Source organism: Periplaneta americana, chromosome 7 (genome assembly GCF_040183065.1).
Source record: "Periplaneta americana isolate PAMFEO1 chromosome 7, P.americana_PAMFEO1_priV1, whole genome shotgun sequence".
NCBI lineage: Eukaryota > Metazoa > Arthropoda > Insecta > Blattodea > Blattidae > Periplaneta > Periplaneta americana.
The window spans coordinates 86,495,530-86,637,016 of NC_091123.1; the positions used below are offsets into that span (position 1 = coordinate 86,495,530).

The window sequence follows — 141,487 nt, forward strand, 5'->3', positions numbered from 1 at the left end:
ATACAATTATACGAAAATAACGTTTGACTTGGATAACAGGAGCTGGAGTAATAATTGTGAAATCTAGCAATGCACTATTATTATAATTACGTAACTTGTATCACCGAAATGTAAATTAATATATGATCGTAACGAAGGTGAATCTAGAATGCGGTGAATAAAACAATTTTTATGCTTACAACGAGGCCCAGCATCACACCGGAAGCGGAAATACTACACCGATGGCGCATGCGCAAAAAGAGAGCCGAGGGTGACTTTTATCGTCTCGTCAATGTCCCAGAACAGTCTAGATAACACTCATGATAAATAAGAAACTAACCATAAGTGGAAAACAACTAAAATTCTACATTAACAATAGTAAATGTTGCAACAAAGCAATTAAACAAGAAGATTAAAACAACTAAAGTTCTATATTTGATTATTCTATCCTTAGAAACTAAGAAATACATAAAAAAAATAAAGATTTAGTTGGAGAACAACTATTTTGGTAACACTGAACCAGCACAGAAGCACGCAGGAAAAATAGCAAGGAACCTACCCTCGAAATCCAGCAAGCTAGCCATCCACGGAGCCACCAGAGCGCATTGTTAACGGTGAGTGACCACGCAGGCGACCCATCCGCGTAGCCACCTTGGAATCCATCACAGAAATACGCACCGTCTGAACCGGGCTTAAAATTATGTAAACTGTTGAGACATATAGATACATTATTTCAAATGTTTAATTAATACTATTAAATCCCATGAAAATAAAATATAGCCCTATTTATTTTCAGATAATCTGATATTTGTCTCCAGATTTCTTCTTTAAGTTTCGTGTTTTTATAGTTTTCATCCCGTGTCTTTTCGTGTTGCCTAACCTGTGAGAGTGCTGGCTGCATGGATTATAGAGCAGAAGGCTATTTCCTTTACAGTTTTGCGCCGCGGCAAAATTTGTCTGAATAACTTGTAAACAGTTTGTTGTGAATTTGCAGTGTGAATTTTGAGTTATTTTTCAGAGTTTATTTTTTTTGCATTGAGCATGGGTATGTCTTCCAGATTCGGTGTAGGTGGTCGTAAATTCAATGGAAACCGGTTTACAAAGAAAATGAAAGGTAGTGAGCCTGCAACTTGAAATAATTCAACTAAAAATGTGCTTATGGCGATTCGACCATGTGCATCCAAGAAGAAACTGAAATATTTAGATGATAAACCCTTAGATTATCTGAATGACAGTGTAAATAATGGTAGTGATAGTGTTTATGTAAGTGGTTGTGTAGTGTTTGAGTTGCCAGCTTTGACTAAACTTATAAACAAAAGTGCAAAGTGCAAGGAGTGCGGAGAAAATGGAAAGTCTTGAGTTGGTTGAGGTCACAAATGGAAGGAAGGGAATTGCATCAAAATTAATCGTCAAATGCAATTCCTGTAGGATGAATGAATCAGGTTATTCATCAGGGCTAACCAGGAAGAGAATCTACAACACAAATGTGAGATTAGCTTATGCTATGAGATGCATCGGAAAGGGTCACAAAGCTGCACAAACCTTCTGTGCTGTCATGGACTTCCCACCACTCCCACGGTTTGACAGGTACAATAAAACCTTGAAAGCTTGTTAGAAGTTGGTAATGAGAGCATGGAAAGCGCTGTTCAAGAATCTGTGGAAATCAATGATGGTGACTGTAATAATATAGGCCTAAATGTTTCATTGGATGCTTCTTGACAAAAAGAGGACACACCTCACTCAGTGGTGTGGTCACCGCCACATCTGTAAACACTGGCAAGGTAATTGACTTGGAGTGTCTATCAAAATACTGTCCTGGTTGTAACTTGGGGGTTAAACGAGCGTTGAGCGACTTCCGCCGATTTTGGAATAGACACCGACGCACTTAGATTAGGTTAGTTTAGGCTTTTATTATCCCGTCAAGATGAAGGTGAAAGCGATTGAGTGCGATTTTTTGTTTTCTGTGTTGGCAGTTAAAGTGCGTCGGTGTCTATCCCATTTGCATGGAAGAACACAAAACTGTAATGAAAGTTTCAATCATTGTATCTGGGAGAGAATACTAAAAACTGTTTTAGTAGGTCTACTTACACTTAAAATAGGGGTTCTGGATGCTGTCGTATGCCTTAATGAAGGAGTTGTGTTCAGATGCAAAGTTCTAGAACTGTTAGGTGTGTCTTGTGGTGTGAACATGGAAAGGGGACTAGTCACTATTGATCGAAGAAGGGTCAGCGATGGCGAAAAAGCAGTGATGGGCTCCACCAAGGAAGGGCCCAAAAAAGGAGGGATGATCAGGAATTGGAAACACAAGATGAATATGGGCCAGGAATGCATTAAGTGTAGCTCAGGTCAGAAAAATCGAGATTCATCTTTACTTTGAATTTTCCGTAAACTAATTTTTTCCCTAGAAAGGTGCATGTATCTCAAAAACTATTTGAGCTAGAGAACTCAAATTTTCAACACTGGTTTATATGTTTGTTTTGATCAAAGTAGACTATTATTATGGTCCAGTTCTCAAAATTTCATTTTTTTTTATTGTAAACTTTATATAAATAAATGACAATTTTAAGTTCCCACAAAATAAGTTTATAATTCACAGATATTTGCAAAATGAAAGGCTGAACGCATGGTTGTCTAGAGCATGCAGTAAAAAGGACAAGCTTCTAAATTTTATAAATTTTGTGTTCTAGGCACCAAAATCTTTAATAATCCATGGCGCTACAGCCCATGAAGGGCCTAGACCGACCAGCCGGCTGCTGTCCTCACACCCACATGCTGAAGCAGAGGTGGACGATCATCCAACCAGAATGGAGGTATCGTGTGGTTAGCACGATGATCCCCCCCAGCCATTATAGCTGGTATTCGCAACCAGATTTCGCTACCTAGTGTAGCTCCCCAAGTGCATCACGATGCTGGGTGGGTACCGGTCCCATACACTGGCCGAAATTTCGTGAGAAAATTTCTTCCCCCATGAGGACTCGAACCAGCGCGCATTCCGTAATGCGAGTCCTAGGCAAGATGCCTTAGACCGCGACGCCACGGCGCGGGACACCAAAACCTTTGCATGTAAAAAAAATAAATTTTCAGTGTACCTATATTTTTAAACAGCCCTAGAACAGACAGTATGATACATTAGTCGAATTTTTCTGAGCTCAAAATACGTCCATAGACATCCTCAAAATAGCGTGTAAATTTCATTTTGATTTAGCTAAAACTTTTGATGTGGGAGGAATGAGAACTTTGATAAATTTGCTGTATTACCTATGGCCACTCACGTACAAGTACCCTTAAGTCTAATAGTAAGACTCCCGTACACTATATTACAAGTAAACAGAAAAATGTATGAAAGTTCTAAATGGAAATAGTAACTGAAAAGGAATGTGAAAATTGTCATATTTTTTATTAGTTAATATTGATATCATTAAGGTATTCTAAATTGAAATAGTGGTTTTGTTTACCTTCTACCCTATTATAACAATTGATTTCCCCCTCCATTTTTTCGTACAACTTCGTTTACCAGTCATTCATCTTTATGGGCTTGTTTCCTATCTTTTTTAAGTCTGGTTTTCATATTGGACACTTTAAATTAAGTTAATTGTGCCATGTTTATTGGCACCCAAACTCTTTTTCATACTTCTCTCTAATATCTGCAAATGCGGCGGATTTCTTTTGCCATGATTCCGGTAACATTGACTTCTGAAATATAACTGAAAAATTCTTAATGATGTCCATGGACAAGTATTTCCCCTTTTCCTCAATATCTTCCTCTGTGTCACTCATAGCTCAATCACTAATTGTTTCGATCGAAATACACGTGGCAGTTCACTTGTTATGGCTAGACTGACCTCGACTGACGACTTTACTGTTATACTGTTACGAACTCCCACGTGAAATGAAGCAAACTGTGAGCAAGCTCTGGCACGTAAGAGCAAGCTCCGATAGTTTTTATTAATACGACATTTCAGAGCTTCCTCACAGAAAGAGCAAGCTCGTTTTGCTCATGAGGAAGATGAGCGAAGTAAGGTCTTCATTTTTATTAATACCAGTACCACCCAATATTCTTCTTAGATAATCATTCTGTATTATTTTCATAGCCTCACATAAGTGTTTTAACAATGTCTAAAGAGCCCATAATAACTGAAAAATTGTTTTGGATCACAATGGTCTTTTTATGAGTGCTATAAATATATTCGGTGTATTGCTTTTCATAGTACGAGGCATGTTCAAGGCAGATGATGTCACGAGCAGTGTGAAGGGGTCTGTTGACCACTGCCTTCCATTCTATTTTCCTTGGTTAAAAGTGTAGGCCTACATTTGTGACGACTTCTAATTACAGAAAAATGTCATAACAAAAAATAACACTAAGAACAGAGGGATATAATATATATAATCTGTACAATTAAAAAGGGCAATTTTTTTACTTATGACTATTAAGAACGCAAAAAGCTGCTCACCTCCACAGAAAAGAACGTCATAATTTAAAGTGTCATTATTCACCACAAGAATTACCATCACTCTCTAATAAACTTAGAAATGTCACTTTTCCATAGTTGCGGGGCACAAATCATGCCAAACAGAAAAGTGATACAATAATGTTCTTTATTGGTAAATATTGGAAGTAGAAATATGTCATTTTCTCCAGTTGTATGCCACAATCTTCTACATCTTTCTACAGCATTAACTCAAAATCGCTTTTTTTTTTTTTTTTCAGTTGTGTCACATTTCTTTGTCATGTGCTATAATTGTTGTATGGTTAAGATTTCATTTCTCATAGTGATCTGCCCATGGGCAGATTTTCACTGCAAACCCAGCATTCTCCAGTCGTTTCTATTTTTAGCCATTCTCTTAGTCTCCACATATGATCCAAGTATCTCAGTGTTGTCATATTCAAGATATAAATTGTAAATTCGTGAACTATGTCCACTTTTCCACCTCTAAAACAATCTCATCATTATCATCATCCATCATATTCATCATTGTCATCTACATCATCAACGTCATCATTGCCATTATAATCATCATCCACCATTCTGGAAAAAGTAGTGTGCATTATATGTTAAATATTTGTCCATTTTAATTTTCTTCGAAATTCCTTTTTGTTAGGAAAGACCTTTTGGATCACAATGTTTTCTCCTTTTCCGAGGTGGATGATCAGACATGTACGTGATTAATTTTTGTTGTTTCAAAAAAGATTTTTGCTCCTAAAACTCGCCCCACTCCCAGTCTTCCGAGTTTTTTTTTTTTTTTTTTTTTTTTTTTTTCAGTGACTTTTCATAATGCAGACATATTGTAACTCTGCCTACAAAGTTTGACAACTTGTGTATTGGTATATACCTTTTCATAAATTTTATAAATTGCAATGAAAAATCTGCACTACGATTTATATCGTTGGTGTTCGTACAAAATGTAGCCTAGTATGTTAAAATTGCCAAGTTTTCAGGAAAGGGAAAAAATGTAATATTTTTGTTGGTTTCAGCTCAACTTTGTAACTTAAAATATTATCATAAAAACACATCTTGTGATGTTTTGCAATTATATGTGAGCAGGAAAATAATGCATGTCCAGAAGGGAAAAAATACTTTGAATTTTTTAACATATGACATTTTACACGAATACCAACGATATGTAAGAATATATTTTAATGTATTTAAGAAACAGATATTCAATCAATTTTTACAAATATTTTACATATGGCTTTTAAGGAACCTGGAGGTTCACTGCCGCCCCTCACATAAGCCCGCCATCGGTCCCTATTCTGTGCAAGGTTAATCCAGTCTCTATCATCATATCCCACCTCCCTCAAATCCATTTTAATATTATCCTCCCATCTACATCGCAGCCTCCCCAAAGGTCTTTTTCCCTCCAGTCTCCCAACTAATACTCTACATGCATTCAATCAATTTATTAATGTAAATATGTTACATAGACAAATTATACCAAGCAACAAATTTTGGGTTGTATTGGTTGGAAGCAAGAATAATAGGTTTGCATAATTTATGTATATTGGAATGCTGAATTGGAAAATATAGATTAATGCTAGTAATTTTCTCCAATTAAAAAGTATCTTTTCCACATATTTATATAATTTCATATCAATAATGTATGATAACAATGATAAAGTAATCTGCTGGGAAGCAGCCTTCACTCCACCAGCGGACTGCTGGCTACCTGGATGAATGTAACTCCACTAGCAGCCGCGAGGGCATCATGGGTCCCAGTTTTTCCGCTCCCCTTCTGTCCCATATACTGTACATGTGTACAAACTAGTTATTATAATATCTAGATTGTCATTATCAGAATTTTTCTGTCTTGAAAATGTTGTAGATGTGAAATTATTAATATCTTTCCAGTCAGTTATTTACCAGAAGAAACCATTTCAGTGAGGAGCTCCCATTGTGAGCAGTAAAGTTGGACATAAGCCTATATTGATGTAATAGCACTCAGTTATACTAAATAGGCCACTACAGCTTAATAAAAGAAATGAAATGTGTAGTAGAGTTATATCTTTCAAGCGTAAACTATTACTATTTTTTTTTTTCTTTACATAGGAATCTGATGGCCCTACATACTTAGGAAGCACACTCGACCCAATATATGGAGAGGTGGAAGGGAGACCGAGAAGACGCCAAAAGATCCGTTGTGGTGGTGTAAGTAACTCTTCAATGTACATAGATAAGAGTGTATTTTACTTAGACGTAGAGAAGACCACTGGGAAGTCACTTGCGTCGTTTTTCCTCTAAGAGACTTTCACAGTTGATAAGGAATTGTATATTTGTTACAAGATTCTCTTGCTTAGTGCTGTTGTCGAGTATACTTAACCAAAGCGAACCCAACTTACTTCTTTATTAACATTTTACTAAAGATTTCAAGGGAGAAAATGTTATTTCTTAATCTCTTTGGAGATATATTTACTGTAGATAAGGCATAATCATAACAAGCGACACTGTCAATACGATGAACACATTTGCTGTATGAAAAGAACTGCATGAATATTTTCTGAGCTGTATATGGTTCTTTCCATCCATAAACTGTAATGAACTATTACTTCACATATTAAATCAAGAAAAAGATTATGGACTTGGGAATAGGCTACTTCAAAGGAAATAGTCCCGCCAAGGCCAAATGTAAACTTCTAATCACTTATAAGTGACCAGTGTAACTAATTTAAGATAGCATGCCCAAAATCCAGTTCAACAGTCTCCAGAGGACAATAACTTTTCATCACGAAATTGGGTTTATAATTTACTTGGAAGGCATGCAGTTGTTGTGCAGCTTGCATCTTCAATTGATTGTTTGGCATACTAGTAATCATCGATTAGAAATAGCAGTGATTGATAAAGTATGGAAAATGTCAACAATGTGCCACTGTTCCGTTACAGCGTGTCTCCAAAGAACAAAGCTGAATTAGTAACTGCACAACTAAGTATGAGATTAAATACCATAGGATGAGTGTTAATAACAACACATTATCGTCTAGTGCACAGTCTGTGAGAGCCTTATGGAATAATAAAATTACTCTGCTCTTTATAAGCATTTTCATAATGCATCTTATACCCTAATTGCACGGGAAGGGAGAAAGCTCAATATTCTGGAATGAAAACAAAACTAAGTGACATAAACTTTGTTTTGAACATAGAACTTCTACTCGATGCTGTAACAGAACTTGAACACTTGTCCTTAAAATTACAATAAAAGAAAGTCGTAGTGCCTGAAGCACATCTTTTAGCTGCTTCTCTTAAGTATAACATTTTTCAACCAATGGCAAATATCCAGATGAATATTATTCTGAAGTTCTAAAGCAATTGATAAATTGAATTTAAAGTGGTTAGCTCAGAACATGGAAAAGTGCAGAAGATTAGTGAACAACAATAATTCTTTCAGAAATTAAGTGAGAATATTAAAACTCGAATGTTCAGCACTACAGTTTCCACATGCTCAAATGGAAAAATAGTGAGTTACTGGAAAACGTGAAAATAATGGTTAAGTCTAAGTGTGTAAAATGTCAAGATCCATGTGCGTAAAATGTCAAGATCCATGTTTTGCTGATAAAGAAATACGGGAACTCTCCGAATCATTTATTGTAGCTGTAAGAAAACTTCAGTTCATGAATATAATGAATGATGATGACAGCTATCCCGATGAACTGAAGCCATTGGTCACAGCTACACATACTATTATTTCAACTGCAGAATGTGAGCGTGCATTCAGTAACATGAATAGGGAGCGGATTCCTATGTAATTAAATATTCTTTTTGCGTGTGATAAAACACAATTAACAAAGTTAAAAATTCCAAATATGAAGTTTCAAGTTGAAAACCCGAATTTTATTTCACATAAAAACACATATTTCCCCAAAAAATTTATGTAAATACATATTTTCAGGAAATCTATTATAAACACATAAATCTTGGAGTTTTTTACTTAAATAATTTTTTTTTACAAGAACTTTTAAATATTTAAAAAATAAGTCAATTATATCACTCATAAGTATGTTATCTTTTTAAGAATTCTTGGTTCTTTTTAAGAATTCTTGGTTGCTTCGTGTTTCTAAGTGCTGTGCGGTGTATCAGTGACCCATTTTTTTTATCGCCTCAAGTTCTGAGAACTGCTAGGCAGCATATCAGTGTTATTATTAGAGAATAAATTAACATGGACAAAGAGGAGAGATCTTGCAAGACATAATTAGGAATGTTTATTGTGCTGAAGATGATTTCATTCCACGCTTTGTTTGTGAAACACAAAAGATAAGAGCTCGGGTATAAACATTATTTAATTTAAACAAATCTCTCGCCTCTCGCTCATGCCTATCAAGTAAGGCAATACATCAAGTTGTGATTCCCTGTTATTGGGCCATAAGCATAAGCTGTGTAGTGTAGATGTATTGGCATCACTACAGGAAGCTTTTCTCCGACATTGTCAGTCAGTAGCTAGAAACATTTATGTTAAGATGTGTGTCTGTTAGCCCCTTAAGATGCCTAAAATTAAATCAAGTTCAAAATCGCGTCTTCAGCAATATGTAGATGAATTTAAAAACATTTTTACTACCGATGGAAAAGTGTTATTTTTCCAGCCGTGTGGTAAATCATTAGTGCAGATCAGTGCTGTCATGTAACCCAACATTTGTCTGAAAACAAGCGCATTGCTGCTGCTTCATGTGTGCATTCACGGCAAGTGCTAATAGGTGGACCAGCTTCTTCCAACGTAGGACTGTCAAAGTGTTTCCAATCTTACTTAGATTTATGCAGAGCATTTGTTGCAGCCGGTATTCCACTCCATAAATTAAATAATGTGGAACTTAAAAATTTCCTGACTAATTGCATCAACATCGAACCTTCTGAGGAATCGACATTAAGGAAACATTACCTCTCAAAATGTTACGAGTAAACTTTACAGAAAATTCGGTCAATGTGTGAAAGTGAAAAACTGTGGGTGAGCATTGACGAAACAACTGATTCAAGAGGTAGAAAAGTAGGAAACATTGTTGTTGTTGTGTTAAAGAATGACAAAACTGCTTGTGAACATTCGTTTTTGCTAGCGTGTAAAGAAATGACTGCAGCAAACCATGTCACAGTAGCTAGATTATTTAATGAAGCTATGCATTTACTATGGCCGAAGGGGGTGAAATATGACAATGTGTTACTTCTACTTACAGATGGTGCAGCATATATGAAAATAGCAGCTGAAGGCCTTTAGTGAACATTCCAAAAATGATACCTGTAATGTGTGTGGTCCATGCTCTACACAGGCATCGCCGGCTGCTATATACTCCGCCCTCCCAATTGAAGGAAATATGCGAACTGCTGGTAGTACTCACCTTCTCCATGGAGGCGCTGACAGAGTGATACACTGTTGCCACGGGAATACAAATCTGCCATCAAATACACAAGATTTTCCTACTTGTTGGTTTTGAATTAAGGTATTTCACCCTCTCAAAACGTTCCGTTTTTTCATTACCAATGTTCTTCAGGAATATTGGAATTGCAGTTTTCAAGATAATGTGTCCCAAATTTTCAATATGAATTGAATCATTAGATTGGTTGCATTTTAGTACAACTGATTCCTTCATAACAGGAAGTATTGTCTGTGTTAATGTTTCACACACTCTGTTGTTTACAAATCTTACGGCTTCGCAAACAAACTCCTCAGTAATATTAATCAGCCATACTAACAACTCAGAAGGATAATATAATGTGTCACAATCACCTTGCTTGAAAATTATGTCCAGCAGCGGAGAACTGAATTTAGTCTGTTGGATCAGATCACAACAAGATTCACATACTACTTCCTTCACAACACGTTTCACTATGAATCCACCAATATAAGCCAATGAAGCAAGTTTTATTGATGTTAACCCAAGAGCTGAAAACGAACAAAGCAAATAATGCAGACTAAAATTTAATGATCTACGATCATGGTAGGTAATAACAATAAAAATTTTTATAAATATCAATAAAGTAATAATAGCTGTGTTAAAAAATTTAATCCGTAGCCGTGTCCTCTGGATTAGCTCTCGCACAAGCTAATCACTACAAATAATAATAATAATAATAATAATAATAATAATAATAATAATAATATAGGTAACTAATAATTTAAAGAAGAAATTGAAACATGCATATATAATAGTATGGCATTAAATTTTTACAAAAAAAAAAAAAAAAACATAGATATTGTGACTTAAATTAATTTCATAATATTCGTAGGCCTATTCACATGGCACATTGTTGAATTTTTCCAGTATATTTCTTACAGCGTCTGGAAAATTTACAAGAGGTTGAGTTGAGGCTGTTATAACCAGACATCGGATTCTAGGGCAAATGCCTATTTTGTTTCTTTAGGAGAAAAGTAAAAATAATTATTAATATTTGTGTTTCATGGAAATTGAAAGGTATTCAAAGAGTTTTATAGTGCCCTAAAATGCCCTAAAACGGTTATTAGAGCCTAATTTGTTAATATTCGCCTAAAAATGCCTAACTCACTGTAAAGTTTTGCATTTTACTCTTACTTTTTATAATTTATACATGCATTCACTGCGAAATTTAAGGCATTCAAAAAGTGGAAAGTTTGCTTCACACCGGCCATGAAACCACTGATAAAGGAAACAAAATGTTTTGAATCTCACGACACTCGCAATAGATTTCACCGAATTTAACATGTTTGGAGGCATAAATGCCGACAAAGAACCAACCTTAGTTTTGAAGCAGGCAACAATCACAACATGTGCTGCTACCGATTCAGAGATATACTATACTATAAAAATGACTGTTTTCGGTCTGAAACCGATTAGCTGTACTGCCCTTCAGAGTGTCATAAAATCACAATTTTTGGAGAAAGAGTGTTTTTGAAATATTTATGAAAAGTCGTAAAACTGCGAATTAGTAGGGTAAACCGTTACAAAATATTTAAAAGAATGGCCCTCCTAGTGTTAACACTACCAGGAAATGCAACAATAAGTGGAACTTTGTATTTTTGTCCAATTGAATCTCAATAACAACGGTTCATTTGAATGCTCGTTAACAGTTGCTCTTTCCCTCACCTTATTTGTGTTGAGAAGTTTTGAGCGGTAGGACATTTTCCTGTGAAGTTTAACGCGATAATGCCGAAAAATATAAGTGCAAAATCTACATTGATCCGGCAATGGCTAACAGAATATTCAGAATTCACTTATGATGGAAAAATAATATTCTGCAAGATTTGTAGCAAACAGGTATGTAACAATAGTTGAAATATATAAATTCTATTAATTTTAATGAGTAGGCCTATAATATTTATACATTGACTGAGCTATCCTGAGGTATAATTCTTTTTAAGACCACTACACTTTAACCTTTTAAATTCCGATAGTTAAAGTATTTGCAGGTCATTAAAATTTTGATTGTTCGAACCCACTAACTTTGTGATAGAAATACGGCAATACAACAATTAGGATTTTATTTTAATTCAGTTTACTTTACATTTTTAGATTTCGCAAGAAAAGAAGTGCCACCTAAAGCAGCATGTGCAAGGAGAGGCTCATAAGGCTAAAGCTCAGCAGAAAAATCAACTGCAACAAACTTTACTGACACAGCCTACTTCATCCAATCTCAGCAGCAATTTCTATGCTGATTTAACCAGAGCGTTTGTTGCTGCTAACATTCCCTGGAATGCAATTGAAAATCCGGTTTTAAGACAGTTTTTACAAAAATACTGCAAACAAAATTTCCCATCTGAGTCGACCCTAAGAAAAAATTACTTAGACAGAATATACAATGAAACTTTAGCTTCCATTCGGGAGAATATAGGTGATTCTTACATATGGGTCTCTGTGGATGAAACCTCAGATCCTATGAATAGGTATATAGCAAATATGGTAGTAAGAAAACTTAGTCCTGATGGACCTTCGATTCCACACCTCGTATGTGTTAAGGAACTTTCGAAAGTGAATAGCCAAGCCATTGCTTATTTTGTAAATAAAGGCCTACAGTCTTTATACTCAGGTAATATAGACGATTCTAAAGTTCTGTTGTTTTGTACTGATGCTGCCTCATACATGGTTGCTGCAGCTCCACTTCTTAAAACATTTTATCCCAACCTCACGCATGTAACCTGTCTAGCACATGGCCTTCACAGGGTTTCTGAAACAATCCGGAATGAATTTCCTCTTGTCAATTCGTTTATTTCTAATACAAAAAAATGTTTTTGTAAAGCCCCATCCAGGATTTCAATATTCAGAGAGAACTTTCCAGATATCCCACTCCCACCTCAGCCGGTTGTTACACGATGGGGAACCTGGATTCAGTCAGTGGTGTATTATTCTAAGTATTTTAATGAAGTGGTCACAGTTATTGATAAATTACCTGAAACTGATAGTGCAGCGTGTGTGAAAGCAGTGAAAGATTGTCTGAATGACTCACGAGTGAAAAACGATATTGCCTACATAACATCAAACTTTTCTTTCATACCTGCAAGCATTGAACAATTAGAACGTGAAAAACAATCTCTTTGTAGCCAAATAGCAATAGTAAAGGAAGCTCAAGTGAACATACATTCTGGGAAAAAAGTTAAAAATAAGTGGGACAACGTATTAAATAAGAATGTAGGATTTTCATTGTTGGAAAAAGTTTCAAGAGTGATATCGGGGGAAAGTGTAAATGTTCCAGTAAGTATTGATGTTTCTGTTGTACCTAATTTAAAATTTGCGCCTCTCACATCAGTTTCGGTTGAAAGAAGTTTTCCTGCTTTGAAAATGATTCTCAGTGACAAAAGGCAAAGGTTAACTGTGGAGAATTTAGAAAAAATTCTGGTGGTGTACTGTGCAGATAATTATAATAAAGTCTGAGCATGGAACTGAATTTCAATAACTTAAAATGAGTAATCTTGATATCAATAATCATTATTTCATTAGTTTCAATATATTAAATTTGTGCAGCTCTGTTTATAAATATAATATAGTATTCTTTTTTAATGTTTAAACATACTTTTTTGTGCGTATTTTAGTGTATAACTAAAAATTTCAGTGAAAGAAATAAGTATGATACCTTGATGTGCCTAAAATGCCTATTTTCATTAAAATAGAGCCTAATTTTACAAATTTTGAGCTTATTTTAGGCGCCTAAAACTGCAATTTTTAGTGCCTAAAAATCCGATGTCTATATAACGCTATGTTGAGCTCCAATTCTTTTGCAAGAGAGGGATGTAATCTTGAGTATCCTATTCAAGGCGAATATTACAGTCCTTGAATCCAACATATCATTATTACCTGAAGTTCTTCTTAGCTTACTGAAAAACATTTCAATTGAATCACTGTTGAAGCACCTTGTTAAAACAAAGTGAAACCCTGCTGACAACAGATATTTGATGCATTTCGCAGTTGATACCGAAGTTAATAGAATTGCTTCGTATGTCTCATTGCTTAAAAAGCCTGAGCCGTGTTCTTCACTTTCTTTCTTTATTTTCCTAAGATATGCTGGAAAATCATTTTCTAGCCAGATTAATCTTTCATCAGTGACACAAAAAAAATGAACTTTGTCCTTATCGAGCTGACTGTTAAAGCTACATATGTCATGGATATTAAACCACTTCTGAATGGTTTTCATGAACTGAATTGTTCCTCCGCAATCTTTGAAAGTGTATGCCTTTTCTTGCCCGCAGTTTTCTTTAAGATATTCAAGGGCTGTAATTACAGATGAAGAAAATATATCTTTTGCACGTTTCACATTCATTTTCTCTAGATTGTTAGGACATACATGCTTACGAGTGAGGAATGGAACAGGTTTAACTACGTGGGTTGGCTGCAACTCATACAGATCTTTCACATGCTGTCCACTTATTTCTTCATCACCATCATGCATTGTTTTTTCTAGGAAGGCATTCCTCACATTTTTCAAAATGTGGCATTGGTCAAAAGCAATAAACAAGGGTCTGTTTTGATCGTTAGGATGAACGACTTCTGATATTACAGACTTGCCATTACAAAGTCGTTTCATCATATTTACATTGGTTTTGTGATTGTCAGAAACCAAACGTAATATGACGAATCCGCAGTCTTCCACCTCCTTTATAACAGAAAGAGTAAGTTTATGCAGCTCTTTACCGGAAATCCTCTTTGTAAAAAAGTAGGCAGCTGGTATTTTGAATTTTGAAGAAATGCCACAAATCAAAAAACAAAGTAAATTATTAGCTAAAATGTCATAATTTACTTTTTCTTCCATGAGTATACTTGTACAACTTTCTACATTGCTTGATTCTGGAGGAAAACTGTTCTTTTGCCCGAAAAATGTGTCCATTTTTTTGTCATACTGTAGTTGTTGTTTTATTGCCATTTCGTCGACTATTAATGAACAAAGTCTCTCAGCTTGATTCAGTTGTTGACATTCAGTGATCAACCTTTCTTTCACGAGATCTGTAACTCCAGTTTCACAACATGTGTTGCCTAAATATCGGGATAGAGTGCTTTTCGACGGCAGTTTCAAAATACTGTCCCTAACATGTCGATATCCTTTGGGAGATATAAATTCCCACATTATGCATTGTTTGATGGTGGATTCTGTCCATCTGGGTGACTTTTTTTCAAATTCAAGTACTTATTCCAAATGGAAACTAGATCTCACATCGGAAGGATTATTTTCAATAGTTGTAATTATTCGTGAAAGCAAATGGTAGTAACAGTTATCGAAATTTTTCAATTTGTCTTGTGTTTGTTGCAATTGTCTTTCTAACTGACGAATCTTATTATTCTCGCGCCACAATTTGAGTTTTAATTTATTTTTCTCTTTCTGTGCTTGGAGGAATTTGTCATCCATACGATCTTCCATCTGAATACCGATACAACAAAGATCTTTGTGAGAACCGGTGTCTGCATTATTTGCACAAATTTCAGGGTCATCCGAAGTGCTTGAATTACGTTTCCTTTTATTGTTAGGGGGCAAGATGGGGTGTTTTGTTATCTGCCTTCTTTCTTGTTTGTTTTCGAAATTTTGTAAGAAGGATAAGATGCAAAAACTGAAGGAATCACGTTCTTTAGCAACTGTTTCGTTTTTAATCCAGGGCGATAATCTGTCTCACGGAAATGAAGGCCACATACTACTGATGAACGTGAATTAAAATTGGGAGTAAAATCTGCTCTTGATGCTGCTTTAAGCCATTTTTTTTTAAGTTCATGTTCGCTAGGGAACTCGTGGAATGATACCTCTTTAACTTTTCTACTGTCACTTTTACAGAATGGGACGCAACAATAAACCATTGTAGGATCTTCATAAATTCTATAAATAATGAGAAGGAAATATTTCAGTTAATTTTATAATAAAATAACCTGTGTGCAACTCTCTTAAAATATACTGATGTTATGAGATACGTTCAATTCGAAAGTACATTTTGTTTATATGTTAGGAGAATATAAGCGCGGGAAAAGAACAGTTAACTTACGGCATGCGGCATCGCCGGCTGCTACATTCACTGATAAATAATGTTATTATAGGATGTAACTTACCTTCTGTTCAGAGTTTAACAATGTGTTACATTCACGCTCTCAATAACTTGCACATTTCAATAAAAACAATACTATTAACACAAACACAGCCGATGATAAGCACACAAATTCCACAGCCAGCGCTATAGCACACTGAAATTCCTTAACTTTACACCCTGACCTAAAGTAGCACTCTCTCAGCGCTATAGTGGCAAAATCATGAACTACGCTAGGTTCGTTATTTAACACAGGCTGCTCGCTAAATGGGAAAGCGGAGTATATAGCAGCCGGCGATGACAGGTTATGTGAAACTATGCGAGCTCTCTACCCCAAAGTGGATAAGTTGGTGTCAAATGGAAAAAAAGGTATTCGTTAAATCACCCTCAAGAATTGTTGTGTTCAAACAGAAATATCCAGAACTTCCACTTCCTCCTTTGCCCGTAGTCACACACTGGGGTAAGTGTCGTTGTATATTATGCAAACAATGTTGAAAGTTTTGCATCTGTTGTGAATGAGCTGTACAAAAATTACGTTTTGTCAATCGATATCCTTCAAGATATACTGAAAGATGGTTGTTTAAAAAACGTTTTGTCTTTCCTATCAGCAAATCTAAGCTTTTTGTGTGACACCATAAAAGAACTCGAAACATCTACAAACCTGTTGTCTGAAACAGTTAGGGAGGTGCGTGCCGTGGAAATTAAACTAGACTCGCTACCAGTTCAGAAGTACAAGTACTAATGGACATATTCCAGAATGTGTTTGGGAAAAGCCGTGGATATAAAAAAATGTGTGAAGTTACTCAAGAATTGGAGGGTGTGCCTGTAGGTGAAATTGAAGGTGTATGTGTTTGTAACATTCCTCTCTTTAAATATGCACTTCTGACGTCCTGTGATGTGAAAAGATAATTTTCACAGTATAAGTCATTGTTCAGAGATAAACGGCATGCATTTGTGATAGGGAATTTGGAGATGACCTTTGTTGTTCACTGCAATTCTCAGCCAACTACTAGCAACTGATACTGAAGTGTGGTTGGTGAGTTAACATTTTTTTTTCAAGCTAAGTAAGGTATTTTTGTCATATTAAAAAAAAAAAAAATATTTTTTTTATTTTTAGCAAATATTTTCGTACTTTTTAGTACATAAAAAAAATTAATATTGTGACAGCCGGGATACGATCTCGCAACCGGCAGAAGGAGGGCAAGGTCGGCGGTGGCTCGGCGCAGCAAATGAAGTTGTGCGTGCATCTGCTTCCTGGGGCATGTGCTGTGACAAAGGGAGAGGGGAGAAATCCAGGGAAGTCTAGATAGGCGCCATCTTCTGGGCATCTGTAGAAATTTCCAGCATCGTACTTTTCCGAAACTATGGTTAAGTTATAAATTGGAGACACAAGGGAGCTGAGCAGTTAGTTAGTTAGTTAGTTGCAGTCGTTGCTAGTTTTTGGACAGTAACCCAGCCAGTCTTGTGTAGCAGTGAAGCCAGCTTCGAGACCGGAGTTCGACTTGAGTGTGTCCGCAGCTGTGTGAGTGTCCAGTGGACTGTCACCGGAAGCCCTGAGTTCGAGTGCAGTGGACCGCAGTTGGGGGACCTGAGTTCGAAGTTCACTGGGCTGTCTCTGAAGGTCTTGGGTTCGAGATACTGTGAACTCGAGTGACTGAGCTAGAAGAACTAGCCAAGGCAAACGAACTGAGAACTGACAGTTCTGTGTTGTAAATAGTGCTTTGTGAACATTAGTTAAGATTAGCAGTACACTGTTGTTCTCAATAATCCAAGTAAATTGTCATTGTCGTCTGTGGAGTGCAATAACGAATACTGTGTTGCTGTGGATTGAAATCCCATTGTTGACGCGAGTGTTTACATTCAATTATAGAAAGTGATTATTGTTGTTTTGAATAAAAGTTACATTCTTGTTTTGAATTTAAAGTTACAATATATTTAAATTTTTTAGCACATAAAAATCCGCTCCCTAAACATGAACAATATTATTATTTCATCATTTGAAGCTCGTTGCTTTTAAAACAGCATGTAGCATTATATATTTCATCAGTGGGACTCCCTCTTAGTGTTTTTGATGCAGAATATTATGTAAAAGAATGGTTATCAGAATTGTGTAGCCCCTGCAGATAGAACATTAGTATAGAATATTCGGACCCTAAATTGCAGTACAGCACTTATGGAGTGCGTTGTTGCGACGTAAACTGCAGAAGAGTGCGCGCAAGAATGGCTTAAGCGGAATGTCACAACTACACATTGAATATCTAAAAAATTAAAGTTAAATCCAGACTGACATTTACCCAAGATTCATCTGTGTAAATTATAAGTTTATTTTAAACGTTTTATGTCCCGTATGTATCTGTGCCTCCAAGTAATAATTTCATTGGTTTCGATGAAAGTAGCTTTATTACCTTTTCTTAGGTACTGGAAGCCTACGTCATGCAAGAAATGATACAAAGTAGTTCTGGAAAATTGTGACAAAGAATCGTCTTCACTTACCCTTGTCAGAATTACGTTCAGTGTTGGGGGTATGTTTGCAGATAAAAGAGAATGAACCACTCGACGTACTCCAATCTGGACAATAGCATCATATTTAATTATTCGTCTCATGATTTTCTTCTGTCATTCCTTTTTTTGTTTTTCCTTGGAGAGAGTTCGCAAAGGACCCTGTTTTAGTCCCTTCCTTAGGCCTATAGTATATATTGTTCACTCAGAATAACCTGTCGCTGTAGCAGTTTCTCTAACTGAGTTACTCACATTCATTGTCTTTAAAAAAAAATTAGTCCAGGATGTTCATAACATGCTGCGTTTCTTCCCCCTAAGCTTACATATGGAACATTTCTTTTTTCTTTTCTTTTTCATGGTGGAGGTTCTGACGAAAGAGGGCTGTGGATTGTTTTCTTGATTGGTTCTTATTAGCATTAGTGCTACATCACTAAGTATTGCTGGCAATTACTGATGCTGTGCTATGCTTTCAATATGTATGTATGTATGTAACCAATGCCTACCCACTTCACTTTATGTGATTTGGGTTCCGTGAATATAATTTTTAATGATTTCTTTTCCTTTTCTAGCTTGTGCGACGAAAGAACATCTCAATTGTGGACATCTTCCAATTGGTAAGTAACTAAACAATGTACATAGGTAATAGTATATTATGTTCCTTAGATTGCTCTTTCTTAATTGTAGTATCAATGGGTCTCATATGAAAAATATTTATTGAAAAAAGAATAAGTGTTTCTGCAAAAATAGATTTAAATTTAGAACAGAGATGTTGATAGCGGTTTCAGACTGTAAGAACTCCATTTTGTTCCATCTTCACAGTGCATATTATGAGTTAGTAAACTCCTTTTTATCCACCTTCCTTAATTCATAATCGTTCATAGGCACACATATTCCCTTCAGTTACAATTTGTTATTGGAGTATGAATTGCCAGTAATTGAATTTTGTTTGATGGAAAGGCATGTGACAGCAGTACTGATAAAAATTCTCTAAGGCCTATAGTGTTTAATTTAAAAATAAACCCTAAGTTACAAGAAAGACTATTTTTCTTATGCCCAGTATTGCAAGCATACAATGCAGTTCCAGTAAATCATATTAAATGTAGTCAGATAATTTAGATCTTGTTTTGTAATATATTCCAAATTCAATTCTTTAATTATGTCAGTTTTCCAACATTATAAGTTACCTCATTGGTCAGTAATACAGTAATTGTTATTTTGATTGTCGCCATCATCATAATTATCAATATAACCAAAAATATTACGGTTTCTAGACAAACTTAATTTCCTGTTTTTCTTTTCTGCTATGAGGATAAGTACAGGGAGACTTCAGAGGATGGTTTACTTAGTGACATCATCATAATCATCCATTCCTTTCCAATCGAAACCGATTAAACATTCACCTTTCCATTCCTCCACTGAACACAAAATCACTCTCTTTCAGGGGAGTGCTAGAATTTTGTATAGTTACAGTTTCTGTGTATATTTTTCTAGTAATAAACATTATTATATTATATGAGGTATTTAGAAACAGAATGTACCAAATGCAATTTTTTACAATTTGAATTTATTTATTATGTTCTGTTTATTGATGCTCGCAACTGCGTCACGGGTGCCGGAACTTTGTCCCGCAGGAGTTTTTTTTACATGCCAGTAAATCTACTGACATGAGTCTGTCGCATTTATGCACACTTAAATGCCATCGGCCTGGGCTGGGATTGAACCCACAAACTCGGACACAGAAGGCCAGCACTCTACCAACTGCATCATCCAGGCCGACTTCACATTTTGAATTAAAAGTAAAAATGAAAACAAACACCACAAAATGTTGTAGCTATGATTTTCTATCTTAACCATTTGCATGCAGTATTGATGGTGGCAAAGTGACCTGGTTACGAAATGAACCATATGCACTGAAAATTTCTCCTAAACAAAACATACCATTTGCATTTGCAGTTGTATTTATTGTGTCAATCTTTTGTTCAGTAGTTATGTGAGCTAGCAAGTGATTACGTCGATCCTTCAAAATGTGAAATGAATGCTGTTGTGGCAGAGGACTAGGCATTCCAGACCATGACAAGAGTCAGATGTAATTTTTTCTCAGTTCAAGCAAAATTCCAAGTTATTTTGAACACTTGTCCTATTTAATCTGTTAGAGAGATAAATTATTCAGAATTTTTGTTCTTTATGCAATGTTTTAAACATTAAAATCGATAAATTTGAGTTCCAAAGTATGTAATCTCAATGTTTTGGCATCAAAACATACGAAGTGCAAATGTAAATTAAAAGTTTGAGTATTTCTGTACACAAATTATATCCAGAAGCAACGATATTTCATTTGTATCACTGAAATCTATCAACATGGAGAAAAAGCAAATTGAAAATATTTAAACACAAAGTCGTAGAACGTTTTTGTATTTTTCCAACAAAAAAAAAAAAAAAAAAAAAAAAAAAAAAAAAAAAAAGCTATTTTGTATGTGGTACGGTCTGTTCCTAAACACCTCATATACCTTTCCCACCAAAACCTGTCTCCATTCATAGACTCTTATAATAAAAAATAATGATTCATATAAAATTAACACATTCCTTTATTTATTTGAACAAAAATGATGCTAACCACAGTTTGTTGGAAGATTACTAACCTGTATAGAAAATGCTGACAATGACCTCCTTTCTGTTCAAGGCAAAACTGAACATGTGTAAAGTATCTAAAATCCTTCACAAAACAGAAAGACAACACAATAATCAGAATGCTTAAAAGAACTAAAAAGCGTTGTCACGGTTGAAACGTGGTATGAATATGTCGATTTGAAATTATCAATATCCTTCCAGTCAGGTATATACGAGAAGGCACCACTTCAGTGAAGGGCTGCCACTTTGGCCATTGGAATTGGACAGATATCGAATGTATTAGCACTCAATAATTAGTAAATAGCATTCAGATATAATAAGCAGGGCACTAAAGTTTAATATATACTATAAAGATTAATAAAAGCAGTGAAGTATTACATTTAGTCCAGTGATATGAGGGGGGACCCAAAAATAACCGGAATTTTTTTTTTTTTTTTTTTACATTTTTATTGAACTCTACAGTACTTTAGTCCCTTTCAAAGTATTGTCCATGTGCATTAATGCACTTGTCCCAACGCTTTTGCCACTGCTGAAAACAGTGCTGGAACTCTTGAGGCAGGAAACTGTTCAAAGCCGTTAGCGTGTTTTCTTTGACGTCATCCACATCACTGAATCGCTTTCCTTTCAGACATTTCTTCATCCGTGGAAACAAAAAAAAGTCCGACGGAGCCAGATCGAGTGAGTAGGGTGGATGAGGCACAAGCACCATGTTGTTGTTTGTCAAAAACTGTCGGACCATCAGAGCTATGTGGGCTGGAGCATTGTCGTGGTGAAGCAACCAGTTCCCATTTCTCCACATTTCCGGCCGTTTTCGTAGTACTCTCTCTTGTAATCTTCGTAACACATCCAAATAGAAATGTTGGTTCACTGTTTGTCCTGGCGGAACGAACTCTTTGTGGACAATGCTATTCACATAAAAAAAAAAACAAATCAACATTCTTTTCACATTGGATCGTACTTGACGTGCTTTCTTGGGTCATTGTGAATTTGGAGTTTTCCACTGGCTCGATGCTTGCTTTGATTCTGGATCATACTCATACACCAAGTCCACACCTGTGGAGTAACGGTTAGCATGTCTGGCCGCGAAACCAGGTGGCCCGGGTTCATTCCCGGTCGGGGCAAGTTACCTGGTTGAGGCTTTTTCCAGGGTTTTCCCTCAACCCATTACAAGCAAATGCTGGGTAACTATCGGTGCTGGACCCCGGACTCATTTCACCGGTATTATCACCTTCATCTCATCCAGACACTAAATAACCTAAGCTGTTGATAAAGCGTCGTAAAATAACCTACTAAAATAAAAAATAGTACCAAGACTTATCCCCAGTCTCAATTCTTTTAAGAAAATTTGCACTTCACTCTCCAAGTCGCGGCAAACTCTCATGCGGTTTTCTCTTTGGTCTTCTGTGAGCAAGCGAGGAACAAATTTTGCAGACACCCGTCTCATGTGCAAATCTTCGGTTAAAATTCGCTGGACCGTGCTCCATGACAGGTTCGTTTGCTCAGACACTTCGTCAATGGTCTTTCGACGATCTTCATCAATTGCACGTTTAATTTTGGCAATGTTTTCGTCATTTCTTCCTGCCGAAGGACGCCTGGGGTGTGACATGTCTTCAGTTGACATGTTGCCAGATTTGAAACGGGAAAACCACTTGTAGTCCTGTGATTTCCCCAAAGCATCATCATTAAGATTGCCAAAGCATCCCAATGGTCTCGGCTGCAATTTTCCCTAACAGAAAAAATTTCACACACACTCTTTGTTCCTTGTGATCGGTCATCTCACTCATCGTCAAACAGTTGAAACAGGATTGCAAACAACACAGCAACACAAACAAACCACTTAACTCAGACACACCAGATCACTAACGGTCGCGGGAGACCCCAAACTAACACCACCTAACAGCACAACTCGTAACTACAAAGCATGGGCGCACAACAGTTCAGTTCCGGTTACTTTTGGGTCCACCCTCGGATATCACATTGTGGAGATGGTATCATGGTGAGTGTTCAGATGAAAGATAGCTGTAGATTTTTTTCTTTGTTGTTATTAGGATTGGTGTTAAATCAGTAACTACTCAGTTAAGGCAGTAACTTTATGAACTTCGTAACTGAGAAAAACGCGTTCAAAGTTAAATATACTTCCCATAGCTTTCTCATTTCTGGATGGAGTTCAGATTAAAAGTGTAGTTGTAAAATAAGCAGGAAAATTTATTTATGGTATCAGAAATTTAAATTTTCCGCAAACTGATTACAGCAGATACTACCTTTTACAGAGCATAAAGGAACTTTGATTGTTGAAGCAGTAAGTGGAAGTAACTGCCTTTTTTGTTGTATGACGTATTTCTTACTTTGATTGTACAGTACTAGAAATAAATACACTTAGAAGGATGGTTTTGGATTTCAATTTTATTATAGTAGAATTAAATTACAGAATTTACAGGTAAAAATACAATCAATTTTTCGCGAAATGATTGCCAGCCGGAAATATACTAGAAATAAAGATTATTCATTTCTGCTTTATTGAATAGAAAATTTAAGAACAATTCAACTCGCGGCCAAAACATAACGTATTGGTTATTCACATTCAGAAATGTTTTACCAGAATGACGTTGTATTTTCAGACATTAGCAAAGTCAGTTTTTTTTTATTGTTATACCTTCATTTTTTGTTTGGAGATTTTCTCAAAACTTTGGAAGGTGGACAGGTTGCACATCATGTTTAAAAAAATGAAGTTCAAAGTGTTCACTTTATTCATATATTGTTTTGTATCCAAGATTATAATTTGTCTCATTGCACTGGAAGCCCTAATCATTGCAAGTTTTACATTCAGAGTGCCAGGAGTATAGAGAATGATACTGATTTTTATAGTGTAGCCTATACTTACTGCTTCCTGTCATTACTGAGGTTGAAGGTTGGGATTCTAATACAGTTTAAGAAGGTTGTATAGGTACCGACACTGCTCTCTTAGAGTGTAGTCAGTAGGCTACATACTGCTTTCTGTCATTACTGAGGTTGAAGGTCGGGATTGTAATACAGTTTAAGAAAGTTGTGTAGTCTGTAGGCTACATACTGCTTTCTGTCACTGTTGAGGTTGAAAAAACAGCAAAGCAATAAGTGATTTTTCGTTTAATTTGAACAAAAATAAATTTGTATTGCAAAATATCGAGACGAATCTAATGATACCAAACACAGCAAATTTATATTTTTTGTAGTTATTGCCGTCTTCCTTAGCATGGCGGCACTGGCAATTACTGACCCATAGATATATTTTCTACATAATTATTACTAAATTTCATTTTCTTTTTATAGGAGTTGGTACAACTAGAACTAATTCCAATGATCTTCTCCAACTTTGTAAGTAACTCCACAATTTACCAATTTACAGTACAGTATAATTTATAGTAACTACATAGATCTTTAAAAGCTGTATCATTGGATCACTATATGAAAAGTTGTTGTTGTTGTTGTTGTTGTTGTTTTCTAATGCCAGGCGTTTGACAATAAAGTCATTTGACCTCTTGCACTCCAATATTTTTTAAAGATATTATCATGGCCAGCCACTGAAGCACAGATTTTGAGGTGTTCCGAATCCATTTCTTGGTTTGAGTTGCACAATGGGCAATTAGGGGACTGATATATTCCAATTCTATGCAGGTGTTTGGCCAAACAATCATGGCCAGTTGCCAATCTAAATGCAGCTACAGACGATTTTCATGGTAAATCGGGAATTAACTGTGGACTTTGATGCAGAGAGTTCCATTTTTTTCCTTGGGATTGTGTTATCAAATTTTGTTTGGTGAAGTCTAAATATGTGGATTTAATAAATCTTTTCACAGAATAATACGTAGATTTAGTAAGGTCTGTAAGTAGCAGTGCTGCCCTTCTTTGCTAAAGCATCCGCATTCTCGTTTCGCAGGATTCCACAATGGGATGGTATCCATTGGAATACAATTCTTTTATTGAGTGATATTAATTGAGAGAGCATTTTAGTTATTTCTGCTGTTTGAGATGAAGGTGTGTGTTTAGAGACTATTGATAGAATAGCTGCTTTGGAGTCTGACAATATAACTGCATTTTTAAATTTATTGATGTGGCATAGAAGATTCCTGAGACTTTCACTTATTGCAATGATTTCTCCATCAAAACTTGTTGTTCCATACCCAAGAGATCTATAAAACTATATGAAAAGTATTCAGTGATAAAAATCATAAATTAGATTTAGTTTTAGAACAGATGCTGATAACAGTTTTGGTTTATACCAGGTGTCTCAAAAGACTGCTGTCATAGGGCAAATCGGAAGTCTTGATGTAATGAATGTTGTATAGACCTATTTATAATATTGATATCTCAGTCTTTGAGATAGAAAAAGCATTTCTGTAAAAGATGTTCAAATTGGTTTCTCTCATTAGCCTTGCAGATTGGGATACGAGCATGGAAAGATCTTTGTACATTGTAAAACATTGTTGGTGTGACGTGCAGCACTAATATTTTCTTTGAGATTTTCAGTTGAATGTGGACAGATTTAAGGTGTTGCCACAGGAAAAAGTCAAGGTTTGTGAGGTCTGGAGAGTCTTTCTATAGGTCCAACTGAACCATAGTCCAGGCGTTCTTGTACACGTACACCAAAATGCAGGGGAGCTCCGTCTTGTTGGAATTAGACTCTCCTACTTCCTGATACTACCATATCGCCAACGTACTGTTCCAACACATCTTTTACAAGCTGCAGACATCGTTCAGCGTTGACGCATCCTGCAAGGAAAATTCGTCCCATTATTTGTTGTCCATGTATCACACACCACACTGTTATTCTGGGTATCAATATATTGTGCTATGTGGGGATTCTCTTGCTCATTACACCATGTTGTGTCAGTTGACATGACCATGATACTCACACTGTTTATTTCATTATTAGTATTTTTATTAGGTTATTTTATGACGCTTTATTAACATCTTAGGTTATTTAGCATCTGAATGAAATGAAGGTGATAATGCCAGTGAAATGAGTCCAGGGTCCAGCACCGATAGTTACCCAGCATTTGATCATATTGGGTTGAGGGAAATCTCGGAAAAAAGCTCAGCCAGGTAAATTGTTCCAACTGGGAATTGAACCCGGACCACCTAGTATTGCAGCCAGGCGCACTAACCATTACTCCTCAGGTTTGGACTCATTGTTAGTAAAGCAATTACAAATTCTTCCCAATATCACCATGCAGTACCTGCGAAAGTTTGTTTTATAAGAGTGAAATTTATGATATTGCAGAATACTTTGCATAGAGGTTTTAGGAATTCCAAGTTCCTGTTCAATCTTTCGCAATAATCGGATGGGACTTCCTGTTACATTGATCAAGTACTGCAACAGAACTGTTATTACCATGGGACACCCTATATGTGGTCTCTCTCCTACAGAACAAGTCTCGTGAAGGAGTTTGAAGTTTCGACCGACAGTTAATTTTCCAGGTCTCTTTGATTGGATGGCAACAGTAAAATTCATCCCATGTTTGTCATTGACAGAGAAAGACCCGAGACATGCAGAATTTTGGCTTTATCTTGCATAGTGTATGTTCCATCTCTGGCATCCATTTAATCTACATTTGCTTAACTGTAACAAATTATTGTCATTACATCAGTTACTTCCTATTTTTCCCATGACACCAACCTTTGGGACACTTTGTATACTTTACTTTAAGAACTTGATTTTGCTTCACCTACACGAAACTTACTATGAGTTATTTTCTTCTTTTTATTCACCTTCCTTAGTTCATAATCATTCATTGGCACATTCTCTTCAACAGTTTGTTATTTGACCACGAATTATTTGACTTTTTTGAAGGCCCATGTGATAGGAGTATTCATAGAATATCTCCATTTTCTTCAAACATGAAAATAAAGTCTAGATGAAAGACAGAATTCATCTTATGCCTAATCAAATGCACTATACATAGTACAGTACCTTCAGTAAGCCTATGCAGTTTCAAATGTGCTGTCATAATTAGAATATGTTTGAAGAATACATTGAAAATCCTTTATAAAATATCTCAACGATAATCTTCATTGTTATCTTCGTTATCGTCGTCATCATCATCATCATTCTCAATTATATTGGAAGTGACTCATTTGTCTTTTAAATATTTTCCATTTTTAATATTCTTCCAAATCCTCTTTTGTTAGGAAACACATTTTTCACCATGATGCTTTCTCCCTTTACATCAGCCCTTTTGCAAGGTGAATATTAACACAGATTATCGATTTGAGTCAGTTTCTCCCAAAGTTCCTATTGTTGCTGTACCTTATCCAAATCAAATTAGTCAAGATATGTCAAAGGTAGTTCATGATACAAAAGGATTGTAATTCAGTGTACAATATTTTACAACTTGTGGTCATATCTATGGGTAAATTATAGAGCAGTGAGTTGCTATATATTGTGTACGTGAATGTCAACAGAGTACCACTTGCTATGACTTTACAAAATTATTATGTAATAAGTATTTAAATATAATTATGTTATGTAAAAAAATTCTATTGTGCAACGAATTTTGGAATGTATTCTGTAATGCAGCGATGACAAAGAAATATTGGATAAACGAATTTTAATTCCTTGATGGGCTATCCAGTGCTTAAAGTGGGCCGTTAAGAGCAGGGTATGCATTCGAAATATATGAAACAAGCTGGTATGATATTAATAAGACTGATAAATATGAATTTAGAAATTTGTATACAGGGTGTTAAAAAGAAGGTCTAATGTTTTGAGCGGTGATAGTACACATCACAGCATTTATCGTTATCCCATACTGCTCACAGCTGTCATGTAGCTCCAGTAGCATATTCTTTAGTATTGTCTCCTCTTCTGTTAACAACGGCATACATACATACATACATACATAAGTGTTCTGCCCATGGGCAGATCTTTCACTACAAACCCAGCATTCTCCAATCTTTCCTATTTTCTGTCTTCCTCTTAGTCTCCGCATATGATCCACATATCTTAATGTCGTCTATCATCTGATCTCTTCTTCTGCCCTGAACTCTTCTCCTGTTCACCATTCTTCCAGTGCATCCTTCAGTAGGCAATTTCTTCTCAATGACCCAACCAATTTCTTTTTCTCTTTCTGATCAGTTTCAGCATCATTCTTTCTTCACCCACTCTTCCAACACAACTTCATTTCTGATTCTGTCTGTCTACTTCACGTGTTCCATTTCAAATGCTCCTAGTTGTTTCTCTTCATTTCGTCGTAATGTCCATGTTTCTCTCCCATACAAAGTCACACTCCACACAAAGCATTTCACTGGTGTCTTCCTTAGTTCTTTTTCCAGAGGTCTGACGCCATTATACACTTTATTATTCCTCCTCCTAATCATCCCTCCAATGTTCTGAAAACAGTTCTTCACTAAATCCTCCAAGTAAATGTTCAACAGTGTAGATGATAAAGGGCATCCTTCTGGTACTCCTCTCTCTATTTCACTTCCTTCTGACATTTCTTCTCCTATTGTTTGGAAAAATGAGATAAAAATAATTTTCATAATTTTGCTTTAAGCGCGAAAATTCTGTATCAGGAAAAGCACATTTTTATTGAGAGAAGTGTTGAGAGTCAAGAAGATTAAGAAAGAAAAGCTGTGAACTATTACTGAATTTCTTGGTAATGCAAGGTTCATCCGGCAAGTAAGTTCCAATGGCCAATAAAGAAAACAAAAACATCAATAAGGAGGGAATATTTATTTACAGAGATTCACTGGCTACTTCTCATCACTGTTATTGAGGCACTTATCATACCAGTACACCAATGTTTGTATGCCCTTGTCATAGGAATTTGATGCCAACATCTGGAACCATGAAGTCACTCCCAGCATCGTTGTGGAAATTTTTCCTGCCAGAAAGTGTAGGGGGGATGGTCAAAGATCTCCCATCTAAACCGAAGCAACAGATTTCATGTGGTGTTGCCTGTATGGGGTCGTGCATTGTCGTGCAAAAGCGTAATGCCTCTTGTCAGCATTCCATGTCTCGCCCTTCCCAGATTCCACAATGTCTGACAATACCACTCAGCATTAACGGTCTCCCCTCACAGTAAAAACTCGCACATGAGGACACTATGTCGATCCCAGAAGACAGTGCACATGATTTTTTTGACAGAGATTGTCTGCTTGAATTTGGTCCTCACAGGTGAACCACTATGTCGCCAATGAATGGATTGTTGTTTTGTTTCTGATGTGGCATGCGAGACCCATGTTGCGTCCCCAGTGACAACATTCTCGAGAAACTCGTCACTTTCTCTGCATACCGCTTGAGGAATGTCAATGCTGCGGCCAGACATTTTGTTTTGTGTTCATCTGTCAGTTGCTTTGGCACCCATCTTGCACACACTTTTCGAAAACCAAGCCACTGGGAGATGATTTCGTGCAGCAGTGAGCGAGATATCTGGGGGAATTGACCAGGAGTTCCGAAATTGTGAAGCGCCGGTTCTGAAAAACTGCTTGTGGCACACTTTCCATCAGATCTGGCGTCACCAGTGATGGTCGGCCATTACTGTCTTCATTGTGCACATTGGTTCAATCTTCATTGAATTGCCTGCACCATTGTCTAACCATACTGTCGCTCATAATGTCGGATCCATACATGTTGCACAATTGGCAGTGGATTTCTGCTGAAGATTGCTTCTGATCATGCAGAAATTGGATAACTCCACAAATGTCACAGTTGGCAGGAAATAGTATCAGTGCAGTCATTTTCTCCTAGTGCTGTGCAATAACTATTGCCGTCACAAGACTGAAACTGCACTGCATTATTCCCACATACCCCTCTCTCTGCTGCTATACATGCACATTCCCATCCAACTAGTCATGCCATCTCTGGACGCGATTGGAAGTTACTTCCTGGATGAACCTCTTATTAGAGAGTTTTCGCAACTTCTTGGTCCACTAAAGAGTTTAATGCTACTTCATTTTTCTATACAGGGTGATTCATTATTACCTGTAAATACTTTATGTGTGTAATGTAGAGGTGAAACTAAGACTAAAACATTCTATACAACTTTTTCTCAGAATCTTTAATTCCAGAGTTAACGCCATTTTTCGTGGAACTTGCGCTTCCAAACAAAGAAAGGATAACATACCAAATGTAAACTAATTATTACTTTCGTACAGTGCATTTGGACTTCAATACAAAAATAACCAAAGTCACTAAACCCGTATCCTCAGCAGTCCACTTATGCACGTTTTGTGAACTAAAACCAAACACAGTAAAGAATGTAAAGCAATTTCTTCTAGACTTTACACATTTGCACAATTCTTAGTGTAATGCTGTCCCTCAACTTGAAGACATACCTGTGCTGCCGCCTTAGTGATCTCTGAACGTTACACAGCCTGTTCAACTCATTATGAACAATTCCACACGCATGTTCAATGTTGTAGTACTTCTACGTTAGGTAGAGCAGAGGCATACACTAACAACTTCAGGCGGCCTCAAAGATAGAAGTCCAGAGGGTTCATGTCCGGTGATCTGGCTGGCCAAGGAGTTGGCCCTGCGCGGCCTATCCATTGATCTGGATACACAGCATTAAGATACGCCCTTACATTGTGGCAGTAATGCGCAGGAGCACCATTGTGCATAAACCATAAGTTCACTCGCGTTGCAAGAGGGATATCATGTAGCAGACCATGCAATTCGGGTTCCAAGAATACGCAGTAGATTTCCCCATTCAACCGCGGAGGTAGAACTCGAGGTCCGAGTAACTGATTTCCCACAATATCACACCAAATGTGTGGGAGAACAGTAATGCCTATGCAGTTACTACGACGTAGGTGCCATCTCCTGGAACTCTGGCATTAAAGGTTTTGAGAAAAAGTTGTATAGAACGTTTTAGTCTTGGTTTCACCTCTACAATACATACACAAAGTATTTACACGTAATAATGAATCACCCTGTATAGACTTTTAACACATATATCACTGATTACATTTCCAACTTCTTTATTGTGTTAATATTTATAATTTACCTTGCTTGACTAGTTTGACAAAGCTTTGGACAATGAAGCACAAGACTTCGAAACTAGTCAAGCAAGGTAAATCCTAAATATTAACACAGTAAAGAAATTGGAAATTTAATCAGTTAATGCTATGTTGATATCAGCAGTGACATATGTTCACGTTTGTAAAAGTTCGCAAAGAATCATAAGAGATCAGTGCACATATTCCTTTAACATAAGGCTCTATTATATGATTTCCTGCTTCATTAAAGATCCATCATGTCATAGCTTCCATGATAGTCAATCAATCGCTTTGTAATTTCTTTAATTGATAGCTCTCAAAGTCTAAGGAAAACATACAAACAAATTCGAAATGAAAATCTTTTTTGAAAAGTGAGAAAAAATACTAACTTCGATGTGATCTGTTCAGAATAGACATTTAACACCTTCAAAAATTGGTAAGCGCAAACTTTTTTATTTTTTACGTTAGATGGGTGTCAAAGCAAAAGAAATGCTGAGGAAGAATGGAAATTACTTTTAAAAGTGGTCGCTACTGAAAATCTTTACCGGTTTCCGAGTTATGGCGAGTTAAACAAAGGAGTGTTTTCATTTGGCAGAATACTCATGACTCCAGCTTCTGTCTATTGGAATCTCAACGAAAAATTCTTTCTTGAGCCATCTTATACTTTGACCTAAATAATTTTGTCCGTCTGGAGCTGTTCTAAATAGATTAATATCATCCACAGTGGTAAATCTCAAATGAGATGTCATGTTTTAATATCGAAGTAAGCCTACAGTAAACTTTATTCATGTCATGTTATCTGTCTGGAGATGGTGAATCTGCTATTGAAGTAACATATGGTGAATGGCTCTAATTGGTTCTTTCATCAGTGACGTCAACATAGTGTTAACTGTTTCTAGGACCTGGAGGGTTCGAAGTCTCTCTAATAAAGCAAATCACATCAGTTATTTAGCAATAGAGGTGACTGTAACATTGTTTTCTATCTTCGCCATTCCTGCTGTCAAGACTCATTCTTTTTGATTGAGAACAACATTCTATGTCGAGAATATTTCCCGTTTTATTTCACAGTTTGTAAAATTCTCCCTCAAATATTGTAATGACATTAGAAATCGGCAAGTTTTTAATTGTAGAAACTAATATCGACCTGTTTAGTTTGAAGAATACTGAAGCGTATTGCTAAGTGCGGAAATATCAAGAAAAAGGTTTCCAACAGTAAATTGAAGTTGGAATCATTTTGAAGACTAAGGCCGGGTGCACACAGAATCAGACGCGACACGGCGCGGCGCGACACTACGTTTTGCTTTACAACACCTCGCGACAGCTTAAAACTGTCTGCTCGCGACAACTGATTTGCTGGCTGTGGGATTGGGAAACGGGCCTAGGCTAGAAAATGGCGTCAATAAAAGAGGACTGTCTATATGAAAAATTCTATTGTATTTGCTTATTATTTCCTAAGGACACAAGCTCCTAAAAATCTATACGATTGAAAGAGTCTTAAAATTAAAATGTACTGCACAAACTCATTTTTTATGTTTATGACTACTTCACGACTCACGATGAAGAAAAATAATATATTAAATCAATAATGATGATAGTATAGAGCAGAGAATTAGACTTACTACAAATTACACTGGTCAACAGTCATTTTGCACCAGACATAAAACTAACAAATTCTTACTAATTTCGACCTCCTGAATTAATAAATAACAAGCAAAATGTTCCATCACTTCGGGTTTTCGAGATGCACAATATAATTAATTTTCTATGCATTTTATTTAAAAAATCACCGTATTTCGTGCGTAACTATTTTGTTTTACAAATGTGAAGACCCATTATGTGAAAACAATATTAGTATAAGTAGGGCACCATGTTAGAAGCACTTGTAGAAAGGGAAATTATTTTATTGTCCTTCTACGAGTCTATTTCGAGGGAGTGAAACAGGTTCGCGGTATAAATTCACTTGAGTTTACCTGATTTTACTTGAGATGTGCATTTCTTTCACGGTGAGCTTTAATTACATTACTGTAGTTTATATTTTGCAATATATCACCATGTCAAAACCACCGAACAACAAGTTACGAAGCGCCATAACAAGGCTAGCAGTTCACCACAAACTGTGCAGAAGATCAGAGTACCACGAACCTTCCCCCGAATGCGTGTGCAAACTGTGCTACGAAGTGTGTCCAAAATATCATTTTAGTAAATGTGTGAATAGAACGAAGTCACTAATGGAATATAGTAAAGAAAAGTAACTCATACCAAACTAAATTGCACGTTTGTGCGCACTTCTTTCTTATTAAAACCACTTCTAGAAGCGGAAATTGTTTTATTGCCCTTTTCGGTTCCATTTGGAGGGGAAGAAACAGGTTCGCCATATGAAAACGTTTCAGTTTACCAGGATATTTTTGTGGTGTTACTATTCTGTGTAAGACGTGTATTTCTTTAAAGTGTGCTTTAATGATAATATTCAAAGTACGAATGGTTTATATGTGCGAATTTGAAGGTTGTAGCATTGCTTTTTGGAATGCAATTAGGCTACACAAAATTTTGCTGCTTTCTGTACGAATTGGACAGTCGCGCTCGAGATATTTTATTTTTATTTTATTGGGTTATTTTACGACGCTTTTTCAACATCTGGGTTATTTAGCGTCTGAATGAAATGAAGGCGATAATGCCGATGAAATGAGTCCGGGGTCCAGCACCGAAAGTTACTCAGCATTTGCTCGTATTGAGTTGAGGGAAACCCCCGGAAAAAGCCTCAACCAGGTAACTTGCCCCGACCGGGATTCGAACCCGGGCCACCTGGTTTCGCTGCCAGACGCGCTGACCGTTACTCCACAGGTGTGGACTCGCGCTCGAGATAAGCATTATAAAACAAAACGACAATCACTAGAGCCAAGGAAGAAAAATATTATACATCAACCCCTTATACCTCAAAGCGAAGTAATTTTACCCCTTTTGCACAATAAGTTAGAGTTAATGAAGAATTTTGTTAAAGGGATAAATTATAAAACTGAAACATTTAAAAATATCCAGGAAAAATTTCCTGCTAATAATAATCCGTGGCGCTACACCCCGTGAAGAGCCCAGACCGACCAGCCGGCTGCTGGCCTCACGTCCACATGCCAAAACAGAGGTGGACGATCATCCAACTAGAATGGAGGTATCGTGTGGTTAGCACGATGAACCCCCCAGTCGTTATATCTGGCTTTCGCAACCGATTTTCGCTACCTATCGTAGCTTCCCAAGTGCATCACGATGCTAGGTGGGCACCGGTCCCATGCACTGGCCGAAATTTCATGAGAAAATTTCTTCCCCCATGAGGACTCGGACCAGCGCGCATTCCTTAACATTTCCTGCTATTAGTGATTCAAAAATAAAGGAGGGAGTTCTCAATGGACCACAAATTAGAGAAATAATGAAGGACAATCACTTCGAATCTTTGCAGGAAGGAAAAGAGACAGCCGTCTGGATAGCATTCAAGGAGGTTGAATTAATTTTCTGGATAACTGTAGAAGTGAGAACTATGAAGAACTAGTGAAAAATTTACTGTTGGCGTATTAAACTAGGGGTTGTAAAATTTCCCTGAAAATTCACTTCCTTCACTCACATCTTGACTTTTTTTTTCCCCCGAGAATTGTGCGATTTCAGTGATGAGCATGGTGAGCGCTTCCATCAAGAAATTTCAACTATGGAAAAAAGATACCAAGGACAATGGAGTACCAATATGCTAGCAGACTATTGTTGGACTTTAGCTCGTGATGTACCTGATGCCCAGTGTAAAAGAAAATGCAGAAAAAGAAAGCTGTAATCTTCTGAACAGTGAATATTTAGCCTTATTGTCATTATATAAAACAATATTTTGAATAAATATAAATTCCAACATTTCTCAAAAACCGTAACCAACAACTGTTTTTATTGTCTTATTCGTATTCAGGAGGCTCAAATTATATAGAAAACATATATCACATGCCTAGCGCAAAAAAAAAATGTTAACATTTGTTACGCAGTGTTATTATTATAAATTATTATTCACCTGGTGCTTTCATCTCATTTGCAATGTTTCACATATTTTTAGAAACCACATTATTGTCGTGATATTGTTTCAAAAATTGTACAGAACGTATCTTTCCTGTACTGAATCAACTAATTTATCCGCATCGAGCTCCATCATGAATAATGTGCACTACACAACAATAGTATTTTTTATAGATAAGGAAAGCGTGCAATCATAGCCACTACTAAGCATGCGCAGCACACTGCAGCTATCAGACTGTCTCCTCGCGACGAACTTCTAGCAGTCATTCGAAGTTGTCTCTTCGTGTCTCCTTGTGTCTCCTCGTGACTGTCGCGCCGCGTCTGATTCTGTGTGCATCGCATCATAAGAAATCAATGGGAGACAAGTACCACGAGACAAAATGTCGCGTCGCGCCACGCCGCGTCTGATTCTGTGTGCACCCGGCCTAAGACTACCATGAGCTGAAGAAATAGTATCTTGATTCCATTTCTGTCAGTTTTCAACAATAGAATTAACAAGATATTTAATTCCATCATTTTCATAAATGAACAGTTTCTACAGGACAACTTTGATATTGTCATCTAGTTGCTGGAACAAATGGAATTTTCTTCTTTATCTCAATTGTAAAGCTTTTGGTGTTGATTTTGAAAAAGAAAAGTTCCAAAACATGGCAAGATAGAAAAAATAACTTTACTTTCTGAATAAAAGATGCAGACTGGTAGAGAAAGATATTAAATTTGTGTGCTTAACCAGTTGCCTACCCAGGATTTGGTTTTGTGGAGGGCTTCAGATAATATAGGTACTGTACTTGTAATGTTAGTTACCTTCAGAGCACATAAGCTAAATTTAGTTTAAATGTTAATTTCATTTGTTACAAATATTTTCAATCTGCAAACACAAATATATGCTATGGAATAATATGAGCCTATTGAAAATGTTTACAGTAGCGTGCAAATTAATCCGAACAACGTAATTACTTATCCAAAAACACTCAAACGGGATAAAAAAGGATCTAAGACATACCTCGGTAATCTATGTGGCCTCCCTTGTTCCTAATAACAGCTCTGAGACGATTTGGCATGGATTCCACTAATTTCCCACAAATATTCTTCATTTCTTCATCGCGAAACCATACACCAATGAGGGCAGAAATCATCTTCTCCTTTGTAGAACAATCCATTTTTTGCATTCTTCTTTTGCAAATTGACCACAAGTTCTCAATGGGGTTGATGTCGGGTGAGTTGCCTGGCCAGGGGAGTACCTGAATTTTTTCTTCTTGTTGAAGAATTCTGTAGTTTTTCGAAACGTATGGCATGGTGCCAGGTCTTGTTGGAACACACCTCTGCCATCCGGAAATGATTTTTGCAGCTGGGGTACGATTCTGGTTTCCAATAAGTGAATATATTTGTCAGAATTCATCGTTCCCTTGATAGGTATTAATGCTCTAGGCCCTTCATGTGTAAAACAACCCCAAAACATTACTTTAGGGGGGTATTTGGGTGCTTGTTGGAGATGAGCTGCTGTTACTTTTTCGGATCCTTTCCGTACGTATGAAACACGGTGGCCGTGGACCTCGAAATGAGACTCATCGGAAAAAAGTACATTCTTCCAGTCATTCACTGTCCAGTGTTGATGTAATTTTGCCCACATTAAGCATTTTTTGCACATAACAGGGGTTAGCAGTTGCATCTTAATAGGCTTACGAGCCCTTCGTCCAGCTTCCAAAAGCCTATGCCACACTGTTGTGACGTGAATATTCGCCCCAGTGGTAGCCATTAACTCGCGGGTTAAGTCGACAGCAGTTAGTCTAGGATTTAATTTACTTTTCCTGACAATTAAACGATCATCTGCAGGTGAAGTCTTCCTTTTCCGGCCACAGTTTCCTTTTTTCTGGGGTGTGATGGATCCAGTCTCCCTGTATCGTTTTATGATCGAATTAATAGTAGCCTAATCCGATGTGACATTCTGCAGCAATTTGCCTCTGTGTCATAGAAGAATGCTCTGCTAATGTTATAATTTTAGACTGTTTTCGTGGAGTTGTATCCATTTGTGAAGACGACAGAATGTACATAGGATTGCAGTATTAAGTCTTCAACACAACTGAAATGCTTGTAAGTACAAAACGACAGGCAAAATGTCACATATTATAAAAAAAATAATAACGACAGACCTTCAACAATGGAATTACATGTACTACAGATGTCAATTAAAACGGTATGAGCAACTGTGAGGCCAACAATGACAGAAAATGTAAAAATATGTCGTGTTCAGATTAATTTGCACGCTACTGTAGATCTGCTCGTCTGCTAGTTGTTCTAAAGTCCATAAATTTCTTTTTAGAGTATATCAAACTTTAAACAATTGGGTCATGCAGAAAATCACATATATTTGAAGTACAAAATCAAAATGTTCTTGCACCCTCATAGCCACAGTATAATATCACTGCCATATTGAAAGCAGGTAACTTTATAGATATAATGTCTGGAAAGAAAAGTATCTATTGATTTAAGTATTGCTGATGGAAAGAGAACTGAGGTTTTAGAAAATAGGAAAAAACCTCAAGCCAATGATCGAAACATTCATACTATGTGGACGACTGTTACATGGTCATAGGGACTGTGGTGAGTTTGATATAACTAAACCCCAGCAGAGAATGAAGGAAATGTTATAGTTATTCTAAGAGCTCGAATAAATGCAGGAGACAGTGAGTTAAACTATTTTTCGAGGTGTAGTACAAATGCTACTGATGTAAGTTGGAATATTCAAAACCAAATCATAGAATCTATTGGCTACTAAACATAGTCCTTTGCATGAAATTATCGTACATTTGGCGCATGAGACACCCTGTTTTCGCATACAAACTATCGAAATTCATGTAATTCAGCAATTGAAAGAAAAATAGTTAGAGATGTGAACAGTGCAAGATGTTTCTCACAAGGGACACCTTTGACCTCGAATGATCTGAACCGCACGAAAACATATTTAGAATAACAATTGATCATAAACAAAAAAGTGGTGTGTGTCATTTCCATGCAAAACTCCGCACTTGTCTGCTAGCGCCATTAGACGGTGGCATATTGTAGCTGCACTAACCAGTGCTAATGGTATTGCTGCAGTACATATTTGTCCCTTGGAGTGTTCGCAAGCGGGTTACTGTGTATACTGTGTGCAGTGCAGTGATATCATGAAGAGAATTAATCCTACGAATGTGGTCCAAATATTAGGGGCAAAGGTGTGACGTGCTGAATATGGAAATGACATCGGGGCTGAGGATATGGAGTTCGCGGATATATTATATAACATAATAATTCAGAAATATAATGGGGATGACACGGAAATACGTGACATTATGCTGGATAGATATATTAATTTTGAAGGAGAGGAGGAACCTGAACCTGAAGGTGGCTGTTCAAGCAGTACACGACGTTCATCTCCAGAGCAACAGGAACAGTCAAGTCAAAGTGAGTACGAACTCTCTCCACCCAAAACGTCGAGGTCCAGTGTATTAGAAGATATTAATGACAGCGTACTAGAGAACATTTATGAAGACTATTACAATCGTGGCTTTAAATTCCTGTAGCAAACTAATGAAGCGCTATAAGTGCATTAAAAGTAAATCAAATTGCTCATTAATTCTAAATTTTATGTCTAACAAACGGCGAGCAGGAGCTCGTTTCAAAGGAAACAGACTGTCGCAATTACAAACTATAAGAGAGCATGTAATATCGCAATTTGATAGTGCAAGGAGGTATGGATCTACAGTTCATTATTGGCATCTGCAGATGTGGGCACTGGAAGCGGCTAAAATGGTTGGTTTGGACAATTTCAAAGCTTCCATTTCCTTTATCGGCCATCTCAAGCGTGAATATGGCATTCCATCCAGGCATATTACTACATTTGTCACACGTAAGGACATAGAAGACGATAATAGTATACGTCAGAAGGTACAACAGTTTGTGGAGGAAGTGAACATGTTTATAAGAGAGGAGGGTGTGGAGAAAGGTAATGTTTGGAACAGTGATCAGAGTCAATTCCAGTATGAAATGTCTTCAGCATCAACACTGTCCCACAGAGGAGAGACAACTGCAGCCAGTGTGTTGCAGTCTGCACATAGCTCTACCCACAGCTACACAATTGATGTGGCTTTAACAATGACAGGCAGACTAGCAAACAAGTTGTACATCTGTTTTCAAGAGACGCAAGGCACTTTCGGCCCAAATATTTCAAAGAAACTAGAAACAACCTGTCCACGAAACATTCATGTGGAGGAAAGCAAAAGTGGAAAAATGACTAAAAAACACATGAAACGTTTTCTAACTTCAGTCCTTGGCGAACATGTAACAAGTGAAAAGAGCCTATTGTTGTGTGATTCCTGGTCAGGTCATACAGATCGTACCTTTCTAGATGCAAGTTTTCCAAACAAAGATGTTATGCTGAAGATATTGCCACCGAAAACAACAAAATATTGCCAACCCCTTGATGTTTACTTCTTTCGATAATATAAGCTCTATATCAAAAGGATTACTGATTTTGTAAGACTACAATGTGTCAAACCACAAGTGAAGATACATGATCGTTATTTCATCATGAAACTTCACTCTGTGATTTACAATCAGTTTGCTTCACCTACATATAAGCCTATGTTGCAATATGCTTGACGAAAGCCAGGTTATGACATTGACATACCAACATCATCATTTGAAAATGTAATTAGTGTGGCTTTTGATATTGGTCTGCGAAAGTGATTTGGATGTGATAACGTGGCCTTTGTGAGGTGTGCACATTGTTCTCTTCCACTTTGTTTTAACCACTTCATCAAAATCCCGCATCTACACTTTGAGGACTAATATAAGCACTATCAAATGTGTGGTACTGCTGTATATGTGTGTTTTGCGCTATTATAAGTACTTTAAGCAGAGAGTTTTTGGTATTGTTGATTGAAAATACACTGACGTCATTGAATTACGTATAATTTCCCTCCTGTGGTATTGATATCTTGTTACTTGGTTTCTCTCTATTAAAATGTCACTTGAGGTAGAATGCAACGTTTTGCATGGAAATCACACACACCACTGTTTTGTTTATTGTTATTCTAAGCATGTTTTTGTGTGGTTTCGATCGTTCGAGGTGAAAGGTGTGCCTTGTCAGTTATTTCAGATGAGACTAGTGATGTGTCTTCTGTCGAACAATTTTCTCTTTCTGTATGCTATATAAGATATGATGGCTTGAGAGGGTACATTATATATATGAGACATTTTACAATTTATGCCTCTGGAGAATGTAAAAGGTGAAAGTTTAGCACAAACAATTGAATGTGCGAAAAGAGTGTAATATCAACACAGAATATGTAAGAGGTCAAGGGTACAACGAGGCTGCTGCCAGGTTCTCGTGCTAGTGACAGGAGCAGCGTTGCAAGTACTTTCAGTCAGAATATATAGCGCGCAGCAGTAAAAAAAATGCTAAATTATAAATATCACTAAGATATCACTTAAATCACGTGCAAAAATGAAAGCATGGGAACTTTGTTTGAGAATGAAAAATTCTTTCCATTTTACTGGAAATATACAATAAAAATCTGATTCTTGGAGGGCTTGGGCCAAGGTGACCAGACTTCCCGATTTGGCTGGGACAGTTTCGGTTTTCAGAGCCATGTCCCTTTGTCCCTGCCAGGTTCGGCCAGGGTGCTTGTATGTTCCGGTTTTCCCAAGTAAAATGAAATGAGCAGTGAGTTGAGGTTGTAAATGTAATTGCTTACCTTTCAACACTAGTGAATAGTTATGATTGTAGGCAGAGTTAGCATTAGGTTAAGCAATGGGTAACAAAACTCTGTCATGACTTAACAATGTATTCAATTACAAAAGTGAGTCAATAGTAAAATTCCTAGTATGTTAGATATACCAAATTATAAATATCATCCTGCATTTAATAATTTAATATGACATTATTGAATCAGCTTTACAAGTCATAAGATCATTCGCGTTTTCATGGCTCATAAGTTGATGCCCTTGTAACTGAAGAAGCACAGAGGAAGCAGGAAGCTGTTATGACCACATGTCTATTATTTTTTTTTTTGTATCTGATTGGCAGAATTATCTAGGGAGAGGGGAATTGCGGTACTTACGTATTTGGTCCCAGCTTCAACTCTGAGGAATATGGTTACTTTAATTGAGACTCCTTACCCTCCCCCCTCGTGGGTGTGCCACTGTGCTTAACAGTGCATAAATGTGGCAGCATCACATTGGTCACGAATCTGTGGTTGGAAACTCCTATGTTGCCCTGCCATGACTAAGGCACCATCGTAAGTTTGGGCAATTAAATTTCACTCGCAGCCAAAATTGTGTATTACCTCAATAGGATGGTAAAAGAAACAATTGGCAGATCGATCGGAACTCATGTCCGAAAATTGCAAGAAACCTTTCCTTAGTTTTACATTTCCATCTTTAGACAATGACGAAATATTGATGGCATTTCATATTATTTCATTGTAATATCAGAAGTTTCGTCAAGAATCAATACAAAAAAAAGTGAAATTAAGAGAAACTTATGTGCAACCTTTTATATGAGGCACTCTGTACAGCAGAGATCGGCAAAATATAATCGTGATTGCTAGCAAGAGTGATGTCGCAGGAGCAGCGCAGTAAACTGTCTTTGCTCCATTCCCTCCCTTCCATTCAACTCCCCTCCAACTCCAGTACATAGTCATCTATCAGTGGCGGGTTACCTGCTTAGATTTTAGGTTGCTTCTTTCTCAAAACTTTCAACATCTGTTCGGAAATGTGTGTTTAAGGAAGAATGGGAGGAACAGTATTTGTTGTGCACATTGTGACAATGTAGATGCCTCTTGTGTTCTAAAATTATAATAGGCACTTATAAATCAAACATCAAGCGACATTATGACATGTCAAAATGATTATCACGAGATTGTAGGTAAGAGTGAACATTTCTAATATAATTTTAAATGGAAATGTGCACGGTAGAAAATAAGCATAAAGGTAATTTCCTTTTCATAGGCTGACAGAGCGAAGCAATTAAAAATAAAAGTTAAATTCAAATAACAGTTCCGGTACTAGAATATGGTGAAACAAGATATGAGTCAAAGGGAACTCCATGCAAGTTATGTAATTGCTTTGGAAATAGCAAAATCATTAAAGTGCTATAAACATGCCTGCATAAGGTTGCTAACATAATTTGTCCTGAATAATCTGATGTTTTTAACATCCACACAGACAATACAGAGGAGGATAAGGGATATTGAAATACTAGCTGAACGAGAAATAATTCAAAGGTACATCAATCTGTGGTCTATTCTCTCGCTTCAGGTGGAAACACAGATAAGATTGATACAGTAGAACTGGTAATGTTCACCTGCGGAGTTACGAATGATCTCTCTGTATAAGAATATTTGTTCAATGTCATTGCACTTAAAGGAAATACATAAGGAAAAAGTTATTCCAAGTATAAAGAAAATATATAGAACAAATTAATCAGAACATAAAGCAACTTGTATCTCTAGTAACACATGGGACTCGAAATACGATTTTAAAAAAAGTCTACTAGGTGTACTAACGTGTTATTTAAGAGAGCTGGAAATAAGTGAGAACATGAAATGTTGCCATTGTATAACACACCAGACTAGCTTCGATTTATTTAAAATGCTCTAGAAAAATATCTATAGTTCTATCTTAAGGTACGGTCACACGTCGCTACTTTTGCAGCGATGCAGTACAAAAAACTGCGCAACTCTTGTACTGCGACGTGTGAACAACAGTGCAACCCGAAAAGTAGCGGCTGCCAAACCTGCTGCCCACTACTTTTCCATGCTGCGTGCAGCTTAAAAGTAGCGATGTGTGAACAGGGTTCTCAGGGTTGCAGCCGCAGCATTTTTTTTATCAGTTTTTTTTTTAACTTTTGCTGCGGTTGCAACCAGTGTTACCACCCAAATGTGCCAATGATACTTTTATTGTTTGGATATATTTTAATGTTAAATGTGATGAAAATAAATTATTTCTAACAGTTATTAAATACACAACACAGTCTGAGCATAATTGCTGGCGATATAATTCAGTTTTTAAATTTTCCGTAGTATAGTTCCAAACAGGAAGGTTGCCAACATTGATTACGTGAATATACTGTTGGTTATCATTTAAGTATATAGGCGTTTTTAAAAGCTTTATAGTAAAAATAATGTCAATTTCTGAATACTAGATACGACAGAAAAGCAAATAATAGATAAGGAAGCTTTCGCATGAGTTTCTTAATAATGCGAACATAACCACAAAATGTATATTGAGAAGTCAACACGGAGATGGAAACCTGCAGCATGACTGCGGGTGCAAAAGTAGCGCCTTGTGTGTGAACAGACTCGCAACCTCCAGTTACAACTTTTGCAGCACTCGGGTTGCGCAGCACGAAAAGTAGCGTGCAGCGTGCTACTTTTGGCTTATGTGTGAACACGACACGCAACTTTTGCAGCTGCAGTACAAAAGTTGCGCTGCAAAAGTAGCCATGTGTGACCGTACCTTTAGGTCGCCTGTCACTATCGTACATAGCTACGTTTGGCTGTACATTCTGTATATTTCCGAACAATTGTTTTCTGAATGATAAGTTGCAAAATCTAAACAAAGATTGTGACTAACAGACGAAACTTTTCAAGTTGTATTAAGAGTGGCAAATTCTGATGTATTTTCCTAGATTGTTGTGGCACAGTAAAAATTAAGATGAGATAAAATATAATTTGTCCAGCTATAAATCATTATTGTGTAGTCAGTCATATTGATATTACATTATATGTGTTGCGGCTTGCGTCCAGTGGTGTCATCACGAGTACCAATGACTGCTGTACAGCATCAGTTTGAATATTGAACAGTGTTGCATGTTACATTACAAAATCAAAAACGTAATAATCCCGTACACCTACAGAACTTCCAAAAATGCACCATTGTAATTGTAACAGCAATATTGCTACCCAAAATAGACCATTTAAGATAAAGTTTCACCAGAATCTATTCTTTGATTTCTGCCTCGCACCATTCTGGTAAAATGTTATTTGATGAAACGAGTCTAAGCATAGCACACATGTTATCATCGGACAAATTGACCATTAATCTCGGCTTAGTTAGTTTCTTCAATAAAAAAAAAAAATATATTTCATGTATGTATGTGCTACTGAAAATCAATAATTGCACAACAAATTTGCGAATATTCGGTTTCTGTTCAGGGTTTAAAGAACTGTTAAAGCTACGGAACTACTAGTGATTTTACTTGTTTTTGAATAGTGTAGTATGTGAAAAGTCAATTATTTCCATCTGCAACTATAGTGGCAAATTTTCTGGATTTACAGGCTGAGGGAACAGAAGGGCTGTAATTTGAATTGGATCCTTTCCACTTAATGTCTCTGATTACTGTTTTTCTTAATACTCATACAGTCTTCACATATTAACCGCATTAAATCTCCTTTTTTTTTACTGAATGCAGACTTTATCTCCATGGTGAATGCTAAATGTACACTCCTTCCTCATACTAACCAGGCTACTGAAGCTTAATATACTCCTATTATAAGAAGATTAAGAAGAATATGAGATATTTAGTCCAGTGATATCTTTTCTCTATAATTATTACTGTTTTTTTTATAGGACAATGGCAACGACATCTGCTACCAGGTTCAGCAGTGGACTTCTGTAAGTAATTATTCAGTATTCATAGATCATAGTGTATATTGCTTACATACTGTCCATAATAGTTATATGACTGACTTTTCATATGAAAAGCAATCATTGAAAAATATTTTTGAAAATAGATTTACTTTTTTATAACAGAGGTGTTTATATCAGTTTCGGATTATATACCTTACTTTAAGAACTCTTATTTTGCTCTATCCATACAAAAGTTTCTATGAGTTTTTGTCTCCTTTTATACACCTTCCTTAGTTCATAATCATTCATTGGCAAATTCTCTTTAAAAATTTGTTGTTTGAGCATGAGTTATTTGATTTTTTTTAATGAAAAGCCATGTCCCAGGAGAACTCATAAAATATCTCCATTGTTCTCAAATATAAAAATAAAGATTAGAAGAAAGAATTTTTCTTATGCCTAATATTCAAACGCACCATACATAGTACATCCAGTAAAAAATTTTAAATGTGCTGCCACAATCAAGATATGTTTCAAGACTACATTGGAAATTCCATCTTAATAGGATATCTCACCGATAATCACCATTGTCATCATGGTCATCATCATCGTTCACAATAATTTTAGTGGCTGTGACCCGTTGTCTGTTAAATGTTTGTCTATTATTAAAATTCCTTGAAATGCCATTTTGTTAGGATAGACATTTTCTATTGTGATACTTTGTCTCCCTGCACTAATCCTTTCCCACTGTGAATACTAAGAAAAGTTTGGCAGACTTCCATGCCAGTCTGGAGGCGTGACCCATTTGTCTGTTTTTAAAATTCCTTCAAATGCCATTTTGTTCATCATCATCATCATCTGTGGTCATACAGCCCTTTTAGTTTAGCCTTGACCTCCTTAAGAATTGCCGCCCAATCTTCCCTCTCTAGGGCTCTCCATCTCCATCTCTTAATTCCTGCTTTAACTAGATCATCCTGAACATCATCCAACCATCGTAGTTTAGGTCTTCCTGCTCTTCTTTTACCACTTAGTGTGGCATCTAGTAATCTTTTAGGAATATTATTATTGTCCATTCTGATAATGTGGCCCAGCCACTCCAGCCGTCTAATTTTTATATCAGTGACAATACTTGGATCTTTATATAGTTTTTGTAGTTCAGAATTGGTCCTAATTCTCCACTCTCCCTTATCATAAATAGGGCCATAAATTTTTCTTAAAATTTTTCTTTCCCACGTATTTAAGATGGTTATTGCTCGTTCAGGTAGAGTCCAGGTTTCGCTTCCAAAAGTCACCGTAGGTTTAATAATTGTTTTATAAATCCTCACCTTCATTTTTTTTTTTTTTAGATATATCTGGTTCTTATAATTTTATCTACTGCTCTGAGGCATCGATTGCCAATGGCTATTTTATCCTTAATCTCAGTTAATATGTTGTTATCCTCGGTGACTATCGAGCCGAGATATCGGAACCTTGACACTTTCTCAAAAGTAACCTCATTTAAGACAACAGTTTTTACAGTATTGTCTCTCGTGGTTATGTTATTCATATACTTTGTCTTTGTTCTGTTAATATTTAAGTTTGAAGCATTTGTCTCATTATGTATCTGTTTGAGGACATCATCTAAGGATGACACATTCCGTGCAAATACAGCTACATCATCAGCAAAAGCAAAGTATTGAAACATTCTATTAAATATGGTTCCCCTTGGATTAATGGCAATCTTTCTAATAACTCGCTCTAGACCAATATTAAATAAGAGTGTTGATAAGGAGTCACCCTGTCTAATTCCATTATGAGTTATGAACTTTTCTGATAATTTATTCTGTATTTTAACTTTATTTTGTGTATTCATTAAGGTCATCTTAGTTAAGGCAATTAACTTTCTAGGGATTCCAAATTCTGCCATTGCATCAAATATATAATTCCTATTTATTGTATCAAATGCTTGTTTAAAATCAATATACAACTGGTGTAACAGTAAGTTAAATTCATAAAATTTCTCTAAAATCATATGTAAGGAAAAAACCTGATCAGTCGTGGATCTTCCTTTACGAAAGCCACATTGGTAATCGCCAAGAGCTGATTCACTGTATGGTTCAATATATTTAGATAAAATATTGGTAAAAATTTTATAGGTGACATTTAAAAGTGAGATTCCTCTATAGTTATTACATTCCAATTTACTGCCTTTTTTTGTGTATAGAACATATAATGGCTACATTCCGATCATTAGGCATTTGTTCAAGCTGCCAAATATCAAGAATCAAATTATAGATATGTTTCCATAAAGCTCTGCCACCATGTTTTATTAATTCCATGTTAATAGAATCTTCTCCTGGGGCTCGGTTATTCTTCATCCTTCTAATTACATCATTTACCATGAAGATAGTTGGAGGGGGAACAAGAGGATCAGGTCCAAAATAGATCAAATTTGATGTGGGTTTATCTTCCCTGGCCTCGTTTAACAAATCATTAAAATGTTCTACCCATAATTTTAGTATTTCTTGTTCTCCAGCAACAAGGGTTCCTTCTTTATTTTTACATATAGTAGTTCTTGGTTGGAAACCTGTTTTAATGTTTCGAACACTTTCAAAAAATTTTCTACTCTCGTTCCTCCCAAAGTTTTCATCTAATTCATGAAGTGTACTTTCCTCTAGCTCTTTCTTTTTCTTTTTACATATATTCTTTGTGACTCTCCGTGCAGTTTTATATTCTTCTTCTGCTGCTCTAGTTCGCTTTTGCATCATTTTAAGTCTATAAGCATTTCTTGACTTAATTGCTTCTTGGCATTCCTTGTCAAACCATTGGTTTCTATTTTGTTTTTGAACTGTTGAAAGTACTTCGGTTGCTGTATTACATATCGTTTGCTTGATAAAAACCCATTTCTGTTCTATGTCCATGTCTTCCATTGTTTGTTCGCCCATTTTATTTTCAATGGATCTTCGATAATCATCTGCTATTACTTTGTCCTTCAGTCGTCCAATGTCAAATTTAATGCATCTCTTATTAGGGCGCGAGGTTAATAGACACATTCTCTGTCTATACTTGACTCTTATCAAAAAGTGATCAGAATCACAGTCTGCTCCTCTTAATGATCGAACATCCAATATATCTGATGCATGTCTTTAACTGACCAACACATGGTCAATTTGATTAGTTGTATTACCATCAGGTGACGTCCATGTTTGCAGATGTATGTTCTTATGTGGAAACATGGTACTGGATACTACAAAGTCTCTAGTTATCGCAAAATCATATAATCTTTCACCATTATCATTTGTAATATCATGAAGGGTATGTTTACCAATGTTAGCAGCCTTATAATCTTTGCCAATTTTAGCATTTAAACCTCTCATGATAATAACAACGTCATATTTAGGGATTTGCTGACATACTCTATCTAGTTGGTCATAAAAATTATTCTTGCTTGTCTCATCCTTATCTTCGGTAGGTGCATGTACAGAAACTATTGTAGTATTGAAGAACCTTCCTTTCAATCTTATAGAGCACATCCGCTCATTGATAGGGTCGAAATTAAGTAAGTTACTTTTAAATTTCTTGTGGATCAAAAACCCTGTTCCAAAATTATTTCTATTTCTGCTACCACTATATAATACAGTATAATTTTCAGAATCGAAAATTTCAGAGCCCCGCCATCGTATCTCCTGAATAGCTGCTATTGATATATTATATTTATTTAGCTCTTGTATAAGGTTTCTTAATGCTCCAGTTCGGTATAAGCTTCTTACATTCCATGTAGCCAAATTCATGTCCATTTTACGTTTGCCAGGTCGTTTCCGTAAATCCATCCGGCTCCATTCTTTAGGTTTCTCAACGGTAAAATTTTTTTACAAAAGTGAGGTTGTCAGCCTCACGTTTCAACCCCCAACCTGGAGGACCAGGTCATTTGATTTTGGGGTTTCCGTCCCCTAGACTGGTTGCCTTCACTACGGCTATAGAGTCCAGTCTACCCCTGATTTGATTTTGGGGTATCCTCCCCTAGATGAACTGATTTCTCTACACCTTTGAGCCTCATCTGTCCATTCCCAAGTAGGTACCGCTCAATCTGAGAACAGACATACCATCTTGGATTGCCTCTTCCGCCAGGTCCGCTGTACTGATGATCTTCATCTCCACCTTCGCTGTCGTTGAGGTCTTCACCTTAACCCTGGCTAGGGCCCTCCATATTTATATCCCCTGGAGACAGGGTGGCCCAGATATACCCCCAGGCATTGGGTTGGCTGACTGCGGCCGTAACCGGGCGATGGGGTCGCCACATCCCTACGCCGGCCATTTTGTTAGGATAGACATTTTCCATCGTGATGCTTTGTCTCCCTGCACTAATCCTTTCCCAGTGTGAATACTAAGAAAAGTTTGGGAGACTTCCACGTCAGTCTGGAGGGAATCAGAAGGTTCTGGGGAGTCGCAGGTCGGAATATTGGAGGCAGGTTGTGAGGGGGCTCACAGGTAGGAGGTGGTGGGCTCCACTTGTTTGGTGCATACAAGCAACTGCAGCACGTGTCCAACTTAGTGGGTCTAATGACCCTCGGCCTTTGGAGGTCGATTCCTACTTGGAGGGGGGGTCCCTAAGCAGCACACTGTTCACGTGCACGTGCCTGCTAGGCCCCTCTCACACTAAGGGTGGAAGCCTAGCAGTTATATCCAACTAGTCACCAAAGACTAGCATGGTTAGCTACCATAGCAAGTGCTGTAGAGCCCGTTGGGTACTGCCAGTGTGTTCGCTTATTGGCTAGGTCCTGATAAGGGCTGGACGAAAAGTAAGCATAGCCCTAAGAAGGGCCAGGCAATAATAGGAGAAATGGGGAGGGTGGAAAGTAAATTAGCCCGAAGCCCCGCCTTTGGGCAGTTACTCTGTTGTCAGTGCCTAGTCATGCCAAAGGTATGAAGGCACCAGTGTTGTGCGGAGTCTCTCCCTAGCGGGAAGCCTGCCTAAGGGCCAAGGGTTGCCTCAAGAGGATCAATCCCTGACTGGAATCTGCCGGGCCTAGGGAAGATTGTGCACACAACCGTCCATGGCCGCTGCTGCACATTGACCAATAGGCCAAGTAACTATCACATAAATATCCCAGCGAACTCTCTGTCTTACACAGACAAGAAATGTGTTGTCAGCTGCTCGAGTTTTGCTTGGTTTCTGCATTCCCCGTGTTGTGTAGTTGTCAGTGCCATAGCTGACTACTACACCTGTTGAGGACGTACTGTGTAGATGCCACTCTGGCTGGTTGCATCCACTGTTACTGCTGGATATCTCCACATTGCTGGTTAACTGAAGATCTGTCTGCTAGTTCTCCTCTCTAACCATGTCTTAGCTTCGTCACGTGCTCATATGTAGACTCACAGTCTTACTAATAAAAGTTGCTTATTTATGTGTTAAACAATGATACAGTTGTACATAGAACAAGACTTGCATAAGGCACGCATACTTTTCTTACCAATAAACGCAGTATAACTGGGGTTTTACTATATCAGTGTTATGCAGTATACGTCATAATTTCGTCATCATTTTATTACGTTGTAGCTCTTTTTCGTTGCCTATCGACTAAATCTCGTTCCATTCCTGAAATGTGACAATCGATATTACATCAGTATTGACTATTTCCGCGGTAGATCGCTGTGGATTTAACCTCAAAACACATCAAAACAATGGAAAAAATTAAGAAAACAAGATCTCCAAATTGGATAAATATAGAAAAAGTAAGTATAGTTTAACATGTCATTGTGTATATTAATATTAAAATTAAAATCTGTTTAAATATAATAATATATTCATACATTTTCAGGCATTGCTAAAAGATTTAATTAAACAAGAAGTTGGAATATTGGAGTCTAAACAGACAGACACAAACACCAATAACCAAAAAAATAAAGCGTGGCAGAGAATACATAATAGGTAAGCATGAAATTAGTAAGCTATGGAAATACTGAGTTTATATTTTACAATGCCATGAATGCTTGGTTTGATTATAAATAGGAGTGCCCAACATAACCTCAAATCAGTTTTAATGTTACGTCGGAAAAAATTACGGAGGGAATGGCAAATACAGATTTTATTCTATTGCTTTTCATATTTTGTGAATTGAATGAGAGGGAGAGAAGTCTCCAGGAGGTGAAGCAGCAATGGCATTGTATGAAACTACATGCAAAGAAGTCATTATCTTTACATAGGCAAGCCATTTCCAGGACTGGTGGTGGACCCAAACTGCCGAGTCCATCAAAAGAAGTGGTGGAACTCGTTGAATTGATACCTTTTGAATTCCAGGAAGATTTCAACGAATATGACAGCAACGGACCACCCACAAACGTGAGTATAAGCTCATTTCATTAACTAAGTACAGGAACACCATATCATAACACTTTGTAAAATCACTTGGATAATGCAGAAAATGAAACTGAACAACGCCAGTGAGGTGCATGGTAAAATTCTAATTTTTATACCAATTGTTATTTAATTTTTTGGTCCATGGAGAATTCTCGTAAAAAGAAGAATGTTTTGTGAAAGACTAGTATTTTCCCTGGACCAAAATAGCAATATAAGTGGAATAAAATAATATTTTACATGGGTCATATTAAATTTGTGGTAAAATAGTTAAAGAACATATTACCGTTGCTCACCAGAACTGTTTCTTTCATATTCTACGTTATCAAAGTGATTTTGCAAAGTGCTATGACATGGCATTCTTGTGTTTATCATTTACTCCAACGAATGCTTACTGCAACAGTTCTTAAGTAGGCCTATATATTGTAGAATGTTGTTGTTCTTTTCTAATGCCAGGCATTTGACAATAAAGTCATTTGACCTCTTGCACTCCAATATTTTTCAAAGATATTATCATGACCAGCCAGTGAAGCACAGATTTTGAGGTGTTCCGAATCCATTTCTTGGTTTGAGTTGCACAATGGGCAGTTAGGGGACTGATATATTCCAATTCTATGCAGGTGTTTAGCCAAACAATCATGGCCTGTTGCTAATCTAAATGCAGCTACAGACGATTTTCGTGGTAAATCGGGAATTAACTGTGGATTTTGATGCAGAGAGTTCCATTTTTTCCCTTGGGATTGTGTTATCAAATTTTGTTTGTTGAAGTCTAAGTATGTAGATTTAATAAATCTCTTCACAGAGTAATACGTAGATTTAGCAACAGGTCTGAAAGTAGCAGTGCTGCCCTTCTTTTCTAAAGCATCCGCATTCTCGTTTCCCAGGATTCCACAATGGGATGGTATCCATTGGAATACAATTCTTTTATTGAGTGATATTAATTGAGAGAGCATTTTAGTTATTTCTGCTGTTTGAGATGAAGGTGTGTGTTTAGAGACGATTGATAGAATAGCTGCTTTGGAGTCTGACAATATAACTGCATTTTTTAATTTATTGATGTGGCATAGAAGATTCCTGAGACATTCACTTATTGCAATGATTTCACCGTCAAAACTTGTTGTTCCATATCCAAGTGATCTATAAAGTGAGAAGAAACAGCACGTAACACCTGCACCAGCACCTTGTTCTCTGGAGATCAAGGATCCGTCGGTGTATAAATGAAGCCAGTTTTGTGGAGGGTACCTAATATTAATTGTCTCTAAAGAGAATTGTTTCATTATTTCAGTGTTTACTTCTGATTTCAGTATTTCTTCTGTTAAATTTAGATTATATTCTATATTTAATAGAGTTAAAGGGTTTGGTTTAATTTGTAAGTTTTCTTTTAAATTCGGGATATTGATTTTCTGTTTTAATTCTTGAACAATGGATATGAAACTTTTTTGAGTTTTCAATCTACAGAGAGGTCTTTATGAATGCCAATTGTTTCCTGGTAATCTGATAAGTTTTTCATATTGAATCAGTGCGTTTTCTTCTATTGTCATTTTGATACTGTTAATATTAGTGAGGAACCTCATAGAATCTATTGGAGTTGTTTTGATTCCACCAGTAATGAGTCTGAGAGCTTGGTTTTGAACATATTCTATGTCGTTTATGAAAGGTGAAGTAATTAGAATTTCTCCACAGTATGTCAGACTGGCTGTATAAACATTTTGTATGTAGTGTTCAAAGTATTCCTAGAGCATCCCCATTTCTTTCCTGCTAGTCTTTTTAGAAGGGAGAATCTTTTACGAGCTTTTTCAGAAATGTATTTCAAATGGTTGCTCCATGTTAACTTACTATCGAAAATAACTCCAAGATATTTGGATTCATAAGTCCTAGGAAGGTGCTGGCCATTGTATTGGATATTGAATTCTCTTTCTTTTTTACCGAGTGAAAATATTTGGTAGTTACTTTTACTTAAATTGAGTGTCATCAAATTTGATGTATTCCATTCATGTAAGTGTTTTAGAGCTTTAAGAGCAGAATTTTGAATTTTGTCTCTATGTCTGTAAGATCCGGAAGTCCACAAAACTATATCATCTGCAAATAGTGCTGTTTTCATGTTTGATTCCTCTAATAGGGAGGGTAAGTCATTTATATAAATATTGAATAAAGTTGTGCTGAGGACAGCGCCCTGAGGTAGACCTCGATATGTTTGTCTGTAACTAGAAGGTGAATTATTGAATTTAGTGGCAATGAATCTTTGAGTAAGGAATTCTGATATCCATCTGAACATATTGCTAGAGATACCTAATTTCTGGAGTTTTAGTAATAATTTATTTCTCCAAACAGAGTCATATGCTAACTGAAAATCAATAAATATTGCCAAGGTATCTTCTTTCTTGTTAAAACTGTCTTTTATTTCTTGGCTGAGGCGTATGACTTGTTCATTGGTAGAGTGTAGTTGTCGAAAGCCGGCTTGTCTTGGTGATAAAAGATTTTGGGATTCTAAATACCAAGTTAATCTGTTGGAGATCATGGACTCCATGGTTTTTGCTATCATGCTTAATAGTGCTGTTGGTCGATAACTATTAACATCATGAGCAGGTTTCCCTTTTTTGTGAATTGGTACAATGATTGCTTTTTTCCAAGCTGCAGGAATTGAGGTGTTCCATGGTACATTGAAAATGGATAAAAGTACAGACTTGGCTTTTTCCCCCAGATGTTTCAAGAATTCGGAATGAATGTTGTCGGGGCCAGGAGATTTCTTGGTTTTTAAATTTTGTATAGCTAGAGTTAATTCTTTGGAAGTAAAATTTTGATGAAATATTTCAGGTTTTGTACTAGTAATATTGTTTTTATTATTTTTGTGTAATTCTCTTTTGATAAATTTGTCAGTTTTTTTGATATTGGGATGTAATCTGTGAGTGTTTGAGTAGTGTTTATTAAATGCGTTTGCTATATCTCTGCTATCTGTTAGTGTTTTGTTATTATGAATAATAGGTTGGCTAGTATTTTCCTGTGTATTGGAAATATTCTTCAGAAATTTATATGTTTTAGCGCTATCGGTTCTGTAATTAATATTTTCAATAAATTTATTGAAACTGATTGCTTTTTTAAGAATGGCAGTCTTCTTCCTCCAATCTTGAGTATCTTCTGGTGTTTTGCTATGTTCTGCTTTGGTTCTTGCTTTATCTCTATCTTGTTTCAATAAATTCAGGTTTTCTGTCCAGAATGGGGTGTATTTTTTTGGTTTGCCTCGTGGAATGTGTTTTTTTGCAATTTTAAGGAGAGATTCACAGAAATATTTGTTCAATCTATCTGAGTTTGTATTTTCCATTAGTGGTGTGTTGAGCTTGAGGTATTCATCGAGTTCTGTTGTAAATAGTTTCCAATTCGCTTTCTTAGTTCCATGTTGTTTTGTTATTGTAGGGTTCTTTTCTTCGGTTTTGGTGGAGATGGATAGAAGCAATGATGACTCTATGGCCAGATCCAGGGTCTTCAATTATTTTTTTCTTGGTTTCGTGATGGATATCTGATGTTACTAGTAATAAGTCTTGATTTGTACCAGAACCAGAATAATGAATGAAAGTAGGGGGATCTTCTTTTCTGTAGACAAGTTCTGCGGTTGTAGTATTTAGGAGGTCCATGATCATTTTTCCAGGTTGGTTTACAATATCGTAGCCCCAAAGTTGGGAGTGGGCGTTAAAGTCACCAGTTATGATAGTTTTAGGTTGTATATCAAACAAAGTTAGATCAAGGGGATTATTAGGTGGGTTATAGGCACTGTAGATTTTGAAATGTTGTTGATTTTTCCATACTTCAATTTTTATTAGTTCTAATTTGTCTTGATTATCCATTTCTTTTATGATTTGAAAATTTGTGATTAATTTCTTTGATGTACCTGCGAGAATTCCACTACCGATCTGTCTACCTTTGGGTAACAGTTTCATATTAAAACCTTTAGAATGTAGATCATCAGTTATTGACATTTTGGAATGACTCCAAAATAGTTTGCTATGATCTCTCTGCCAACTAGCACTTTCACATTGAGTGGAAAAAATCATGCTGTCCTGACCCGAATAAAGCCAACAATGATACATTCCAACAGATTCTTGGATATCGCCAGAGTAATGTCTTAGTGAATGTAATGCTAGCCAAAGCTGCATTTGTGATCATCTTTCGTTGTTTCATTAATTTAGTACAAGGGCATTTAATTATTTTTCATGTAATTACGAATATGTATCGAGTTACTGTCGTAACAGAATGGCACTAAAGGCAGCAATATTTTTTGTGACTGCCACATTGTTTATTGTTAATTATTTGTTGTCCCCGTGTTTTTTTCTCTGTGAAGCTCGTAACAGAATGGCTAATAATTGCTGGATAATCCTTAAGTTCAGTGGATTAGTGGATATTTCTTGAATTTCAAATACTTTCTTTCTGAACCAAAACTGACTAGCATTTTTGTGAAACAGGTCATGACTGAAGTTCCTGAAACTGAAGGAGAGCAGTCTTGTGAAGTTCCTTGCAGGCCTGAGTCTACTTTTGTTGTTTTAATCGAGGTATGTTATTTGCTACTGAAGTAATCATACATATACAAACTTAAGACTAGCTGATCCGTACGAATAATTTACTCCGGCATGGATGTTTTGGTTAGAATAAATTTGATTTCATATATATATATATATATATATTTTTTTTTTTTTAATTTCGGAAATAAATTAGGAAAACAGTATTTATATACACAAAATCTGGATCATAGGCTATATCACTTTATTAAACCCTAATCATAAATATATTTATGCACATGGACAAACATTATATCCAATAATTATTACAAGCAGTGGCGGCTCTAGAAGGGAGTAGCAAGTTAGCGCTACCCCCAGAAATTTTTATAAATAAATAATGTGTATAATAATCAGTGATGACTTACCAATATGCCTACATACTCTTTTAAACATAATAAGAAATACCCCTATTATCTATAGAGGACTTGTATGTACGTCTGCACTAGCCTTGTTAACTCTGTGTCTGCTAAGGGACTTTGGGTGCTACAGGGGCAGGTGCGGGGAGAGACTCTGGAGGCGTGGCTTTCACTAGCAGACAGATTATGACGTGTATACACAATCGCTTCGCGCCTTGAAATCACTGCCTCCTTGATTGTATTGCTATACAGTATGCTAATACAGTGTTTTATGCTTCGAGTGTTGTGTGAGTTCTCTTGTCTTGTTAAAAGTGTTAATTATAAGAGAGTAAGTAATTGCTAGTGTACAGAAATGAATTCCATTAGTAGTTTACACTCACAACCATTTTCATCTAGGTCATTAGAGGTGAAAATAGAAATAAAAAGACTTGGTAGACCAACACCTGCTATTAAGCTTTCGCAAACAATTTCTATGAAAGGTAGGACTTTCAACAGAATTTTTAATGCTAATATGTTCGAAAAACATGACTGGTTGTGCAGCTGTGATGTCAAGAATGCTCTATTTTGTTTTCTGTGTGTGTTATTTGGTGGCGAAGAAGTTTGGACTAAAACAGGAATGATTGATGTGCATCATTTAAATGAAAGGGTTAAGAAACATGAGTCATCGTCAACCCACTTAAAAAATGTCCTTGGTTTAGCCCTCATGGGAAATGTAAATATTGCTGCTCAGTTGGATGGTGCCTATAGAAGAAACATTGAACTTCACAACCAGAAAGTAGCCAATAACAGATACGTGCTAAACATCATCATCAATTGTATTAGATTTTGTGGCTCCTTTGAATTAGCACTGAGAGGTCACAATGAAATGGATTCGTCTTCTAATCCAGGCGTATTTCGTGGTCTCATAAATTTCAGTGCTGAGCTAGACAACTCTCTAAAGACCCACCTAGAAAATTCAACAATTTTCAAGGGGACGTCAAAAACCATTCAAAACGAGCTTTTGGCGGTTATGCTAGAAGTCTGTCACGAAGAGATTTCACGACTGATAAAAACTGCGGACTTTCTAGCTATTATTGCAGATGAAACAACAGATGTCTCCAACAAATTTCAGATGGCAGTTATTTACAGATATATCCACAACAACAAGCCTGTTGAGAGATTCAGGGATTTCATTGTTCCTACTGGTCATGATGCACCATCTTTGGCTAAAAGCATAACACACGAGCTTGATCATCATTTAGGAGCTTGTCCCAGGAAACTGATCGCTCAAACATATGATGGTGCTTCAGTCATGAGTGGCTCATTACGTGGTGTTCAAGCATTGGTCAAACAAACTTATCCAGATGCAGCTTATGTTCATTGCTATGCACATCAGCTTAATCTGATCATGCAAAATGCTGCATCAGCGAATCGCAATGTGAAAATATTTTTTGCTAACCTTCAGGGCCTCTGTACATTTTTCTCATCTTCTCCACAGCGCACAGCAGTTTTAGATGAAGTAGTGAAAAAACGACTACCAAGATCTGTTCCAACTAGATGGAACTTTCAATCAAGGAGTGTGAATACCGAGATGATCTTATTGACTGTATGAAGGCAATTCAGGATGAAAATACAATATCAAACCCTTCTACCATTTCACAATCCTGTGGTTTCCAAGAGATTCTCAGGAATGGAAATTTTGTATTCTGGCTGTCATTTTTCCATCGAATAATGCCTCATATTGATATTCTTTTCGATCAGGTTCAGAAGAGAATTTGCGAGCCATCATATCTCCATAAACAAATCCAAGCATTTGAGCATGTAGTTTCTAGCATCCGGGATAATGTGGAAGTTTCTTTTGTGCAGGAGAGTACAGTGAAAAAAAGGAGGATTGAAGATAACTCGAAAACAAAAAATCAGGAGGCCAAAGAAATCTGTGATATCATAGTACAACAAGCTAAAAGCCGTTTTGAATTCAAAGGTCATCTTTCAGCAGCTATGCTATTTCTACCTGATAGATTTTCAGAATATAGTACTGCTTTTCCTGAAAATCATCTACAAACAGCATACACTAATTATAACTTTTTGGATATGAAGAAACTCCGTACCGAATTGACTGCTATATACGAAAGAGAAGAATTTAGGAAAATTACAGGTGCATTGTCCATGTTTGACTTCATAAATGAGAATAACTTAAATGAAGCATTTAGTGAAAGTATAAAACTCCTGAAAGTACTACTCACCATTCCCATGACTACATCCGAGGCAGAACGGAGTTTCTCTACTCTGAAGAGAATAAAAACATTTCAGCGCAACACAATGACGCAGGAAAGACTTTTAGCTCTTGCCATGCTTTCTGTGGAACGAGACCTTATTATGCAAATACCTGATTTCAGTCGAAGAGTTATTGACAAATTTGCATCCAGGAAGGATAGGAGAATGGATTTTCTCTTCAAATTGGTGAGTCATATAGGCCTAAGTCTAATTTTGTTAAAGTGAAGTAATTAAGATATTTACTAATCAAACTGCATGGTGCTCGACAACCACTTAGCGTAGTTGTAGTGCTTGAGCAATTTTATGAAAGTTTACAGTATAAAAGTACTGTCACCGAAAATATGCTACCCCCTATATTTCAAGTCACCGACCGCCACTGATTACAAGTGTTTTCAAGCTGGTAAAATTGATACACATAAGCTACACAAACATTATTTGAGGAATGTTTAAAGTGCCAAACTGTTTTCGCACAAGGTTCCCAAAAATAGCTTTCCAAGTTACCACATTTACACATTTATAGAGATTGGTTTGTTTGTTTGCTTACATATAGAGAAAACCTGCCTCCAACCTTAAAAATAATTATATACGATTGGTAATAATGAATTCAAGATTATACAGGGGGTATTTTCCAAAAAGTGTCGAAAGTGTGAATTTAAAACATATAAATTAATGCATTAATTCCTCTGTTACAACTTTCTCCATGTAATTTTCGAAGACCTCACTTTTCATCATTACCGAGCTGTAAAGCATCTGACTGACAACATACAGAATAAGCTTATCACACTGAAAGTTGACCTGTGTCATATAACATTTGGCTGTCCCAAATATTTAAAGCTAGATTAACAGGTATTTTTTTTTTTTTTGGCATGGTGATTAATTTTAATGTGTAATTCGGGAAAACATTTTTAGCTGTTTGATGAGACATCAAAGTATACCTATTTTATTTTTGTCCAATATTTTATTATTCCCTAAATGGAATTTTCTGAACCTAATTGATGTTATTCCTTGGTGCCTAAAATAATAAATTAAGAGCATTCAGTTATCACTAAGTTCAAGGTGTACCAGTACCAAGTACCTATTGTACATTTTTAAATATAGTCCATAAAATTCACATATATATAAACGAATTTGACCAGAACCTATTAAGGTTAGTAACACTAAGTGATAAAAACATCTAAACAAAAGCAAAAATATAAAATCAGAGGATGTTGAAATTTATATATTCTTAAATTCTAAATTTGACACTTTTGTGAAATTCACCTACATATAAATACTGTATGTGAAGTTATTGAATACTGCTAAGCACTGTTTTCTATCAACAGGATGAAAATGTTGAAATCCTCCTGACATCAGCACCCGCAACCCCAAAAGTTGTGAATGACTAGAAATGCAGGAAGAGGAAGATATCGAAAGTGTGTTGTAAAATATGTATTTTTTGTTATTGCTTTATTTTACACGCTGTACCAATAGCTCAGATTATTTAGCATGAAACATTGTAAGATAAATGTGGGTATGTTACCAAGTAAAAATTCAATGTAGAATACTGTATTAATGTATGTATGTATGTATTTATTCACACTGCAATGGGTATATTACCCGGTGGCAGTGGTAACTAATTACACTCAATAATGGCGATAATAAACTAATATGTCATTTTGTTACACAGGATGAAGATGATGCCAGGAAAAGATTTGCAAAACTGGCTGGAGAAAGGTCGAAGGTCTTGCTAGAACAGCAAGAAGCAGAACACAAGAAGAAAATGGAGATTTTAGATGCAGAACTGAAAATGAAAATTGATGAACACAATGAAAGAATGAGAATTTTAAGACGAGACTGAAATTAATTCTATTAAACACGAAATTTTAAATATTAAAAAACAATGTTTACTGAAAAAAATTGTAAAAATCTTGCCTTAGCTAACATAAATGTAACCTACATTATTGAATAGAAAATATTATACACAGTGCATATAGGAATAATTGTTTATTACTGATGGTAACTTCTTGGAGACATAAGTAATGATTAGGTTTCGAAACTTAGTACCAGTGGTTTTATAGAGAGCTCCTTAGAGATATATATTGCCTTTTTCATTAATTCGCTTCTGACTGTGTGTGACAGGACACATGATTTGTTAATTCTCAGGTGTTTTTATCTTAACTTGGATGCTCCCCCTTATGACATAGCTGCTGACCTGCACACAAAGTCACATGCTTTATTCTATAATAGTATTTACTAAACCATCATAATCTATAAGGTAATAGAAATTATAACAGCTTACCCTTTTTTAACACGTGTTTGGAATAAGGTTCAGTGTAAAGTGCACTCTTACCAATAATATATAGGTATATTTCGAGAGTTGTGTTTCTTTTTTAAATTTAGTAACATTAAATTTTAATTAATTTATTTAAAAATCAAATTTCAAAGATTTGAAAAATGGCTCAGTTAACAATAAATGCAAATAGTGTAATCATTTATTTGATATTTATACCAGACAAAAGTGGCAAAGATGTTGAGAGCATTTTTTTAAATAAAAGAGAAATACTGGAAATCTGATGAAGTTATTGACAGGATTTTATAAGCAAGTATGGTTGAAATTACAGTACTAGCGAGTTTGGAATCCCACTGAGGACGAACAGGTACAAAGTTTCGAAGCCTAGACTAAGAAGAAATACTAGACTTTCAGAAATAAGTATTTATAAAAGCTTCCCGAGCAGCTTGACCATACAAATTGCAGTTGCCTGCAGCCATTGCTGGAAGTTGATCGACCTCTGGTATAGGAGCAATGTCATATTCCAGAACTTCCCCCATGTCTACAGCAATATAATGCAATACTGCAAGAGCAACAATGCATGTTTTGGTGTGATGAAGATTATTATTAAACCCCTTTAGCAGGCATCGAAATCTTTGTTTCCAAACACCTTTCCACAACATTTCTTGTATGGACGTGACATCTATTGTAATTTTCTTCTTTTTCTGTGTTTGGATTGAGTACTGGTGTAAATAAATATGGCGTGCAGGCATAGCCAGGGTCTTCCAAAAGACGACCTCGAAATTCTCCAGCTTCAAGTCGCTCCTTGATTCTACTTTCTCTAAATATCCTATTGTCATGGGTACTGCCCCTCCAATGCGCAACAATATCTCTGATGCGCAGAGATGCATATTGAGAGAGTAATACCCCTTCCTATTTATATAATACTGGGATGCTTCCCCAGGCACTTGTCTTATTTTAATGTGTGTACAGTCTATAGCACCAATGACATTTCGGAAGCCACAGATTTTCCTGAAGGAGGACACCACTTCTTGCTGTTCTGCAGGTGTTACAGGCATTTGTATATATCCACTTGATCTTCTGGCGAGGGCAACAGCAACTCTGTGACAAATACGTGCTACAGATTGCTGGCTCACGCCATGAATGTCAGCAGCATCATCTTGAATCTGAAATAAAATCAAAATTCAATTAAAGTGACTAACAGATTTTTTCACATAATCTACAAATATTATTCTTAGGTACAGTGACCATACATCTCGAATTTCGCAGGTCTGTCCCAGTGTCCTGAAACAATAATTTAAAAATCCCTAATCTTATCTAGATTTAATTAATTACTTGCTTTATACATGAAGGAATGTACTATAGGAGACGACATTCAAAACTACAAATATATTTTAAATAATGCATTATAGATGTTTTCTTAATTTTTGGAATCAGTGCTTCTGTAGAAAGGGCATTTTCGATAATCAATAATTTATGAAAATAAGAGAAACCGTCAGTGACAATAAATTGTGTTAAAGTCTTGATGAAATGATTCATTCAGAACCTTGCATAGAAATGTACGAAAAATTAATCAAGAACAAAGTGCTCATAAAGAAGTTGTCGTTGTCAGAGAAGTGGGATTGGTACATACTACACACTGGCAATGTCGTCGACCAATTCAATGGCAAACTTAAGCCTGCCACACGCACAGTCCTGTTTATGGATTTACTTGTACAGTCTTTTGTTGTAATGCAAGATGGAGTGTGTGTGTGTGTGTGTGTGTGTGTGTGTGTGTGTGTGTGTGTGTGTACGCGTGCGTGCGTGCCAAGTTATTGTGTTCTGTTAATTGTTTGGCATGAACACAAACAAGCTCTGCCTGAAATTTTGCAGCACGTACTGTACATGTAAATCGCTGAGGAAGATTGAATGTAAAAGTGGTGATACGATTTAAATCTAGTCATTTCAAGGGACATGATTGATTCAAGGTTAATTTCAAGGGAGTTTTTGATTGAATTTATTTTTTATAGAAACAACCCATGTCTTTGGAAGATAAAAGATAAAGTCTAATGAATATTCAGGTAAAAAAAGAAGCATGTCAAATTTTAATTGATAAAATGAAGGTGGTCGACGCTGAAGCCAATAGAGATGACAAGAAGAACAGTACATTCATTACGAACATGCTACAGAAAATGTATAAAAAATTATATTTTATCAAAGAAATTTGGTACTGGAATTGATGAAATATACAAACAATTTATAGTACAAGTGTATCGTTCTTACATTTCTCTCGAACCAGGAAATGCCCAGGTAACATGGACAATTTAGAGCCACATAGGTGAGAGAGAGTAATATAACATAAGTGATTATGGTTAGTTCGGTAATTTTCCTATAAAAATTAGTTTCATTAGAGTTTGTAGAAAGTACCAGTTCCATTTTATTCCGAGCCTGCCACACACACAGTCTTGTTCATAGATTTACTTGTACAGGCTTAAATTGCAATGCAAGATGGAACATGGTGCTGCCCAGTTTTTCTGTCATTTTCCACTTCAGTCTTTTGTTTATATGCAGCATTTTTATTCTGGGTATAAAGTCAAAAAGGAAATATTCCATATATAAATCTAAATGATCTAAATAATGGTTACTGGTACTGAAAAGGAGCCAGTTTGTTTGCATTACAATATTACAGTATTTATGGTAAATAGAAAGTTTGTTTCCTTTGTATCTACCTAACTCACTGAAGAAAAACACCATTTAATCCCTTCTAATTCTCAACCTTTTTAAATTCATAGTTACCATAAGAATTTGGTTTCCCACTCGTGCCATAATCCTGCTTTCAGCCGCCATTTCATCATCATCACCATAGTCTTCCCACCAAAACAAAAATTAACTTCTGTAAATCAAGATTACTTTCATCCTAACAGTGACAGACATGAATTCCATTTGAAGCATTATTCTTATTTCCATGAAAACGTCAAGTGAATTTGTGCCCTCTTTGGTGCAGCTCTTCTGGAGAATTACCAATAATTTTAATTCAAACTATCTTTGATCATTATTATTAATATACAAGACAACCTGCTACCATCGTTTGATGATGACTTGTGTGTCCTTTATGTGAATCACTTTATGGCATAACATAAAGTGCAGAAATCGGTCTATTTCTATAAAATAATATACAGTAGTAAAGTGTAATTATTCAACAATATGCACATTAGTGCGCTCTTCTTCTCATCATTATTATTATTTTTAATTATTCAATTGAGAGACGAATATTTTAGTAACAAGATTTAAGTGTGGTTTACTTTAATCACTACCGTAACAGGTCAGGGAGAGGAGGTATTAAAAAAACATAACCCATTAATTGTTTCGAATTCGGACTCAGAATATACTATGTATGGTCACTGTATTCAAAAGCCTACAGTACTTAAAATTAAGTCAATACTTACTTCGTTTCTTGCCCATGTGCAAAGTGCTATTAAAACTTGCAGTTCACAACTTACGGATCCACCTCGTGGATCCTGCTTCAAATCTTCTTTCACGACATCAACAATAAATCTTATATACTGCTTCGTGAATCTATATTTTGCTTTAAAATCCTCATCGTTTAACGTGAATGGATCAAAACGAGTTTTGTATTGGTTCATTTTTCTATTGCCACCATTATTTATAACATCAAAGTCTTCAATGTCCTCTATATCAGCTAAATAATCGTTGAAATCTTCCATTTCGGCTATATAACCTTCTCTACAAAAGATATTTGGGTCAGCTTTCGAAGTATGTCACAGAACAAACGATCAGCTGTTTATGAAGTCGGTCATATTGTCCATCTGTGCAAGGTTTATACTACCTAAAGAGGTTGTATAACGATTACTACGTATATTTGTACACCTCTTGTGTACAGGATAGCTTACACACAGTTTATTAGTAACGTTTTGAGTTACAACGGTGTACAAGTCCAGTATAACTTTTATACATCGTTTATTAGTAAGATTGTCAGGTTGTATGAGCATAGGGAACGACGGAGACACCAGAAGATCCACTAGCCATATTCATGGGACAGCAGAATAGGGAAGCCACCACCATCCCCAGGTTTATGTAGATGAATACTCATCTCCTAATAAATCAGCTTGAATAATGCAACCATTGTGAAATGACCTTGTTCTAACTCTGGCTATAATATCCATAGAATCAGTTTCCAACTAGCACCCTCTCACTAATCGAGTCCTAATTTAATAGAGTCACCTAAGAGCCAATTGGCTAGTCTCCTAAATTGATGCAACTTATTCTGCCCTTGAGTCAATATCCAATAGAATCACATCACTTAAGAGCCATTTAGCCAGTCTCCTAAATTGATGCAACTTATCCTGTCCTTGAGTCATAATCCAATAGAATCACATCACCTAAGAGCCAATTGGCTAGTATCCTAAATTGATACAACTTATCCTGCCCTTGAGTCATAATCCAATAGACTCACATCACCTAAGAGCCAATTGGCTAGTCTCCTAAATTGATGCAACTTATCCTGTCCTTGAGCCATAATCCAATAGAATCACATCACCTAAGAGCCAATTGACTAGTATCCTAAATTGAGACATCTTATCCTGTCCTTGAGTCATAATCCAATAGAATCACATCACTTAAGAGCCAATTGGCTAGTCTCCTAGATTGATGCAACTTATTCTGTCCTTGAGACATAATCCAATAGAATCACATCACCTAAGAGCCAATTGGCTAATCTCCTAAATTGATGCAACTTATCCTGTCCTTGAGTCATAATCCAATAGAATCACATCACTAAGAGCCAGTTGGCTAGTCTCCTAAATTGATGCAACTTATTCTGTCCTTGAGTCATAATCCAATAGAATCACATCACTTAAGAGCCAATTGGCTAGTCTCCTAAATTGATGCAACTTATTCTATCCTTGAGACATAATCCAATAGAATCACATCACCTAAGAGCCAATTGGCTAATCTCCTAAATTGATGCAACTTATCCTGTCCTTGAGTCATAATCCAATAAAATCACATCACTAAGAGCCAGTTGGCTAGTCTCCTAAATTGATGCAGCTTATCCTATCCTTGAGACATAATCCAATAGAATCACATCACTAAGAGCCAGTTGGCTAGTCTCCTAAATTGATGCAACTTATCCTGTCCTTGAGACATAATCCAATAGAATCACATCACTAAGAGCCAGTTGGCTAGTCTCCTAAATTGATGCAACTTATTCTGTCCTTGAGTCATAATCCAATAGAATCACATCACCTAAGAGCCAATTGACTAGTATCCTAAATTGATGCAACTTATCCTGTCCTTGAGTCATAACCCAATAGAATCCCATCACTTAAGAGCCAATTGGCTAGTCTTCTAAGTTGATACAACTTAACCTGTCCTTCAGTCATAATCCAGTAGAATCACATCACCTAGGAGCCAATTGGCTAGTCTCCTAAATTGATGCAACTTATCCTGTCCTTGAGTCATAACCCAATAGAATACCATCACTTAAGAGCCAATTGGCTAGTCTTCTAAGTTGATACAACTTAACCTGTCCTTAAGACATAATCCAATAGAATCACATCACTAAGAGCCAATTGGCTAGTCTCCTAAATTGATGCAACTTATCCTGTCCTTGAGTCATAATCCAATAGAATCACGTCACCTAAGAGCCAATTGGCTAGTCTCCTAAATTGATGCAACTTATCCTGTCCTTGAGACATAATCCAATAGAATCACATCACTTAAGAGCCAATTGGCTAGTCACCTAAATTGATGCAACTTATCCTGTCCTTGAGTCATAATCCAATAGAATCACATCACCTAAGAGCCAATTGGCTAGTCTCCTAAATTGATGCAACTTATTCTGTCCTTGAGACATAATCCAATAGAATCACATCACCTAAGAGCCAATTGGCTAGTCTCCTAAATTGATGCAACTTATCCTGTCCTTGAGTCATAATCCAATAGAATCACGTCACCTAAGAGCCAATTGGCTAGTCTCCTAAATTGATGCAACTTATCCTGTCCTTGAGACATAATGCAATAGAATCACATCACTTAAGAGCCAATTGGCTAGTCACCTAAATTGATGCAACTTATCCTGTCCTTGAGTCATAATCCAATAGAATCATATCACCTAAGAGCCAATTGGCTAGTCTCCTAAATTGATGCAACTTATCCTGTCCTTGAGTCATAATTCAATAGAATCATATCACTAAGAGCCAGTTGGCTAGTCTCCTAAATTGATGCAGCTTATCCTATCCTTGAGACATAATCCAATAGAATCACATCACTAAGAGCCAGTTGGCTAGTCTCCTAAATTGATGCAACTTATCCTGTCCTTGAGACATAATCCAATAGAATCACATCACCTAAGAGCCAGTTGCCAGTTGGCTAGTCTCCTAAATTGATGCAACTTATCCTGTCCTTGAGTCATAATCCAATAGAATCACATCACCTAAGAGCCAGTTGGCTAGTCTCCTAAATTGATGCAACTTATCCTGTCCTTGAGTCATAATCCAATAGAATCACATCACCTAAGAGCCAGTTGGCTAGTCTCCTAAATTGATGCAACTTATCCTGTCCTTGAGTCATAATCCAATAGAATCACATCACCTAAGAGCCAATTGACTAGTAGCCTAAATTGATGCAACTTATCCTGTCCTTGAGTCATAATCCAATAGAATCACATCACTTAAGAGCCAATTGGCTAGTCTCCTAAGTTGATACAACTTAACCTGTCCTTCAGTCATAATCCAGTAGAATCACATCACCTAAGAGCCAATTGGCTAGTCTCCTAAATTGATGCAACTTATCCTGTCCTTGAGTCATAATCCAATAGAATCACATCACCTAAGAGCCAATTGGATAGTCTCCTAAATTGATGCAACTTATCCTGTCCTTGAGTCATAATCCAATAGAATCACATCACTAAGAGCCAATTGGCCAGTCTCCTAAATTGATGCAACTTATCCTGTCCTTGAGTCATAATCCAATAGAATCACATCACCTAAGAGCCAATTGGCTAGTCTCTTATATTGAGAGAACTCATCCTGCGTGAGGTTTTTTGTAATTTTCCTAAGATACTAAGACAAATGTCGAACCTACATGACCTTTCTCATAAAGATTCAGGTATTTTTTATAAACATAGATATTCTTTCTTATCTTTCTTACATTACCCTGTTACATGAACGAGGTTACTTGACTCTACTCGCACTGCAAAAGGACAAAGTAACTTTCAATGTGCAGACTTACACTACCAGTGTTTCTTCTTCTGATCCTGCAGGCTGTTTGTTGAACGCCTCCTTTTCCTTCTCCCCCCCCTCCCCATTTTGTGGTAGCTATTAGGTTACGTCCATTTTTGGCTTTTTTCCCTTCAAAATTTTCTAGAGCTCCTTCAGTGGAGCAGCAAAACCCGAAATGAGACAAGTGGCCTCAGTTTTTCTCAGCCCCAAACTCCCTAGCAAGGAACCTTTTAAAGTTTCTCTTCCCATTTGCTTCTCTTTCAATTCATTCAGTCCTTCACGTCCAGGGACAAACTCTCGATCTTCACTGTCATGGACAGCCAGGAGCGCAGCGTGGGTTCCCATCCCCCTTTGGCCTGTATATCTCTGTATTGACTAGTTATCAAAATATCTAGCTTGTGTTTATCAGATGTTCTCTGTCTTGAACATTTTGGAGATTTGAAATTAGTAATATTGTTTCAACCAGCTATTTCCTAGAAGACATCATTTCAGTATATGGCTGACACTTTAAGGAAATGGAATAGTTCTTGGGTATTGAATGTAACTGTGGTCAGTAATACCGAACTGGCTACTAAATCTTAATGTGTATTAAAATTATTAATAAATGCAGTCGAATATATAATTCAGTGACAATTTTTGAACATAATAATTACTGTTTTTTTTTTTCTTTTCACAGATGGAATCTTCAGCCTCCCGAACATCAGGAAGGCTTCTGAAGATTATCCACTGCTAAAGCCTGTAAGTAATTAACTCTTCGTTATTCAAAGATCACAGTAATGCATACACAGGGAGTTCATTTCAAAACTTCCTACTTTAAATAATTATTTATTTCAGTTAAATTAAATTTAAACAAGAAACACGTCAATTGTCAATTTAGATACCAAGAGGATAGTTTAAAACTAATGTTAATTGCATTTTAGTTTTCACCCACTCACACTTTCCGAGGGCCATTTGAAATTTCAAATGGCACCCCTATATTATGATACTTAAATTTGAAAGATTATTCAATATTGTTTATACATACGTTTCATTTGTTTTCATACCTTTTGTTTTCTATTATCCTCTGGCAACATGGTTTATTGTTATTGGTGATTAGATCTTAAGAGAACAAAACTACAAAGACTATATTGCTAGGGGTGATGATTTTTAGAAATTTAGCATTTAGCATTTACGTTCTGTGGCATTTTGAAGGAAGACATGGACTCTACGTCAATATAGGAGGGTAGGTCATGTCTTTTGAAAATATCAGGGATTAAAATAATCCCTACATAGATATACTAATTTTATTTATGACCCTGTTAATCATGTTCATGAATTCGTAACAAAGAAATCATAGAAGGAACATGCCTGTACATTTCTTCTGTCATTTGTGTTCTCTTATTACTTCCTACATTAAATTGTATTTACTGAAAAATCTTTCAGCATCTACGCGCTGATAGGACCCAAAATATATTGCCCGAACTGCTTAGGTGGCTACTTAAGCTTTAAAGCCAATGACATTTACACCCAGTCCACATTTTTTTGTTCTGAATATTTTGAATAACTTTGGTTAAAAAATATTCATAACCCTCAAGAAGCTGTTCATGTTAACATACCGGGAAAATTGTGTTTATTTTGGTCTCACATAAACTTTCAAAACAACTGATGATAACTGGCAAGTAAAGGTGGGGTCAAAAAGTTTAGCAACGTCTTGCCAAAAAATATGTGCACAATTTTCTACCATATGTGTACTAAACTTTGTTACACTTAGCCATACACTCCATAGACAGGGGGAAACTGCACTATTTATTCCTCTTAAGTCGAAGGATGTGACACTGCACATGTACAGCTGTCAAAAGAAAAAGTGGCCGCTCTCCTGAAACAAAGTTCCATTCGGGTATCTTCGCTACAATTCGGAGACAGACGATGTTACATGTTGTTGGACCATGTTGCCTGATATCTACAGTTATAATTGAAGTATACTGGGTGTTATTCGGTAGCATAATGGTAGCGTTCAGGCCTCTTATTCATGAGGTCCTGCGTTCGACTACAACCTCGTGCTTTTTATGTTCTTTTTTGTTCTGTTTTTGAGAGAGACAAACTATACATAATGGCTCCTTTCTCTTTTACGATTATTTTAGTAATGAACATCAGGTTCATTAATATATTATGCCATGACTTTATCATTATGATATTGTGGCTGCAAATGGAAAGGAAAAAGATTTTATTCTCAATAAAATATCTTTCGTGGCATAAACAAAACAAATTTACTGGCGTCGGCCTTAAAACAGTCAAACAATTAAGCGTTCAAAAAACAAAACAAAAAGCCACAATTCAATATTTAGTCTATCTTCCTCTTATCTCGATCATCTTGCAGTCGAGTGGGCATGGAATTGACTAGTCTTTGCAAATAGCGACTGTTCTTAGACACGATATTCCAGGCATTCTGAGCATACATACATAAGTGTTCTGTCCATGGGCAGGTCTTTCATTGCAAACCCAGCAATCTCCAATCTTTCCTATTTTCTGCCTTCCTCTTAGTCTCCGCATATGATCCACATATCCTAATGTCGTCTATTATTCTTTTCAACCAGAGACCCAACCAATTCCTTTTTCTCTTTCTAATCAATTTCAGCATCATTCTTTCTTCACTCACTTTTTCAAACACAATTTTATTTCTTATTCTGTCCGTCCACTTCACATGCACCATTCTTCTCCACATCCACATTTCAAATGCTTCAATTCGTTTCTCTTCATTTCGTCGTAATGTCCATATTCCTTCCCCATACAATGCCACACTTCACACAAAGCACTTCACTAGTCTCTTCCTTAGTTCTTTTTCCAGAGGTCTGCAGAAGATCCTTCTTCTTCTATTAAAAGCTTCCTTTGTTCATGTTTGCGTTTTTCTTAGGAAGGATAGACCTAAATGCGGTAACATCCTGTTGCTTTCCGCACACCACTATCTCTTTCGCATCTTATTAAATTCCAGGGGGCCCAAGCATGGAGATGAGGAGAGTGGATTTGACTAATTGGGCCCTCCGGACTTCACCGAAAGTGACGGCAAGGGTTAAATATTAATTCTATCAAGATGTTTGACCCGATCAGAGACCGGGAAATCTCAATTAGCCTTTGCTCCCCGCATCCTGGACTAGCTTCTACGAATCATCAGAAAATCTTAGAGTGTGATTGGGCCAATTTTTCCGAAAATGTTTCCACACTTTTGCCCTCATAGCTCAGCGGACGAACGTCGGAATTTAGATGTCAACGTCTCAGATTCAATTCCTCATTACTCCTTTTCATTTTATTGTGGTTCAAGATAGTATAATGTAATAATACAAAAAGAAAAACTAATACCAGTATTATGCAACTGGATTTTTCCAAACCTAATATTAAATTTATGTTATTTATATCGCTAAAGAACGATTACAATATAAATACCTTGAATATTATTTATACAGTATCACTAAAGAACGATAACAGAATATAAATGATAAATATCGGTTTGTTTAATTAATATAAGATGTTATATAATACGTATTTAATTATCTAAATAAAATAACCTATTTTACAAAGAAAGATGGTTATTTGTGTTATAATAATTACTTACATAAAATACAGATTATTTATATTGCGAAAGAACAATAACAATATAAATAACTTGAATATTGTTTTATAATGCTAATGAAGGAAAACAGAATATAAATGATAACTTGAATATTATTTATATCGCTAAAGAACGATAACAATATAAAAAACGTGAATATTATTCATATCGGAATTTCACAGATTTATTACAGATGTATTTAAGAAATTGTAGAAGAATAGTAATTAGTAACAGTGTCCTATTTATTCTTCTTGGAGCCAAATTTGTAACTTTTAAAAGTGTGGTTACTATGTTGAAGTGCATGTGTTGCAACGGATGCTTGATTTGTTATGTATGTGAGTCAATTATGGGATGCTTGATGTCGTCGCAATGTCGTAATTATAGTTTGATTGTGTTTGTGTAACTATTGTGTATTAATTTTGATTGTGTTTGTGTAACTATTGTGTATTAATTTATGATGTATGGTACGGAAAGCTGTGTATTTGTGTTATAGAAGTGTTACGTATGTGTGTTGTTAATGTTTCATATTGATACCTGATATTTGTTTTGCAATCGCAATGCCTAATTTACGGATTGTTTATGTTTTGTTTACATCGCGTAAGCTAATTTAATTTTCTTTTCCATTTCTCTTTATGCTTATGTTTTTTGTGTATAAAACTATAGCCCTAACATATATATGTAAAATAGGGCTAACCCCCATTGGAGATACAATAATAATAATTATTATTATTCATATCGTTGTAAAACGATAACAGAATACAAATGATGACTTGAATTTTATTCATATCTCTAAAGAACGATAACAAAATATAAATAACGTGATATCCATAAAGAACGATAACTGGATATAAATGATAATTTGAATATCATTTACATCGCTAAAGAACGATTAAAAAATAAAATGAAAAATTGAAGAAGGCCCGAACCCACGACCTCTGAATCATTAAACAAGCACTCTACCGCTGGTCTACGAGGCGCAGATATGGAACACTTTCATAGTTCCGGAACTGCTTATACAAGCACATGCATCATGTAACACTGCCGCGACCCGAAGTGGACATTGAGTGTTCACGAGTGCTGCCACTTTTTTTTTTGACAACTGTACAATGCACAGTTAAGTGAAGGAGCTTGCATGCCATAGGTAAAGCCAGTAATCAACAGTAATATATACTTAAACAGAGTTACAGCCAGAGCATTCTTACATTTGGCAACCCTGAGTGGAAGCCAAGGTGGATGCTAGCTAGATGGAGCACGAGGTTTGAAATTGCTATTGACAATTTGACATAATAGTGCTAGAGTAAATAAATAAATACAGTAGAACCCCGATCATCCGTCACCCTATTAACCGATTGGCGGATTATCCGACTGTCTTTCTTTCGCTCTTTCCTTCCTCTTTTTCTTTCTTTGGTGCAGGAAAAATTGTAGTACTATATCTCATATTATTACTTATTTTTTTAGAGTGTATTATTACAAGCCTTTGCTCTTTGGTGCTGTGGAACATCCGAATTGCAACAATGCTATCTTTATTATAGAAAGATCTACTACCTAGTACTGATCTTGTAATAAAATGAAGCTGACACAATAAGAAATTAAACTTGTGAAACATATTTAAAAAGTAGTTTTGACAGTTCCGCAGTGTAGGTGTTGTTAAATGTTGTGCATTATCGACTTTAAACTCATTTTAAGAGTGGTATTCACCTGTTTGTTTGAGTTCTGACTTTATTGTGAAATGTACGTTTAATATTTTGTGCATTTAACAGTTCATATTTTTAATATAAACTTCATATTATCGTTCCCGGTTCTCTGATGTGTCTAAACGACCATAAATTCAATTTTACAATTTTTTTTAGCAAAAAGTCTGGTAAGATTCTCGCGAGGTTAGTGAAAATTTTACATTGGCAAATGTTTCTATGCAGCCGCAGCATGACTATGTTGCCATGAACATTCTTCCCAGAACTGTAGTTTCACATCCCACTGTGAAAACTCAGTTTATAATAATAATACACAAAATTTTAAATACCGATAATGTAAATTGTACACAATTTTGATAATGACTCCCCTTAACAAAATTCTGCATAGGCCACTGTAACTGATGATAATGGAAATAATGGATAAACTCTTAACAAAGAAAACTGTCCAAAATAAAACTTCAATTAACGGGAATAGGATGACAAGTTGATTTGCAGTAACTCACATTCATCATCACTGCAAGGATCAATAAAAGGTGTACAAAGCAGTGAAAGAGAAAATATAGTGCATAAGGGCCAGTGCCCTACATGGGCTGACACCCAACGAATTACTATTAGTGTCTTAATATATAAACACCTATAAATAGAAATAGAGAGAAGTATTCCTGTCCACTCACTCTGCTACGTAGTACTGTCGTGCCCCCTGCCATGAAAAGAACAAATGGCTTATCTTTGAGAAAATCGCGAGTTATATCCCACTTACGAAAACCAAAATATTTTGTTGTGCCCCTTCTGGCATAGCAACAAATTTATCAAGACAACACAAACGAATTAGGCACAGCATTGTACTTCCTTATGGATAGGAGGGATTCCATATTTAGAATGTGATCTCAGGCTTTCTAAATAATCACAAGTTTAGATATTTACTATTACTAAGTTTATTATAATCCATCCTTGTCATCCGAGGCTTCTGTTGAGACTTGAAAGCAATGTGAAAATGACGCTCAATGGGTTGCTAGCCCAGAGAGGTGCAATTGTTGGGGTTCCCACCTATACAGCATTTCCTCTGCATATGACATTTCAGTTATACCGCTGATACTCGGTCCCCAGAGCCTCGTTCGTTCAAAACGGGTTGCACCACGGGAAGGTGAGGATGGGATTTGGGTAGGAGAGGTTGTAGAGTGAATGCACATCACTACCTTTTAGCAACCTGGACTAAATCTATTGTAATCCCTATACATAAGAGAGGAGATTTGAAAATTACGGATAATTATAGAGGAATAAGTTTATTGAACGCAGGATAGAAAATTTATGCAAATATTTTGAAAAACTCATTAAGCATTACGACAATATTATCAGTGAGGAACAAAATGGTTTTCGTCGAGGAAGGTCCTGTTGTGATGGATATTTCGCATTGAAATTACTGGTTGAGAAACTTAGAGAATTTAATCTAGAAACACATATGGCATTCATTGACTTTAAAAAGGCTTTTGATAAAGTTAATCGGAATAAAGTACTTCAGATTTTGGCAGATGATCAAGTGCCTCAACAGATTATACAAATTATTTACAATATATATAAAACAACCATCATAGCAATTCGAAGCAACAATAAACTTTCACAGTGGCGACCCATTTATAGGAAAAGTATACTATTTATTTACTTCCAAAGTGTGTGTAACTGACTGACATAAATGTCAACTCTCTCTTCGGGTGAACATGGTTCTCCACAGATTTCTCTGAATTGTCATTCCTGATACAATTTTGCAAAATATAGTTCGGAAAGGAAATGGTAATCTTCAGTTTAAGTTGAAAACGACCTCTAAACCACGATTAGTAATGGAGTTATGGCCGAAAAAGTGATGTGTAACTGACTGACCTCATTCTGTAACTGACTGACATCTCTGAATTTTAAAATGAAGTTGCACATACAGAACCGTAAATAGTACAAAATAATATGAAACTTGATAAGTAGTAAATTAACATAATGATTAATATGTTTTCCAGAATACAAAAATTAGTTTGCATCTTAAATGACACAAATTAATGCACATACAAGTATTACATAGGCCTACTTAATAACATATATAGTTCTTTCGCTGCGATTAGATACTGTATATACAAGCCATATGCATTGGTGTTTAATTTTAGGACTATAAGAGTATCACAGCAACCTTGACAGTGCTTATCACTCTATATGGCATCAACTCCCCAGCGTAAGACAGTATGTTACGTTATTCGAGTGCATTCCTAATCATCTGGCACTGACCTCCTTATCGATTACGATAAGGTGACGCAGATCACAGTTTATATTTCCTATGCCTATGGCTGTTATATATTATGTTCATAATAATAGATTAGAATGTTGAGTTCTTCTTTTAGATTGAATTTGAACCATTGGAATTAAACACGTAGAAGCACTCCACAGCACTCGTTGACTCACTTATTTAGTCTAACAAGTATGTACTGCAGGAACACAGTCAATATGTCACTTGTTATCTGAACAAATTTTAGTTTCTTTTCACACACGGAACCTTTGCATCTTTCACATTGATTGTTCACAAGACAATTGTACATATTCTATTACATAGGGATCTGACACTTTCACGTAATGAACTCTGTTAGTTGCCGGAATAGGTGAAAGATGTTCAAATCGTTTTTCGAGATACTTTTTTCCTTCGTCTATCTCAATCTGTGTTACCTCTTTAACAATAATTTGGATGTTTTTATTGCTCACAACGTTACAAAATTCTGTAGCGCTTTGTATCTTCTTCCCCGATTTCGCAGCCATCCATGCCATCCTTTTTACTTGGCCTCCAATCACATCCACGGCCCCTTTGCCATGATATGACTGAAAGGAGTTCCATTCTATGTTAAATCCAAATATGCAAGCAAGCAATGCCACATTGCTTAATGTATACTTCTGTTTAAAATGACTCGCTGCTCCATCTGAAAATATTTTTACCACCTCAATGTTCGGAAGAATCACCAAAATTTCCGAAAACACTTTTCGTAGACAAACATCCACTGCATATTTGTCATATTCTACATAATCTGACACTAATGCAGAGGATTTCTTTTGAACTTCCCTGTCACCTTCCTGTTTAAACCAGGCAACAGCAGTAAATATTGAGACCTGCTTATTGCTCCAATGAGCTGCCTGAATCTCATTTTGCTTTTTTCAGGTGTAATTACTGCACACTTAACGCCAGTTCACGTATAACTTCACCAAGGCCTTCCAAGTAACTAAGCACGCTGTGAGAATGAACAGCATAACAGCTGAGAGCGCGACATGTCAGTCACTCACAATGCCGCTGCGGAAAACGAAATCACTTTAGAAGAAAATGTTCTAATACTTTTTTATTGGTGATGTAGTAATAACGCAGAATACCAAAGGAAATTTTAATCTGTCAATTATTGTGCTGTGTGGAAGAGTTTTTGTATGTTTCTTGTGACGGACTGACCGTAACTTACAGTACAAATAATTATAATAATTTTAAGTTATTTAGGATCTTAGGATACTTCAACTAATTTCATATTTACTTCAAGGAAAGACCAAAATATAGTACACAAAAAAGACGGCTCGAAATAAAACAAATTTACGTGTCCAAATTGTGACATGAAACATAAGTATCTATACGTGTTTTTTTAAGTGTTTGGAATATGACAAGATCTGCAGCAAGTTATAGACTAAAAGAAAGAGTATTTTAAACATTATCTTACGAAATAAGGCAATTTAAAGTATAAAGAAACATATTTCTTCAACAAAAATAGTCCTACATCAATTTCAAGAAATTCACCTCAGTATGACATTTTCGTGGAATTGCTCATCATTATAAGCCAATATTGAATAAACAATTCTCGTGACGTCATTGCTATAGCAACCTTATAAACATGCATTGTTAGTAGAAGCCCACTTTCAAGTCATGGCTTTTAATTTACGCAAATTATATGAATCTTGTAGAGATATTGAAAGTTGCATAGAGTTCTGTGTCGTCCACAAATTATTGCCCAGCAAAGAAAATATCAAGTGTATTGATTGTGGAGCCGAAGGAAAAGTGGTGCAGCAGAAGAGAAGTAAGAATAAAAGTGTGCCGCATTGCTTGAAGTGCAGTAAGTTAGTTGTCACAAAGAATGTGCGATAGCAGTCAAGATCTTGTTTGAATGTAATAAACTGACTCTTGTCTAGAGTTTAACATTCATTTATCTCCAACTATTCCGTATAAAGATCTTTGACACTCCAATCAAAGCAGAAGTCGGTGCCAATACTGTCGTGGACTACTATAGATTTTACAGGGAAGTTTGCTATGTTATCATTACTAACAGTCAACAGAAGATTGGTGGTGTAGGACCAGAGCTGGCCAAAATACTGACATCCTGGTATTTCAAATATAAATACAAAATGGTCTACTTCAAAGAATAGTATTTGAAATACAAATACAAAATACTTTTAAAAAATGAGGCCTAACCAAAATACATTTGTAGGCCTATTTTATATACTCAGAATACATTTGTATTTCAAATAATCAATGCAGTATATAGGCCTAAAGAAATACGAATATTACTGAAAATGTAAAATATTATATTAACATTAAAAGTATTTTTACCTCGGAAGTTTTGTATAAATACTGTAACTAAACAGTTAGCAATGAAAGTATGCTACATATGAATAATTACTACTCCCTTTCAAAGAAATCAGTTTCTCAACAAGTTTATCAGATAAAGATCCCCTTGCTTGTGAAAGAATATATCCTGCAAAACAGTCTATAGGTGCAGATGAACACAAACTTGTATTATACTTTATAAAAGTTTGTTTCACTGTTGGGTAATTCTCTAGAGTGCACAGGGTTGTCCCTTTGCTGTTTAAGAATTGTATGAAAGCTCATACTCCGCAGTAGACAAGTTCTTTTCTTTTTGCTTTTCAAAGTCTGTTGTACTTGAGTTGAAAACATAATTGTTTTCATCGTCTGAACTAACCAAAGGTGTAGCAGAGAACTGCTCAGCTGATTTAACACACATATTCTGTATCCTCTTCTTATCATTTGGTGAGGCAGTGTCAGGTAGCCATCCATTTTAAATGATGGGTGGAAGCAAGCTGCCAAAATAGCTCAATTTGCTTCTGGGGTTAGATCAAACATTGCTTTAAATCTTGATGAAAGCGAACTTATTAGGATTGAAGTTACTTGGAATAGATAGCATAGTTCACTAGGTAACAGAATATGTAATCTGTTTTTGAGGGAAATTAATGTGGACAAAAGTTGGCCGTAATAGCACGTCTTCTCATTTTGCATTAAATCAAGGGCTACGGCAGTTGGTTTCAGAACTGCACATTATTCTTCAAGGTACTGAAATTCAACATCTTTGAAGGTTGGCAATCCCAGTGTTTCACATATACTGTTTGTATCATGTTTGAATTGCAATATTTGAGAGATTGAGTCATGAAGAGAATTCCATCGAGTTGGGCAAGGAAACTTTAATGAATATTTCAAGACATCTGATATAATTTCTGAGGATTTGGGTCTCCTAGATGCATTCCATAATGCTGAACATTTAGCAAGTGTTGGGTGATCGATCCTTGATGCTGTTGGAGATTTCTTTATGGCATTAACACTAGGAGGACCAGACCCGTCATTCTGCTGAGTACCACATATTTAAATAATTGTTATTCGAAAGCTTTTCATCCTATGACTCCCACAATTTACGACTTTTATTTTATCTTTGTGCTGTATGATTCCTAAAAATATTGGATTTTTATGACTTTTCTAAAGGATGTTACAAGCAATTACTACTAGTAGCACCATCGCCCGTCATTCTGGCAGGTTTCAAGTTTCAGACCGGCCATGCCTACATACCAGATGTGGTTCAAATTTCTATTGTTGCAACAATGTTTAGATTTCATTCGACCTCTGCAAGTGGTTTATGACTTTGGCAGGTCCTTTGTTGGTATCTAAAAATAAAATATTGCTCTCTGAGTGTGTGTTGTTTTGACACGTGCGCTGTTTTTGTCGGCGAAAATTCAGTTTCACAATGGCAGCCTCTGTTGACACGTTATTTGTCAGAAGGAGAAATCTACTATTTGATGAATATGTGTGGTAACGAATCAGAAGGTGAAGATCCCCGTAATCTGTGCGAAATTGACGAAATCCACGAATTATGTGAAAATCAAGGTACAGACCACACTGATAAGGACGCAGATTACGTTCCTAGCAGAGATGAAACTAGTGACTCTTCAGATGGAGATTCATCGCATAATTTGAGGCAAGATAATGAGCAACCAGAACAGCCAGCTGATACTTCATCTACAAAAGGTAAGTTAGGCTACATAATTTATTATTAGGTACTTTATTATTATTATTATTATTATTATTATTATTATTATTATTATTATTATTATTATTATTATTATTTTCATCACCATATTTTTTATAAATACCGGTAATATGTTACTTCAGTTCTAATTACCACAACAGCAATATGAAAAAAATCTTTGTAACTCTATTTCCTGGATTGAATTGTGTCTCTAATATAAAAGTATATAATTTATTAATTATGTTTTCAGCTGCTTCATTACCACTGGCTCCTAATGTTCCAACTACCAGAGGTGGCCATGGCAGAGGCCGAGGACGAAATTGTTCTCAGGTAACAAACAATCCTGTCCTAGGGAGTGTTGAGACTGCTGTTGATGGGACACAATGGACTGTTATTCCTCCACAAGCTGCACCTGGAAGAAGAGCACGACAGAATATCGTGACAGAAGTCCCTGGACCTACAGGGCATGCAAAGAGGTCCATAGTAAATTGTAAGCATTCAAGCGCATGGAAACTTCTAATTGATGACAGCATGCTTCTGAATATAAAAAGATGTACTGAAAAAAGAGCATGTCAGGAATTACAAGATGACAGCTGGACCATTAGTATTGAAGCATTAGAAGCTGCTATTTCTCTTATGTATGTGAATGGAGTATATGGCGCAAAAACTTTCTCCTAAAATTATTATGGTCGCAGGTTTGGGGACCAGCATTTTTTCGGAACACCATGAGTAGAAATCAATTTAGTGAAATTTTGAGATTTCTGCGATTTGATGAGAAAGCCACACGATCTCAAAGATTACAAACAGATCGCTTTGCAGCTGCTACTCCTATATGGAATACCTTCATTGCCAATTACAAACCAAGTGAAAACATCACTGTGGATGAACATCTGTTTCCTTGCAAGGCTCGCTGCCCATTCATACAGTACATGAACAGCAAACCAGACAAGTTTGGAATAAAGTTTTGGCTGGCTGTTGATACAAGCTCTAAATACTTGGTGAAGGGTTTTCCTTACCTTGGTAGAGATGAGGAGCGTCCAGCAGGTGTACCATTAGCAGAACATGTTGTAATGCATCTGGCAGAGCCCTGCCTTTCTAAGGGAAGAAATATTATATGCGACAATTTCTTCACCGCAAAATCTCTTGGAGAAAATTTGAAACGCAAGAGTGTTAGCATAGTCAATACACTGGAAATGTCTAGATGGGAAGTTCCTCCATCAGCAAAATCACCTACAGTGCCCTTGCACAGTACCACTATTTACAAGTCAGGTGACATGACCCTAACCTCCTATCAGTGTAAAAAGAACAAGAATGTGCTCCTGTTGAGCACAATACACAATACAGTTACCATCAACGAGCAGCATCAAAAAAAGCTACCTGAAACAGTGATGTTCTATAATGAAACTGAGTGTGGTGTTGACATCGTAGATCAAATGGCTCGACTTTACACTGTGAAATACAGATGCCGTAGATGGCCTATGCATGTGTTTTTCAATGTGCTGGACCTGGCCGCAATCAACGCATGGCTTCTGTACAGGAGGTAACAGGTGACAATGTGTCTTGGCACCAGTTCATATTCAACTTGCGAGAAGAACTAGCAGCCAGATATGTAACCACTAGACCACCAGCCTCTCTTCCTGAAATAATTCCTCAACAGAGCAACGTCCGCAAGACATGTCAGAATGGAGGATGCAGAGGGAAGAACAGAAGTAAAAATCAGTGTGCAAAGTGCTTCAAGTACGTGTGTGGACCATGCTCAGCAAGTTCCGAGTATACCTGTGTAAGGTGTTATGATGCAGCCAGTGGCTTTGAATAAACAATCATGAAAGGATGCTTATTTTTGTGTTTCTTGTTAATAGTTTTTTCTTGTTTATAGTGTAATCCATAGTGTTTAAATGTGGAAATTATTCCTTTCATTTTTGTACTTAGATTTTTTAAGATGAACTCAATAGTTATTGAAATTTTAAAAATGTCATATCCTAGAGAAAAATCATACATATACTTTAAAAGCATTAAAAATTTTTATAAATAATCATTCCTATTCAAAAGTATTAAATATTTGGAAAGAAAACCTGTTAAACCTGCATCCATCAAAATTACGGGTCTGGTTCTGGTAGGTAGACAGTATCTCTGGTCCTCCTAGTGTTAAGGAAATCAGTTGTGGCAAGAAAAGTAAGTGTATGGCTAGCACATCTGAAATGGGTAGGCAAATAACAGTAAATTACTTAGAGAAAAATGAAATTCTCTCCAAACATCAGTATGGCTTCAGAAATAAATTATCTACGGATGACGCAATTATTGAAGTCACTGGTAAAATTATGCAGGAGTTGGATAACGGTTCTAAATGTTTAGGGATTTTCTTAGATTTAAGGAAAGCTTTTGACACGGTGAACCATCGTTTACTTCTGGACAAATTATTTGATATAGGAGTCAGGGGTATTGCGCATAAGTTATTTCAATCATACTTAAACAAAAGAACTCAGGTAACCAAAATTGATGATAATATCAGTGAAAATGTAAATATTGATATAGGTGTCCCTCAGGGAACAATTTTAGGTCCTATTCTATTTTTAATATATATTAATGATTTATTAAACATTGATTTGAAAGTACATAATGGCTCCTGTTATTCTTACGCTGATGATACGGTGGTGATTTTCAGTGGTTTAACTTGGGAGGACACTTATAAACATGCCAATGTAGGTATAAATTTTATCAAAAACTGGCTTGATGCAAATTTGCTATCTCTAAATATAACTAAAACTACTTTGGTGCCATTTTCTTTAACAGTCTCTGGATTGAACAAATTGAAATCACTTTCTCATTTAAAATTAATAATCCACAACTCATTTTGTAAACTCTCTACAACCTGTAAATGCCCTTGCCTGAAAGAATCTGTAGATGTGAAATACCTGGGAATTATTGTTGATCAGCACTTGAAATGGGATAGACAAATCACCTTTTTATGTAACAGAATACGTAAAACAATTTACAAATTTGTAAACCTTCGCCATTACTTGCCTACTCACGTATTACGTTTGGTTTATTTGGCTCTAGTTGAATCTGTTATCCAATATGGTATAATTGGATGGGGAGGCATTACAAAAACTGCTCTTTTTCCTCTAATTATGTTGCAAAAACGTATAATCAAAATTTGTTTGAAAAGGCGACTGGATTATCCAACAAATTTGATCCATTCTGAATTGAATGTTTTTAGAATTGACCAAATTTATGAATACTCTTTAATGAAATTCTATCATAAAAATAGAACGAAATTTGTAGCTCAGCCACATGCTCATAATACGAGACGAAATGAAATTCTTAAATTAGTTGAACCTAAATATTTCACATCTGCTGCTTTACTACACAGTACAAATTATGGTCCACGGCTATATAATTCGATAATAAAATTTCATCCAGAATTGACTACTTTAAGCAATGAAATTTTCAGATCCAGAATTAAAAAATTTATATGACAGACTTCCCTGTATATATATTATGTACCATGTATTGTAAAACAAGTTTATTTCTATCCTAAGTGTATTTTTCTATTTTATCTTGGTTACTATGTCAACATGACCTGCACTAATTATACTACTAATAATAATTTAATATTAATCCATCAATCTAAACATCGTCTCTTTTTTCACTCAGTTATTATTAGTATTATTATTTACTAATTTTATTACAATCTTTATGTGAGCTTTTTTCTTAAGTATTTTGTCTACAAAGTATGTGTATCTATGTAACGGAACTGTCCCCGAACACGAGCTTTGCTCTTTCGGGGTATTTTAATGTAACGTTTTTATGTATATGTTATTATTAAATAAATAAATAAATAAAATAAAATAAAATAAGACAAAAGTTCATTCTTCAAATCCAAACCCAAAACTTGAAGGACAATAAGAAGAAGAAAGTATTTTGAGTTTTTGAAATACAAAATACATTAATTTTATTTATTTAAATACAAAATACTTTCGAAAATCCTTACAAATTACGAAATACAAAGTATTGCAAATACTGCCATCCTGTGTAGGACATGTAGTTGAGGTGAACGAATCACACTTAGTTGTTAGAAAATATAACAGAGGACGACTCACAAAACACGAAAAGGAAGGTAGGACACCAACTGTTTGCCCTATGGGAATGGACATCGCCAGGTTGTCATTCACTTGGACGTAATTTTTTGCCAATATGCTCCTCACTGGCTGTTATGTAATGGTTATCTCCGATGGTGTGGGCCAACTTCTGCAGCATCTTGTGGCAATCTAGATGGTCGAAGGCTTTGCTGAAGTCAATGAAGATATGGTACACAGCTCCGTTTCTGGAACTCTTGTGAAATCTTTTGTAACAGGGTGTTTATAACCAAGAGCGTATTCTTACTATTCCTCTGATATTAATATTTTCGTTAGCAGTGTGAAGCTATTGTTTTCCAGGGTTTCCTATGTTTGTGTTTGGATCATTCACATTGCCTTTGCTCTTGTACAAGATTTAAAGGTCATGTTGATTCAGATAAGTTTTTGTGAAATTAAATCAAATAATCAGTATTATATTTTCAGTCAAACACTTATCATATTATAAGATGGCAGAAAATTAAATTCTGTTACATCAAAGTACAGTTGTAAACTATCACGAATATTTTCGACTTATTTGTAAGTCATCCTCAGGTAAGTTTTCTGACAAACAATTAATAGAACTGGGTGAAATATTTAACAAACACATTTGTACACTAGTAATTAAACTGCTCATGCATGCATTTAAATTGTTTGTGGCGTCCATGGCCTTAAAATTAAAAATTAAAATTGATTAATGTACAAAGTCAGGAATATAAAACACGTATTTACATTGGTGATTAATCTGCCCATGCATGCATTTACATGAAGGTTAAATGGCGTCTGTGGCCTTAGACTAAATATATAGAATCGTAATTCTTTGACTGAACATAATTGTTTGGGCACATACTATGTGCTTGAATTATAGAGTTAAAAAGTTAAAACCATTTAAAAGTTATAAAAATGAAGATTTAAAAAGTTCAGTATTGTTCGATGTGTTGTGGAAAGTGAAGAGGATTCTCAGTCTATTTCACCGTGGTGATAGGCATAATCTGAAAAATTAATTAATCAAGTATTAAAAATTAAAAATTTTTTGAAAAGTGATTGTAAGCCTTTTTAGGCAATTAGGTTATTTTACTCACAAAAAGATGTACAGTTGTATCCAGAAGATGTTGTTTTTATAATGCATGCCACATTGTATTTCTATTTTCAAACTTTCTCTCTCTCCATCCACCCCCTCCACTACTAGTGCGAAACTACCCCCAACTCCGCATTCCTTCCAGGGCAGATGAGCTGTCTCATTGACAGTACATGCCTCTTTGATTTTCTTGGGTGAGTGCATGAACTGCATAAAGGCCTGGTAGATTGACTATATTTACTAGCATGGTTTCTGTTAGTATTTTAATGTCTTAGTCTTCAGTAATGTCCTTAGACGACATTGTGAGGGCGTTTTTTAGTCCTATGTTGTACAGCATTATTCAGTTGGAATTTGCTTAAATTTGATTTCTCCTCAAAGTCATGCACCATTAAACTGTTGTCGATGAAAAATGAATTGCCTTACAGAGACTCCCTTTGGCCAGAAGTCTTCTTCAGTGATTCTGTCATACTCTTCGTTTGGGATTCTTACCTGGAAGGACGTTGTTTATACATGGTTTTCAGCTGGATTATAATTATTATTCTCCATCTTGACTGGTGTTCACAGTCACGAAACTCGAATCATTTATTGTTGTCTTAGTGATGACCAGTAAGCTTCGTTCTGTGTAGTTTGGTCAGAAAAGACATAATAAGCACATGTTTGTCATGACTACACTTAATAAACAATTCTTATTGCAGAATACTTTTTCTACAGTATTTTGATACGAAGTTAATCCTAAAATGACTCCCTGCAAAGGGTCAGTATGCAACAACCAGAAGAAAATGCCAGAACTCTCATTCTTTAGATTTCCTAAGGATCCTGTAAGGTGAGTAAATGCTGTAAAATGATTTTGATTTACCATATTGTGTATATTAGTTGAAATTTTACAGTATACATATCGTTATCCAGGTAGACTGCAATTCAATCTCAATGACCACTTTACGAAAACTCACCCTACAGTCCCTAGGTCCATTCACAAACAGCAGACAATCGCTGAACTCTTAAACCTATGGACCATCTCCTCAAGAGAAAAATTTCATTTTTCGTACATTACACAATCTGACGTAAAGAAAGCCTTGAAACGAATCACAACTAAAGCAGAAGGACCAGACCACGTCAACATTTCGTTATTAAACAAAATAATGGACTTAATATTAACGACTGTGACTCACATTTTCAAAGATTCAATTATGACTTCGACTTGACCACAGCAATGGAAAGTCACTTTTGTCTACCCACTTCCTAAGACTAAACCACAGACATCTCATGACTATAGACCTATCGTCATTCTAACTGTCCTATCCAAAGCATTGGAATGCATTGTACACAAGCAACTGACAGACTATTTAAACAAATGCAAAGTTTTCTACTCTTATCGATCAAGTTTCAGGGTCAGACATAACACAAATGTTGCATTACTTAAAGTCACGGAAGATCTGTGTGAGGCCCAGGATGAACGTAAATTGACAATAATGACTTTACTTGACTTCACCAAAGCCTTCAGTTCTGTAGACATTGACCTGTTAATTTGTAAACTCAGAAGCCCACACCTAGAAGAACATGTCCTGTGGTTTGCCTTTCACCTTAATGGCTGCCAACAAAATGTGATAGCTGGAAATTGTTCTTTCTCTTGGCAGGCCGTGAGGTTAGGGGGGATCAGTTCTCGGGCTTCTATTATTTTTATTCTATACAAACTACAATCTTTAAAGTATTGGTACTGCCGACACCATTTCTATGCAGACGACCTTCAAATATACATAAAATTCCACACTGACAAAATAAATGATGCAATATCTAAAATTAATGACGATCTCGACTCTATTTGGAAATTGACACGGAAATTCCGACTTAAACTAAATCCATAAAAATCACAGTCAATAATTGTGGTCATTCATGTTTGTTAAGCACTATTACCATATCAGATCTGTCTCCAATTAAAATAAATGGCACCGAAATTCCGTTAAGTGAAGAACCTTATATGGATAAAAGTTTAAATTGGAACATTCAAATTGCAGAAAATTCTAAGAAAGTATCTTGGCATTACTTTTAATGATGAAATAAAATTTAATGCGGCGGAACTAATTGAAAAACTGACAAAAAATCTTAATCAGCTGGTCACTTCACCCTTACTCATGCCGGACCAAAAGATAAATATATTAAATCAATATATCTGGCCTCAGTTGGTTTACCCCTTCCAACGTGCTCCTTTAAGAGATCTTACAGTGAAATTTCTAACTGATATTGACAAATTAATTCGCAGCGCTGTTAAGGAAATAATTAACATTCCTACTGACACCCGGATGCTATGTTGTATGCACCAAAAAGATTGCGAGGTTTAGGAGTCTTTAAAGCCCAGTGGGAAGCTTACCTTCAGCATTTCAATATTTGTCAAAGACTTTACACGTTGACAACTCTCATGTAGCAGCCACTCGGAATCTTCCAAACGAAATTGAACATTGCATCAAACAATTACCAATTACCTTCGATTGCTCTGAACGTATTTCTTCTCAAAAACTAAGAAAAGCATTGCGTGAAGATTCTTTTCATCAATGGAGCAAATTGAAAAGTAAAGGTTTGAGAGTTGTTTTCTATTCTCACTGGAAGAAAGGTAATTCGTGGATCTCAACCAAAAAGGGACTTTCGAGCAGTCAGTGGACGCAAGCCATTAAGATGAACTGTAATACAATACCTGTACATACTCTCCCTGGTAGAACTCTTGACTCAACCCGTTGCAGAAGATGCTACAAGCAAGAAACGCTTCCTCATGTCTTGGGTTTCTGCCATCATGGAGAATTGCTCCGAATCAACAGACATAATACGGTTCGTTCTCTCATCGCAGCTTCAATCCGTCAGAATGCTTCCTATGAGGTTTATGAGGAAGTTGGTTGCGTCTCTTCTGATGGCTCTACTAGACGTGCTGATATCATCATAATTGATCGGCAGAAGGATAAGGGTGTCATTCTTGATCCCACAATCCGTTTCAGATGCATGACCAACAGCCACAAGAGGTGTGTCGTGAAAAACAAGTCATATATGAGCCTTGTTTTCAGCATCTTGGAGCACAATACCACATCACACATTGGACAGTTTCTGGGCTCATGTTCGGTGCCCGTGGCACGATCCCACGAGAAACTTTAAATCAACTTAAGCAATTTCAAATTTCTGATGCAACGATTGATGCCATAGGATCTCACGTGCTAAAATCATCCTTAGTTATAATTAGTAATCATTTGTACCCAACAAACTTTTATTGTAAATGATTTCCTATGTTTTCTTATCATTTATCTTAATGTTTTTTTTTTTCTTTCCAAGTGTCACAAAATTGTTTTTTAATTATTATTCTTTATGAATTGATTAGTAGGCCAATATATCGAACCCTTATTTAGGGCGGCTTTTGTTTATACTAATCCACTTGTTTAAGCGATTGAAGAACTTTCTACCCTTTTCCCTAAAAAAGATTTTAGTGCAAACACTAGTGATGCTCCATTTCAATTACTGTGATATTCTGTTTACTGGGCTAAGTGTTACTTTGATGCAGAGACTGCAATGTTTGCCTGCAATATTCGCTGGGCTGATCACATAACACCATCCCTCGAAATGTTGTCCTGGCTCCATCTAGAAGATCACAGAAAAATCCACTGACTTTCCCTCCTCTTTCATATATTGCATTTCTCCACTCTTGTCTATCTCGTTTTCAAAAATTATCCACCCACCATAATCTAGACACACGATCACAGCACTCCTCAGCATTATCCTTGCCTCCGAACATCCTCATACTCATCTTCTTTCAGTGTGGCTGTTTCTTAACTCTGAAATTCCCTACCGAGTAATGTCAGACTGTCAGACATCAAATCAATTTAAGAATAGACTAAGGAAATATTTTTCAAACAATTCTCGTTAATAATAGTTGTTTCAAGTTTCCCAATGTTTAATGGTTATACGGATAAATATTTAAGTCACCATCAACCAACTCGCAAGCACGCTGTGTTACTTCTGTGCTCACGGTGCAGGATCTTTGTCTGCGCAGAATGTAGTGCAGTGGCAGCCTGCTTGCCTCTGTAATCTGTAGTTGAGTTTACCATTACACTGTAGATGATCGGATAGTAAAGAAGAATATAGCATGCGCTTTGATAAACACTGTTCATTATTCAGCTCGTGCCAACACTAAATTACGCCTATAGCCTAAACAACTAAATGCAAATAGCCTACATTGTAGAAATATAAATACATTGAACCAATATAACTATAATTGTAGCATATACTTGCAACATCTTTTTAAGTGTAATATAAGAACGAAACAATACATTATCAGTGGAAGTTAGCAATTTATAAATGAAGCTCCTACACACTGGCATGTTGTAAAATATAAACAAAACATATTGACAAATACAACGATAATACTGGAAAGATGGTTTCAAATTAAAGTGATATAAATTGTGCAATGGATACATATCTCAATAATTAAGAGTCACACTTTCAGGTTTAATCGGTACACACTCTTGCTTTTTGACATCTTTTGGTTTGTACGAAATGAACTATATTTGAACATAATGAAACACAACTCTGAACCCTTAATGCACACTTTAAGTTATGATCACTGAGGGTGGCTCTTTCATAGCCTGTTACGTTTCATAGTTGAAATAAAGCTTCACACACATATGCCGAAGCAAACATTGAAATTAAAGATGCCTCAAGCCTATGGAGGTGAAGGAATCTTAATTTACGAAATTGGCTGTAAAAGTCTAGCAAACTACGTCTGTTCCTGTGACTATCAGCCAGCTCAGTGTCACATTTCAAGTTGTTTAGTTCCAGTTGGACGTCTTTGCGAGTATCATCAATATTTATTGTAAACAGTGTAGCAAATAGATCAAAATCCATTTTTAGGCGACTCAAATCTTGATATCTGTCTTCAAAGTCATTCATAAGAAAACAACTGGAGATTTTCAAGATAACGGCTCCTCTTTAAGAAATCAGAGTCCCGGACCACACATGCCAACGTGAGAATGACCAGGATCACTATTGGATAGCTGACGTTCCCATAATGACAGCATATTGTTTAAAGCTTGATACTGCAGAACATAATTATCTGTGATCAGTTTGTATTTTCCAGCTCTGCAACAAGTTCTCCACTCATTTCCTGAAACAAATTTATCTCTTCCAATAATTCGAAAAATCTACACAGAACTTTGGTACATTCCATGAAGTCTGTTGCTTCCCATTCAGGATTAAAATTGTTTGTTGGCGTCAAAGACCTTCACTTTAACGGGTTTTTTTCCATGACAAACAGGCGTCAATCAACGAGATGCCACTACTACCAAGAAGATACTGTACGCGTCCACTGCTCCGTCCGCATCTTGCTCAATACCTGCACATAGCACCGCGTGCAGCCAGTTGGTTGTCAGTGATTTAAGTTTTCTCATCATTATTATTATCATTATTATTATTATTATTATTATTATTATATATACATCAACTCCATCATCAGACATTGGCAACTAACAATTCATGGAAACATCCTGCTCTTCCGAAATTGTACTCTAGAGACATTATTATATGCAGACGATCAGGTTCTTTTTGCTACAAATGAAGACGAGCTGCAATACTCAATACATCACCTGAATATAATAGCACAAAATTTCAATATGAAAATTTCCCCAAACAAAACAAAAATTATGGCGTTCCAAGGTAAACAGCCAGTTAGGAGTAAAATTTGCATTGGAACCCATACGTTAGAACAGGTAAACTCATTTAAATATTTGGGTTATAATTTGACATATTCACCTGTTACGGATATATCTGAAAATATTCAACATTTTAATGGAGCCTTAAGAATCATCAACCAGATTTTCACAACCACGAAAACCCAAAAACATACCAGGATAAAGGCATGTAAAGTTCTAGCAAGACCTGTCCTCATGTATGGTAGTGAGGCCTGGACTGTCCGAAACTCAGATGTTCAACGCCTAACAACTGCGGAAATGAGATTTCTAAGGAGGACTGCTGGCTACAGCTTGCTTGACCACAGAAGGAATGAACTAATTACAAAAGAATTGGAAATTACACCTATTTATGAACATCTCAACCACTATAGACAAAAATGGCTTAACCATGTCAATAGAATGGACCGTTCCAGACTCCCAAGACAAATTTTCCGCTATATACCACATGGAAGACAATCTTTTGGACGCCCCCTGAAAAGATGGATGGAGACCGTAACAGGCCACTATGCCTAATACCTGCAAGGACGATGATGATGATGATTATTATTATCATTATCATTATCATTATCATTATCATTATTATTTCTTATCTGTGGTTATTAAGTTATTGTCTCACAAACATTACTTATCTACGTATGGCTTTTAGGGAAACCGCAGGTACATTGCTACCTCACATAAGCCCTCCATTGGTCCCTGTCCTGTGCAAGGTTAATCCAGTCTCTCATCATATCCCACCTCCCTCAAATCCATTTTAATGTTATCCTCCCATCTACGTCTCGGCCTCCCCAAAGGTATTTTTCCCTCTGGCTTCCTAACATTACTTATCTAACTTTCATCTTGTTTTACGAACCTAAATATTAATGTAATAACTATTGTAAGCCCATTGTATTCAATTAGAATTGGAGTCTGGCTGGGTGGAAGAGAAGGCCTACTGGCCTTAGCTCTGCAAGATTAAATAAATAAATTATTATTATTACCGTAATATGGATAACATTACAGTACCGGTAATGCTGTAAATCAGGGGTCGTCAGCACAGAGCACGCTGGGGCTAGCCTCACTTACACATGGAAAATGCAGTGCACTATAGTGCTCTCGTAGCTGCTAGCGGGTATGCTCTCTATCTCTCCCTGTTGCACGACAATGCACATGGGACGGCACCGCATACCCATTGCACATTTCAGCGAGTGCTGATGACCACTGCTGTAAATCTCATTTTGAGTTTTCTATAGCACACAACACTGAAGGTTTTTTTGACAAAAGAAATGGAAAAATGGTGTAATTTTCAGAGAGAAGGTAGACCTAGTTAGGAATATGAAGAATTCATATAGGACATCAGACTTTAAAACATTAGAAAATAAACTGACCAGCAAAAAAGTGGATCACTTTGTAAAAATCGAATCATCTATAATAAACCACCAATTTAGAGAGAGTATTATTAAATTGAATAGGTTTTATGGCCAAAGAGAGATTATTCATAGGCGGATTTATGGAGGGGCATGGGGAGGGGCACTGCCCCCCCAAACTTGTCTAAACTCCTTCTTTATTAACATTACAAAATATTGAATTTGCTTTTGTTTATGATTAAGTTTTTGTGCTTAAATTGACGAATTAATGTCTTCAGATCATTGTCTGGACAATATTTATTTTAAATTTTTTAATGTTTAAGAATTTCTATACCTCATTTGAGGAATGGAAGCATTGTAATGTTTCTTTTGTAACAGCCTGTACTCGTGTGTTAAAAGTCTGCAGGTGTTCAGACTGCCACTTTGAGAAATATGAGTAACATACTGCACAGAAATGCAGAAAAAAGAAAAGTGATCCGGTATAATGTATAAACTTAAAGATGAGATTAAATAAAATAATTCTGTGGTGTTCAGGTAAGTCATTGTTTTGTGCAGATGGAATTTTGTTCCCCAGATGAACACTCAGTTAAATTATACAAGTGAGTGTGCAAAAATCAAAAGAATACAAGAAGTTGATGTGTTTTATTTGTGTAGAAAGTTGTTTGCAATAAGGGCTCCAAGTTTAATTTTAATTTGTCTCCAAACTCATTTTTATGACTTGTCTCTCTTTACCCAAACAACACAAAATTAGATATCTTCAGGAAAGCTTAAAATAAAAATACTTCTTTTAGCAGTGTTACGTAGTTTTATTCATATATATGTTTCTGTACGAGAGAGAAAAAGAGGGAGATTGTTTTAAATTATGACCTATTATAATTTATAGCAGATCTACAGTTCAAGCCTATACTAATAACTGATCATAATCTGACAATGTACCACGGTCAAGCTACAATGAAGGGAGGATGTACTTTTTTTTTTAGTAGGTTATTTTACGAAGCTTTATCACCATCCTAGTTTATTTAGCATCTGAATGAAGTGAAGGTGATAATTCTGGTGAAATTAGTCCGGGGTCCAGCACTGGTAGTTACCCAGCATTTGCTCATATTGGGTTGAGGGAAAACCCTGGAAAAAACCTCAACCAGGTAACTTGCCCTGACTGGAAATCGAACCCGATCCACCTGGTTTTGCGGCCAGATGCGCTAACCGTTACTCCACAGGTGTGGACAGGAGGAATTAAATGATGACACCATAACTGCATTATATGGGAATTGTATGGTTTTGCTTTGTCCCCCCCAAGGAAACTGTTCTCTCTCCGTCTATGGATGTATTCAACATTTTTGGAGATGAACATAATGTTATTAGGTCATAAAATGCCACACCACCTCGTGAGCCACTTTGTATCCCTAAGCATTAGACTGTATGATTTATGATTTTATGACACAGACCAGTAATAAAACTTTTAAGTTTTACAATTGTGTGGTGGCCCTATTAATGAATTATCAATGCATCGCACATTGTCTGTCGTAAATCAAAATGTTTCTTCAGTTTCTGTTTTCAATTTGATAAGTTAAAATGCCTCTTATTTGAGACGAAATTGCGAGAGCTGTCACGTTGGTTGAAGATGGATGAATCATTCTTTTTGCGGTTAATGCTATTGTAGAAGCATTCTATGTGTCCTACAGTGATTCTGTGAACTGGGTACCAACCTCAGACAACCAGAATTAGGCCGTGGTAGATCTACATCAACCAAGGATGACAGGTTTCTGATTCTCTGTATCTTGCAATATCTCCACACAACTGCGGTCCAGGCCAGAAAGCATCTCGAAACAGTGAGGAACATTACTGTGAGTGAGAGAAATGTTAGACGAAGACTCCAGGAAGCCAATTTGACCTCAAAAAGACTTGTAATTTCACCATCACTCACCTCCAGCATAGGGCAGCATGATTACAGTTCATGCCGGTGAATCGCGATTTTGCTTTCGGTTATCTGGTGTTAGAGAAAGAGAGTGTGGAGAGCAATATTCGCCTTGAAACTTTCCCAAAAGAACACTGTTTGGAGTGGTTCTGTCATGATTTGAGCAATATCAGTTTTTGAACTCAAACAAAACTTGTTTTCTTCAATGGAGACACACCAATATATAGTGGAGGTGTTAGCAGACCATGTAATTCCCTTCACTCCCTTTGCATAACCATCCCCCTCCATGCTGCTCACTGCCTTCGTGACATCGGGATGCAGCCGGACTTAAATACTATTGAACATCTGTGGCATATGTAGGAGAAGTGGAATCTCAGGATCTGGTGGTTAGCATGGAGGATGTCATCTCCACTAGGAGTGATAACACAATATTAGGGTAAATACTCGCACAGTAACAGTGGCTTAATCATTTGTTAATGTAAGCCACAAAATGGATTACTTGAAATTTTGTGTAAATTACAACACTTTAGAACTTAAAATAAACTGCGAACAAAAATCATTTTGATGACGGGATGAAGTGCACAGGTTACATGTTTTTTTTTTTTTTTTTTTTTTTTCATTTTACAATATGCCTTAGTCAGAATGTAGAAAAAATAACCTAAAGCATAAGCTATAAAATGAATATAGTTCTTTAAAATCTTAGGTGATCCACTTTTTTGCTGGTCAGTGTAACTAAAAATTGGAAAGAACTGATCAGTGTAGGTAACCTAAAAGTGACTGTTTAACACGTAAAATAAAGAGGTAGAACACTTAAAAATGAACGCAAAACGTACATTTCACTTCACTTAGTATATGAAAGGCATACCAAAAGCCTAAACTAACCTGTCACAGATTTCCACACTACAGAACTTAGAAAAATGCAAGTTGGAAATTTCAGTGTCCCGTGCTATAGAAATGCAGACTAATCTAATCTAATCTAATGCTTTTTTTTTTTTTTCAGGAACAAATTGTGGTTGATAAACCTTGGAAGGAAAGATTTAATGAATAAGAGTATTGACTATTTATATAATAATATAAAACTGTGCTCTAAACATTTCGAAGATGGGCAGTTTATGAACACTAATAAGAACAAATTAGTGTGGAATGCTGTTCACACTATTCGATATTCCTAATCTGCCTTCTCCAGTAAAAAGAAAATTGAGCACCAAAAAGTATGAAGTATTGCGGAAAAAGTTACGTCAATTCTTTAATGGTGACTCTTTACTGCAAGATTGTGCGTCAGCTGAACTTGACGACTTTACCAGTGATCTCTCAAATAAAATGTGTGATGCTTCCACACAAACAGAGCTTTCTTTGAATGAAAATGACATTATGCTAGCTATGTTACGAGAAAAGTATGAATATAAATCATTAGAAGTTGCTTGGCTCCGGAAAAAATACAAGTCAAAAGAAATCGGTGTGTGCGTGCAGTTTCAAGAAAAGGTACAGAAAAATAGACAAAATGCAGTGCTAGTGGATAGTTAATGTTAGATGTAAATGTATTACATTTCATTTATTAATCAGCATTGTACCTTTGTGATACGGAAGAAGTCAAAAGATGTACAAAATTATAAGTAGGCCTACATAGCCGCCTGTGTAGGTTAATATAGTTTATAAGAATAAACAAGTCATGAGTTGAGTAGAAGGTATGAATATGAAGAAATTTTATCAGTTCTATTCTGAACCTTTTTTCAAAGCTTTAAGATAATTAGACGGTGCATTGAAGACCGTGATGAATGAACAGTGAACTTTTTTTTTATGTAACATCTAACAGAGGACAGATGGAGATAGGATTTATTTCTTCCATTAAAATTATAAATGTATTGATTACTAAATACTAAAAATATCTTAGTTTGTAACATAAAACACCATTAGGGAAAGAATGTATACTCACAAAGTAAGGCCAATACCATATTTCTGTAGTTTAGAAAATAGGCTATTTTAAAGATATGATATGAAGGCCTTGATGATGTTACAAACATATTTGTAACCAATACAGTAGCCATATTGAATTAAATACAGTCTCCATTTTTGTAATAAATTTTATGAAATTCACATGATGTAAAATATAATTACCAACAAAACTTCCAAACATTATATACCACAACATAACCGAAAAAGCCATACATCACAAAAAAAATCCTGTTGTTTTCATAAATTTTCTTACGTCTTCCATCCCATTTGAGCTAGGTAGGCTGTCTCTCTTGCTTTGCTTAATGCATTATGCAATGGAGATGGTGGCAGCAGAGTGACTGTAGTCTCGTTCTGAAAAAATGTAAATTTAGATAGACCATCATATTGTCAGATGGAGATGCTAAAAATCGCAACATTTGGCTCAACTCAACATTTATGATGATACCAAAATTATGAAAGAGGAGTGCATAAACCATGTCGCCAAGCACATGGGCACAGGACTGAGAAATTTGATCAGAGAGTGGAAGGTAAATGCATAACACTTGGAAGAAGAAATCTGAATGGAAAAACAATTTCAGCTCTCACTAATTACTATAGAGCTGCAAATTGTAAGTGGCATCCTTGATGTACAGGAATGAAAAGGGGTATTTATGCAACTCTATCTCAATGCATGTCAACTGACTAGAAACCAAGTCATAATCACTGTCCGATTCCTAACAGAACCCAGGCTAAGGGAGAGGAGTCTCAGAGTCACACAAAATGAAACACCAGTTGAGCTCTGAAGTAGTGACAAAGTTTCTCACTATATCAACATTTGGCATGTAATGAAATTCTAGCCAGGTGTACACAAAATACAGATGAATGTGTTCATTCAGTAATCTGGGCCACATGTCCAGAACAAATATTTGTTTCAAAGAAACGGATTGATTTTGCAGTGACAAATAGTGAGCTGACAGAGGTAGCCCAAATTGTATACAAGAGACATGTCGGAAAGAGAAAATGTATAAGCGAATGGAGAAGCTCTGAAAAGAGAACGAGAATACAGAGAGCCATAAAACATCCTGAGGATGAAACATATGATCCTGGGCAGTTGTATGAGTTCACTTGCTGCAGGGTATTTTACAAATTGCCATTTTTCCCAGGATGACATTTTCACATCTTCAAAACATTCCAAAATGGTTATTTTTCATCTGATTGCTGTGAAATTTTGCTTGCATATCACTAATAGGTGGTTAACAAACTGTAGTGGCATTTTTTGGATATTCACAATATGAACTGGTTAAGGAGCATTTATAACCCTGCAAAACTTTAAAAAAAGAAAATTAAATATCATTATTAATTTTAACAGTGTAATAACCCACTTCTACATATGTGGTGTAGTGTAGAACAGTCTTTACTTTTTAGTCACGTGGGTTGGACCCTCAGGTCTTGGCGAAGACAAACAGCAGTAACAAGAATCAGTAGTCAGTAGATAATGTTTTATTCTGGTATAAATGTTACAATATTTTAAGTGGACTTGCCTGAAGCAAGATCCAGAGAGAAATCACACAGGGATACAATGTTCCGCCTCTTTTATAATATTGGGTCAGGATGTGATACAACCTTTCGGCCCTTTAGGCTGATTACTTCTTTGAGAAATAAAATGTTTTCTCAAGGGGCAACAGTCTCTAGGGGAATTAAGTATGCTTAGGGTCGTGTGAAAGGCTATGCCACCCCCTCTCACCACATATGTACCGTGAAGCAAAATGGATATTCTGAGGGTTGCTTTAGCTGCATGCAAGAAGAGCCCATCTTACTTCCTAATTTTACATGATACATTATACTAGTTTAGTACGAGGGAGATCCAGGAAATAACGACCATTGTGTTGTAATAATTAAAAAAAATATATTTATTTGAAAAAACAAAGTCTGTTACATAACTGAAGCTTCCTTTACTTATCTACATAATCACCACCTACATTTAAACATTTGTCATATCTGTTCACTAGCTTTACAATTTCCGTGTTATACTCCTCTGCCGCCAGTTCATTAAGCCAGGTGTTCACTGTCTTCTTCAACTCTTCATCACTTCCAAAACGCGTACCACCCAGAAAGTCTTTCAGCTTAGTGAAAAGGTGAAAATCGCTAGGAGCAAGGTCTGGAATATAGGGCGGATGATCAAAGATTTCCCAACCGAATTGATCCAGCAATTCTCGAGTTGAAGCAGCAGTGTGCGGGCGGGCGTTGTCGTGAAGAAGCACAACTCCTCTCGAAAGCATTCCTCGCCTCTTGTTTTGGATGGCTCGCCGTAGTTTTCGTAAAGTCTCACAATAACGATTTGCATTTATCGTAGTGCCTTTTGGCATGAAATCCAGCAAAAGAACGCGTTTGCGATCCCAAAAGACAGTAGCCATGACATTTTGTGTTGAGAGAGTCTGTTTGAATTTTCTCAGTTTCTTGGGTGATGAGGGATGATGCCACTGACGTGATTGGCGCTTGGTCTCTGGAATGTTGTGAGACACCCAGGTCTCATCACCAGTCACAATTTGATCAAGAAAGGCGTCTCCATCTGTGTGATATCGCATCAAGAATGTCAATGCTGAGGCCATTCTCTGAGTTTTGTGTTGGTCACTCAGTTGCCGTGGAACCCATCGTGCACAGATTTTGTGGTAGCCAAGATGTTGCGACACAATTTCACCAAGCAAAGAACGAGAAATGTCAGGAAAGGCAATATGCAATTCGTCGAGTGATGTGCGCCTGTCTTGCAAGATTCTGTCGTTCACTTTAGTCTTCTGCGATGAGTGATGAGTGTCCGGGTCGAGTTTCATTGTGGACATTTGTTCGCCCATTGTTGAACATTTCGCACCATTTTCTCACATTTCTTTCATTCATTACAGTATCACCATACACTTTTTTCAATTGCCGGTAAATTTCTGCAGGTTTCAAATGTCGGGCATTCAAAAATCGAATCACACTCCTCACCTCACAGTCGGCGGGATTATCAATCACGTCGTTCATTTTGAAGTAACACAAAATGCACAATGGCGACTTGTTGCAACCAGTACTCACAACATTATGAGAACACATGTTAAGGAAGCCAGTTGACCTTCAAACAAGGAAGGGGAGTCAGCTGCGCGGTGGGTATGCGTGAACAGTCGTTATTTCCTGGATCCCCCTCGTACATCAATTGACATGGTTAGACTTTACAAATACGTTTCTATGCTGTTACCTTGCATTTACATATGGTACAGACACATTTCACCACACATATAAGAATGGCAAACCTGCACTCAGAAATCAAAAGTAAGGTTCAGTTTATTATTTAAAAAAGTTAAACATCCAAAATCAAATTTTTCAAATTTTGGGGCTCGTCAAATATGCACATTTAAAAAATACAAAATACTTAATAACTTCAGAACCAAACAACCAATCAGCTTCAAATTTTGCATGGTACTTAGTTTTATAACATTGCATGTGCTAACTTATATAAAAATCATTCAGATCGGTTGAAAATTGTAAAAGTTAGAAAACTCGCTAGTGTTCTCCCTTAAAAGAAAATGTTTACACATAAAAGTAGAGTATTCACAGATAATCGCCGGATCGAATCTCAATTCGACTACATTTTGACATTCGAGTATGACCATTCTGTTACAAGCTCATTACTAAAAATTAAGCTATGTTTAGTCGAATTCGGCCACAGTTGGCAATGCTGGCAAGATGTCTTTCTTCACCTTCCTTGTTAGGATTCAGGACTGACAACTTAAGCCAAAAGTACGCATGTTCATTTTCCATTTCTTTGAATTTGAATTCAGTGGTGGAATGTTGGTAAAAAATGGTGGTAGCGCTCATAATGCTGGATAGTGATGAATCCCTCTCTTATATTATAGCCCTTTTGATCTTTATGGACAGGGAAAGCTTAGTAAAGACAATTCGTTTTGGTTGTCAGTAGTTGAGTTTCCAAGATTTCCAAGAAGTCTAACAGCCAGTTTAATTAAAAATAGAAGGAAAAAGGAAACCCGGACAATGCCGGGTGCTTTCAACTAGTCCTGTACAGGGTTTCCACAAAAGAACTCCAGGATATAAAAATAATCATAATAGGAGAAATAAGTGAGATGAAAACATCCTATTTTTCACGCATGTTCAGTAACTCAAAATGTTTGATGTAGTCTAAATGGGTCGTTAGTTGGCTCACCTGGAGCATAAATTTACAGGCATCTGTTTGTTTTTACATTTCATTGCTATCATTATTATCTGTGCATTTCGAGCTGGCTGTTCAAGATCACATACAAGAGTACAAACCACGCACGAGTCACTGAACTGAAGCACTGGTATTCCCAGCTGTTCCAGCTGACTTTAGTTGAGGAGACTATCCAGGATTGGGGTAAGTACACGTCACAAATGCAGTCCATTGCTTGACCTTGAGCTGCCAGTTCGAAATGCACAGAAATGTCAGAATGGCAACGCCACAGCAGAAAGCACAGGCTGTAATTTGGATGATTGAAACACAGTCAATTGTAACATTTCAACGAAATTTTCGTCGAGAAGATTGTGGTGATGCTCCAACTCAGCGGTCGTCAGCACAGAGCACCCTAGGGCTAGCATCTCTTATACCCACGGAGAACACAGTGCACCATGGTCTGCTAGTGGGTATGCTCTCTACCTCTTCCTGCTGCACGACAGAGCTTACCCTTTGCACATCTCAGCACTGCTCTAACTGGTAAGACTATTCATCAATGGTTAAAATGCACAGCGTTAAACTTATGGTTTCCTAACAGATGGCTTGGAAGAGGAGGGCTGATCCCATGGTCACCACAAAGTCCAGACATTATACATTATGTGGGGGTATGTTAAGAATGTTGTGTACTCTGACCTTCATCATCTATGATCTACGTGAAAGGATACTTGCAGGCCTAGCAAACATAACTCCCAACATGATGGCATGCACATGGGAAGTGATTGAATATTATTTACACATATGCATAGCTATGAACGGAGTGCATATTGAAATCTACTAAATGAAAACTTTTGCACGTTTGCTTTCATGTCATATATACATGTTAGTTGACCTTTTGTTCTTAGTGTAATAAATAGACATCGGATTTATATGCACTAAAAATATCTCAAATATGCATGCATTTATGCTGTCAAAATCTGTAAAATATGCTCCATTTCGAAAATATGTGTTATGCATTTTGTTACTCATGATGTACATTCTTCCTTAGACACCATTCTGGTTACTGTAACTTGATTTGCAGTACACAATGATTATTTTCTCTAAATGCTCGGGTAAGTTTATGACCTTTATCACAGAACTGAGAAGGACCATTCATGTCTACAAATGTTATTGAGCAAAATTTGAAAGCACTTACTAGCTCTGGCGAAATTTCTTCTGGAAGCACAACATTTTCACATTGAAGATATTTATCCGCAGAACTTAAAACTTTGTCAGGATTTCTCCCTAAAACGGCACACAATTTATCCCTTTGCAAATATTCACTATTAAAATATTCTGTGAACGTTGAATTGACAAGGCTTCAATTGGATTTAGCACACCAACGAATTCTTTAACTGCATTGAAATTATCTGAATAGAGAGAGCAGCTTCAATCCACGTGCCCCAGCGGGTGAGTATTGGCTCTGGGGGTAATGGGAGGTCTGTAAATTTTTCTTTGTAAGCATTAACTCTGGGTGGGGCTCGCAAACACTTCTGCTTTCAACTGTAATTAGGAATGTTATTCCCCAGTAACATCATGTTATTCTGTCAGTAGCACTCGGAGACACTCCTTACAGGTGCCTCCATAGTAAAGACTTTATTATCTTGTCACTGATGTGTTTAAATATTAATTTTAAAATTAAAAAGAGTTTCCAAGATTTCTGGAAAGTCTTAACAACCAGTTTAATTAAAAATAGAAGCAAAAAGAAAAACCCGGTCAACCCTGATATTTTCAAGCAACACCAGGTGCTTTCAGCTAGCACAACATAAAAATTGCATTATTTTGTTTTGTTAAAAAAATAAAATGAATTAGGAATACAATAATGATTACTTTCACGTGTTAATAGAACTAAGTTTAAGAATACCATAGTTGAATACATTTGAAACACATTCCAGTTACAAAGAACACATCACAGCCATAACCAAATCACATAACACTTCCACATATGCACAACACCTCATGAATGCCAACCACTCCTACAGCAATGTATACACAGACATTGAAATTCTACATATCCAACCGAAAAACCAGAAACTAAACACACTAGAACAATACCAAATATACAGGTACACAAAAACACACCCGCAACAGATCCTCAACACACAACTGAATTTCAGAATACACACTATTTGACTTCACATTGCACAACACAAACGCACCCCCACTGGGGGGGGGGGGCGAAGATACCTGAAACCACGAGGACCAATGCAGTTCTGAAGATGGCTTCCAAGCCAAAACTAGTCAACTAAGGTAATTCTTAAACTTACAAGGAGAAGTTATCAGAACAATGTCACAATTTTGCATGGGGATTTTTTTGGTGAAAATACACTAAAAATATAAAGACTCGTGTCTCAGTGTTCTCTCCCATAGGTCTTAGTTATCCTGGAAAAAAAAATGTACTGTATTAGAGCAAATTTTTAATATTCATATGTAATGGAAGTGCAATAATTTAACATCCTGCAGAAACTTTGATTCTTTTTAATTGATAGAGAATAAAAAAATCAAGGGATACATGTTTCGGCATTTTCTTTCATGTGATCCAGATAAGCCCAAAATAATAGTCCCTTCTTGCGCACATAGACTCATTGTCAGTTATAGTTATACCACAATCTAATACATACAGTCACGAAGCTCAGTACATAGGGAATGTGCATGCAATGACAGTAGAACTTTAGTTGCTAGCCACTAGGATCACTACTATCACACAGATTATTGTTCCTAGTATTCTCAGTTGCTAACTGCTTGGAGCATTGTATCGTGAGAAATGCAAAAATCATCTCAAGCTTCGTGACTGTATGTACAGTAGCATGCAAATTAATCCGAACACGACATATTTTTACATTTTCTGTCATTGTTGGCCTCAGCTGCTCATACCACTTTAATTGACATCTGTAGTACATGTAATTCCATTGTTGAAGGTCTGTCGTTATTATTTTTTTTATAATATGTGACATTTTGCCTGTCGTTTTGTACTTATAAGCATTTCAGTTGTGTTGAAGTCTTAATACTGCAATCCTGTGTACATTCTGTCGTCTTCACAAATGGATACAACTGCACGAAAACGGTCTAAAATTATAACATTAGTAGAGCATTCTTCTATGACACAGAGGCAAATTGCTGCAGAATGTCATATCGGTTTGGCTACTGTTAATTCGATCATAAAATGATACAGGGAGACTGGATCCATCACACCCCAGAAAAAAGGAAACTGTGGCCGGAAAAGAAAGACTTCACCTGCAGATGATCGTTTAATTGTCAGGAAAAGTAAATTAAATCCTAGACTAACTGCTGTCAACTTAACCCGCGAGTTAATGGCTACCACTGGGGCGAATATTCACGTCACAACAGTGCGGCGTAGGCTTTTGGAAGCTGGACGAAGGGCTCGTAAACCTATTGAGAAGCAACTGCTAACCCCTGTTATGTGCAAAAAACGCTTAATGTGGGCAAAATTACATCAACACTGGACAGTGAATGACTGGAAGAATGTACTTTTTTCCGATGAGTCTCATTTCAAGGTCCACGGCCACCGTGTTTCTTACGTACGGAAAGGATCCGAAAAAGTAACAGCAGCTCATCTCCAACAAGTACCCAAATACCCCCCTAAAGTAATGTTTTGGGGTTGTTTTACACATGAAAGGCCTGGAGCATTAATACCTATCAAGGGAATGATGAATTCTGACAAATATATTCACTTATTGGAAACCAGAATCGTACCCCAGCTGCAAAAATCATTTCCGGATGGCAGAGGTGTGTTCCAACAAGACCTGGCACCATGCCATACATCTCGAAAAACTACAGAATTCTTCAACAAGAAGAATATTCAGGTACTTCCCTGGCCAGGCAACTCACCCGACATCAACCCCATTGAGAACTTGTGGTCAATTTGCAAAAGAAGAATGCAAAAAATGGATTGTTCTATAAAGGAGAAGATGATTTCTGCCCTCATTGGTGTATGGTTTCGCGATGAAGAAATGAAGAATATTTGTGGGAAATTAGTGGAATCCATGCCAAATCGTCTCAGAGCTGTTATTAGGAACAAGGGAGGCCATATAGATTACTGAGGTATGTCTTAGATCCTTTTATTTATCCCGTTTGAGTGTTTTTGCAAAAGTAATTACGTTGTTCAGATTAATTTGCACGCTACTGTATTAGACTGGTTATACTCCCACGTAGCTACTGTCATACTGCAGACCAATTCATGAAGGTCATGCCGCATCTGTTCCGAGGCATAGCTGCCACAATACCATGATGAGTCAGAAGTAGACCTAATGCTTTACATTGTTCTTTCAAGGATTGTAATCAAAACATTTTTGGAAAACGTATTATGTTGTCTTTCACGTGTTAAATTAGACACGTGAAAGACACATAATACATTTCTCAAAGTGATATAGTGTTAAAAGTTGTGTAATCAAGATGTAGAAAATATTTTAAGAAACAGAGAAGCATGCTATACTAATTGAAGACTTGAAATAAAAAAGTCTCTTAAGTGCCATAATAAGGAATTTTGAAATTGTGTGCAAAATGGGATCTATATGCCAAGTCCAATAATGTATAAAAGACTTGAACTGCCACGAATGAAAATGTAGTACTAAATGCAATTGACAGATAGCATGCGATTTAACTGCCGCTGCTGTTATGAAAGGCTCTATGTTGCACGCACTTCCTCCTCATAGTTAGATTAAATGGCGGAGGAAGCAGATGTTTGTAACAGTCTGAGTGGAAAGAAACGACGAATTAAAGGAGAAGGTACTGCGGCTGCAATGAAAAAAAAAAAGCTGAAAAATGAAGGAAATGAATACATAAGTTCATATAATAAACATGTTCCTGCAAAATCTTGTCTAGTCTAGTCTAGGCTAGTCTCATTACTGATCGCTAACCTACACCATACCTGGACAGACTGTTTATTCTTGTTCTTTTTGCATGAAAGAAACAATAAAGTCTAACTAAATTAGGTTGGTTGTGACATCAGAAAAAACTGATAGACCTAGTGAGGTACAGTGCACAGGATTATCCATCTTGCTTTCAGAGTCGGTGTGCATGCAAGTATAAATGCAAGAACACAAGGTCGGGCTGTTTGAAGATTTTTATGACCTGGAAGATATTGAAAAGTGAGGGAGTTACTTGATGGGCTGACGCAAGTATCACATGTTAAAAGAAGATGTCATGGTACCTACCATGACCCTTCACAGAACAGGAGACAAGCAACTATTCATTACACTGCTCCAGATGGGCAAGGTGACTTAGTGCAAGTTTGCAGAGGATCATTTTCTGAAATATTTTCGTTAACTCAGAAGAAAATCCAGGTATTAACCGAGAAGAAGAAGAATTTGACTGAAAAGATACAGTACCTGACAAATTATGACCACAAACACTTTTACAGAAGCATTACAGAATGAACTTTTACTTTATGAACAATTAACCATTTTTGTTTCATTCGTTTGTCCTCTTCACTATCTTTTTGCTGATTCTGAACTATGGAACTTAGAGCCTTTCATTAAATTTCCACTTCCAGTACATTTTTCATACTATTACAATATTACGTTTGAAAGTTCCTTTGGACACTAGCTCCATACTATGCTTAAAACACATTAATACTGAAATTATGACCATTAATTACCTAGTACACTTAAAACTCATTTTCCTCAAATTCATGATTATGGCACTCAGAGCCTTTATATTTCAAACCTTCAATCAATGAAAGGACTCGCCTACTCCTGGTCCTTTGTAATGGTGCACTCACTACAGAACTGTGGATGGTAAGTGTTGGAAAATAGATACACTTCCTGCACCAGCACAGCTCATGAAGCTCATCATTCCACAATCACACTTGCTTCTCTTAACGTCATTCAGAAGCACATGACTTTGATGTTCAAGACAAGCTTTCTTTCCGCTACTAACTTACTTGCATACCATACATACAGTAGCATGTCTTTAAAAATTGGAGACGACAGCTGATATGTAAAAGGGAATGAATTTCTATTTCATCCTCCCGGCAAGAGATATTTTGACTCCTTTCTAATAGATATGTAAACTGTTTAATCTCCCTGTAAAAATACATGTGACATGACTGGCATAATGGTGTACATTTAGAGTAGTACATTTGGCAGGTTGTCTTCATTAACAAACATGAATCTAACATAAGAAGGAACTGTTTTTGTTTCACATATGACTGGAGGACTGTACCTATCCAAAAATTTCTCGAAAGGTGGAGAAGTCAGTTTTCCTGAAATTGAACATGTAACAACCACATTTTTTAGTTCCTCCTGTAATTCATTAACCTTTGCACTTACTCTAGACCAAATTTACCTCCAAGTTCCTCCATACACAATAACACTTCAGGTAAAACTTTTCCCAAAGATGTTATTGCATATTGTGCAGTATACGAATGTATGACTTTGTTTAAGTCACCAACAGTAACAACAACTTGTTTTTCTCCTTTGGTAGTTAAAGTTGTTTTAACGTTGACCTGATACGTGCATCCAGTCTGGTCGGTATTAATGATGTAATCAGGATCAAATTGTGGAATGAGGGTGGATGCCTGCTTTTGAAAACAATCTGCTGACTGCAGTATTTCCTCTTCCGAATAAGTTTCTCGAGCAGAGACCAGATTCGTATTTTTCTCTGCCTATTCTTAAAAGCAACAACTCAGCTGTAACTTGCTGTGAAGTCGAAAGAAGAACCCCAATATTGAAAGGCCACCACTAAAGCCCACTCCTGCAGTCTCTTGATTGTCACTTGTTCATTCCTTCCACAAATCTGTCATACACCCACGTCTATCATCACCATTTTATTGTACCACGTACCTCCCATTTCAATGTTTCTTCGCCACAATGCAAGAAGTCTCTTGTGTCTTAACGGATGGGAACCCTGTTGCTGCAATGCATGCAGACTCCAATTCGAATGCTCGTGAGCCACTTTTATTTTTGTGTCCAATGGTATCCACTCGTATCTCGGGAGATTTCTAGACTTGGTATCACTCTCTTCTGTTGAGGTAGCACTACGTGTTTCTGCATCATTTTCAGGATCAGCTTCATCAAAGATTAATTCTTCTGTATCTTCGAACTTGAAACTTTCTAGAGTGTTCATGGATAAATTTACGGCTTTGTCACCTGTCAAGATTGCAAATTTACTTCTGGACTGGAGAGGTCTTCAATCAGTCCCACCTTTAGATGCCGATCTGGTAGTTAAAATAAATAACATAAAAAAATTCTGTGCTTCTAACGAATTAGTAGTCTTTCAAATTATGTTTTATTTAGTTAATTTTGTTGTTATTTTAATGAGTGTATTTCTACTGTGAATGAAAATTGATTTCAAATTTTCATGAAACGAAAAACCATTATAATGATGATGGTAATTTTAAAAAGTAGTGATACATAACGTCTTTACCTTGAAAATATTGCGCCGCTCCTGTGAGAACAGCTTTATTGACAGTTTCCACATTTATCGGAATGTCAGACGATGTGTTTGTGTCCATAAAATAAACAAATAATAATTATAATAAGTAAAAAATAATAGGCTTAATAATATCTAAACAGAAAAATAATATAATGTATTGTAAACTCGGTTACAGAGATCGAAGACATCAGTCTGTGTTGCTGTATGAACGGTGATGAATATGCAACAGCAACTCAAGAACATCCGATAGTATTTCATACTTTATTTTTTACGTGTAAACTAGGGCCTATGGAAGAGAAAGCTGAGACACTGCACAGTGGGCCAGAATTCAAATCTAGCGGGAAAAAATTGAATAAGTATGGAATGTGATTTTAAATGATTCTGTTTTACTAAATAATGATTTCTAAGAGCTTATGGAATAATAATAAGCCAGTATGGAATTGTTATCCATAGTAATGAGCTGTGAGTGCGAGTTTGAATAACTATTTTCATGGAGCCTACTAGGTACTTAATTATATCACTTGTTCTTTTTGTGAACTTAGTTTCCAATATTCTCTAATAGGAGGAGTCATCGTCTGCATCGTCCTCCTTATCTTCCTTCCTCTTTCTCTTCCTCCTCCTCCTCTTTCTCCTCTTCCAGCTGCAGCTGCTTTTCGTCCACTTCATCATCCTTCCCTCTTGTCACACGCACGTCTTCACTTGTACTATAAGTATGGAGTTCCTTCGACATTTGTCGCACTTTAGCAAGAAAGGAATTATTCTTATTTTCTTAAAACGGATAAATACTTGATATCATAGGATCAGGAGTTACAAGAAGATGATTTAAGATTCCTACATTGTTTGAATTCGTGAACATTTTCTTGAATACTCTTCACAGTACTTTCTAATGCTCTAATGTCTAGCTTCTTGGGCAAACCTATAGGTAACATTGCACATTGTATTTACGTTTGGTGATATTATCTATTAATGCTTTCTCTGGTGTATATGGTCTTGGTAAAGTTGGACATTTATTACAGGCTATCGTATACTTTGATGCTCTTTTTGGAGTAATTTGTGGTGATTTGTTGTAGAACATATGTTGCATCTCTTTTCCCTGAACCCCGCAAAGACAATTGAGTAGCTAGAACTAATTCACTTCAAGAACGCTGATCTTTCAGAGACCGTACCCTACATGTTTAATTCTTGTTTTCATGCCACTTTCTTCAAACAATTTTTGAGGTCTACCTACTCCTGAAATGGATGGAATTAAATCCTTGGACATTTGGCGAGTTCTTATTTATTGTAGAACTCTTTGGGGAAATTTGATATCCTTTTTTTAAATTGGGGGCACATAAATTAAAGTGAAATTTTAATGGCAAGCAGAGTAATTATCTCATGCCTCCATGTTAAATTCTGTACCAGTGCACTTTATTTGAACCAGGTACCCAGCTTTGAAGCCGTTAGCCCTGTGAATTTACAGTGTATTTAATTTCCCTTTCAAAAGTTTCAGGTTTTACTGAAATATTGACAATAATTTACTAATGGAGAGAAGAAAGAGTCTGGAGTAATCGGCCAGGCATGTGGGAAAAGCAGAGGGAAGGGAGGAGGATGTCCGTGGTCCATTGATTTCACCAACCATTCCGAATCTTTACGCAAAAACCTGTCCTTTTTCCTGGAGCACTGTTTCAAGCGTTTTTCTAAATTACTTCTAAATGTGGACACAACTTTTTCGACACACCGTATAATATCCTTGGAACAATGTTATATTTGTAATTTTGTTACAATGAAAGCAGTGAGAGTTTGAGTAGACCCTTTTTTAGAAGTCAACACCTCGTTTAAGTCCATCCGAGTCACAGTGGACTGGATATGGGGATCTACCTCTGAAATAAAAACGCAAATATAAGAAAAAGGCAAGCATACGCAAGCAAATCTTAACTTTTATAATAAACTGTAAGGATTGCTTTAAAATCTGATGTATATTTTAAGGTGACACCTGGTGCAACATTTTTTATATCTCTAATTTAAAATGAAGTAAAGACATAATTCCGCAATATTTTAAAGCTATGTTTAACGCATCCCTGGTAATATTTCACGTATACAATTAAAGTATGAATAATGGAAATAGGAAGTACGAACCTTCTGTTAAAACTTCCATCACAGAAAGACACTTTTCTCCAAATCAACAACACACAGATCACCCACACATCACTACCGCCATAAACTGTCTGGCACTCGGCGCTCGGGCTCTTACACTTAGCGACTTTTAGCATTTCGCTCGATATAAATTGATGGCATGCAGATTTATGAAGATCAGTTTTAGTATTCCGAAACTATATAGCGAGAAAACGTTATTTAAAACATTCAAAAATGCAATATTTTCCTGCTAGATTTGAATTCTGGCCCACTGTGCACTGGTTGTTTTATTTTTTGTGTATTTTCACCAAACAAATCCCCATACAAAACTGTGACATCGATCTGACAACCTTTCCTTGTGCTGTTAACACGTGAAAGTAATTATTATTGTATTCCTAAGTGATATAAGCCTAGTGTTAAAAGTTGTATAAAATGAATAAGTGTACCAAAGGACAACATACCGTAAAACAGGGTGAAGGTGACCAATTCTGAACTTTGCATAACTATGGCATTCAGGATTATTTTTTAATTTTTTTTTTTTTTTTGTGAAAGCATATAAAGAAAGGTGTGTATCTGAAGAATAGAATTTAATCAGAGCAAACATACTTTCGCTATTACAAGTAGTCTTAATTAAAAAAAAAAAACATGATTTGGTCACCTTCTTCCCGCATGGGGTGAAGGTGACCACACACAAGTATTTCATGTTGAAATAAGTTCTTTAAGGCATGGGATGAAGGTGACCTTGTGAAAATGAAGGTTAACCATTGCTTTTATACCACAGTGATTAAAACATCAAGAAAAGAGTATCCAGTACCTATACACAACACACGACACCTTATCAAACGTAATTTTTATTGAAATTTCAATTTTAACAGAGCAATTTCTAAGAAAAGTACCATAATTGACTTCAAACACATTAAAAACATTAGAAAATTTTAAACAAATTTATAATTACAATAAAATACTGTATGTGAATAGGTATTACGAAGCCAGTTCCACTTTTACATTTCAGTGAACATTGTCCTCATCTAACACAAAATTAAAATATTATTTCTGTCGTGAGGTTAGCCTTTTAGGAGCAGAAACCTCACTTAATACTGTTACTACATCATCAACTTTTACGAAAGAAATATCTTCCACATTTGGGAAATGAAATGCACTTGGAATCTTATTACTACGGCGCATGAATTTGACTTCCAGGTCATCACTTTCATTCATCTTCCCCATGACTTGACCCACATAATAAAGGACACTTTTTGTTTGTTTGAATTTCACCAACACAAAGTAATTTTCTTTCGGCACTGTCGCAGAATGTGGAGGTTCTTTTTGAGCAGTTTCGGCAGCTCTTCTTGTATTGGTAGTCAGTGTCAATGACTTTCCAGGGGAAACAAATAACTTTCTAGCTGATCCTGATTCCTTGGAAACTGGTGTTGAAGTGGCACTATGATTCTTCAGAAGAGAGTCTTAATGATGCAACTGATTGACCAGGAGTTAATGTCAGTCGTCTTCTGGCTTTCTTCTCTGTATTACAGCCTGATGAAGTCTGCACTGGATGTCGCTGCTGGCTCAAAAACTCTACAAGTGTTTCTGTTATCATCGTAGGAGTGTCAGGGTGTTTCGAAGGTGTGAGTGATTCTTTCCTGGGAATTCTTTTTAAGAGCTTATCTAAGTTCAGAGGATGGATTCCTGTGGCTTCAAAGCCACTGAGGATCACGTAAGTTCAGTTCCCAAACAGCAAATATTTCCGCCTTGTCAGTGTTGCCAACTGTTACCAGATATCACCACATGTAGTAAAATCACGATCCTATGTACTGATTGACTTCTTTACTCACCGTACTTTACCTTAATGTTGGAAGGTTATTCTAAATAGTTTCAATAATAATGAGAAATGTATTGCTATGTTCTATTCTTTTATTCCTTTACATTATTATTAGTATTAGCATTAATAGGTTACTAGACGTAAATATACAACAAAGTATAGTATATAATATTCAAGAATCAAATCTGTTCCAAGACCAATTAAATTATTGTCACTTCACTTCAAAGATTCCAGCGTACATATACTGTACTTCCTAAAGGTAGATAAATTAATAACCAATTGACTTTTGGTTGGAATTCGAATGAACTTCTGATTATCTTTTGAAATTAGTAAGGAAATGGATAATACAACTAGGCTAAAACTGAAATAATAATAAATCAACTTACAAAAATAATTTTGGTCCTTAAAAGCCATAAGTAATTTCACTTCTAGATACCTTTTTAAAGATTTCATTTGTTTGTAAATTGCTTAATAATGCTACACTTACACTTATTATTTCTGCAATTCCACGTCTGTCATTGAAAAAATGTATGATACATAACTGTGAAGTCTCTTTTTGGCTCTTGTGTCCTAAATTTAAATAAGAAAAAACAAATGATTCAAGAAATGTGAGCTGGTGAAAATTACATACTCAATTAATAAAATAATTACTACCAAAAGAATATTTTATTAATTCTATACAAAAGATGGATTACACAGAACAGATGGCCAGAAATCATAGATTTATACACAACATACAGCATGAAACGATCATCAAAAAATGCTTTTTGTACACAATAACATCTTTCAAACGAAGTGAAATAGCCAATAAGTTCAATAAATATTATGCTAATAAGTAATAACTATAATTAATAATTATCTACAAGCTGTAAAAGGGAATAAAATAGTATATTGTTGAAATTAGGGGGTTATGGTTTATTACGTGTATTTATAATTTTAATTACTTTTTCTACATTTAATTATATTTTAATTTCTATTAGATTAGTTGGTGGTGTGGTTGTTAGTTTTATCTGTGTACGTCAGACTATTAAGGAAAAACTGAAAGAAATATTAAATCTACTATCTACTTTATATAACAATATTTAATCAAGAACTGAATATTACTATTAATTTAATGACATAAGACCCAAAACATCTCCAAGTCCAGACAATACACATGCTGATTTTCTTAAACATGTTGGCAAACAAGCAAACTCACTACTTTTATCTTGTAATCTCATCTAAAATACAATATCTGTCTGGAGAAAATCTATCATAACATCAATTTTGAAAAGCAATTATTCAACTAATATCTTTTCGAGTTATTGACAGATACCACTTACTAGTATGATAGCCAAAATTATGGAAGAGATGATTTCATAGATTGAATTGGTTCCTGGAATCTAGTAACTAACTTTCATTTTATTGGGTTGACTTTAGAGAATTGCATTCAACAAATGGACAGATTTTAAATTTTAGTCAAGATATTAAAGATATTTTAAACAGAAAACAAAACAACTTAACAATTTTAATTTATTTTCAAGGATCATATGGCTCTGTAGATATAAATCACTTAAGAAATTGCAAACTTAGGGTGTCCATGATAAAGTGTTACACTGGGTCAGTGACTTGATTATTTGATTCATTGTCACAAATATGTAAATAGAGACAGATTCATCTGGGCTTCCCACATTGTTGTTTTCAGGAATACATTTTCCAATATTAATGTCGATGGTCTGACTAAAGAAATAGATCTTATGATAATCTCATCATTTGCAGATAATATGGTTGTCTAGAACAAAAAATCACAGTCCACAAATATTAATAAACTGAGCCAAAATCCCAACAGACTTTTTGACTCTACTTGGAGAACTCAAACTTGCTCAATTAAGGGAAACTTTACTAATAAAACACAATCCCAAGTTATTTCAAAATGAATAGTATATAAGTTAACTTTAACAGATGATGTTAAGAAATGTGATACTTCTCCAGACATTTTAAAAATCATTAGAAACGATAAATGATCTGGTCAGTGAGTGACTACATACAGTATTTTTTATAGATGGATCCTGTTTACCAAGCCATAGATGTAGTGGTGTTGTAGTACAATACCAGTATATTCCCTTTTACAGAGAATTATATTCAAACACTTGTTTGCCCCATTTTAACCGTGACAACGCTTTTTAGTTTTTTAAACATTCTGGTTATTGTATTGTGTTTGTGTTTAGTGAAAGATTTTAGATAAGGGCGCAAATAGCCATAGTAGCTGACGCGCCCTTTTTAAACGCAACTAACTAACTAACTTCAAACACTGACTAATTTTGATAGTGAAAATTTAGATACACTTTTAAGCTTACAAAATCTCCAGTATCGACTTCATAAATCTGAGAAGGCTGTCATACTATCAGATTCAAAATCAGATGTTCTTGCTGCAGTAATGGATGTAACAGCATGAAATCTCAATATTTTACAGTGTTTTAATATTTTAAGCAAAATGGTCGAATTACATCGACGACTGGTACTTCCGTGGATCCATGAACTTTATGGAGTGGGAGGTAATGAGGTAGCTGAAAGGTAGCAAAATTACTGTAAGGTTATCTATACCTGCATCTTACCACACTGTTAAAAGAATAACAAGATCAGAACATGACAATGTGGTAACAAAAATCGGAATGATTCTAAAGCAAATGAAAAAATTGCAATAGGCCATCCGGCATCCGCTCCATGATGGAGGAAAATCCTCAGGCCAACGAGTCTACCGACTAAGCTACATTGGTGGCTCCACTAAAAATATGAAGTACATGGCACTCAGATTATTAAATTGACAAACCTAAACAATTATTCATCAGTTAAGCTATAAAATATAATACATAGCAAGCAAGTTAATTCAATTTAAAAGTATAAACAATTCAATCAGTTGAAAAATACAGAAACTGATAATAAATATCATGCAAATTACTTCACATTACAAGCATAAACAATTCATCACTTGTGGTATACAGCCTACTATTTAATTTACAGCACATACAATTCATCAGCTAAGCTATAGACTTACAGTCTACTATTCAATTTACAGCATATATAATTCATCAATTAAGCGAAACAAAAATATAGTACAATACATAGTAAAAATAATACACCTAATTTAATAACTGAACTTCTATGAAAATCTACAGTGGCAGTACTCATATTATCACAGGCCATGATTGTCTCAAATATTTACAAAGAACTGATATTTCAGAATCTCCCCATGCCATTTCTGAAATCTCAATGAAGATATGGATCATTGTCTTGACTGTTTAACTTTACACAGCTTTCAATCATCTGGTTAAATATTGGAGTGCAAGATAACAAATGACATCAACTGCTGAACACTTGGTATCAATCAACCAACAACTTCATTACATTAAAGGGGAAAAAAAACTGAAAGAATTAATTGTATATAGACACAACACATAAGACAAGGCCGCTTCAGAACAGTAATTGGCAAGGCTCTGTTGTTTTAGGATTCTTATGTAGATTCAATTTCACCTGAAAGAAAAAAGTAGCATCTATAAGTAGTAGTAGTAGTAGTAGTAGTAATAATAATAATAATAATAATAATAATAATAATAATAATAATAATAATAATAATAATGACTGTAAAGTATGGAAATTAATATTGCAATGTAATATCAAAAGGTGATTTCACACCATCAACTCTTATCATTTAGTACAACAAATCTATTATATTCAGTTGCAATCACCAGTAGCTGTTCTTTCCTCCATTTTGTTGTTGGCTGATTTTTCACAAGTCTGCTATGATATGCAGCACTATCCATGACAATAATGCATTGCCCTAATGTTCTCAGGTCAACAACTGTGTTTGCACCCACTTCTCAACTACAGGGCTATTCATAGCACTATGGTAGTCCTGACTTTTCTTTCAATTGCATGAAAAAATTAAATCAGCACCTGCAATAAAAATTATACCTGGGCATATAATTACGTCACATGAATTCACAGCATTTAAATAAAGAAAATAAAACATAACATAACATGACATGAGATCCTCTTTGGTGAAAGGCTTTCCCACGTTTTTATTTAGTCACCAATTTTTATATTTTTGTACCCTGATTTAAAAAATTACTCTTGCCAAATTTATGTAAAATATAAATCAATATAACTTACCGAGTATAAATCCACCTTTTGTTCCGGCATCTAATCTTCCACCCTCATTTGTTGGTCTATGAATAACACCATTCATGTCACTGGAAACTTCACCTGGTTTATTTCATGAATAAATGGGTGATCCTATTTAAAAAAACAGAGAGAGAAAAGCAATTCACATTGACACTCTAAGAGACACAAAAATTTTAAAGACAGGAAACCGTTCAAGAATTTTATAACTAACCTCTAGTTGTAATATGAAACTATTAATTGCAAAACATGTTGTTCCCACCTGAATTCATTACTAGTAGCCTATATTAATTGCAATTTCATATTCCACATAAGTGTTAACCTATTTGTTAGTAAAAAATTCAATCACTCAATGTCTCACAATACATTGAAATTTACCATTCATAAAAATCCAAGTCTCATCCAAGAATACTACGGGTTTAGGGTTCTCACGCTCCACATTTCTTATATATTCTCTTAAAAACGAATAACATCACTTTCTCATACATGTGTATACGGATCCCCTTTGCTCCATAGAAATTTCATCTCTTTCAAAATTTTTTTCACCGATGATAAGGATACTCTAAATAAATATGTTTCATAATCATCATTCATATGTTCCAGAACTTTTGCTGCTGTTAGTACTTCCCCTGTAACAGTAAATGAAAATAATGCCATATTTTTATACATAGGCCTATGACTAATATCAGAATTACATTGCATAAATCAACACAATAATTCCTGTAACTTCCCTACCTTTATGTAACTTGTCATAAATAAATCTCGCAATTGCATCTTTCGTAAAATCATCAGCATCAGTCACTGGATGTTTACGTAGTCTATGTTTTCCTGGTGTCACGAGTGGGGTCCCCTTGTGTGAATTTATCACTTTCGTGGCTGTTGTAAAGCCAAGCTGTAATAACAAACAATAACATAACACTTCTAAAAATTGTTATATCATAAAATTCATGTATGATACCAACATTTACAGCTATATGAATAGAAAATGATCAACATGTTAGGTTGGGTCTACGATAGGTTTAAGTAGGCTAATATTTAGGTAATTCTCCAGAAAAGCTACACCAAAGAAGGCATAATTTTATTTTGTTTAATTGATTTCTGTGATATTTACATAGTGATGAACACGTGGTTTTAGTGCACAGCCACAAATACTTTCAGCACAAAAATCCTTTGACACTTACCTGTATATTCTAATGCATTGTTGTAGTCCCTCCCTCAAACTTGTTACTAATTACCAATATAACATGCGAGAGGTCCAGGACGAAGAGAAATGGTTAGTTTCCCAGTAGTGCGTCCTCGTCCTCTCGAGTGTTATATCTTAACAAGTACTTTGGGTGGGGTAGCTTTTCTGAAGAAACACCATATTTAATATTACTTAGACCAGTCATGAATAAATTATTCAGCCAGAGTCAACGTTCCTATGCTTTATAGAGTATGTTATATAGTTATTATATAAAACTGAATTATTTTAAGCACCATGACAGGCCAACATTCATGTAATATTTGCTGCAATATCAAGTTAATAATTACAATATGACTTGTATTTTCTTCGGCCGATGTGGCATGTAAATTGTGATCTGAACGGTTAATTTAATACCAAAAGAGAAAACTGGAAATTTACTTCCGTGCTGTTTGATTATTTGTTCGTCTAATTTGTAAATGTATTTAAGCTATCACCTACTGCAGTATTACAGTATCTTAAATGTATTTAGTTTGGCAATATGAAAATCACTGACTTGATTAAAGATCTATGCCTAACCTAAAAATTTGTTTTGTTTGACCACAATCATGAAATTATTAGTGCAAACTCCTAAAACTGAATACCACTTTGAAATGTATGCTTAAGAATACTTACTCCTAATAATTTTCCTATTCTGGTTGTAATTGCTGTCTCCGTTAGCATAATTCCTTCTTCATTATCTTCTTTCTTCAACTCATTATACACGTGAACTACAGATTTCTGAAGCGTACTCTGAATGCCACACATTTTCTTCCTTGGAGGAGTCACTGCAACACTATTTCATTTTTTTGACATTGTAATAAAAATCTAAATACGAAAGAAATTCATTAAAATTTGAAATAATATTTCTATCCATTACCCACGTGCATTATCACGCCCAAATATATTATATTTATTCGTACTTATCTGACTATTCTTGAATTATAACCACAACGCAACACATAAAATAACTATTATGTATTAATATTAATACTAATATTAATTAATTATTAATAAGTTCTAATTTCACTATCTTCCAGTAACCGGCTGAGAAATCTAGTACAATTTTAATTTCATGGAACTCCAGTACCGGCAAATATTGTCGATATTTGCCTCAGCTGCCAACATACCAGTTACAAAATCACTACCATTTATAGTATTTGTCAGTATCGAAATTCGAAACGAAGTTGGCAAAAGAAAATTCAACCTTCAAACTAGAAAATCACCATAATCCACTAGCATTTGTAGTAATGGGGGAAAAATGGTTAGGTTTCACCCTTAGGGTATCAAGTTACCTGGTCTTCCCTATAATATTCTGGTGCATATTTGGCACTTCATTGAACAACTGTTTAAACAACTTTGGAAACAAGCTCTTTTCCACAGCAGAGTGCTTGGAGTGACATTTCTTTCAGCTGTTTAGGATTTTAGTCCATGCTTTCTTTAATGGTCCAAAAAAGCTGATATCTAGAGGTTGGCATAGATGAGTAGCGTTGGCTGGAAGACACACAAAAAAAAAATATTGTTCTTCTCACACAGCTGAAGCACTTCCTCATTAAAGTGTGATGATAAATTATCACCTATGAGGGCTTTCTTTCCAGGGAAACGACTAGCATGTGGGAGGAACATTGATTTGAACCAATCTGTGAACGTGATTGTATCAAACCACTCATGCGAAGTTCTATTGTAACGTGTCCCTCTACTGCAGCATGGTTTTGTACAAAATGGAGCTCCCTTTGGTCCTCCTTCCCTCCAGGTGTCATATAAATGAGCTGATTTGTACACCACGTATGGCGGGAGAGCAGTTCCATCAGCTGACACACACAACATAAATGGTACGGAGCTTTTAGAATGATTTATAACATTGTCAGGATACTTAACACCCCTCTTGAAAATCATCTTGCTTCTTCCGGGGTCGTCTGACAAGTTGCTTTCATCATAGTTGAAAACATTTTCTGCTGGTAACCCTTCTATTGTGTCAGAAAGATTTACATGATATTCCCTAATTACATCTTAACTGACGTTTGCCCTTGCTCTTTTAATGTTGTTTGCCGGACGTTCTGATAATTTTTCAGAATGCCGCTGCAAAAAGCTTTAGCCCATTCAACACCAGGCATGTTGTTTACAAATTTCTTTTCTTCCCTACCTATTCTGTCCAGATATCCCTTAGCAAACAGCCTCACATCAAGGGTGTTTAAGGGAAAACCCCAAGATCCACATGCCAGCAAGCAGTTTACCATTATATTTCAAGTCTTCAATTAATGAAAGGACTCGCCTACTCCTGGTCCTTTGTAATATGCACTCACTACAGAACTGTGGATGATAAGCATTGGAAAATAGATACACTTCCTGCACCAAGCACAGCTCATGAAACTCATCATTCCACAATCACACTTGCTTCTCTTAACGTCATTCAGAAGCACATGACTTTGATGTTCAAGACAAGCTTTCTTTCCGCTACTAACTTACTTGCATACCATACATACAGTAGCATGTCTTTAAAAATTGGAGACGACAGCTGATATGTAAAAGGGAATGAATTTCTATTTCATCCTCCCGGCAAGAGATATTTTGACTCCTTTCTAATAGATATGTAAACTGTTTAATCTCCCTGTTAAAAATACATGTGACATGACTGGCATAATGGTGTACATTTAGAGTAGTACATTTGGCAGGTTGTCTTCATTAACAAACATGAATCTAACATAAGAAGGAACTGTTTTTGTTTCACATATGACTGGAGGACTGTACCTATCCAAAAATTTCTCGAAAGGTGGAGAAGTCAGTTTTCCTGAAATTGAACATGTAACAACCACATTTTTTAGTTCCTCCTGTAATTCATTAACCTTTGCACTTACTCTAGACCAAATTTACCTCCAAGTTCCTCCATACACAATAACACTTCAGGTAAAACTTTTCCCAAAGATGTTATTGCATATTGTGCAGTATACGAATGTATGACTTTGTTTAAGTCACCAACAGTAACAACAACTTGTTTTTCTCCTTTGGTAGTTAAAGTTGTTTTAACGTTGACCTGATACGTGCATCCAGTCTGGTCGGTATTAATGATGTAATCAGGATCAAATTGTGGAATGAGGGTGGATGCCTGCTTTTGAAAACAATCTGCTGACTGCAGTATTTCCTCTTCCGAATAAGTTTCTCGAGCAGAGACCAGATTCGTATTTTTCTCTGCCTATTCTTAAAAGCAACAACTCAGCTGTAACTTGCTGTGAAGTCGAAAGAAGAACCCCAATATTGAAAGGCCACCACTAAAGCCCACTCCTGCAGTCTCTTGATTGTCACTTGTTCATTCCTTCCACAAATCTGTCATACACCCACGTCTATCATCACCATTTTATTGTACCACGTACCTCCCATTTCAATGTTTCTTCGCCACAATGCAAGAAGTCTCTTGTGTCTTAACGGATGGGAACCCTGTTGCTGCAATGCATGCAGACTCCAATTCGAATGCTCGTGAGCCACTTTTATTTTTGTGTCCAATGGTATCCACTCGTATCTCGGGAGATTTCTAGACTTGGTATCACTCTCTTCTGTTGAGGTAGCACTACGTGTTTCTGCATCATTTTCAGGATCAGCTTCATCAAAGATTAATTCTTCTGTATCTTCGAACTTGAAACTTTCTAGAGTGTTCATGGATAAATTTACGGCTTTGTCACCTGTCAAGATTGCAAATTTACTTCTGGACTGGAGAGGTCTTCAATCAGTCCCACCTTTAGATGCCGATCTGGTAGTTAAAATAAATAACATAAAAAAATTCTGTGCTTCTAACGAATTAGTAGTCTTTCAAATTATGTTTTATTTAGTTAATTTTGTTGTTATTTTAATGAGTGTATTTCTACTGTGAATGAAAATTGATTTCAAATTTTCATGAAACGAAAAACCATTATAATGATGATGATACATAACGTCTTTACCTTGAAAATATTGCGCCGCTCCTGTGAGAACAGCTTTATTGACAGTTTCCACATTTATCGGAATGTCAGACGATGTGTTTGTGTCCATAAAATAAACAAATAATAATTATAATAAGTAAAAAATAATAGGCTTAATAATATCTAAACAGAAAAATAATATAATGTATTGTAAACTCGGTTACAGAGATCGAAGACATCAGTCTGTGTTGCTGTATGATCGGTGATGAATATGCAACAGCAACTCAAGAACATCCGATAGTATTTCATACTTTATTTTTTACGTGTAAACTAGGGCCTATGAGAGAGAAAGGTGAGACACTGGTTGTTTTATTTTTTGTGTATTTTCTCCAAACAAATCCCCATACAAAACTGTGACATCGATCTGACAACCTTTCCTTGTGCTATTAACACGTGAAGTCCACACCTGTGGAGTAACGGTCAGCGCGTCTGGCTGCGAAACCGGGTGGCCCGGGTTCGATTCCCGGTCGGGACAGGTTACCTGGTTGAGGTTTTTTCCGGGGTTTTCCCTCAACCCAATATGAGCAAATGCTGGGTAACTTTCGGTGCTGGATCCCGGACTCATTTCACCGGCATTATCACCTTCATCTCATTCAGACGCTAAATAACCTAAGATGTTGATAAAGCGTCGTAAAATAACCTACTAAAATAAAATTAACACGTGAAAGTAATTATTATTGTTTCCCTAAGTGATATAAGCCTAGTGTTAAAAGTTGTATAAAATGAATAAGTGTACTAAAGGACAACGTATTATAGCTGAAAGAAAAAATAATTGCATTTCATCAACATCCTCTTGGATTCCAGAATGGGCACTATTTTCGTTGAAATTAATGAATTTTCCAAATAATGTAAACTTCGAAAATTAGAATCCAGTGTTAATTATCAACTTCTTCTTCTTCTTCTTCTTCTTCTTCTTCTTCAACTCTCAGGTGAAAGTTTTGGCCTTATCAACATCTTTCTTCCATTCCTTATGGCTTCCAACTATCTTTGTCCAGTTTTCCACCTTCATCAATTTCAAATCATTCAGGACATCATCCTCCCATCAATTTTTAGTCTATCCTGCTTTCTGTTGACTATTGGTTTCCATTTGTATATTTGTTTGACCACTCTATTATTCTCCATTCTATTTATATGACCAAACCATCCTAATCTTAATGATTTATTATGTTTCTATTCTTTGTCAGCTCATTCAGTTCACTGTTATATTTAATTCTCCATGTACCATCATTCATATTAGTTGGACCAAAAATTTTCCTTAATATTGCTCTTTCAAAAATTAGTAGTCTGTGTTTTATGCAGTTTTTAAGGACCCATGTCTCGCTGGCATTAGTTACTACAGGGCTTATTGTAGTACAGTATAGCTTAAATTTGGACTGTTTAGATATCATTTTACTTCTAAATAACTGCAGGTTGGCATGGTATGCTTTGTTTCCCATTACAATTCTTTCTCTTATTTCTTCCTCAATGGTGTTGTTGTTATTAACAGTTGATCCAAGATATTTGAAACTTGGTACTTGTTGAATCATTTTATCATTCATTTTAAAATCTCCTAAAGTTTCTCTTTTTGTGCTACATTTTAAGAATTTTGTTTTCTTCTCATTAATTATCACAGTGTAACAAAAAAAAAACCTTTCGGTTTAAGTAAATTTTATTCATTTATTGGATAAATTAGATCACAAATAAGATAAATTGGGTACTCCTACTTCTTGTAATCGTTTCTCTGTTCCTAGTGGTCAATTATGTAATTTAATAGTTTACGTAATATTTGCTTAGCACGTCTTCTGTATTTTTTGTAATATTCAACTTATATTTATAGAGTTAATCCAATTTACTGCTTCACAGACAAGGTTGATTAATGATGATGTCTCCCAGTAATTTTAAGCATGATCCAGACTGGTTTTGTTACGTGTGCGGGTCTTCCTGACCTCCAGAGTGGTGAACAACAGAATCAAGTATGCCAACAACTCCCGCTCAGCCTACAAGTCATATTGCGGCGTACCTATGGGTGCCCAAGACAAAATTGGGCACCACATGTTGTGTGTAGGAGCTGTAGATTCATTCTCGAGGCCTGGTACAGAGGAGAGAGCAGAAGAATGAAGTTTGGTATACCTCTAATCTGGTATGAACCAGCAGATCACCAGAATATCTGCTATTTCTGTGTTGTTGACTTATCCCATCACAGAAGAGGTACGAAAACAATGTGTTCGAATATCCAGGCCTATTGCACACAACGAGGAGCTTCTGGTTTCTCCTCCTCCAGGATGGCATTAGTCTGACTTTTCCAATAGTGAATCGTATCAGCGAGGAAGAGGACTTCTCAGAGGATGCAGAGGCTACACCTAACTTTCCCACTCAAAACGAGTTAAACGATTTAATCAGGGACTTAGGATTAATAAAATCCTGTGCAGAACTTTTAACATCAAGATTAAAAGTAGTGGAACATTTTGGACTGGAGTTGCAAGGTATCCAGACAAGAGGAAGTGTCACCAAACGTTCTCGCAATACTTCACTCTCGCTGACAAACTGTGTTATTGCCATAATGTGGGGGACCTGTTAAAGAAATAGGGTTTCCCTATGATCCAAAGGACTGGCAGCTCTTCATTCACAGTTCGTGGAAGAGTCTGAAAGCTGTCCTCCTCTACAATGGCAACAAGTGTCCCTCAATTCCAATTGCTCATTCAGTCCATCTTAAAGAAGATTACTCCCATGTCCAGCAGCTTCTGCAGATGGTTAACTATGCAGAACAACAGTGGAATGTAATTAGTGATTTAAAAATGATTGTGTCTTTGATGGGACAACAAGGTGGAAGCACAAAATATCCCTGTTTTCTCTGCCTGTAGGCTAGCAGGGATATAGCCAGGCATTTTCAGACCAGTGAATGACCATTCAAGACATAGTTTGTGGTTGGTGAGAAAAACAGGTGGGAGCTCTCTGTGAAGGAAAACAAGATTCTGATGCCTCCGCTCCACATTAAGGTTGGCCTCATCAAGCAATTTGTAAAAGTACTAGATACAAAGTCAGATATCTTCAAGTATCTATCTTCCCCAAACTCTCAGAGGTGAAGGTCAAGGGAGGAATTTTTGTGGGCACCCTGGTGAAGAAATTACTTCACGATGATGAATTCATTGTGAAACTTCTACCTATACAAAGGGGAACCTGGAAAAGCTTCCGTGATATAGTGAAAGGTTTCCTGGGTAATCGTAGAGTGGACAATTACAGGGAGGTGGTGTAGGGTCTTCTGAAGAATTACAAAGCAATGGGTTGAAGAAAGTCACTCAAGTTACATGTCCTCCAGTCAGATGTTTTCAAGTCACACATGGATGCATACTCAGAGGAACAGGGCGAAAGATTCCATCAAGACCTACAACTGTTAGAAAAGAGGTAGACTACCAAGTACAGTATAGTGAGCGGATTGATCAGAGTCTGATGTAAGCTACGAGAGAAAAAGTAAGAAAAAAACACATTTTTAGACACTGTGAATATCTTTCCATGATGTGTAAATGTTTTAACCTAACAAATAACACATTTTCATCTTTACATTTTGTAAGTTGTAAGTAATCGTGTAGGACAGGGGTAGCCAACATATGATGTGCGTATTACCAGATCACACACAAACTCGTCTTCGGTGTAGGATATCTAAAATATCTAACAATTGTGACATGATGTCTCACTTTAAGCATTGTTTTCAGAATCTACGCGTGAAAATGGGCTAAAAACATGTATTACCTTCAAGGAGGTAAATTTCATGTTGGGTAGAATTGGGGAAAAGATAATAAGAGCAACATAGAAATAAAAAACTATATATTTTGAGAAGGCGGGTGGGTAGCTCAATTGGTAGAGCAGCTGGCTACGGACTGGAAAGTCTGGCGTTCGATTCCAGGTGGTGACAGGATTTTTTCTCGTTGCCAAACTTTCAGAATGGCCCTGAGGTTCACTCAGCCTCCTATAAAATTGAGTACCGGGGATTTCCCCGGGGGTAAAAGGCAGTCAGAGCGTGGTACCGACCACACCACCTCATTCTAGTGCCGAGGTCATGGAAAGCATGGGCTCTACCTCCATGCCCCCCAAGTGCCTTCATGGCATGTTATGGGGATACCTTTACCTTTTACCTTTTTTTTACAAAAGGGAGAGTAGGAAAAATACATCTTTAGACACTGTGTATGCGTTTTTATGACGTGTAAATGTTTTAATGTACTTATATAACTTCTGCACATTTGCTCAGACCCTGTATATGTTTTCTGCCTTAATATAGAAAAAACTATTATTGTAAACTCACCTATATTTTACAAAAGGAAGATATTTTCTTGAAATTAAGAAAATCGATGCCATATCTCTAAAAACAATTTCACAATGGGAAATTGATGTTTTCTTGTGTTTTGCAACATACTGAATTAGAAACAGCAAAAAAATTGCAACATACTGAATTAGAAACAGCAAAAAAATTAACTTAAACAAAATCATTGTTACACAGTGTTATCAATCCATATTTCATTGCCTGTTCTTTTAGATTGTTAATTGTTTCTACCAAAGTCGGTTTTGTTCTTGCAGCTATTATTATGTCATCAGCATAAGCTATACATTGCCTTAATTTTGTTGTAATGTTTCCCCTCATCTCCAGTTTCTTCAATATAAAGTCTATAACCAAACTAAATAGTGCAGCTGAGTGCGGATCACCTTGTTTGACACCGTTTCGAATACTGAACTTTTCACTTAACTTATTGGTCACCTTTATTTTTGTCTCAATGTTTCTTAATGTTATGGCTATTAATCGTATCATTTTATTAGGTACTTCATAAAATTTTAGACACTCAATAATTCTATTTCTACATATAGCATCCAAAGCATTACTGAAGTCAATAAAGATGTTATATAGGTCAATATTAAAATCATGGCATTTCTCAAATATTTGTCTAACTATAAATATATTGTCTACAGCTGATCTGTTAGCTCGGAAACCCATTCGATAGTCATCCAGTTTGTTTTCTATTATTTTAACAAGTCTTTGGTTTAATATAATGGCATATATTTTATATGTTATATTTAATAACATAATACACATTAATCTATCTCCTTTTTTAAAGATTGGGCAGATGATTCCTTCATTCCATTGTGTTGGTAACTTCTTTTCTTCCCATATCTTTGTCATCAATTTATGCAGTTCTTGTTTGAGCATTCTTCCCCTGTATTTTATCAAATTCGGTGGGATGTTGTCTGATCCAGGAACTTTATTTGTTTTCAGATTGTTAACTATATGACATACCTCATTAAAACTTTGTGAGGATACTTGTTGATCAGTATCTATTTCCATTCCTAAAATTTGTGTTATTTCTGTTTCATTAGTATTTATATTAAGGAGTGTCTGGAAGTGTTCCTTCCATCTATCCAGTACCTCACTTGGTTCCATTTGTATGTTGCCATCGGCACTTTTACATATCATGGGACTCACACTTTGCTGACATTTGAAATTCTTAACCTCTTCAAAACATTTTCTTGTTTCGTTCTTGCTGGAATTTTCTTCAATTTTGATGATCTTCTCATTTAACCATTTTTTTTCTTGTTTCTACATATTTTATTAGCTTCTTTCCTTTTTTGATTATAAATATCATTACTAGCTCTTGTCTTATTATGCAATGCTGTCATTCTTGCTTCATTTTTTTCAGCTATAATATTCCTACAATCTTCATCCCACCACTCATTTCTTTGTTTCTTCTCTTCCTTACCAATTGTTTCATTTGCCGCTTCATCTATTGCCTTTTTTAATTCCTTCCCATTTGTTATTAACAACCTGTTCTTCTGGTAGGCCTTTAAGATTTTCAAACACCTTTGTTCTATATTGCTTAATTTTCTTGGTATTTTGTAAATTAACTTTATTCCATTTAATCATCTGATCAGTTTTCTGTTTCTTGTATATCTTTGGCAGTTTTTGATTCATGATGACTTTAACTAAAAAGTGATCAGAATCAATATTTGGACTCCTCAAACTTCTTACGTCCTCTATAAGATCTTTCTTCTTATTATTAATTATAACGTGGTCTATTTGGTTTACAGCGTTGTGGTCAGGTGAGATCCAAGTACCTTTGTGTATCCTTTTGTGCTGAAATTGTGTACTCATTATTATTAAATCATTCGCCGTCGCGAATTGACATAAGAGTTCACCATTTTCATTAATTTTTTCATGCAGTGTATGTTGACCAGTGACGTGTCTATATATTAATTCTCTTCCTAGTTGCGCGTTGAAATCTCCCAAGATCACAAGTGTGTCACTTCCAGGCACTCCCTTAACTAACTTTTCTAAATCATCATAAAACTGTTCCTTACTTTCAATGTTCTTGTCTTCTGTTGGTGCATATGCACTTATTAAGGTAATCTTGTTATATTTGCTGCTGATTCTTAGTTTACACATTCTTTCATTGAAATGTTTAAAATCCATTATGTTATTTTGTAACTTTTTTAAACTAAAAAGCCAGTACCAGGCTGGCCTTTTCTTTTATCTAAACCACTATAATATAGAGTAAAATCTTTTTTATTTATTATGCCATTTCCACTCCATCTAATTTCTTGCAATGCTATTATATCTAATTTGGTCTGAGTTATTTGTTCTACTAGTTCTTGCATTTTTTCCGGTTTTAGAAGAGCAGTTACATTCCATGTTCCAATATTTAATTTACTCGTGTTCCTTTGTCTTCACCTTAGTCCGATTCCATTTTTCCTTATTTTTTACAGTGATAGGTAGCTGGCCTAACGACCAACCCTCCACCTGGAGGGCCAGGGACTCTGCTGTAGAGGTTACCATTCCTTAGCATTGGTTTCCCGATTAGGCACCGGATTTTCGCCTTTGGACTTCCCTGGGGAGATCGCTGGTTCTTCAGATGTTTACCTGAGTTTTTGTAGATATCTTTCCAATGCATAAGAATATCTCACAGGTTTATCAATCAGGCAAAAAACTCACCGGATTACCATGTGTTGTTCTACATGTCGGGGCTTTTTTATCGACTAGCCAAGTGTAGATCCGCCATGCTTTTTTTATTGGGTTATTTTACGATGGTTATTTTATGGTCCACCACCGAAAGTTACCCAGCATTTGCTCGTATTGGGTTGAGGGAAAACCCCGGAAAAAAAACTCAACCAGGTAACTTGCCCCGACCGGGATTCGAACCCGGGCCACCTGGTTTCGCGGCCAGACGCACTGATCGTTACTCCACATCCGCCATGTTCAGTATAAGCAGGGTCACCTCTTGCAGGATGTGGCGCTTCGCCATGCATGGACGGTCTTGACTATAGCATCCTCGGCAAAAAGATCTTGCAATTGCCTCCACTTAGCCTTGGGTAGATGAGGACCAGTGTTGGGTCAACCCCAAACAAAGGTACTACCTCTATCATCCCCTTGACTCCGTTAATTATCAACATTCGTTTTAAAGCAATTACTAGAGAAACAGACATTTATTCCAATTATTCAGTATCGAATTAGGTAATATATTTCTATTGTATTATTATTTGAAAAAGTTTTGACCCTTACAGAGTCAATCAGTACGGTCTTACTACATGACTAACATAATGTAGTATGATAGAGAAAACTGTGAAATTTCAACTGTCTTCTTTCACTTGTTCCAGAGAAAATGAAGACACATGCAAAGAAATATAATTTTTTAAAACCAAATACACGGATGAGCATGTGAGAAGAATTATGTTTATATTCAATTGTTATTATTATCAAACACTTTCCCTAAACAAGGATTGCCTACAAGACAAAGTATACCATTTACAAAAAAAATTTTGAATTGTACATATTACATGGATAATTTGTTAACTGCAGTCACAACATTAAGGTTCATCTCCTAACCACAGTATAAGAAGAACTCAGTCCTAACTATAATGAGAACACAGCCAACATAGTATAGAATGAGTTTCAGCTTTCAGTTACAAAATTAATAAAAGAGGAAGAAAATCTTCAAGCCAAAGAATTTTGAAATTAATATTCTCAAGAAAAGTAAAGATTTGTGATTTTTATACTGATAAACATCAAGTAACATGAATGCAGTGCGTGGCTCTGTAACTGCTCATAAAATGTAAGTTATATCAGTTTCCTCAAAAAATTTAAAAATATGTTTTAAATATAAAATATGAAAACAATATTTAAATTTCCTTGAGGTCAGTTGACTATATTTTAAAATCAGGTCGAAAATACTCGACCCAAGTACTATCAATTTATTGTCTTATGTACAGCTCTATTCACTGACACTAGATCCATTTTTTCATTCTCTATGGAATTCACATTCATCTCTCAACGTGTAACAATGCTGTCTTCAACAATGTAAATGACATATTGGGTCGCCATTATGATTTTTTATTTCATTTAAAGCACGCAAAGATAACGTTTTATGGAGAGTACATGTATTGAAGAGCTCGGTTCGATTCCCATGGGACAACCAGGATGAACCTCTTCCAAATAAAGGTAAGCTTCCTAAGTTATATTACGATTCCTACTTGAAAACTGCAATAATAAGTAGGGAATAAAAACATTTACGTTTTGTAGCGGCAATGGCGATTCTAGGAATAAATGTCTATATTATTGCAGGCTGATAATAAATTAAGCCTCTATTGGACAGGCACATTTAGAAACACTACCAAACGCATGGTGCAGTTTAAAAATCACTGAGAACAATGAGGTTTTATAGTTTTAATACCTGATATTTTTTTTGACCAACCTGCCTTATCAATAAATACAAGCAAAATAAATCGCACAATGCAGCGCTTCTGAAAGTTTGGAATTCTGTGAATCGTAAATTGTATTTAAATAGTATTTTAAATTTGGAGAATACTGCAAAATATATACAAAGTCACGAAAATACGAATCAATAAAAACATGAAAACTCACCAATTAATATTATAATATAGGCTAATAGTAATATTACAAAAGAAATATTAATAATTACATTTCATTATTATTAATACTATTAAAGGTCTAAAAAGGAATGTAATATCAGTTTCATATCTGGATTCTCTGAATATCCATGAAAACAAATTACCGAAATAGACTAAATGCAGAAGCAATAAGGCTACAGCTTTCCTTCCTAAGGGTGAAGCCACAGTATTTCTGTTCAGAAGAGACCAGACATAAAATGAGTGAAAGACAATTGTGTAATACATCATTTTAAAGCTTGAAATCTATTACTTAGATCCATGGATAATTTTGCAAAAATGTACAGAATTTTGAAAGGGAGCTTGAAAATGTTTCCAGTGGTGTAATTTTGTGTTATGTATGGGACAAAGTTTAAAAGGGCTTAAATTTTAAATAATTTATTTGAAAAATTTCTACCTGTGTTTTTAAAGACATACATCTAAACTGACATTTTATTTTGTGCCCTGGCATACTACTGCTCAAAACCCATCATTTAACATACAGTATACATTTACAGAGTTTATATAGACCCTACATATTTATCACTGGAGTTTAGCATTTTCAACAAGCTTTTTTCCATTCCCTGTGCCACGCATTTCTGATGAACGTCTCTTTTTAAATGTTTAGAAATATCATATTCACCACTGAATTCACTGCTACAAACCTTACACTTGCCAAAATTTCGTTCTTTCCAATGTTAAAAAACAAAAATTTTAAATGTAATTTAATTAAATGTAATAGTTACTAGGTAACCATAAGATCATACAAGTGATGTTAATTTTCTAAAGGAGGGACTTTTTGCGTCCCGCCTCGAATAGAAGTGGTACTCAGATTTTTATATTAAAATCGGGATATCTGGCAACTCTGTTGAAGTCTCTTAGTCGTACTAGAATGTGAGTCAACTAAATTTAAATTGAAGTCCCCCATGATTATAACGTTCTCATATTGTGGCGTTACGTTTTGTAAGGGGATTTTGCTGCCTATCGTAGCTCCCCAAGTGCATCACGATGCTGGACACCCATACTCTGGCAGTAATTTCATGAGAAAAGTTCTTCCCCCATGAGGACTCGAACCAGCGCACATTCCGTAACTTGAGTCCTAGGCAGAAAATAAGAAAGATTGGAGAAAGCTGAGTTTGCAGTAAAATACCTGCCCTTCAGCAGGACACTAAATGAATTAATGAATTATTAGAGTGGGTTGGGGTATAAAAGCAGCCTTTTTAAGTTACGCGCCAGTACTAAGCTCAAGTTAGGTTACTTGGTGATGGCTGCATCATACGCAGGATTATTTTCCAATTTAATTTTGAATTGTGATAAAGTCCGGCAGTCTCTGACGTCATTAGGTAACGAATTCCAGATGCGAGGTATTTCTTACAGTAGGCTATAGAACAAGCTTGTGGCCTAATGATGTGGTATTCATCAAGTTACAATATTACATAGAAATAAACTAAGAAATCATACACGCAGAGTGGAAATTACTTGTACTATTAAAATATTTTTTCTAGGCTATCTTGTCTTGAATTATCAGTATGGACTTTAAAACTGATATCATAAGGTTAGTTGAGCCATTTGAGATGTAGGTATACAAGATAGTATTAGAATTCTATGAACGATGGAAGCTAGAAATGTGTTGTGAATTCCATAGTTAAAATTTGTTACACAGTGTTATCGGAGTGGTCTCAACGTTGACAGAAATTAAAATGATATGATATGTTTATTCCACCAGCTTACATCGGTTGTGATGGCCCTTCACATTTCTGTATATGGTGCCATCATAACATTCTGCTTACGCTTTTTTAAATATCCGGCTATTACATATAAATGACCCAGATCACTTTTCTATTACGTCACTCACCTCTGTTTCCCTCCCTTCTTTTTCTATTTACCCTTCCCATTCCTAGTTATCTATCTTATTCTAACTAATCTCATTTAACAATACAATCACTTCTCTCAACCTCTTATTACTTGTTCCCAACATTGTTTACATTAGTTGAACTCTTTCATAGTTGTTAACTTATTTATTCACTTGAATTACTAACGTTCACTGACCACTTATTCCCATTAACCTACTATGTATATTTTCAGACGAAGAAGTTTCTACAGTTTCATTACATTTCCATTCCTACTTTTTGTATTATATTTGTGTCACTACTGACGGCCTTATCTCTACCAGGTTAAATAAATAAATAAATACTAAAAAAAATACTAAATAAATATTTATTATCACTCTCTGGTTATTACTTGTATCTTATCCTTTTTCACTATCATCCCCTTGCCTTACCGTCTTTTCTGTTACCATCACCATTTTCACTTTATCACTTTCCTAAGTTTTGTCACTAATGCATACCATTTTCACTTCATCACTTTCCTATGTTTTGTTACTCATGCACCAACCTCTTAAGTTATAACTTTTCTGTCCCTTATTTTCTTCCCACTGACATAACTCTATTCGGTGTCGCTAATATTACTTCATCCCTTCCAGTTCTTGCAGAAGTTTGACTTCTTATCTTAGTATCTTCTTCATCTGTCGATCCCTTTTGTAATTGCTCACCCATATTTTTCTTCCAGCTGGATTCACTGCACTCTTTTTGCTGTTCTCAGCTCCTGTATGCCGTCCTTCTGTTCTCCCCTGTCTGCCTGATGGCATCATCATAATTTTAGTGCAAGCCTCTTGTTTCTTCTTTAATCGCTTGTTGACATCCTCGTCTGCTGCTGTTGCTGCGCTGTGCAAACTCTGGTCGCTGGCCTCTCTTCCTGGCTCATTTGACTTGCTGACTGATTCATTCCATCGCTTGCTATTATTTCCTGTGTGATGACCTCTCCACCTTCTAATTTTTTAAATAGTTCTCCCTTCGTATGTTTCATTATACTGTTCCTTATCTCCTCTTTCATTGTCCCTATCTCTGTATGGTTCAAATTTTGCAAACAGAATTCCACATCAGACATCTCCCCATTTATATAAATTTGATTCCGTATAATCTAGCGAAATGACCATTTTTCCTTGCAGCCTTCATAAAATAAATCAATATTCTTCTCCTGCATCTTACTTCATATTCAAAATGATGTTCCAGTCTAATATTTGAGTTTATTAAGTCCTTTCTTTGTTCAAAATTTTTTCTTTTGCCATTACACTTGAGAATTTAACTAGAGTAGGACTATTTCCATTTTTCCCGATTCTGTATGCTTCTTTTATTTGTCCATCACTCACATCAATCCTAAACCAATCCCAGCACACTTTCATCACAATCTCGTATTTTTCCAATGCCTGTTCCTCCTCCTTTTCCTCGATTCCAAAAAATATTAAGTTCTTTCTTCTCTGATCTTCTTCTAGATATTCACCTTACTTTTCATTAGGTCGTTTTCCTTCTGTAGAGTTTCCAACTTCTTGTAGATCTCTTCAATGTTTGCTTCCAGGTTTACTACTGCTTGGCTATTATCTTCAATATTCGCCATTATTACACTGCTACGCGATGTCGGTGTTGGTGTCAATGTCAATGCCTCTACTACAATATTTCTTCACTGCCGAACTCCCTCCGCTGTTCGCTGTGGACTGAGAAATTGAAATGTGTTGAATTCCATAACTACTTGCATCCCACTTGGTCTAATCACTTGCTTGGGTCACGTACTCCCGTAGCTCATCATGAATTCATTTTGCCTTAATATCATCTCCATTCCACCAATTCAGTCGACGCTAAATGATCTCATTAAATAACAGACTTACAAGCTGCCAGAAAGGAAAAAGAAAGTATATACATTTTATCTTTCCACGTTTGTATGTGGAAAGTTGCACTGTGTGTACTGCATTTTCGGCATTGCCTCCAATAGCGTGAAAAGAGAAAAATATGTGCACATAATTATAATCAATCAGCCGGAGTGTAATCAAACTCACATCCCAGCACACGAGTCCCTTTTCCTACTCCATTTACGCCGGTTATCACCAGCTGTGTTAAATTGCATTCCAAATTTTAGGCGGCGTTTACAAGTCTTTCAGAACTTTCGAAAGAATTCCAGAATCTTCAAGTAATTCACTGATTCGATTATCGAAGTTTCTTGCAGTATTGTAGGTTTACAGAGACATCTTTCTGTGAAAGAGAACATTTTCAGAGAAAATGAACTCTCAATCTTTCATAGAATCCACTCATTCAGGAATGAGACTAATTTAATTGCGTCAATCTGTATCCTGAGATATCTCACTTTATTTTTGTTCTAAAGTGAGACAAAGAGCCTTAAAACTTCACCATCGTCGATTAAAGTTTTACCATTTATTGTTCCACATTTCTGAAATTTTCTAGGAACAAGAGGAGCCCATGTGGTGGGAAGGCATCGATGCCGACAACAACCTGCAGCCCATGGGGTGAGACCCTTTAACTAACCCAGTCGAACATCAGGATTCCAGACAATGGAATTAATGATGGTGGACTAAACGTTTCGCCAACAAGGTAAGACCTGCGGCTTTCATCTTCTTTATTAGGTCTAATAATTGAATTAGCAAGAACTATTACTCAGAAATATTCCTGGTCTGCATTGCAGTAGCAGGAAACTGAGGGATTAAGATTATTTACCTCTAGAAATATAAGGCTTTGGCTTTGAGAAATATTAATGTTAAATTATTGCATGTTCATACCATCTTGAACGGGCAATTCTACTTAATTCTTGAAATTACTTAGTAGAGATTTCTTGATAGTTTCTGCGTTCAAATTGTATGAAAATATGTTGATTTTAACGACGACAAAACAGTATGTTCTTCTTTATAGGGATTTGTGTCTTTTGGGATTTAGGCAACACCAAGACTCAAGGGGCTTTAGTAGCACAATCAAAATTATCCCAAGAATACTTGTGTGCCTTCCACTCCATACGAATATAAAGCTTGAAGTTAAAACTTTTTTTTTTTTTTTCAGAATTCTATCAATCCTATAGTTATTATTTTAATAAATTATATTCAGTTCACGAGTTTTCTTCGTATTTGTTTCACAACTTCTCTTATCACTGCATAAATAAATAACGTTGAAGTGTTAGTTTGCTTAACCCCTTCAGGCCTGATGTTCCTACATTATACTGTACATTGTTTCTTTTTTTCTTTTCTTTTTTGGAATGTTTTCGATACTTTTAGATATTTTGAAAAATTCAATGAGATAGAAATGGAGAATATTATTTTTTAAACATTTCTATGCCTGAATTAAAAATAAAATTTTAAATTTTGGGGCCCCAGGGGTCAAAATTGTTCCAAAATTTTGATTTTCTGTGAAGACTTGATTCGGGAATTTTGGATCCCCAGAATGATTATGTGACCAGTTTTCTTTTTTTTCAATTTTTTAAAACATAAATTCAGGTCTGAAGGGATTAATCTTGATAGAAGTTTAACTTTATCTTGTTCCTGTTTTGCATCTAGTTATTGCACAAACTAAAAATTAATTAATATTATTTGTGAACTTAAAAATTATGTCGTTCTAATAATCTTATTATTAATGTAGACAGAACTTCACGTTTATTTCTTAGCATGTAGCCTATGTATCTAATGTCTACTCACTTCACTTTAAGTGATTCGGATTCCGCATATTGTGGATAGATGGCAGGACTGTGACCCATTTTCTAGACTTGTGTCTTGCGCCTAACCCATCAAAAGCTTCCACTTGAGTAAGTAGTTATAATTTCACTCACCAGGTGGCAGTGGTGTTAATACAAAAAACCAAGGTCGGTGAACTGTCGGTCGCTATCACTCTCACAGGTCCCTTCATAACTGCATTTAAAGAGACAGTCAAGAGGGTTGTAAATCTGTGACGTCACCACGGCAACATTGTCAACCCTCAGCTTGCACTTTCTAACGATAACCAAGTGATTTAAAGACCTATATTTATATACTAGCCGTACCCGTGCGCTCCGCTGCACCCGTTAGAAATAAATATAAAGTAATTACATAATTAAAATAGGACATTTGATCCAGGGAACATTCGTGTTTGATAGAAGGATAAATCGTTTAATATGTTCCTTAATTTAAATTGTATTTAAAATATTAAAATGCGATCATTTTGGTCCAGAGACCACTCATTTGGTGCAATGACAATTCCTTTAACATGTTTCTTAATTGTTATTACCAATTATTTTTGGAAAAGCGAAAATTAAGAGAAACATTTTGGCTGCAGATTTGTTATTATGTTTATATTATATTATATTGCATTGTATTATATTATATTATATTATATTATATTATATTATATTATACTATATTATATTGTATTGTATTGTATTGTGTTGTATTGTATTGTATTGTATTGTATTATATTATATTGTATTATATTATATTATATTATATTATTATATTATTTTATATTATATTATATTATATTATATTATATTATATTATGTAAAAAGTGTGTTGTATATAATATGTAATATAATACAATACAATACAATACAATACAATACAATACAATATAATATAATATAATATAATATAATATAATATAATATAATATAATATAATATAATATAATATAATATAATATAATATAATATAATATAATATAATATAATATAATATAATATAATATAATATAATATAATATAATATAATATAATATAATATAATATAATATAATATAATATAATATAATATAATATAATATAATATAATATAATATAATATAATATAATATAATATAATATAATATAATATAATATAATATAATATAATATAATATAATATAATATAATATAATATAATATAATATAATATAATATAATATAATATAATATAATATAATATAATATAATATAATATAATATAATATAATATAATATAATATAATATAATATAATACAATATAATATAATATAAACATGATAACAAATCTGTAGCCAAAATGTTTCTCTTAATTTTCGCTTTTCCAAAAATAATTGGTAATAACAATTAAGAAACATGTTAAAGGAATTGTCATTGCACCAAATGAGTGGTCTCTGGACCAAAATGATCGCATTTTAATATTTTAAATACAATTTAAATTAAGGAACATATTAAACGATTTATCCTTCTATCAAACACGAATGGTCCCTGGATCAAATGTCCTATTTTAATTATGTAATTACTTTATATTTATTTCTAACGGGTGCAGCGGAGCGCACGGGTACGGCTAGTATATAAATATAGGTCTTTAAATCACTTGGTTATCGTTAGAAAGTGCAAGCTGAGGGTTGACAATGTTGCCGTGGTGACGTCACAGATTTACAACCCTCTTGACTGTCTCTTTAAATGCTGTTATGAAGGGACCTGTGAGATGTACTCGAATTAGAAAGTTTTTAATTTGTTGTGGGAGCTCTTGAATCTCAGGAGGAACAGCTTTTACAACAGCGCAACATAATCTGCTTGGCTCATTACCCAATTTTTTTGCATTGCATTTATTGCATATATATTTTATGTATTTTAACACGATTCAATTGAGCATAGTTAAAATTTGAATTATAAAATAATGGATTGCTAAGCTAACGTACTATTACTGCATACTAAATCAATACACTCTCGTTGTTCGTTAATTCTCTGAGATAAAAATGAATATGTTCATAAACATTATTTTAAGAAATACAGGAAATGAATATACAGAATAACCTATCAAGTTTTCTGTGCATAAGAAGCTATTTTAATCTTACCTGTCCTCAATTCACTCACAAGTTACTGTAATAACATTATAGCATTATGTCCATCCAGAGAAACTACACTTTGCAATGATGAAATAATAATTAATTATACAAATCGGTTAATTTAGCTTCCGATATTACTTCATACAAACACAGAAACATTGTCTGTAGGCTATGTTTCATAGCTTTCGATTGTTGTGTCCAAGACCCCTTATAGACGAAGTCATTTGTTTTTTATTTCAATACACCGCCTTAGATGGCAGTTATTTTAATTTTAAAACTCATTTATCTCATTAAATATCAGTCCTATCAAAATGTTTCAAAGAATAAAACTTATCAGAAATTATTTTTAAAGAAACTTTTGTTATGTAACATTTTTCACAAAAATCAATAATAAGCGAGATATTTCGATTTATTTAATTCAGGCCCCCTTATAACCCCCCTTTTAAATAACGTATTTTGAATGCCATATAGCCTATATTCTAAGTTACAACGAACTTAATTCATATTCCAAATTTCATCTAAATCGGTTCAGCCATTATCGCGTGAAAAGGTAACAAACATACAGACAGACAGACAGACAGACATAGAAACAAAATTAAAAAAAAGCGATTTTCGGTTTCAGGGTGGTTAATTATATATGTTAGGACCAATTATTTTTAGAAAATCGAAAATTACCAGAAAAATTTCGGCTACAGATTTATTATTAGTATAGATTTGTTTGGGTTACATACACACTGGAGGAGTAAAGGCTTAGAGGTAGAACTCTCACTTCAATATCGCATCCTTTTTTTTTTTTTTTAATTCAATGATCGTTTACTTTCCAAATTCTCATAGCAATATAAAAACTACTGTGAATGCTTCATTGTATCTACTTGCTTTTGTATCTCTAATCTTTGTAGAATATTTCAGTCCAATTTTAAAGAACGTTATTAACGAATACACATTGCACAATAGGCAGCCTATATTTAATTTATTTTACATGGCAATTTCTGTTTCCGAGCCTCAAAATATTAATTATATTACTGGTGAACGACAGAATTTAAATTACCCATGCAAAATGTATTAAATTTCTCTTAATAACAGTGGAGTAGAGTGTGTACTAAAACTAATTGATAATTAATTTTATACAGGATTGTAAAATGAAATTTTGTAAATTAACCTATTTTAGTGAAATGGTTGAGGATGGATTGCAATAGCAGCGGAGAGTAAAAGTATCCCAATTTTAACACTGATTGTACAAATACAACAATTTATTTTAAGAATGTTTCACAAAATTTGAACTGACTCAAATAGTCTTGTGAAGGACGCGACGAGCAGCTCTGCAGCCATTGTTTCTGCTTCATACAGTTTCTTCTTTTGACGTCCTCTTTTCTTCTATTTAGGTACCGGTAACGAATTCTAAAAAATGTTCGTGCTCTACTAAATAACTTTAGTAATTCCAGGTCTTCATTTGGAAACTTTGTCCTCAAAAATCTAAATAAGCGGCCTATTACATTCTTTTTTCTCTTGACTGATTTTTTATGAAATTTTCTAAATATAACTTCACACTCTTCAATTGTTGCCATCCACTGAGGAGAGGGATGAACCAGTCCAACATGTGTAACAACCTCTATCCATCCTGGAGATTGTTGACTGGAATTAGCATTCGAAACAGCACTTCTGTTGTTACATTTTCTAGCAATATAACCAGCAACATATCTGAGCAATTCTACTTCTTCCCTTTTCATTAGCTCTGTTGTGTCAATTCTATCATCAGTATCCACTTCTAATGAGTTTATTTCCTCAAGGATGTCGTTCACGCTTTCATGAGAAATTTCCACGAGATCCTGAAAAACTTGCTTTGTTATTATTATTCCACCTGAATCTTCTACTGGGGCACTTGTAGGGTGGGGCAGGCGACATCCTAATATTAATAGGCGCAAGAGATTTTTCACTTCCACAGTCAGATGATTATTATAAAAATGTCCCATCCCACGAATTTGGGAAAATAGGTTCTCCAGAGCTTCCTGATTGAGTTTCCTGGTCATTATAGAATCAATTCCTTTTCTTTTAAATAGCTGTACAACCGTTTCAAGCTCTTAATAGAGGTAAGGAAGCCATTCTGAAAAGGTAGAAGAGTATTTTTGCTTCTGACTCTCAGTTCTACTGTTTCCTACATTCCTTCTACTTGTTCCTTGTGGGATCTTTCGGAATTCATTACATCTGTGAAGTCATTTGTGAATTAAAAAATTAATGAACTTACTCACTTTCGGGTACCAAATATTTAATCAGTGCAGCAGTGTAATGCGAAAAAAGTTCCATGGCTGGTGCAACTCTTTGCCCATCATTCTCTTGCACAGTAAAGTGATCCCCAGTGTAATTTCAGGAATAGCTGCAACTCCTAAGAATCGGATTTAATAATCCGTTCAATTACATTTTTTTTCTATAATTGTGTCTTTCAATTGAAACCCACTATCAATAAAATGGTTCCTTAATAATTTAATCAGGTGGGGCAAATATTTTCTTCCGAAGCAGGATTTGAAAAGCAGGTCTGATTTACATTTATTTGTAACTCATTCCACAGTCTTCTGTTGCCGCCACCCAGATCAGAAACTATTGCAACTGCTCTGAAACCTGCCACTTCAATTTCTGTTATAATTTCGAACAGTAGCTCTCTGTCCATTGTTTTATCGAAATCATAATAGATGGGCTGCTTCCACTCACCTGTCAATCCTCGGATCATTACGATTTGAGCACTTCTGTGAGGGCCCAATATCGAATCATCCTCATGGTCGTAACAAATGACACCATTGACACTCAACTCATCAAATAGTAACACTGATAACTTATCCATTTCGCTCAAAGACAGTCCCTGCTCTTTTAAAATTTTCAGTACCGGTGTAAAAATACCAGGAGAAAAGGGCTATTTTTTTGTCCAACGCTGCAGGGTAGCAATGCTTGGTAGAGGAATTCCCACCTGTGATCTCAAATGATTGTACAGTTTATCACTAATTGCTCTCTGAGCTAATGCAGGGATTATGTCTTGTTCTTCCCTTCTTTGCTTTCTTTTCCCGCTATAAGCATTTTTATTTGCCCTGGAGTGAATACTTTAGCTAATCTTAAAAAACAGTCGAAAACAATCTGAAAGAAGAAAAATAAATTTGACTTTGAACTAGCTCAATTTTATTACTATTATCAAAGGAGGAAAATTGTTCATCATGTAATATCTTCTTCTAATTCAATTGAATGTAAACTCAATACCTCAACTGTTTCCGATTATTTTAATAACCAGTTTGGATCTACAAATTATATTCTAATGGAAAGATATAACCTATATGTTGATCTTGATAACTTAGACCAAGAAAGTATACTAATAATAGATACTGACGTCATCAAAGCTTGTAGGAGTATATGCCCGGGAGAGGATGGAGTAAGGATGAAAGTTATAAGAGAGCTTAAAATATATAAAGCAATTTCTTACCTCACTACATACATGCTTCGTTGGGGTTATGTCCCACTCCCTCTCAAGCATGGTCGAACAATTTTAATTTTTAAGAATGGTGACCCAGCCGAAGTTAAAAACTGGCGCCCAATCACAATTTTCTCCTTAATCTGCCGAATTGTTGAAAGAATAAATGACACCAAATTTAGAATGTTTCTCTGCCTTAATGCCAACCGACGAGGATGTATGGCCACTCCAGGAGCTTACATTAATTCATCGATTTTGAATGGTTGTTTAACTGATTCCAAATTGAAACATAAAGATTGTACAGTAGTATTCTTGGATATAACACGAGCTTTTGATAATATTTTTCATACTCACATAGAACAGATTCTTCATACTTTCCCTGTTCCTTCTAAATTAAAAAATCTCATCATTGCTTTGCTTAAGGGGAATACAACTAGTGTTTCCATAAAGAGAACATTTAAAACAGGATAAATGTCAATTCAAAAATTAGTTGCACAAAGTGCTCCTCTTTCTCCTATTCTCTTCAATATGGCACTAGATTTTCTTTTAAAAGAATTGAGTGAAAAGCAAGTTGTAGAAGAATATGGTTAAAATATCATTCCTAACTTTGAAAACATATCAGTGCTAGCTTTTGCTGATGATTTAGTTGTTATAAGTCAAAATGATAGTGCTGCAAAACATCTGACAGTGTTAGTGAAGAACTCACTTGCAAAAATTGGACTGCAGATTAATACTGATAAAAGGAAAGTCATTTCTCTTCACCGAGGTCAACTCTCTTCTCAGCCTTTAAGTTAATAGATGGATCTGTAATATCCTGTCTGACTTCTAATGAAAACATCAAATATTTGGGAATCACTTTCATGATCAAATTAAATTTAATCCTACAGAAATTATTAATAAATTGACAAGTAGTCTCAACCACCTAGTGTCATCACCTTTGCTCATTTCTGATCAAAAACTGAACATTTTAAACCAATATATTTGGCCTCAGCTTATTTATCCATTTCAATGTGCACCGTTAAAGGATCTTAAATTAAAATTTCTTAATGATATTGATAAACTTATCCGTAGTTCTGTCAAGGAAATCGTTGGCTTACCGATAGATGTACCGGATGCAATGCTATATGCACTTCGAAATTTGAGAGGACTTGGAATTTTTAAAGCACAGTGGGAAGCTTTTCTGCAACATATTAATGTTTGCAGATTATTAGTTAAAGAAGACAACCCTTATATTAATCAAACTAGGAACCTTTAAGCCGAAATTACTGCCAGCCTTCACCACTTACCAATTAATGTCAACGATATTGGAACTATTAATCCA

General features: G+C 35.7%; 1 protein-coding gene and 2 long non-coding RNA genes across 6 annotated transcripts; 2 read left to right on the forward strand and 1 right to left on the reverse strand.

Moving 5' to 3' along the window:
* The first annotated feature begins 873 nt into the window (after window positions 1-873).
* LOC138703255 (uncharacterized) lies at window positions 874-61,070 on the forward strand. Of its 3 annotated transcripts, none has more exons than XM_069830990.1 (12): window positions 874-1,760; window positions 2,667-2,892; window positions 6,525-6,623; window positions 9,629-9,892; window positions 18,987-19,031; window positions 24,352-24,396; window positions 44,671-44,715; window positions 50,466-50,575; window positions 50,851-50,986; window positions 55,456-55,542; window positions 59,480-59,569; window positions 59,824-61,070. In XM_069830990.1, the coding sequence occupies exons 6-11, from the start codon at window positions 24,379-24,381 to the stop codon at window positions 59,540-59,542; spliced, it is 459 nt and encodes a 152-aa protein (XP_069687091.1). In that variant the 5' UTR covers window positions 874-1,760; window positions 2,667-2,892; window positions 6,525-6,623; window positions 9,629-9,892; window positions 18,987-19,031; window positions 24,352-24,378; the 3' UTR covers window positions 59,543-59,569; window positions 59,824-61,070. The 3 variants fall into 3 exon arrangements, with proteins under 3 accessions (XP_069687091.1, XP_069687090.1, XP_069687093.1); XM_069830989.1 differs by lacking the exon at window positions 874-1,760 and adding an exon at window positions 1,773-2,324; XM_069830992.1 differs by lacking the exons at window positions 874-1,760; window positions 9,629-9,892 and adding an exon at window positions 1,773-2,324.
* A 1,131-nt stretch (window positions 61,071-62,201) lies between these two features.
* Window positions 62,202-95,484, forward strand: LOC138703256 (uncharacterized). Of its 2 annotated transcripts, XR_011333012.1 has the most exons (3): window positions 62,202-68,384; window positions 85,111-85,238; window positions 94,391-95,484. It is a non-coding gene; the product is annotated as an uncharacterized lncRNA (long non-coding RNA). The 2 variants fall into 2 exon arrangements; XR_011333013.1 differs by lacking the exon at window positions 85,111-85,238.
* Window positions 95,485-110,965: 15,481 nt separating this feature from the next.
* Window positions 110,966-120,163, reverse strand: LOC138703257 (uncharacterized). The gene is made up of 6 exons (XR_011333014.1): window positions 116,875-120,163; window positions 115,755-115,911; window positions 115,398-115,648; window positions 115,011-115,133; window positions 114,587-114,794; window positions 110,966-114,371 (listed from the first exon to the last, which is right to left on the reverse strand). It is a non-coding gene; the product is annotated as an uncharacterized lncRNA (long non-coding RNA).
* Between the last annotated feature and the right edge of the window lie 21,324 nt (window positions 120,164-141,487).

Excerpts from the sequence above, each read along its gene's own strand:
- LOC138703255 (XM_069830990.1), top strand. Across the intron at positions 50,576-50,850 it reads TGGCAGAGAATACATAATAG|GCAAGCCATTTCCAGGACTG; the intron begins GTAAGCATGAAA and ends ATCTTTACATAG. Across the intron at positions 55,543-59,479 it reads CTTTTGTTGTTTTAATCGAG|GATGAAAATGTTGAAATCCT; the intron begins GTATGTTATTTG and ends TTCTATCAACAG.